Source organism: Oncorhynchus mykiss, chromosome 28, assembly GCF_013265735.2.
Source record: "Oncorhynchus mykiss isolate Arlee chromosome 28, USDA_OmykA_1.1, whole genome shotgun sequence".
Classification (NCBI taxonomy): Eukaryota; Metazoa; Chordata; class Actinopteri; order Salmoniformes; family Salmonidae; genus Oncorhynchus; species Oncorhynchus mykiss.
The window spans coordinates 31075977-31220155 of record NC_048592.1 but is presented as its reverse complement, the minus strand read 5'-3'; the positions used below and the strand labels follow the sequence as shown (position 1 = coordinate 31220155).

At 42.4% G+C, this 144179-nt stretch overlaps 4 protein-coding genes across 4 annotated transcripts; 3 read left to right on the top strand and 1 right to left on the bottom strand.

Annotated features, from left to right (window-relative positions):
• The first annotated feature begins 6076 nt into the window (after positions 1-6076).
• On the top strand, positions 6077-46229 carry LOC110508942 (gelsolin). Its single transcript, XM_036966574.1, has 17 exons — positions 6077-6151; positions 17391-17578; positions 27597-27751; positions 29586-29747; positions 32400-32549; positions 37430-37519; positions 37818-37950; positions 38206-38294; positions 38611-38826; positions 39715-39848; positions 40551-40641; positions 41178-41348; positions 41507-41681; positions 42045-42160; positions 42360-42437; positions 42559-42619; positions 45288-46229. The coding sequence occupies exons 2-17, from the start codon at positions 17398-17400 to the stop codon at positions 45446-45448; spliced, it is 2163 nt and encodes a 720-aa protein (XP_036822469.1). The 5' UTR covers positions 6077-6151; positions 17391-17397; the 3' UTR covers positions 45449-46229.
• A 4632-nt stretch (positions 46230-50861) lies between these two features.
• On the top strand, positions 50862-82070 carry LOC110508941 (protein wntless homolog). The gene is made up of 12 exons (XM_036966586.1): positions 50862-51181; positions 56524-56796; positions 67498-67622; positions 67809-67970; positions 68199-68335; positions 71374-71542; positions 74729-74826; positions 74940-75003; positions 76216-76359; positions 77364-77447; positions 77650-77803; positions 80872-82070. The coding sequence occupies exons 1-12, from the start codon at positions 51076-51078 to the stop codon at positions 80976-80978; spliced, it is 1623 nt and encodes a 540-aa protein (XP_036822481.1). The 5' UTR covers positions 50862-51075; the 3' UTR covers positions 80979-82070.
• Positions 82071-83988: 1918 nt separating this feature from the next.
• Positions 83989-135841, top strand: LOC110508940 (guanine nucleotide-binding protein G(I)/G(S)/G(O) subunit gamma-12). The gene is made up of 4 exons (XM_021589863.2): positions 83989-84321; positions 131204-131238; positions 131353-131461; positions 132591-135841. The coding sequence occupies exons 3-4, from the start codon at positions 131369-131371 to the stop codon at positions 132714-132716; spliced, it is 219 nt and encodes a 72-aa protein (XP_021445538.1). The 5' UTR covers positions 83989-84321; positions 131204-131238; positions 131353-131368; the 3' UTR covers positions 132717-135841.
• A 3725-nt stretch (positions 135842-139566) lies between these two features.
• LOC110508939 (growth arrest and DNA damage-inducible protein GADD45 alpha) lies at positions 139567-142338 on the bottom strand. Its single transcript, XM_021589862.2, has 4 exons — positions 142137-142338; positions 141354-141455; positions 140831-141047; positions 139567-140449 (listed from the first exon to the last, which is right to left on the bottom strand). Exons 1-4 carry the CDS (start codon positions 142184-142186, stop codon positions 140336-140338), a joined length of 483 nt encoding a protein of 160 aa, XP_021445537.2. The 5' UTR covers positions 142187-142338; the 3' UTR covers positions 139567-140335.
• Positions 142339-144179: the final 1841 nt, after the last annotated feature.

The following is a 144179-nucleotide window of genomic DNA, read 5'->3' as shown; positions in this document are numbered from 1 at the left end:
ACACCTGCATTGCTTGCTGTTTGGGGTTTTAGGCTGGGTTTCTGTACAGCACTTTGAGATATCAGCTGATGTACGAAGGGCTATATAAATACATTTGATTTGATTTGACACCATTGTTTTATATATCTGTATTCTTCTTACTATGGATGTCACAATGTGTGTGATATGACAAGAAAAATACCCGTTCAAACTAAATGTACTAGCCTCGTATTGAACCCTTCAGTGATATGAACTATGTTGAGCACTATTTAGGGGCCATAGAAAGAGCATTTAGGCTCTGGACATGTCCATACGATCCAAACACTCTCTGTAGGTTTTGTTTTCTTCAAAGGTCAGAAATGACTAAGAATTGACTTTTGTATTTGACAATGACAAATACTACTCAAGCCGTCAAAGATGGCGCCATCCCAACTTCACACAGCTCTCCATCTCCATAGCCATGAGTGAAGGAGCCAAGCTATCTACACTGAGTGTACAAAACATTAGGAACTCTTTCTCTTGCTATGACTTAGACTGACCAGATGAATCCAGGTGAAAGCTATGTGTATGTGTGTCTCCCTGTATGTGTTTGCACCGACTCCACCCACTGTCTGCCTGTACCATTGTATCTGAAGGTTATTCAAAAATAAATACAGTGTGTTTTTTTCTTCAAGCTATCCCTAATCAAGCTGTTTAGGGATGTGTATTTGTATTGTTGTCTCTCTCATTCTCTTTTTTTCTGTCTCTTTCTCCATCTCTGTCTCTCTGTCTATCCTTTCTGTCTCTCTCTTTCTCTGTCTGTCTGTCTCAATTAAATTCAAAGGGCTTTATTGTCTAAATTGGCAAGGCAAGTGAAGTAGATAACAGAAGTGAAATACCATTTCTAACTAAATGTACCTGCATTTAGGTTCTGGACATGTCCATACGATCCAAACACTCTCTGTAGGTTTTGTTTTCTTCAAAAGGTCAGAAGTGACTGAGGTGACTCTTCTCCAAAAGCAGTAGAACTGGCCCATGTTACTATGTGTTCCAGTGACTAACATGTTAGTAATGTAAAAGCGTTTAAATTGGTGCATCTTAGTTTGGAAAATGGTGTGCAGAAAAGTGTTTTTCTTTTTGGCTCACATTTTTTTTCTTCACGCTATCCCTAACCAAGCTGTTTAGTGATGTGTCAATGTACTGTTGGTTCTCTCTCTCCCTCTCTCTCACACACCATCGTGAGTCACTGAGGTTGAGGATGTGCATGTACAGCTATCAGTAAAGAGGATGTGGTTGTACTGGCATGTGGTGCAGATGCAGCCTGTAGGTCTATATTGAATCGCAGGTTTCAGAGGTATCCCTAAAATAATACTTCACTATTATTTTTACTTCTCTAAACCCAGTGACTTAAAATATATTATTTTATGAGGGAAACATTCTGGTTAATTTGTTTATTTGTAGGGGGGAGAGAGAGAGCGAGAGAAACTCTTTCTATGACTTAGACAAACCAGGTGAATCCAGGTGAAAGCTATGATCCCTCATTGATGTCACTTAAATCCACTTCAGTCAGTGTAGATGAAGGGGAGGAGACAGATTAAAGAACGTTTTTTAAGCCTTCAGACAATTGAGACATGGATTGTGTATGTGTGCCATTCAGAAGGTGAATGGGTAAGACAAAAGATTGAAGTGCCTTTGAATGGGGTATTGTAGTAGATGCCAGGCGCACCGGTTTGAAGTGTGTCAAGAACTGCAAAGCTGCTTAGTTTTTCAAGCTCAACAGTTTCCCGTGTGTATCAAGAATGGTCCACCACCCAAAGGACATCCAGCCAACTTGACACAAGTGTGAGAAGCATTGGAGTCAACATGGGCCAGCATCCCTGTCGAAGGCTTTTGACACTTTGTAGATCCCATGAATTGAGATATAAACCGTGTATATCTGACAGCTAAGAGTACGGCCAAGCGCCCTCCTGTCTGAAAATGTTATCAAAGCCTTCACACAATGGAGGCTCTTACAATGTCCCCACAACGTGCATACAAAATTCTCACATTGTCTGGGACATGGACTCAATGGAAACGTAGGATGGTAGAGGTCCTTATCTCCCCCCCAGTTCTCCTAGCTACAGCCCTCTGGTCTTTAAACAACACTCCTGGTCAAACTGACCATATAAGGAAAAGGTCCTCTGTGGGCACCGTGGCAACAGATGCTGTGACATCATAAAGGGTTCCTGTTTGCTATGCCTGAGAGTGTGTTATTGGTCTTGGTAGAGATGTCACAAATACATTGGGTGTCTGTCTGCTAGAGGAGCGAACTGAAGTGTGTGTGCTCCTAGGTCGGCCATGTTTTGAGGTGTTATTTCGTTACATGTTGACCTACTGTGGAGTCTTCCTGGCTTTTGTGTCGTTTGTGTTGACTACAACACACTTAGTGCCTTCTTTCATTGTCTGGTTGTTCATGTCTTATTCCACTTGTTTCATACCAACATCTTGCATGGTTGGTAAATTTAGATTGCTATCAATATCTATGTGTATATCAGATGCATATTTTATGATGTAGGTGAACCATGTTGTCATTCAGTCATGGAAAGGGACTGTTTTGTTTTTCTTCATTGAAACAATCACATTTGCATACTTACCAGTTATCATTCTATCAAACTTCCATAAAAACATATGACTATTTTGCAGCATTTCTAAAGTCACATCGTCTGTTTCATGTTTTACTTCAGAGGGGGTTTATATCAGACTAACTGTAAATTGCTGCAGTTCAGATCTTTAAGAAGGGAACAGTTGGTTTTCAGAAATAAAATCTAAATTGAACAGTAAGGCCTTCAGCTCCTTTGGGTCGTTGGAATCTTCAGAGGCCATTTTGAGAGGAAAGTCTTTAAGTTGAGCCAGCCCGCTGGGCGAAAATGGTTTGAATCAACATTGTTTCCATGTCATTTCAATCAAAAAAGTAAATGTGATGAGGTTGAATCAACTGTGGAAAACTGATTCGATTTGAAAAAAGTAATCAACGTAAGGGAATTTCGTCTTTTTTTCCCACCCAACTTTGAACCTAAATCCAATGACACGGTGACATTTTTTGTTGTTGATTTCACGTTGAATTCACATTAGTTGACAACTCAACCACATGTACAATAAATCCAAACTAGATGTTGAACTGATGTCTGTGCCCAGTGGGAGGGCACTGAAACCAAACACTCGTACTGGCATTGACCAACTGCTTTCCCATAGCATGTGTTTCAGTTTAACATGGTTTTGTATGAGTTTGCTTCTCCTGTGAGTTGTATACCTTCATTCACAAGTATATAACACTTCAATGTAGTTCTAACCAGCACAAGGCACATATATTCCACATTACTCACTTCTAGTGTGGACATATGGAATCTTAAGAGTGTGTAAACATCTCTTTACTGTGAGAGAGGGAGTGTCAGTGGGTGTGAACTGGTAACATACCTTCGGGCTTTAGTTGGGGTAATGGTTGCTGAGTTTTGTTTAATGAACTGAACTAGTTATTGTGTGGAGAATTCTCCAAATGTCCCAGCTAATGTGTTTGGCTACTTCTATTCTGCAGGCCTTTAGACAGTCAAACACAGCCTAAACACTACACCAGTGTGGTAGGCTTGCCTAATTACAAACAACGACAAGACAGCCTGCAGGGAGGAGGGGAGGGCCATGACAGTGGTGCATCGACAGGGCCGAAAGTGGAGAGGGTGAAAAGCCTTGGCGTGCACATCACTGACATGCTGAAATGGTCCATCCAGACAGACAGTGTGGTGAAGAAGGAGCAGCAGCAACTCTTTAACCTCAGACCCTAAGACCCTCACAAACGTCTACAGATACCAAGAAGATTATCAAGGACCTCAGCCACCCGAGCGACGGGCCTGTTCACCCCGCTACCATCTAGAAGACGGAGACAATGCTGAACTTTAGTCACTGTTACTAGCCGGCTACCACCTGGTACTCTACCCTGCACCTTAGAGATCAGCCTGGTCTAATAGACTAGACGTAACATAATACATGTAAATCCGGGACACTCAAATTAGTATGATATATTACGTTTGGTATGTTTACATAAGACAAACTGTTACTTAAGGCAAAAATGAAATTAGGGTGGAAGGTGTGCATAAAACGCGAACGTCTAGCAACCCAAAGGTTGAGAGTTTGAATCTCATCATGGACAACTTTAACATTTTAGCTAAATACCTACTTAATACTTTTTAGCTACTTTGCAAGTACTTAGCATGTTAGCTAACCCTAACCATTTTACCTAACCCTTTAACCTAACTCGTAAACTTAACCTTAACCCTAACTTTATCCTAACTCCTAGCCTGATCAAATACTTATGTCATGCAATAAAATGCAAATTAATTCCTTAAAAATCATACAATGTGATTTTCTGGATTTTTGTTTTAGATTCCGTCTCTCACAGTTGAAGTGTATCTATGATAAAAATTACAGACCTCTACATGCTTTGTAAGTAGAAAACACTGCCGATTTAGCAGATTATCAAATACTTGTTGTCCCCACTGTATATATTGTATTCTAGTCAAGGCTCATTGTAGCTACTGCTGAACACTGTATAAAGTCAGAAAATCTGCTATCTCAGCCACTGCCTGTCACCAGGAGAGTGCCCCAAGGCTTGATACATAGCTCAGGCAGTAGAAAACTCTCATCTATTTATATGCAGATGATACAATCTTATACTGGCCCTTCCCTGGATTTTGTGTTAATATGCTATACAACAAAGATTTCTTAATGTCCAACAAGATTTCTCTACCCTTAAACTTGTTCTGAACACCTCCAAAACAAAGGGCTTGTGGTTTGGTAAGAATTCCCCTCTTCCCACATGTGTTATTACTACCTCTGAGGGTTTAGAGCTTGGGGTAGTCACCTCATACAAGTACTGGAGAGTATGGCTAGACGGCGCACTGTCCTTCTCTCAGCACATATCAAAGCTGCAGGCTAAAGTTAAATCTAGACTTGGTTTCCTCTATCGTAATCCCTCCTCTCACCCCAGGTGCCAAACTAACCCTGATTCAGATGACCATCCTACCCATGCTAGATTACAGAAACATAATTTATAGATCGGCAGGTAAGGGTGCTCTCGAGTGGCTAGATGTTCTTTACCATTCGGCCATCAGATTTGCCACCAATGCTCCTTATAGGACACATCACTGCACTCTATACTCCTCTGTAAACTGGTCTTCTCAGTAAACCTGTCGCAAGTCCCACTGGTTGATGCTTATTTATAAAACTCTTAGGCCTCACTCCCCCCTATCTGAGATATCTACTGCAGCCCTCATCCACATACAACACCCGTTCTGCCAGTCACCGAAGTTATGCGGCTGCACCATTGAGAGCATCTTGACTGGCTGCATCACCGCCTGGTATGGTAACTAACTGCTTGTCATCCGACCACACGGCGCTACAGAGGGTAGTGTGAATGGCCCAGTACATCACTGGGGCCGAGATCCCTGCCATCCACAACCTCTATACTGTATGTGTCAGAGGAAGGCCCTAAAAATGATCAAAGACTTCAGTCACCCAAATCATAGACTGTTCTCTCTGCTACCGCAAGTCTGGAACCAACAGAACCCTGAACAGCTTCTCCCCCCAAGCCATAATAAGACTGCTAAATAGTTAGTTCAGGTAGCTATTTGGTTAACTATTTAAGTATCTGCATTGACACCTTTTTTTAGCCAACTGTTAATCATCAAATATGCTGCTACTACACTTTACTATCTGACCCTTCATTCCTACTTATATGCACGTCTACCTCATTTACCTCGTACTCCTGCACATCGAATCGGTACTGATACCGCGTGTATATAGCCAAGTTATGGTCGCTCATTGTGTATCTATTATTACTTGTATTATTATGTTTTACTTTTCTATTATTTTCTTTCTCTCTGCATTGTTGGGAACGGCCCGTAAGTAAGCGTTTCACTGTTAGTCCACACCTGTTGTTTACGAAACATGTGACGAATTACCATTCATTCGATTTTCTGTACAGCTCTTTTTTTCATGGCTTTGATTGTCGACCAATCAATGCGTTGCTTCAATGTCAAACCCATAAGGGTTGAACACTCAACAAGCAATGAACAGGCGTTTTAAGAAGTTGTATTCGCGTCCACATCTGTTTCTGCTCACTTAGCACCCATTGTCTCATTTTCTATTACACATCTGTCAAACCGTGAGTTACTTTTTGATATTAATTAATGTTGTATTATAATTTGGTGCATTTTGATTCTTTGTTGCAATGCATTTTATTACAAAGTTGCGAGACTTGTTTGAACCTCCAATGGTCTCTATGGAAACTTTATTACGCCTAAACGTTTATCGAGCTTCGTCTAAATTATCGTGCGCAATCGTAGACACTGTTGAAGTTTGGATTTAATTATTCAAAAATGTGCGCAAAGTTCTAAATGATTTCATATCCAGATGTGTGTGACCGACTGTGAATTCGGTCTATTCCTGTTTTAAATCTGAACAGAGATCGACTGAAACATTATCTCTTCAACTCTTTAAGCAGTTGACTAATAACCAAACAAATGCCTTTATTTGACCATCTTTATCAATGAAGTGTAAATAGGCGTGAGTGAGTTGTGCATGGGATCATTTATACTACTCGGCTTGATAACATTTCCCAGCACAGCCAGCCCATTTGGGGGCACAGGCTAGCCTATTCTATTATACCATTGAGTTCGAAGTGCATCAGATTCATTATTATATGCATCAGATTATGCCAGTGATTTATTTTATAGACCTATACTAGTACACTAGATGAGTTATAGAGTATATATATGGGGCGCTGTTTTGAAGCCTCGCGTCTGCATTTTGGCACTCCCCCACCGTTGTGAAAATGTGTACTGACACCTTATTACAGACACCTTAATGCATACTTTTAAGTTATATTGTGAGGTAAACATCAAAATAAAACATGAAAATAAATATTAAAAACATTTTCCTTAAAGTATCATTTTTTTTCACTACAACAACAAAAAATACTTAAAGATGCACTATGCAGCAATCACTCCGAAATTTCCTGGTTGCTAAAAATGATAATAGTTTGCTTAATTTCAGTTCATGTGACAAAACAGGAAAGTGCAGTGCAGAGAATCATTGTACCATCTAAACCGCTGTGAAGTATATTTCCATCACCAAAAATATTGTCTTTGCCGTTTTTGAAGCTGGTGTACAAAACCTGAAAGTAAAAAATGCAAAAAACGAAATTTAAGAATGGGAAGCATAGAAATAGCACAAAAAGAACAGTGCTACTGCTTCTTAGACTTGCTTTCAATGAGAATGGCAGATCTATAACACACATTTATATTTGAGTCTGGTTGAAAAAATATATATAATTACTTATTGCAGCTTTAAATACAGAATTCCATTCATTCCTATGCTCCTTCTGGGGAGTGTCAATATGGCCAACTGGTGTCTGAAACATCTCTCATTGGCCAATACATATAGCATCAACAATCCAGCTTTTATACAGTGCAAAAATGTTTAAAAACCTGTTTTTTTATTTGTCATTTTTGTATTGTATGTAGATTGAAGAGGGTGAAAAAACAATTTAATCCAAGACTGTAACGTAACAAAATGTGGAAAAAGTCAAGGGAGTCTGAATATGAAAAGACAAGCGTGTGTGTTGGTCTGTGTGAGAGAGAAAGCTATTTTAATATTTGGTCATAAATGTGTTTATCTTTTATTGTCACACACTGGATAGGTGCAGCGAAATGTGTTGTGTTACAGGGTCAGCCATAGTAGTACAGCACCCCTGGAGTAAATTAGGGTTAAGTGTCTTGCTCAGGGCACATCAACAGATTTTTTTCACCTTGTGGCTCGGGTATTCGAAACAGCAGCTTCCGGTTACTGGCCCAACGCGCTAGGCTACCGTGTGGTGTCACCACATTTTATTTCAGTAGATATGATAACTAGCTCACCTAACACATTTACATTGTCTCAAGGGTGTGTTGTTGATTGAGTGCAAAGATAGATGAGGATCTATCTCAGTTAGAGCAGAACCAGAGAGCTAGTTAATTCACAGGCTGCACAGTTGGCTAAGGTTTGTAAGCTAATGAGTCACCCGCTGTTATCATATAATAATATCACTTCTGCTGATTTGTTATAGTAGTAGGCATAATTAGAAACAGTGGTTTTAGAAGCAGTTTGCCAAGCTTCCTGACATCCAGGACCTATATACTAGGCGGTGTCAGAGGAAGACCCCAAAAATTGTCAAAGACTCCAGTCACCCAAGTCATAAACTGTTCTCTCTACTACCGCACGGTAAGCGGTACTGGATGCCTAGGACCAAAAGGCTCCTTAACAGCTTCTACCCCCAAGCCATAAGACTGCTGAACAACTAATCAAAAGGCCACCCAGACTATTTACATTGACCCCCCCCCCCCCCCCCCCCCCCGCCCTTTATTTTTACACTGCTGCTACTCTCTGTTTATTATCTATGCATAGTCACTTTACAAATGACCTGGAATAACCTGTACCCCTGCACATTGACTCAGTACTGGTAGACCCTGTATAAAGTCTCGTTGTTGTTATTTACATTTATTGTGTTGCTTTTTGATTGATTCGATTTTTTTACTTTAGTTTATTTATTTAACTCTATTTCTTAAACTGCGTCGTTGGTTAAGGGCTTGTAAGTAAGCATTTCACGGAAAGGTTGTATTTGGCGCATGTGACAAATACAATTAGATTTGATTTGATTCAGAATTGCTAGGCACATAAAATGTTATCCTTGCTTCTATTTTCAGTTTAATCTCCCTCATCTTCCCTGTGTCATTTAAAAGTCAAGAAAGCATACTGAAGCCACGGTTATGTCAACACAATATTACACCGTGGGCTTGTGGTAGCAAATCTTGGTTCTGGGAAAGGAGCTACATAATCTGTAGTTGGCATAATCCCTACATAATCTCTCAATCTAGTTCGGTCAGTGTCAGATTCAGGGGTTTCCTCCATAGGTTAATACAAATTTAAAAGTCAAAGTTTCCCGACCCATACACTACATTATATTGAATATATTGACTGAATGAGTGACGACAAATAGTACAATGTTAGTTAAACTATTTTTGATCTGTGCCAGTAGTCTGAAGTTATGTATAAAATATTTATTTTGTATGATCATTTGTTGCCGACCGGTTTGATCTTACGTAACAAAATTTGAACTTGGGTTTTTTACATTGGATAAAAGTGGAGACTCAGAACTAGAAAATTGTATATCATACACTACATTTAAGGATCATTGGGAAAGTAATTCTGCTTTGACACTTGTAACCCCACTTTTGAGAAAATGGCCCTTGAATGTTTTGGTGCACCTACTGGAGAGCTCCTCTTTGTCTACTCCCATTCAAGATCATTCCCACCCTCTTAAGCCTTAGCTCCAACCATCTCTTTAAGGATTCACGTGATGCCATGTGCTATACAGAGTGAGTACAGCAGTGTACTAAATAACCAAAGATTTCAAGACTGAAGGCTGGTTTATACTATGTCTATTGACATGTCTGTAGACAGTTGTCACGGTGACATCATGAACATTCTATTGACATATCTGTAGACAGTTGTCGCAGTGACAACATCAACATTCTATTGTCATGTCTGTAGACAGTTGTCGCAGTGACAACATCAACATTCTATTATCATGTCTGTAGACAGTTGTCGCAGTGACAACATCAACATTCTATTGTCGTCCAACGTCAAACTTGTCGTTGTCGTTATGAAAAAGTATGAACACAAAAACGACAGGTTCATGACATCAGCAGCCAAAATAGCATACCGGGTGTATTTTGACACTTATAAACCCATCAGTTTAAAAATGAATTTAGTATATGTCAATCTAGCAAACCAGGCAACTAAAAGCAACTTTCTAAACAATGTTTTGGTTCGTTTCTAGCTTGTTAGCTAGCTATCTAACGTTCAACTCACGAAACATGGGGCCGACCAGCTAGCTAACATTAGGCTATAACTATAAATAATATTATTACACAGATCATACCCGTAATGTTAGCTAGTGAGCCAGCCAGCTAACAGTATGCTTTAACTTGTAATGAAAATGAAAATTACTTTCTGACCGAATTAGAAACATATCGGACCTCCCGAGTGGTGCAGTGGTCTAAGGCTGTGCCACTAGAGTTTCTGGGTTCGAGTCTAGGCTCTGTCGCAGCCAGACGCGACTGGGAGACCCATGGGGCGGCACACAATGGGCCCAGCGTCGTCCGGGTTATGGGAGGGTTTGGCCGGCAGGGATGTCCTTGTCCCGTCGTACACTAGCAACTCCTGTGGGCCGGGCGCAGTGCACGCTGACACGGTCGCCAGGTGCACAGTGTTTCCTCCAACACATTGGTGCGGCTGGCTTCCGGGTTAAGTGGGCATTGTGTCAAGAAGCAGTGCGGCTTGGTTGGGTTGTGTTTTGTAGGATGCACGGCTCTCGACCTTCGCCTCTCCCGAGTCCGTACGGGAGTTGCAGTGATGAGACAAGACTGTAACTACCAATTGGATACCACGAAATTGGGGAGGAAAATGGGGTAAAAAACAACAACAACAAAAAAAACCAATTAGAAATGTATAATATCTGAAAATGTAGCTAGTTAGACTCTCTTACCCGTATACATTGATGAACGGTTCTCCATCTGTGTTGTGGATGCCATGGTTGCCCTTAGCTTGAAGATGTAATCTGGACACAGGTGTGTTATACAACAGACTGCTTCTGTGTGTTCTCTTTTTGACTCCCTTCACATTATTTGCAATCAAACACCAGAATTTTCTCCATCTCCTTAGCTATCATACTGCTTCCACCTGGCATTCCACTGATTTCAAAACTTGGTCCTCCAGAAAGTGGAACATTATCAACACTTATGCAGTTCTTTGTGGAATCTTTCAAAAAAGCCCAAATAGAAAGGATTACCTACACATACTGAGCAGCTCATGTTATAGACAGAAAGAAGCGCGCTACATGACAGACGAATCCGAACTCATCTATTGGCAAGTCCAGCCCATCCATTATCTCAGCCAATCATGGCTAACGGGAAGGTTCCTCCCTTTTTCCGTGGCTAAACCAACTAGGCTTGTAATTTAACAATTTTATTCATATTTACATTTGTTTGTTATTAAGGCACATGAAAGTTCACGTTCCAGAAGGCATTTCTGCCCCCCCAAAATACGCATTTTGATAAAAAATAAATGTTTACGTTCAAATGCCTCTCCTGTGAAGTAGTGATGCGTGACATGCACCTAGTTTCCTGAAACGAGTCAAGTTTATACACAAACAGAAGGTACAGTAGTTTTGAACCAATAATTCATAGGCTACAGTCATAGGTTACATGACACATGGAGCTCTATTTTCGGCTGGCATTAAGGCGGCACTAGTGTAAACGCATGTTAGTTTTCAGTTTCGTTATGTAAAAACTGCTGCATTAGCATTTTCCAGGCCTAACGCTAGGTTCGGCAATTTAACTGTCTTACAGTCGTATGAAAAAGTTTGGGCACCCCTGATAATTTCCATGATTTCCATTTATAAATAATTGGGTGTTTGGATCAGCAATTTAATTTTGATCTATCAAATGACTGATGGACACAGAAATATTTCAGTAGTGAAATTAGGTTAATTGGATTAACAGAAAATGTGCAATATGCATCAAAACAAAATTAGACAGGTGCATCAATTTGGGCACCCCAATAGAAAAATCACATCAATATTTAGTAGAGCGTAAAAAATAACAGCCTCTAGACGCTTCCCATAGCCTCTAATGAGTGTCTGGATTCTGGATGAAGGTATTTTGGACCATTCCTCCTTACAAAACATCTCCAGTTCAGTTAGGTTTGATGGTTGCCGAGCATGGACAGCCCACTTCAAATCATCCCACAGATTCTCAATGATATTCAGGTCTGGGGACTGGGATGGCCATTCCAGAACATTGTACTTGTTCCTCTGCATAAATGCCCGGGTAGATTTTGAGCAGTGTTTTGGGTCGTTGTCTTGTTGAAATATCCAGCCCCGGCATAACTTCAACTTTGTGACTGATTCTTCAACATTATTCCCAAGAATCTGCTGATATTGAGTGGAATCCATGCGACCCTCAACTTTAACAAGATTCCCAGTACCGGCACTGGCCACACAGCATGATGGAACCCCCACCAAATTGTACTGTGGGTAGCAAGTGTTTTTCTTGGAACGCTGTGTTCTTTTGCCGCCATGCATAACATCCCTTGTTGTGACCAAATAACTCAATCTTTGTTTCATCAGTCCACAGCACCTTATTCCAAAATGAAGCTGGCTTGTCCAAATGTGCGTTTGCATACCTCAAGCTACTCTGTTTGTGGCGTGTGTGCAGAAAAGGCTTCTTCCTCATCCCTCTCGCATACAGCTTCTCCTTGTGCAAAGTGCGCTGAATTGTTGAACGATGCACCGTGACACCATCTGCAGCAAGATGATGTTGTAGGTCTTTGGAGGTGGTCTGTGGGCTGTTTTTGACCGTTCTCACCATCCTTCGCCTCTCCGATATTTTACTTGGCCTGCCACTTCTGGCCTTAACAAGAACTGTGCCTGTATTCTTCCATTTCCTCACTATGTTCCTCACCGTGGACACTGACAGCTTAAATCTCTGTGATAGCTTTTTGTAGCCTTCCTCTAAACCTTCCTCTAAGCCTCTAAACTAATCATGTTGACAATCTTTGTTTTCAGGTCATTTGAGAGTTGTTTTAAGGCCCCCATGTTGCCACTCTTCAGAGGAGACTCAAAGAGAACAACAACTTGCAATTGGCCACCTTAAATACATTTTCTCATGATTGGATGTACTTGTCTATGAAGTTCAAGGCTTAATGAGCTCACCAAACCAATTGTGTGTTCCAATTCATCAGTGCTAAGTAGTTACAGGTATTCAAATCAACAGAATGACAAGGGTGCCCACATTTTTGCATAGCCTATTTTTCACATCTGATTTAATTTCATACAACATAATATTACTACACTAAAAATCTTTGTCTGGACAATACCCCAGTACTCAGCTTTTATTAGAAAATGAATGGCATGACACTGTGATCATTTTCTGTGACGACAGAGTAAATGATTATGCAGCCTCAGAGGGGTGCCCAAACATTTTCATACGACTGTATATCCGCTCGCTTGCGTTCAGATGGGAGGGGTGGAAATATTTTAGGTGTGTCCTTAAAAACACGATCCAAAGTGCTAATTTCAGGCAGCGCTGATAGGGATATTTAAGACCAACCAAAAGTTGGTTTTTACAGGTAACACAGTTGGTTTATGGCATTAATTTGTACAGTGGAAACGCTGCCTATCTAGACGAGACGCACACTGCCCTAATGCGCATGGAACAAGAGAAGCCTAATGTGCTTTTGGTTCCTGTATACTTTTTATATTTTGAAACATAAAAACTCATGTTTTTTCCCCATTTTGATATATTTGGATAAAAACCGAGCATAGCCTCCTCTCAATTAAGGCTTTTTTTTCTCCTGCCCAATGCAATTGTGAAGTAGTCAAGACTGTCGATAAAGGGTTTGGCTTCTGAGACCGCTTGGAAATAAATCTTAAAATCTAGTTTGAGAGAAGTAAAACAGTGAGCTGATATTCCCTTATTATCTATGCGTTGTAGGCAAGTCCACATTATTTTAGCCATCCAGGACCCGTATTGGACGTGCGTAAACCCCCTCCATGATGTAGGCTACGTGTCCATGCCCATCATGAAAAGAGAGATGAGAACCATGTGTAATACCGGTGAACCTCGTATTTAGAAGTTCTCTCTAACCTGTAACAATTGCTTGTTTCCAGTTTCATATGTTCAAACCCGAGCCCTCCCTTAGGCCTACTATAGTGAAGACTGGTTCAACAGCAACGCCTGGCTTTTTATCCTGGTGGTTGTATGATATCATTACATATTACATGTATTAATTGTTGTTTTCTAATTTTTTTTTTTTTTTTTATAAATACATTTTATTTCAACCAATCTTATTAGAATGATTCATGGTTTTATGGTTACAACGTCCGCGGCGCGCTTGTGGAGATGTGTGAATGCGATCTGATCTGTAAAATGGTTCTGATTATGTTCATAAAACATAGGCCTATTTGGCAGCAGCATAACAGAGTGGACATTGGGAGCAGCATAACAGAGTAGACATTGGGAGCAGCATAACAGAGTAGACATTGGGAGCAGCATAACAGAGTGGACATTGGGAGCAGCATAACAGAGTGGACATTGGGAGCAGCATAACAGAGTGGACATTGGGAGCAGCATAACAGAGTGGACATTGGGAGCAGCATAACAGAGTGGACATTGGGAGCAGCATAACAGAGTAGACATTGGGAGCAGCATAACAGAGTAGACATTGGGAGCAGCATAACATAGTGGACATTGGGAGCAGCATAACAGAGTGGACATTGGGAGCAGCATAACATAGTGGACATTGGGAGCAGCATAACAGAGTGGACATTGGGAGCAGCATAACAGAGTGGACATTGGGGAGCAGCATAACAGAGTAGACATTGGGGAGCAGCATAACAGAGTAGACATTGGGAGCAGCATAACAGAGTGGACATTCTCCTTTTCTCTTTATGTTGGATCTTTGTCCAGTTACTGTGAAAAGTTTGAATGTGCCGTAAAACCCTCCATAGTCTCCATTGTTTTAATATTATATGGCCACTGGGAGAAATGATGGTGCCTGTAAGTGTGACATAGTAAATTTAAAACAAGTTGTTGTTTTGTTTATAATTTGATTAGAATTATTCGTTCTCTTTTTAGGCCATATTATAATGAATTTAGTCTTGCTTATTGACAATGTTTGGCATGTCCATTCTCAGCCATAATGTAATGTACACTAGGCCTAGCCCCTATATCTGTGGGGATGCCCCTAGAACAATGTGGACTGCAAATCGGTTCAAGTGAACCTATTTAGCAAAGATCGGTCTACATTTTGTTATTTCATTTCTGTAAGCCATTTATCAAACTATAACGGACTAACATTGGAATTGGAGTTGATTTCAAGGCAATACATAAATGGTTGGAAATACACAACTTGAAGCAACCACATACAGTGCCTTGCGAAAGTATTCGGCCCCCTTGAAATTTGCGAACTTTTGCCACATTTCAGGCTTCAAACATAAAGATATAAAACTGTATTTTTTTGTGAAGAATCAACAACAAGTGGGACACAATCATGAAGTGGAACGACATTTATTGGATATTTCAAACTTTTTTAACAAATCAAAAACTGAAAAATTGGGCGTGCAAAATTATTCAGCCCCTTTACTTTCAGTGCAGCAAACTCTCTCCAGAAGTTCAGTGAGGATCTCTGAATGATCCAATGTTGACCTAAATGACAAATGATGATAAATACAATCCACCTGTGTGTAATCAAGTCTCCGTATAAATGCACCTGCACTGTGATAGTCTCAGAGGTCCGTTAAAAGCGCAGAGAGCATCATGAAGAACAAGGAACACACCAGGCAGGTCCGAGATACTGTTGTGAAGAAGTTTAAAGCCGGATTTGGATACAAAAAGATTTCCCAAGCTTTAAACATCCCAAGGAGCACTGTGCAAGCGATAATATTGAAATGGAAGGAGTATCAGACCACTGCAAATCTACCAAGACCTGGCCGTCCCTCTAAACTTTCAGCTCATACAAGGAGAAGACTGATCAGAGATGCAGCCAAGAGGCCCATGATCACTCTGGATGAACTGCAGAGATCTACAGCTGAGGTGGGAGACTCTGTCCATAGGACAACAATCAGTCGTATATTGCACAAATCTGGCCTTTATGGAAGAGTGGCAAGAAGAAAGCCATTTCTTAAAGATATCCATAAAAAGTGTTGTTTAAAGTTTGCCACAAGCCACCTGGGAGACACACCTAACATGTGGAAGAAGGTGCTCTGGTCAGATGAAACCAAAATTGAACTTTTTGGCAACAATGCAAAAAGTTATGTTTGGCGTAAAAGCAACACAACTGAACACACCATCCCCACTGTCAAACATGGTGGTGGCAGCATCATGGTTTGGGCCTGCTTTTCTTCAGCAGGGACAGGGAAGATGGTTAAAATTGATGGGAAGATGGATGGAGCCAAATACAGGACCATTCTGGAAGAAAACCTGATGGAGTCTGCAAAAGAGCTGAGACTGGGACGGAGATTTGTCTTCCAACAAGACAATGATCCAAAACATAAAGCAAAATCTACAATGGAATGGTTCAAAAATAAACATATCCAGGTGTTAGAATGGCCAAGTCAAAGTCCAGACCTGAATCCAATCGAGAATCTGTGAAAAGAACTGAAAACTGCTGTTCACAAATGCTCTCCATCCAACTTCACTGAGCTCGAGCTGTTTTGCAAGGAGGAATGGGAAAAAATGTCAGTCTCTCGGTGTGCAAAACTGATAGAGATATACCCCAAGCGACTTACAGCTGTAGTTGCAGCAAAAGGTGGCGCTTCAAAGTATTAACTTAAGGGGGCTGAATAATTTTGCACGCCCAATTTTTCAGTTTTTGATTTGTTAAAAAAGTTTGAAATATGCAATAAATGTCGTTCCACTTCATGATTGTGTCCCACTTGTTGTTGATTCTTCACAAAAAAATACAGTTTTATATCTTTATGTTTGAAGCCTGAAATGTGGCAAAAGGTCGCAAAGTTCAAGGGGGCCGAATACTTTTGCAAGGCACTGTATTTGGCCATGGAGCACGTTCTGATTGGCCAGTGAGAGCCTCTGACAAGTGCACCGATCATTTCTGACACTTCCCTGAACCCATAGCTCTATCTCCTGCGCTTAGATTTACCATTGCGTTAGTATTGTTAAAATAGAGCCCATAGGCTACATGACACTAGCAAACCACTTTCTGATCTGAAAAAGATTATGCAATTCCCCATGATAAGGGGTTATCTGTATTAGAGGCACATTAAGCCTTATGGTGCTGAGAGGGTAGATTAAGGGCAGTGGGTTATCACTGTACGATGATTTGTTTCACGTGTAATCAACCTCTCCCACTACTATCAACACATACCAAATTCACTTAGAAATTATAGATCTGTCATTCTCATTGAAAGCAAGTCTAAGGAGCGTTAGATCTGTTCTATGTGCACTATTTATATGCTTCTCCTTCTCAAATTTAGTTTTTTGCTTCTTTAACTTTCGTTTTTTTAAACAAGCTTCGAACAGCTGAAAATACAATATTTTGGATTATGGAAAATATATTTCACAGTGGTTAGTACAATGATTTGCTACACTATACTTGCTTGTTTTGTTACATAAACTGATAGTAGGTGAACGATTAGAATTTTAGCAACCAGAAAATGGAGAGATTTCTGCATATTGAACCATTAAGAAGGGAAGTTGTATAAGATATGTTTATGACTTATGTTTATGATGTTTATGGTATGTCTGCCTCTTGAAGCTCCAGCTCTCTCTGTCTCTCTCTCTCAGAGCTGTCATGGTGTCACACAAGGAGTTTGTGACTGCAGGGAAGGAGAAAGGGCTGCAGGTGTGGCGTATTGAGAACATGGACCTGAAGCCTGTCCCCAAGGCCCTGCACGGCAACTTCTACACAGGAGATGCCTATCTGCTCCTCTACACAACTGCAGCTCCCTCCTACTACATACACATGTGGATGGGTAAGACTTGCGTACACACACACACACACACACACACACACACACACACACACACACACACACACACACACACACACACACACACACACACACACACACACACACACACACACACAGACAAACAGACTACACTAGACTCCTATTAGTAACCACTGATTGGACATGGACTGGATCTGAGATATCTATGTAGTAGATTTCTTGCTTTCATCCAGTCATGTTAGATCAATGTTTACTTTGAGAAAGAGAGGGAGAGAAGAGCTACTTTGTTGGAACCGGTTCAGGGAACAGAACAGAAAACCGGAAAATAATACACATTTTCAATCAGAAACTTCTGCCAGCTGAGAATCTGCCTGCCAGCTGAACATCTGCCTGCCGCCCCCTCCGAAGCTATAGCCTACTGACTTTATAAGCGCGATTCAGAAGATAGGGAGAGAGATTTTTAATTAGAGAACAATGGATAAACTTTTTCAATGTTTGTTAGGGATACTATAGTTATCACATTTCACACTGGATTTATTAACTACTAAAAGGTAAGATGTGTTTTTAATTCTGGTGTCGCTCTGCACACACAAACTTGTTAGCTAGCTAACTTTTCTGGTCCAATGTTAAGTCAACTCTGAAGTTCAAAGACATTCAAAGTTCCTCCCTAGAAACCGCTCCTCTGTAGGTATAATTATGTAGGCCTAATTCAGATAATACATGTCATTACAAGATGCCAAGCGTTGCAAGCCAAGCCTCGTCCTCCACCCTCTCTCGCTCTCTCCCAACCCGCAAAATTTGAGTTGCATCTCATGCCCGACACTTATCTTTCCATCTTCCCTGTAAACAACTCACTGAGCTATAGCTTGCCTGTAAACAACTCACTGAGCTATAGCTTGCCTGTAAACAACTCACTGAGCTATAGCTTGCCTGTAAACAACTCACTGAGCTATAGCTAGCCTGTAAACAACTCACTGAGCTATAGCTTGCCTGTAAACAACTCACTGAGCTATAGCTAGCCTGTAAACAACTCACTGAGCTATAGCTTGCCTGTAAACAACACACTGAGCTATAGCTTGCCTGTAAACAACTCACTGAGCTATAGCTTGCCTGTAAACAACTCACTGAGCTATAGCTTGCCTGTAAACAACTCACTGAGCTATAGCTTGCCTGTAAACAACTCACTGAGCTATAGCTTGCCTGTAAACAACTCACTGAGCTATAGCTAGCCTGTAAACAACTCACTGAGCTATAGCTAGCCTGTAAACAACTCACTGAGCTATAGCTAGCCTGTAAACAACTCACTGAGCTATAGCTTGCCTGTAAACAACTCACTGAGCTATAGCTTGCCTGTAAACAACTCACTGAGCTATAGCTTGCCTGTAAACAACTCACTGAGCTATAGCTAGCCTGTAAACAACTCACTGAGCTATAGCTAGCCTGTAAACAACTCACTGAGCTATAGCTTGCCTGCTCCATAGTAACCGGTCTATCCGTACAGCATAATTGGTTAAGTAATTTAACATCGAACAAAATGTAAAACAATTACGATTTCAGAGATTTTCAAAGAACAGAAAGGAACGATATAAACCGGGGCTTTGAACCGGCTCAGAAATGTATTTTGCTTGTTGGAACAGTGGAATAGAACAAACAAAATAATGGTTAAGTTCAGAACAAAATGATTAGAAAATCATTTCAGTTCCAACCCCTTGGTAAGAGATACAGTAGCCATTGCAGAGACAAATATACCCTCTTGGTGGGAGATACAGCAGGCATTACAGAGACAAATAGACCATCTTGGTGGTTGATACAGTAGCCATTACAGAGACAAATAGACCCTATTGGTGGTTGATACAGTAGCCATTACAGAGACAAATAGACCATCTTGGTGGGAGATACAGCAGGCATTACAGAGACAAATAGACCCTATTGGTGGTTGATACAGTAGCCATTACAGAGACAAATAGACCATCTTGGTGGGAGATCCAGCAGGCATTACAGAGACAATAGACCCTATTGGTGGTTGATACAGTAGCCATTACAGAGACAATAGACCCTATTGGTGAGACATACATCATTTCAGTTCCTTATCGACGTAAGATCCTTCTACAAATACTTGCTATTTTGTTACACGGTTTCTACCATGAGAGGCCGTGTGAATTTGCATGATATAAATAATGTAGAAATACCTGTGGTAGCTGTGGTTAATCTACACATAGACCCTTATAGAAAACATGACTTTTGTCAGTGTGCATGTGAATAAATACCCTATAGCTATGGTCAAATATACACGTATTGTAGACACTGAATCTGCATATAACAAATATTGCTTAGCAGGAAATGTTCCTCTTTCTCAACACACATACGTGAGAAAGCATTTCCACCCTGACACTGTATCTAAGTGTTGAGATAGCAGAAGTGTTGAAACTCTTGTGTAATTCTATTTCCCCTCTTGTTTTCCTGTCATGTCTATTAGCTTGATTCAAATGTCAAAAAGCTGCACATCTTCAAAGAAAGCCCACAAGTAATTACATGTAGGAGAGAGTGTATACTACACTCCCTCATCTCCTTCTTTCTGTCTCTGTCTCCTTTCCTCCCTCTCTCTCTAGCTCTCTTTCCTTTCCTCTCTTTCTCTCCTCTTCCCTCCAACTCTCCTATGTCTAGTTTGTCAGTTCGACTTTGCACTGAGACAAACCAGAGTGAACACAGTGTGCATGCTGCTGTCTCTCACACATAGCATACCAGTGCCTGTTAGTCATTACCCAGCCACATTAGAGAGGCCTGGGTCTGGATGGGTTTATGTAGTGCCTAGCTCTCCCTCTGATCGAGGCTTCAGTTCTTTGCTGTGGTGGCGGCCTTACTGATCTAACATTCTCTAGCATTCCCGTTCGAGATCTGAGAGGGATCCACGCACAGCTGCAAACAACTCCACCCCATTGTTTCAGTTTTTCAACCACATGTTGGAGCCCCAGGGAAAAACTCAAACCATATTTAGCTGTAGTAAAGAGAACCTTCTGGCTCTTGGTGGAGTTCTTGTTGAATCTGATCAAACCAGTTTTAAAATAAGTATTTATGTACATACTGTGCAGTACCCATTGAAAGTCTACACACTCCTTGAAGAGTCGTCACATTTAAAAATGTATAAAATAGGGTTGTTTTTTCCTACCGTTTTACAATACCTACAACATTTTCAAAGTGAACATTTTTTAAATATTTTTTTCTACAAAAACATGTCTTGATTGTATAAGTCTTCACACCCCAGAGTTTTTTTAACAGATATAAATCAAAGATTCTACCAACTTTGCATAACTCTTTGGGCAACATATCCATTGTTTATGTAAACATTTCTCAGGCTCAGTAAATTTGGCAAGGAATTATTGTACAGCAATATTCAAACCTTATATCTTTTTTTCAAACAGATTTAAGTCAGGACAGAGACCGGATCATTCCGGAACACTCAACACCTATTGGAAAGCCATTCTAGTCTGTCTTTGGCATAAACATTTGTGTAATTGTTCCGCTGAAAAGCAACCTATCCCAGGGTTAGATATTCAGAAGACTGAAGCATGGTTTCCTTCAACTTTTTATCTGGTCTTCTTTATTTTTTTATTCTGACAAACTCCCCAGTCCCTGCCGGTGACAAGCATACTCATAATAGGATGCTGCGACGGCAATACTTGAAAATAGAGGATACACATTGTATTCACTCCACATTAATGGCCTGAATGACAGAAAAAGAAAGCCTGTGTTTAAAAATCCCATCAAAATCATCCATTCTGTTTGCAACAAGGCCGTTAAGTCATACTGGAAAACAACATGGCAAAGAAATCAAGCTTCTGCAAACAAGGACAGAAAACACACATTTAAAAAAAAAAGAAAAATCATAAATGAAGTGATAAGCAACACCTGAGGAACAAAGAAAGTCTTTAGGACGGCATCTGCTGCCCGGAGGAACCATGACAGTACACCCCCAGGAGCGGCTCCAGCTGCGGAGCCCTGACGACCACCACGTAATCGGTTGAAGTCTCCTACCAAACCCTGATCCAGGATGCCCTTCCTCGCCAGAAGGGACTGGCTTGAGACCGGAGACATGGAAGGACAGACAGAACCTCATGTACCTGGGAAGCTGGAGACGATAGGTATCCAGGTTGATACAACTCAGGATCTTGAAGGGTCCTATGTAGCGAGGAGCAAGCTCCCACAAATTCACCTTTAAGGACAGATCATGAGTGAACAGCCACACCCGTTGACCCGGTCGGAGGAGCCGAAGAGGTCTTCGGTGCCGGTTTGCCTGATGTTGATGTCGGGCAGGTGACGGTGACAGTCCAGTGGATGAGTTCGGCAGTGTGTTATGAGCATACTCCGCCCAGACGAGTTATCTGCTCCAGTTTCTGGCCTGAGTGTAGACGAAGCAGCGGAGTAACTTCCCTAGCTCCTGGTTGGCACGCTCCGTTTGCCCATTCAACTGTGGGTGGAACCCAGAGTAGAGACGTACCGATGCCCCCAACAGAGCAGAAGGTCTTCCAATAGCGTGCAACCAACTGGGGGCCCCGATATGAGACAATGTCCTGGGGAAGTCTGTAGTTGAAAGACATGACTAAATACTCATAGTGGCCACTAGGGGTGTTAAAGGCAGTTTTCCACTAATCTCCTTCTCTGGTGAAGAATTTGGCCCATTGGGCCAACTCTAAGGCAGCGGACATTCTTGATCGTAATCCGGTTCAGCCCTCTAATCGATGCACGGACGCAGGCCTCCATCCTGTTCTTAACTGACTTGCCTAGTTAAATAAAGGTTAAAAAAAAGAAGAAAAAAAAAGAAGAAGCCTGCATCAGCTGGGGATGTAGAGGGTCGAATTAATCTTGCCTCCAGCGACTCCCGGATGTAATTGTCCAGGACTGCCGCTTCAAGGGTTGAGCGAGAGTACAGATGGCCCCGGGAAGGCGTGGAGCCAGGTAGGAGTTATGGCACAGTCATATGGACGATGAGGGAGAAGGGTGGCCTGTAGCCTCTTACTGAAGGCCTCCCAGAGGTCGAAGTATTCGGGAGGGAGAGAGGAGAGGTCTTGGCCTTTAATGGATGTAGAAGGACATGGCTAGGCCCTTGGTGGGGGTCTTAGTCATTTAGTCTGGCAGTCCTTACCCCAGTCTAGTAGGTGTCCCATGGACCAGGAGAATCGTGGGTTATGTAGCACTAGCCAGGGGTACCCTAGGATAAGTCTGTTCTCAGGAGCAGTGATCAAAATAAAACTTAAGTCTGAGTGGTTCACCCCAACCTGCAGTAGAATGGGCTTGGCCTGATAGTCCCCCTGGCCAGAGCCAATGGGGTGTCCATCGAGGGCATGACTCTGCAGAGGAATGGGACATTTCACACAGGGGATCAATGAAGTTATCTGCGGCCCTAGATTCCACGAAGAGTTGAATCCGGTGTTGACGGTTTTCCCAGTGGAGGGTTGTGGGTACTGGGTAGCCGGGAGGTAACTGCACAGCTTATCAGGGCCCCCCCTTGTCCTGGCGAGCCCTGGTGTTTCCCGTCAGCTCTGGACATGTAGCACGGTGATGACCGCAACCTCCGCTGTATAGGCAGCAGCCTTCGGGCGTGTGCCTGTCACGCTCCTGTGGGCTCAGACGTGTGTCCCAGCTGCATTGGCTCCTCAATGCTGGGTTCAGGTGGGGTGCTCAGAAAGCCGGGATCCTGGGGTGGTGTCAAAAAAACCGCCAAAAACCCCCATTCTCAGATGCGGTTGTAAAGCCTGATTTCCAGCGTTATCAGGGACTCAAGGTCCTCTCCCAGTTCCCAGGCAGCCAGGTCATCATTGATAGAGTTAGACAGGCCCTAGTGGAAAGCGGTAACCAATGCCTCAGTATTCCACCTACTCTCGGTGGCGAGGGTACGGAACTCAATGGTGAAGTCAGCCACTGGTCTGGCCCCCTGGCGGACCAGTCAGCTTGCTGCTTCCCGTCCACCGACTGGGTATTCAAAGACTCAACACAGCTCGGCAGCGAAGGCTAATATAGAGCTGCAGGATGGTGGCTGCTGTTCCTACACGGCCGTTGCCCACACCAGGGCCCTGCTCGAGAGCAGAGAGATGATGTAGGCGATCATGGCCCGATCGGAGTGAAACAAGGAGGACTGTAACTCGAACACCAGAGAGCACTGAGTGAGAAAACCCTTACATCCTCCTGGGTGGCCGTCATACCGCTCAGGGGCTGGGATCTTGGGTTCCCAGTGCAGGGTCCCTGGAGGAACTACGGCAACGCCTGTAGCACTGGGCGATGAGACTTGGGCATTGGCTCCTCCTAGGTTGGGGTGTGCTGTGGACAGAAGGAATTGGTGAGTGCCCGGAGGATCTCGGAGATCTGGGAGAATTGTTCTTGCTGTCTTCCCAACAGTGCTCCACTGTGGGTTATGACCTCTCAACTGGTTGATTTCTGCTGGGTCCATGTTGGGGCAGAAGCTTGCTGTGACGTGGTGGGGTTGGATCCAGGTGCTGGACCAGATGACCGTAAATACTTGACTGAAAATAAGGTAACAGAAGGATAACAGTAACACTGACAACCAACAAACTCTAGACCTCTTACTCAGGCAACAAACACACAGGGCAACCAAAATCAAGCTTCTGCAAACAAGGACAGAAAATACACCTATTTTAAAAGGAAAATAATAATGAAATGATAAGCAACACCTGAGTAGCAAAGATAGTCTCTAGGGCGGTCTCTACCGCCCTCTGGTGCCCGGAGGAACCATGACATATGCTTGTCACTGGCAGGGACTGGGGAGTTTGTTAGGATCGACATACATATGAATGGAGGACAGCCCAAGTAAAAAGGAAAACCCGCCTCGGTCTTCTGAAAACCTAACCCTGGGATGAAGTTACAACTAGGCACAGATTGGTTGAATCACCTTATTCAATGAAATTTCAACAACATTTTGTTGTGTTACAGCCTGAATTCAAAAGAGATTACATTTAGATGTTTTTGCACTCATCTACACACAATAGCCAATAATGAAAAAGTGAAAATATGTTTTTAGAAATTTAAGCAAATTGATTGAAAATGAAATACAGAAATATCTCATTTACATAAGTATTCACACTACTGAGTTAATACATGTTAGAATCACCTTTGGCAGTGATTACACCTGTGAGACTTTCTGGGTAAATCTCTAAGAGCTTTGCACACCTGGATTGTACATTATTTGCACATTATTATTAAAAAAATTATTCAAGCTCTGTCAAGTTGGTGGTCGATCATTGCTAGACAGCCATTTTCAAGTATTGCCATTATTAGGCCACTCAGGAACATTCAAAGTCGTTGGTAAGCAAATTCATTGTATATGTGACCGACCACCTCGATTTGTTCTTATGTTGCAAAATTAGAAAGTGTTTACATTGGATAAAAGTAGAGACACAGAGCTACAAAATCATACACTGCAGTTGAGGAACAATGGGAACTAATTCTGCTTTGAAAGTTTATAAACTTGTAACCCCACTTTTGAGAATGTCCCTTGAATATACTTATTCAGCATTGTTCACAAGCTCTTAAGCCTGAGCCCCACCCATCTCTTTAAGGATTCACATGTGCTAAACAAATGGAGTAAGGTAGTGTAGTGAACAACCAAAGATTTCAAGACTAAAATTCGGGAAAATAGTAGCCTATAATAAGAGAACAATTCCAGGTAAAAATACACTTTATCTAGTTCTTGGCCTATATCCTAATCTGACTTTGGTGCAGGTCATGTTGTTCTTCACATTACCATCTCTGGTAAACACACACTGTGTCAAATACAATCAAAGTTTACTTGTCACATGCACAGGATACAGAAGGTGTAAACGGTACAGTGAAATGGTTTCTTGCATAGTAGCAATGTCAAAAATAGAAAGTGTTTAAATTATTAGATGATGCTGACCCAGACACACATGTCTAAATTGACGGGTCATGTGAAAGAAATGTTATAACCACACCCCAGCCACATCTAGCTAAGTGGATGGTTCACTATTGTCTAGACATGTACACATGTTCATGAAATACAATAGAAGGCCGTAATCACCCACAGACACACCTACCTAACTTGATGGGTCATGTAATCATCTGGCGAAGTGGAGTATCTTGTTTAGACATGAAGCTAGCTAGCTAAAATATAAACCATAATCCCAACCCATCCAGTACACATGGATTGTCATAGCTAGCCACCATGCATGAAATGCATTAATATGAATCTGCAGGTAGCTAAAGCTAACCAACTAGGTTCATTGTTATCTAGCTAACTAACATTAGGCTATAATTAGCATGGTAAATGGCTCTCTGAGATACAAATAATATTACACAGACGAAACAGATCATACAAGTAATGTTAGCTAGCGAGCCAGGAAGCTACCGTTCGCTAGCTAGCTAACAGTACTCTTTAACTTGCAATGAAAACGACTTTCTGACAAAATTCGATACGCATATAATCTGAAAATGTAGCTAGACTTTTACCCGTATACATTGATGAACGCTTCACGGCAGACTGAACCACTTTAACTAAGTAAGACGTCCTGTGTCGTTTCCGTTTTGTTTGTAACTACTGCTTGTTTGGCCCGTTGTGTTAAATCACTCCGGTTCACACTGACCGTGTGTATTCCTGTGTAGTGACGTGCGACATACGCCTAGCTTCCTGAAAAGGGTTACATATTTGGCCTTGCATTTTAGGTTATTGTCCTGCTGAAAGGGGAATTTGTCTCTTAGTGTCTGTTGGATAGCAGACTGAACCAGGATTTTCTCTAGAATTTTGCCTGCGCTTAGCTCTATTAGTTTATTTTTATCCTAAATAACTCCCTAGTTCTTGCCAATGAAAAGCATACCCATAACATGATGCAGCCACCACCATGCTTGAAAATATGAACAGTGGTACTCAGTGATGTGTTGTATTGGATTTGGCCCAAACATAACTCTTTGTATTCAGGACTTTTTCAGGGCAGTTTTACTTTAGTGCCTTATTGCAAACAGAATGCACGTTTTGGAATGATTTATTCTGTACAGGCTTCCTTTTCACTCTGTCATTTAGGTTAGTATTGTTTATTAACTACAAGGTTGTTGATTCATCCTCAGTTTTCTCTTATCACAGCCATCAAACTCTGTAACTGTTTTAAAGTCACCATTGGCCTCATGGTGAAATTCCTGAGCGGTTTCCTTCCTCTCTGGCAACTGACGCCTCTATCTTCGTCGTGACTGGGTGTATTGACACACCATTGTATGTGTGGGGTACACGGATGAGGTAGTCATTCAAAAATCATGTTCAACACTATTAATGCACACAGGGTGTGTCCCTGCAACTTACTATGTGACTTGCTAAGCACATTTCTACTCCTGAACTTATTTAGGCTTGCCATAACAAAGGGATTGAATACTTATTGAGTCAAGACGTTTCGGCTTTTCATTTGTAATTAATTTATAAACATTTCTAAAAACATTATTCCACTTTCACATGATGCCGTATTGTGTGTAGGCCAGTGACACAACATCTACATTTAATCAATTTTAAGTTCAGGCTGTAACACGACAAAATGTGGAAAAAATCAAGGGGCGTGAATACTTTCTGAAGGCACTGTATGTTGCCCTGAGAGTTGCGCAAAGTTGGCTGAATCTGATTCCAAATGATTCACAGCTGTAATGGCTGCCCCCAGGTATTAACTCTGGGGTGTGAAGACATATGCAATCAAGACATGTTCGTTTTTTATTTTTTGTTTTCACTTTGAAAATGTGGAGTAGGTAGTGAAGATAAGTACGAAATAAATCACATTTTGTCCCTTTTTTCCCCATTTAATTTTAAGGCAGGAAAATGTGAAGAATGTGCAAGCGGCTTGTAGACTTTCACTAGTAAGCTTGGTGTACTGTAATTACAAAAGAAGTTGGCTATAACCAAAACAGGCAGTCACCTATACCATACTCAACAGTTTGAATAAAGGCCTGGAAAGGCAATACTTAACCGCTATTGGTCAAAACAAGTTTTAGCAATTTCTCTGTGGATGATTTCTAACTTTCTCTCCTCTCTTTCCTCCAGGGGATGAGTGTTCTCAGGATGAGAGAGGAGCGGCGGCCATCTTTGCCACCCAGCTGGATGACTTCCTGGGCGGAGGGCCGGTCCAGTTCAGAGAGGTCCAGAACAACGAGTCCATCACCTTCTTGGGCTACTTTAAGTCTGGCATCAAGTACAAGGTCAGCTTCTTCTGCTAACAGCTGAAAGATGTAGAGTGGGAAGTGATTTGTTTTTTTAATTCCAATGAATCATCCACTAATGACACCTTGAACAAGAGCAGTGGGTTCAGGGTTTCCCAAACTCGGTCCTGGGGCACCCTCTGGGTGCACGTTTAGTTTTTTACCCTAGCACTACACAGCTGATTCAAATAACCAATTCATCATCAAGCTGTAATTATTTCAATCAGCTGTGTAGTCTGAGGTCAAAAACCTAAACGTGCACCTAGGGGGGCAGGACCGAGTTTGGGATACCCTGGGTTAGTTGATGGTAAGGAAGTGGTTTATTGTGCATTAGAAATGTAAGGGTTTGTGTTGCATTAGAACGTTAACAGTTGGGGCAAGAGGGGTTGGTCGTAGCGATCTGCAACATCTCTGTTACAACCGCTCCTGTTTGTGGCAATGCGTTAGGCAATAGGAAGGAATACTCTTTGGACATCCATTGACGTACTCTATCAGTATAAGGTCAGAAGGATTAAGTCATTATTACTGATCCAAAAATAAGATATAGAAAATATTGAAAAACGGGATAAAACTGGATAGAAAAACTGGATACGGTTTGGACGTCACTGGGATGTCACTAATGATTAAAGCACTGGTTTAAAGCACTGGTTTAATCATTTGCGACATCCCATAAACTTTGCTATGAAGTGAATGAGTCTGAAGTTCATAGACATTAACATTCATTCCTCTTAGCCTTTGTCATGTTTACATCCAAAGGTGTCACAGGCACTATAGTCACTGCAACCAGCATGTCAACGGCAGCCATTTTGAAATCCTTATAAATACAACAACTGTGGGATTTGAGAGTTTACCCTTTGCTCTTTCTCTCACCGTCTTTTTACATTTCCAGAAAAACCTCAGACCTTGGTTTAGATGGCAGTAATTAACCCAGTTCTGTTTACCATTTTGAAATGTTCGGTTTGTGGAAACTATCTTCCTTTTATTGTAGAGTTACACACAGTGTCCTTGAGAGAGACAAATAGAGAGAGGGAGAAAGAAAGAGATGTGGATTATGAGGGAGCAGAACAAAGAGAGGAAAGGGTAACATGAGAAATTAATTAATGAGAAATCCTCATTTCACTACAACACCACATTTACCCCCTCCCCACCCCCGCCTCAAAACACACACGCTGATAAAAAAGCATCTGGACATTGAGAGAGAGGGGAAAGAGAGAGAGGGTAAGAGGGATAAATAGGGAGGGGTGAGAAAAGAGGGAGAGGGGAACAGGGTACCAAGCTAGGGCTCATTATATGAAACCTTCATTACCCTGTAGACATAAAACATTCTTTCCATGAAAATAAACATAGCTGCTTCTCTGCCATGGAAAGTTATCCGTCTTTCTCAGGAGAACTCTCCCCCTCAGAGTAGATCTGTTTCTCATTTGGGGAATTTTCATAATCACATAATATGGGAACACACTTTGTATGCCCTTGAGAGGAAAAGCAGAACCAGGATTAGCCAATGTTTTTTCCCCAAACCAATGAACAAATTGTTTGAGTTGAATTGAAGTTTGGACAGTGATATCAATGGTTTGCAAACTTTTATCATGATTCAATATTTCCCTCTAACCTCCATATGCATGTTTTTGTGTGGCGGCTTACCAGGAAGGCTCAGCTGACAGCACATTAAGGTAGAAATCTGTAGTGTAGAACATAAATTATTCTCTGTCTTGTCGAATAGGGAATAATGCAAGTTTTATGTAATACATTTCAAGCTGCAAGGTTTCAAACATTGCGCACCACCGAACAAGCCTCATCGTTACTCTTTGACATTATTTGACCCCTCCTATCACAGCAAGGGGGCGTGGCTTCAGGCTTCCAGCACGTTGTGACCAATGACATGAGCGTGAAGCGCTTGTTGCACATCAAGGGGAGGCGGACCATCCGGGCCACGGAGGTGGTACTGTCCTGGGCCAGCTTCAACCAGGGAGACTGCTTTATCGTGGACCTGGGCAAGGTAAAACTCTACACTACAGTACTGTGTGAAATGTAGATCTGGCCTGTGTATATGTAGGCTACAGTATTGGAAAACTGTAAGCTGGAATCAGGGCTACGAGCTAAGTAACATGAAAACTTATAGGTGCAGTATCTCACATCATAATCATGCATTGACCTCAATGGAATATTTGAATAAAATGTTAAGCTATGCATCTTAAGTTAGGATTTTGCCCTACAAGCCTAAAGGGCTTTTGGCTAAGTAACATGAAAAGTAAAAATAATATACACCTGAAATGGAATATCAGTACACGTATAGAGGCCTTAGTCACCGAACAGACAGTAATATAGTCACTGAACAGACAGTAATATAGTCACTGAACAGACAGTAATATAGTCACCGGACAGACAGTAATATAGTCACCGAACAGACAGTAATATAGTCACCGAACAGACAGTAATATAGTCACCGAACAGACAGTAATATAGTCACCGAACAGACAGTAATATAGTCACCGGACAGACAGTAATATAGTCACCGAACAGACAGTAATATAGTCACCGGACAGACAGTAATATAGTCACCGAACAGACAGTAATATAGTCACCGGACAGACAGTAATATAGTCACCGAACAGACAGTAATATAGTCACCGAACAGACAGTAATATAGTCACCGAACAGACAGTAATATAGTCACCGGACAGACAGTAATATAGTCACCGAACAGACAGTAATATAGTCACCGAACAGACAGTAATATAGTCACCGAACAGACAGTAATATAGTCACCGGACAGACAGTAATATAGTCACCGAACAGACAGTAATATAGTCACCGAACAGACAGTAATATAGTCACCGAACGGACAGTAATATAGTCACTGAACGGACAGTAATATAGTCACCGAACAGACAGTAATATAGTCACCGAACAGACAGTAATATTGTCACCGAACAGACAGTAATATAGTCACCGAACAGACAGTAATATAGTCACCGGACAGACAGTAATATAGTCACCGGACAGACATTAATATAGTCACCGAACAGACAGTAATATAGTCACCGGACAGACAGTAATATAGTCACCGAACAGACAGTAATATAGTCACCGAACAGACAGTAATATAGTCACCGGACAGACAGTAATATAGTCACCGGACAGACAGTAATATAGTCACCGAACAGACAGTAATATAGTCACCGAACAGACAGTAATATAGTCACCGAACAGACAGTAATATAGTCACCGAACAGACAGTAATATAGTCACCGAACAGACAGTAATATTGTCACCGAACAGACAGTAATATAGTCACCGAACAGACAGTAATATAGTCACCGAACAGACAGTAATATAGTCACCGGACAGACAGTAATATAGTCACCGGACAGACAGTAATATAGTCACCGAACAGACAGTAATATAGTCACCGAACAGACAGTAATATAGTCACCGAACAGACAGTAATATAGTCACCGAACAGACAGTAATATAGTCACCGGACAGACAGTAATATAGTCACCGAACAGACAGTAATATAGTCACCGAACAGACAGTAATATAGTCACCGAACAGACAGTAATATAGTCACCGAACAGACAGTAATATAGTCACCGAACAGACAGTAATATAGTCACCGAACAGACAGTAATATAGTCACCGAACAGACAGTAATATAGTCACCGAACAGACAGTAATATAGTCACCGAACAGACAGTAATATAGTCACCGGACAGACAGTAATATAGTCACCGAACAGACAGTAATATAGTCACCGAACAGACAGTAATATAGTCACCGAACAGACAGTAATATAGTCACCGAACAGACAGTAATATAGTCACCGAACAGACAGTAATATAGTCACCGAACAGACAGTAATATAGTCACCGAACAGACAGTAATATAGTCACCGGACAGACAGTAATATAGTCACCGAACAGACAGTAATATAGTCACCGAACAGACAGTAATATTGTCACCGAACAGACAGTAATATAGTCACTGAACAGACAGTAATATTGTCACCAAACAGACAGTAATATTGTCACCGAACAGACAGTAATATAGTCACCGGACGGACAGTAATATAGTCACCGAACAGACAGTAATATAGTCACTGAACAGACAGTAATATTGTCACCAAACAGACAGTAATATAGTCACCGGACGGACAGTAATATAGTCACCGAACAGACAGTAATATAGTCACCGAACAGACAGTAATATAGTCACCGAACAGACAGTAATATTGTCACCAAACAGACAGTAATATAGTCACCGAACAGACAGTAATATAGTCACCGAACAGACAGTAATATAGTCACCGAACAGACAGTAATATAGTCACTGAACAGACAGTAATATTGTCACCGAACAGACAGTAATATTGTCACCGAACAGACAGTAATATAGTCACCGAACAGACAGTAATATAGTCACCGAACAGACAGTAATATAGTCACCGAACAGACAGTAATATAGTCACTGAACAGACAGTAATATAGTCACCGAACAGACAGTAATATAGTCACCGAACAGACAGTAATATAGTCACCGAACAGACAGTAATATAGTCACCGGACGGACAGTAATATCTGTACCTACATGGTACCACTGGAAACCTAAACACTTTATGTCTTGTATTTCTTTTCCACCTCTTCTTCAGGATATCTACCAGTGGTGTGGCAGTGAGAGTAACCGCTTCGAGAGACTGAAGGCCTCCCAGGTGGCCATCGACATCAGGGACAACGAGAGGAACGGCAGGGCCAAGCTCCACATGGTGGAGGATGGTGCTGAGCCACAGGAACTCACTGAGGTGAGGGATAGGGATACACGCAAACATGCTTACACACACACACACACACACACACACACACACACATACACACCGTGGCGGCAGGTAGCCTAGTTGTTAGAGTGTTGTGCCAGTAATCGAAAGGTCGCTAGTTTGAAAATGTGAAAAATTTGTTGATGTACCCTTGAGCAAGGCATTTAACTCCAGGTGTAACAGTATAGCTCCAGTCCCTCTCCTCACCCCTACCTGGGCTCGAACCAGAGACCCTCTGCACACATCAACAGCTGACACCCACGAAGCATCGTTACCCATCGCGCCACATGGTGCTCTGTAAGCCCCTTACAGAGCAAGGGGAACAACTACTTCAAGGTCTCAGAGCGAGTGACGTCACCGATTGAAACACTATTAGTGCGCACCACCGCTAACTAGCTAGCCATTTCACATCGGTTACACAGGCTCGTCATTTATAATGGCTGACCCTGGCCGTGACCCCACTCTCCGACGGTGTCTCAGGGAGCGTTAGGATATGTAAAAAACACACTTCCAATTCACATGTGTATAATACACGCTTGTGTGAAATAGGATTAATATAAGCATCCACCAAATCATTATTACACACACACACACACACACACACACACACACACACACACACACACACACACACACACGGTTGGTGTCGTTTAAGATTAGAGAGAAAAATATTTTTTTAATGAGCATGGCCTTATTTCTATTACAGCATATTGGATGACTTTCATTGATATTCCATTCACCAGGTTCAATGTAACGTCAATAGGTTTAGGCTACGACATGATACTGGAATGTTCCCTATACCCATCATAAGGTTGCTACAACCTAGCATACAAATGAAAGTTTATAACATAGGTCGAGAGACATATTGGAGTAATCAAGGTGACAGACAGTGACACATTCACTGCACACTTTTGCATCTAGCATCTAGCTGATCTAGCATCTAGCATCAGGCATCTAGCTGATCTAGCATCTAGCTGATCTAGCATCTAGCATCTAGCTGATCTAGCATCTGGCTGATCTAGCATCTGGCTGATCTAGCATCTAGCTGATCTAGTATCTATAATCTAGCATCTGGCTGATCTAGCATCTGGCTGATCTTGCATCTGGCTGATCTAGCATCTGGCTGATCTAGCATCTAGCTGATCTAGCATCTGGCTGATCTTGCATCTGGCTGATCTAGCATCTGGCTGATCTAGCACCTAGCTGATCTAGCATCTGGCTGATCTAGCATCTGGCTGATCTAGCATTTGGCTGATCTAGCATCTGGCTGATCTAGCATCTGGCTGATCTAGCATCTGGCTGATCTAGCATTAGCTGATCTAGGGTGAAATCAGTAGTCCAAACTGTTCCATTTTGCAACTAAAACAAGTTTCTAGTGTTCCTCTGTGTTTGAGTCAGGTTGTTGAAAGGCTACATTAGATGCATTGCTGAAGGAGAATATATATATTCTCTCTTTCTCCCTCCCCCTCCCTCCCTCCCTCTTTGTGATTTTTATCAGCCAATATCAATGTAAAATAGGGATATTGTAGCTGTCGTAAGGGCATGACATCAGCAGAAGGCAAGGCAGGTTGACGTGCTCAGAGTGTAGATTTATTTACAGGTGTTCCAATGGTGAAAGCGTCATTTCATACCAAATATACAAGTAGATTTACCAAATATACACAGCAACAGCCCAAAAGATATAGCCTCTGTATCAGGCTTAACCTGTCCTATCTTAACGGACACTGGTAGAGTGCAAGACTGTTCAGCCTCCCCTTGAAAAGCCAAATGGAATCTGTCTAACAGGAGCTTAAGCAGGTAGGCCTACTACATAATAGAAGCACTTGGCCCCCAGGACCATAATTGTAATTGGCAATTAAAACGAATAAACTGGTTCTACAATGTAAAAGGCAATTTATTTCCATATCCATTGTTACATTTGTCTTAATCAGACGGAATTATTTTTATTATATTTCAACACCATGCATACATGGAACAATAATTTTCTCTTATTCAACGTTCTGACCCCAAAGCGTTCTACAGTGTGCTCCTATTACGCAGAACTGTACTGTAGGACGCAGAAACACAGAACTGTACTGTAGGACACAGAAACACAGAACTGTACTGTAGGACACAGAAACACAGAACTCCGACACAACCCGGGAAATATGAACAAAGGAAACCATACATTGAATTAAATAAACCGAACTTCTACCTCATGACTCTTTCGAACGTCCATCTCCAATATAGGCCTCACGTCCACTCAGGGCAGGGTAAGAAATGGTTGGCTAAATGAAAATGTGTCGTAGGCCTATCAAACATGAAACAGAAATGTCTACGTGTTGCAATTAACGGTACGGGATGGAATGATGAAACGCTAATAATTATTTTTGTATGAAATGGAATATAGATTTATCACATAGGGCCTGTGAATGTAAACGTGTGAAAGCAACAGCAAACATTTCAACAAGATAAAAAAAGCGCTCTCCACTGGCGGGAGTTTGGAGAGCGTGAGTGACGAGAGTCTTTTCTTAGTAAGAATACATTTTAACCACAAATTCCAAATGCAAAGCTTCATAAGTAAATGATCAATTTCAAGAAATTGTTAGGCCTACATGCCAGAAGACCATTAGGCCTATGCTAGTAATTGATGCCCCATTGCAGGTGAGCTTGCAAAGTACACCGTTAATATTATTGATCACCAAACAAGATTTGGGGCATAATTTTTTATCATTATGGCAATCCTCTCTCCCTCCAATTTGATATTTGTGCTGCAACCAATCAAATCAAATCAAATGTATTTATATAGCCCTTCGTACATCAGCTGATATCTCAAAGTGCTGTACAGAAACCCAGCCTAAAACCCCAAACAGCAAGCAATGCAGGTGTAGAAGCACGGTGGCTAGGAAAAACTCCATAGAAAGGCCAAAACCTAGGAAGAAACCTAGAGAGGAACCAGGCTATGTGGGGTGGCCAGTCCTCTTCTGGCTGTGCCGGGTTGAGATTATAACAGAACATGGCCAAGATGTTCAAATGTTCATAAATGACCAGCATGGTCAAATAATAATAATCACAGGCAGAACAGTTGAAACTGGAGCAGCAGCACGGCCAGGTGGACTGGGGACAGCAAGGAGTCATCATGTCAGGTAGTCCTGAGGCATGGTTCGAGGGCTCAGATCCTCCGAGAGAGAGAAAGAAAGAGAGAAAGAGAAAATTAGAGAGAGCATACTTAAATTCACACAGGACACCGGATAGGACAGGAGAAGTACTCCAGATATAACAAACTGACCCTAGCCCCCCGACACATAAACTACTGCAGCATAAATACTAGAGGCTGAGACAGGAGGGGTCAGGAGACACTGTGGCCCCATCCGATGACACCCCCGGACAGGGCCAAACAGGAAGGATATAACCCCACCCACTTTGCCAAAGCACAGCCCCCACACCACTAGAGGGATATCTTCAACCACCAACTTACCATCCTGAGACAAGGCCGAGTATAGCCCACAAAGATCTCCGCCAGACACAACCCAAGGGGGGGGGGGGGGGGGCGCCAACCCAGACAGGAAGATCACATCAGGGACTCAACCCACTCAAGTGACGCACCCCTCCTAGGGACGGTATGAAAGAGCCCTAGTAAGCCAATGACTCAGCCCCTGTAATAGGGTTAGAGGCAGAGAATCCCAGTGGAAAGAGGGGAACCGGCCAGGCAGAGACAGCAAGGGCGGTTCGTTGCTCCAGAGCCTTTCCGTTCACCTTCACACTCCTGGGCCAGACTACACTCAATCATATGACCCACTGAAGAGATGAGTCTTCAGTAAAGACTTAAAGGTTGAGACCGAGTTTGCGTCTCTCACATGGGTAGGCAGACCACTCCATCAAAATAGAGCTCTATAGGAGAAAGCCCTGCCTCCAGCTGTTTGCTTAGAAATTCTAGGGACAATTAGGAGGCCTGCGTCTTGTGACCGTAGCGTACGGTCCTATAGCTGTATAGCAAATCAGCAATCTGTTTTCCAGCTCTCCCGACCTGTGTTGATTGACAGTTTGCTGGTGCAAATCAGAGTGCCGAGGGTGTGTTTCACAAGCCAATCTGTTCAAATTTGCATGTTATTTTGTATTACAAGGGTGATGCAGCGGTTACTGTCTCTGGCTGTGTGAATAATACACAAAATGAGTGACAAAAAAATTAGAAAACCTGGCCAGATACTTTCTTGTCATCAGTCTCAATTCTATTCAAGTCCCATGTCTACGGGCTCCAAGTCCAAATTATTTTATTTTCTATCAATTCGAGTCATCAAATTTGTGACTCGATTCAGACTCGAGTCCACAACTCTGCCTAACCCTAATTCTAACACTAATTCTAACCTTAACCCTAAACAAGATGGCGCCGACAGAGATGATCGCCTCACTTAGAGTCCTTAGGAAACTATGCAGTCCTTTTTTTTTTTTAGGCCGGGAAGAACTATTGGATATAAGAGCGACACACACACACACACACACGCAAATTACTTACACACCTACTGTATCCAAATAACATTTAAATATTCCATCGTTGGACGTGACGATGATACCATATCATAAAATGGTGCTATGCATTGATGAGGACTTCCCTGGACATTTAAATACCCCTCGCCGTGGGAATATATGTGGGCACAAAAGCTTTGTGCTATGTGTCATTTCTGCCATAGCCTTTTGCAACTGGGCCCATCAAACAAGTGTGTGGCAATGGCTCTGTGTGAGAGAGAGAGAGAGAGAGAGAGAGAGAGAGAGAGAGAGAGAGAGAGAGAGAGAGAGAGAGAGAGAGAGAGAGAGAGAGAGAGAGAGAGAGAGAGAGAGAGAGGGCAGGCGTCTCTGTCTGAAACTAATCCTCCATTTTGGATCTGTCCTAGGCTCTGGGGCCCAAACCCAGTATCCCCCCTGGCACCCCTGATGATGAGAAGGTGGACACCTCCAACAGGAAGAAGGGTGCCCTCTACATGGTAACTGATGTTACTGCACCTTTGTTGTTCAACATCAGTATAATGATTTGTAAATGTTGTTCTCTTCTCTTGATAATGGTGTTGTCCATCTCAGTGCTCACACGTTGTTGATCTCTCAAGCTCATTCACATGCATTGTGAATCTAGTACGTTATGTGTTTAGTTGTTCATAACATTTAGTATATATTATTTAAGGATCCATTTGAGAAGAACAAATTCTTTTTCAAGGGAGTACTGTCAATATATGTACAGTATAAATGTATGTATTTATTGATATCTCATCTCGGTGTATTTTGTAGATCTCCGATGCCTCTGGCTCTATGAAGTCGTCGGTGGTGGCCTCGTCCAGCCCCTTCAAACAGGCCATGCTGACCGCCGAGGAGTGCTACATCCTGGACAACGGAGTGGACAAGAACGTCTTCGTATGGAAAGGTAGACTAGTCCTCGCCACTGTTTTTAAACACTTGCCAGGATATCAAACGTTACCTATGCAACACATTTCTTACATAGAATGCAGTTAAACGTGATTCATATATAAAAAACGTAAAACATATTTTCTACTTCTACTGTGTAGGATAGTGCGAGATTCAGAATGAGAAGTCGAGTAAATGTTCACTAAATCCCTGTGCACAGCTGTGAGTTTAGAGTATTGTTGAGATGTGTTGTGTTATCTTACCTCCATCACAGGACCCAAGGCCAATGCAGCCGAGCGCAAAGCAGCCATGTCAGCAGCCCAGCAGTTCATCAAAGAGAAGGGCTACTCCGACAAGACACAGGTACGCTGATGGAATAATGTGAAGTAACATTTTTAACTGAGCATGGATGAAAACATTTTGACCTTTGCTAGGTCTTGCTCAGGCACTACTAGGCTATGTTCAAAATGTTGTTAGCTATGTCTACTTTAAAAAAAAAAGTTACTTAAAATGTTGAACAATAATGAATTGAAAACTAATATTGATAGTGAACTAGTCTCACATAACCACACTACTAAGTTTAGATTATCAATTGGCTATTGGAATGCATGTGAGAGGAAATCGAGGTTCATGGTAAACAACAGAACAACTGACTCTTCCTTTTTCTTCGGCCTTGCAGATCCAGGTACTACCAGCAGGAGGCGAGACCACTCTGTTCAAGCAGTTCTTCAGGGACTGGAAGGACAAGGACCAGACCACGGGCCCCAGTAAGGCCTACACCATCGGCCGCATCGCCAAGGTGGAGCAAGTGCCCTTCGACGCCTCCACCCTCCACTCCAACAACAACATGGCCGCCCAGCACAACATGGTGGACGACGGCAAGGGCAAAGTCCAGGTAAAACACACAACACTGGACTACAATGGAAATAACTAAGTGAGGGTTCTCATAGTAATTTTGCCCAGTGTCTGGCTGTTTATGTTTACAAAGACAACCACGTGCCGCACTAAATTGGCTAGGGGACCAGATGTAGCTCACTGCCCGTATGTTTCAGACCGCTGAACTAAGTCTGTATAAAGTGATGCGGGAGGGCTAAAAAGAATCGAACGATGCAGTTGGCTGTTCTAAGAGTGGTCTGAGGCAGGCGTTAGATTACGAGCTTTTTAAAGTGCAATGTTAATAACGCTGGTTTTGGGAAACAGCTCGGAGATTTAACAATTCTCCTACTAAGGTTCTAACAATGAACTTAGCCTTAAATGTCCCGTGCAGTCATTTTTGGTGTAACAATGAAGTACCTTACTGTGATTGTTTTCAATTAAAATACATTCTTAGAGCAAAGAGAAATTTCTCAAGCAAGAAATTAGCTAGGACCTTCTGGGAATGGTCTGAGTGGGGAGGGGAAAACTGAAAACTAGCTTTTATTGGCAGAGAGGTTTGGAACTCTCTTTCTTATAGGTCACCAGGCAGACCAAAACTCCATCCCACCAAAACAGGCTGACATTTCAGGCAGTCTTTTCAAACAGCTTTTACACTTAAAGGGCATAATCATTATCATAATTTTCACAATTTCACAGTATTACTTCTACCTCATAGTGTGGAAATATACTGTATATAAAACACAGGTAAATCAAGTTTTTGACTGCACTGGGCCTTTAAGATGCTTTTGGGAAAACTAGCCCTGGTAAATACAAGGTTTTGAAGCAAAGGGTCACTCAGGGTGCTGGGCACTTTTCAAACAGATCAGGGCAGCAACATACACATGGAAAATTATACTATTGGTTTCAGATCTGGCGTGTTGAGGATGGTGATAAAGTGGCTGTGGATCCCTCCTCTTATGGCCAGTTCTACGGAGGAGACTGTTACCTCATCCTCTACAGCTACAGGCTGGGAGGCAGGGAGCAGCACATCATCTACACCTGGTCAGTACATATGACATCATCCAAAAATATGCTATAAACATGACATACACAGTTAAAATGACATCATCTACTTTACACTTGGTCAGTACATATGACATCATCCACAACATCTTTATTTACATCTAGACAGTTCAAATGACATCCTCTACAAGGAAAGGGGATACCTAGTCAGTTATACAACTGAAATGTATATTCTGCATCTAACCCAACCCCTCTGAATCAGAGAGGTGTGGGGGGCTGCCATAATTGACATCCCTGTCTTCGGCACCCGGGGAACAACTGCCTTGCTCAGGGACGACAGATTTTTACCTTGTCGGTTTGGGGGATTCAATCCAGCAACCTTGCGGTTACTGGCCTAATGCTCTAACCATTAGGCTACCAGACCTTATCATCTACTGTGCATCTGCTACCTGGTCAGTGCAATTACATCGAAACCCGGTGTGTGTACGTGACATCATTAATAACAAATCACACCAACGGGGTATTTTACCTTACCCCAACCTGTTCTGGAATATTCTGAAACCCTTAGATGTGTTCTCCTAGTCTAAGTTCATAAAGAAGGATGTATCTGAAATAATCATGGCAAAACTGACTCAGTACTTGTAGTAGTGCATGTTCGATACCTATAGAAAGGTCTCAATAAGGTGGGCTTGACGTGTGTGTGTTTTTGTGTTTATTCATCTGTATTCATCTGTGTGTCAGGCAGGGGCTGAAGTGCACCCAGGATGAGCTGGCAGCCTCTGCCTTCCTCACGGTGAAGCTGGATGACTCTATGGGAGGAGCCCCTGTTCAGGTGGGTCTCTATCCTCTCCATTTCATCCCCATGTCCCCAACACTCACAGTCCAAAAGCACCTGAGCAATAGGTACAACGGTGTGACATTTAGATTCGTAAGGTCACTGGACTAAGCACTATAAGTGAATAGGCCTAAGCTGTTTCCTTTATCGTGCTTCATAAAGCCGATGGCATGATGGATGATCTTTTGGCAAGGGCAGCTGCTGCATTGGTGTCCAGTCATTTAAGTCACTCACAAGTGAGGTCATATTATTGAACCACGTGTGTATTTTGTCTTTATAGACTGAATAGTTGTGTGGAAAGTTTTTTTTTACTGTCCAGCAGAGGGCAGTCACACTTTGTTTTACTTCCAGTGTGTGTATAATTATAATGGTTACCACATTGACACATAAGGTTCCATCCATCATGACAGTATATTATAATAAGGAAAGCAATCTTTGGCAATTTTTTAAAATGAAATCACCAGACTTACCTGTCACTTTAGAATTGCTTTTCTTCTACATAGTTATCATTAAGTGTCCATTTTCCCCTCCAGGTGCGTGTGACCCAGGGTCAGGAACCCCCCCACCTGATGAGCCTGTTCCAGGGCAAGCCCATGATGGTCCATAATGGAGGGACGTCCCGTAAAGGAGGACAGTCGGGTACTGGCAGCACCCGCCTCTTCCACATTCGTCAATCCTCCACCCGCGCTACACGAGCTGTAGAGGTGAGTTCTCCGTGTGTGTGTATGTGTGTCAAACTGGGACCACACTTTGTACCTGTGTGTGTGATTGCTTGAGGAAGATTAAGTGTCTAACAATTGTTAGCCTAAACCATCAAAATGACTGAACTTCTGAGCACCTCGTTGTCTTCTCTCTCTCTCAGGTAGAGCCCTCTGCCTCCTTCCTGAACACCAATGACGTGTTTGTGCTCAAATCTCCCACCGCCATGTTTGTGTGGAGAGGGGTGGGTGCCAGTGAGGAGGAAATGGCCGCCGCCAAGCACGTTGTGGGTTTCCTGGGTGGCAGTGGCAGTAATGTGTCTGAGGGCAAGGAGCCAGGTAAGGATTCCATCTAGTGTTACAGGTTTATTGTATTAAGTGGGGTGCATCTTAATATTATTAATTTGGCTGGATCTCAGTAGTATGACATGGGGTGCATCTCAATAGTCACATGTGGCTTCTTCTTCTTGTCTTATCCTTCATCTACAGCCTGAAATCACAGGATATGGGAAAGCAACTTTTTCAGATGAGTGTTGATGAAGGAAAGGTTACATGGAGAGGAAACAACTTTAGACAATTGAAATGTGCCCCTAAATAAGACAGAAAAGAGATAACATCACACATCCTGACAAATCACAAGAAAACACTATATAGTGCCAAACAACCAAGGAGACTAATCCATGCCGGTCTTTTCTGTCCTAGCTGGGTTCTGGTCTGCCCTGGGAGGGAAGAAGGAGTACCAGACTTCCAAGAGTTTGCAGAACATGGTCAAACCTCCACGCCTGTTTGGCTGCTCCAACAAGACCGGATGCCTCAGTGTAAGTGATGGATTGTTGTTGAGTGTGTCTAACGTAACTAACTCTCTTGGATAGATATATTCCCAGTTCATCCCCAATGGGGAATTCAGTGTCACTCAGGGGGAGAGAAAAAGGCATAGTTAATACAAAGTGCAATGCAAAAGTCAAATGTGCCCATGTTCCAAAGTGCTGTAACATATTGTAATCCTCCAATCATCAGGTGGAAGAGGTTCCTGGAGACTTCCAACAGACTGACCTGGCCACTGATGATGTCATGTTGCTGGACACCTGGGACCAGGTGAGTGAAGCTCCCCAATCCATATCATAATTCACAAGCGTGTTCATCTTCTGCTCTAAAAATACAATGCAGAGTGAATTTGAAAGTCTATAAGCTAACAGCATTTCTGGACTCCCGTCAGATCTTCCTCTGGATCGGCAATGAAGCAAATGCAGAAGAGAGAACTGGAGCACCCAAAATAGGTAGGACAAACACGCAGGGAAACAAACTTTCACAGTGGCCCCTACCCAGGACGAAGACTGGGGCCACAACTGATTAAGGAGAACATGATCTCTAACTGTATCTATATAATCAAACAATTACCTTTATATACAGTACCAGTCAAAGGTTTGGACAGACCTACTCATTCAATGGTTTTTCTTTATTTGACCATTTTCTACATTATAGAATAACAGTGAATACATAAACACTATGAAATAACACATATGTTATCGTGTAGTAACCAAAGAAGTGTTAAACAAATCAAAATATATTTTAGATTTGAGATTCTTCAAAGTAGCCACCAACTTATCATCTGCAGCAGAGGGAACTCTGGGACTTCCTTTCCTGTGGTGGTCCTCATTGAGAGCCAGTTTCATCATAGCGCTTGATGGTTTGTGCAACTGCACTTGAAGAAACTTTTAAAGTTCTTGAAATGTTCCACATTGACTGACCTTCATGTCTTAAAGTAATGATGGACTGTCGTTTGTCTTTGCTTATTTGAGCTGCTCTTGCCATAATATGGACTTGGTATTTTATCAAATAGGACTATCTTCTTTATACCACCATCACCTTGTCACAACACAACTGATTGGCTCAAACGCATTAAGAAGGAAAGTAATTCCACAAATGAACTTTTAACAAGGCACACCTGTTAATTGAAATGCATTCCAGGTCACTACCTCATGAAGCAGGTTGAGACAATGCCAAGCGTGTGCAAAGCTGTCATCAAGTCAAAGAATGGCTACTTTGAAGAATCTCAAATATATTTTGATTTGTTTAATATTTGTTTGGTTACTGCATGGTTCCATATGTGTTATTTTATGTCTTCACCATTATTCTACAATGTAGAAAATAGTACAAATAAAGTAAAACCCTTGAATGAGTAGGTGTGTCATATATATACAGTGGGGCAAAAAAGTATTTAGTCAGCCACCAATTGTGCAAGTTCTCCCACTTAAAAAGATGAGAGGCCTGTAATTTTCATCATAGGTACACTTCAACTATGACAGAAAAAATGAAAAAAAAATCCAGAAAATGACATTGTAGGATTTTTAATGAATTTATTTGCAAATTATGGTGGAAAATAAGTATTTGGTCACCTACAAACAAGCAAGATTTCTGGCTCTCACAGACCTGTAACTTCTTCTTTAAGAGGCTCCTCTGTCCTCCACTTGTTACCTGTATTAATAGCACCTGTTTGAACTTGTTATCAGTATAAAAGACACCTATCCACAACCTCAAACAGTCACACTCCAAACTCCACTATGGCCAAGACCAAAGAGCTGTCAAAGGACACCAGAAACACAATTGTAGACCTGCACCAGGCTGGGAAGACTGAATCTCCAATAGGTAAGCAGCTTGGTTTGAAGAACTGTGGGAGCAATTATTAGGAAATGGAAGACATACAAGACCACTGATAATCTCCCTTGATCTGGGGCTCCACACAGATCTCACCCCATGGGGTCAAAATTATCACAATAACGGTGAGCAAAAATCCCAGAACCACACGGGGGGACCAAGTGAATGACCTGCAGAGAGCTGGGACCAAAGTAACAAAGCCTACCATCAGTAACACACTACGCCGCCAGGGACTCAAATCCTGCAGTGCCAGACGTGTCCCCCTGCTTGAGCCAGTACATGTCCAGGCCCGTCTGAAGTTTGCTAGAGAGCATTTGGATGATCCAGAAGAAGATTGGGAGAATGTCATATGGTCAGATGAAACCAAAATATAACTTTTTGGTAAAAACTCAACTCGTCGTGTTTGGAGGACAAAGAATGCTGAGTTGCATCCAAAGAACACCATACCTGCTGTGAAGCATGGGGGAGGAAACATCATGCTTTGGGGCTGTTTTTCTGCAAAGGGACCAGGACGACTGATCTGTGTAAAGGAAAGAATGAATGGGGCCATGTATTGTGAGATTTTGAGTGAAAACCTCCTTCCATCAGCAAGGGCATTGAAGTTGAAACGTGGCTGGGTCTTTCAGCATGACAATGATCCCAAACACACCGCCTGGGCAACGAAGGAGTGGCTTCGTAAGAAGCATTTCAAGGTCCTGGAGTGGCCTAGCCAGTCTCCAGATCTCAACCCCATAGAAAATCTTTGGAGGGAGTTGAAAGTCTGTGTTGCCCAGCAACAGCCCCAAAACATCACTGCTCTAGAGGAGATCTGCATAGAGGAATGGGCCAAAATACCAGCAGCAGTGTGTGAAAACCTTGTGAAGACTTACAGAAAACATTTGATCTCTGTCATTGCCAACAAAGGGTATATAACAAAGTATTGAGAAACTTTTGTTATTGACCAAATACCATAATTTGCAAATAAATTCATAAAAAATCCTACAATGTGATTTTCTGTTTTTTTCTAATTTTGTCTGTCATAGTTGAAGTGTACCTATGATGAAAATTACAGGCCTCTCTCATCTTTTTAAGTGGGAGAACTTGCACAATTGGTGGCTGACTAAATACTTTTTTGCACTCCTGTATATATATATATACACACACACACACTACCGTTCAAAAGTTTGGGGTCTCTTAGAAATGTCCTTGTTTTTGAAAGAAAAGCACATTTCTTGTCCATTAAAATAACATCAAATTGATCAGAAATAGAGTGTAGACATTGTTAATGTTAATGTCTCCCTCCCTCTCTAGCTAAGGACTATGTGGACTCAGACCCTTCTGGACGCAGAGGACTGTCCATCACCACCATCAAACAGGGGGCTGAACCCCCAACCTTCACTGGCTGGTTCCAGGCGTGGGACCCCAAAATGTGGGAAACAGACCCTCTGAAGATAATCCATGCCCGCTTCTAAATGCCAAACTCCACCCCCTTACCTATCTGGCACTTACACATACGCATGTCATTCCCCCGCCCCGCTCTTTGGATCAGAGTACCAGTATAACACCCTGGACTGCTATTTTAATTAGACTTGTTTTTATGCCATAACGTTGTCTCTTTTATACTCATACGAAACATTCACCTAGCATGCCTTTTTTTATCTGCTGTTGGAGCAGAGAAAAACCTTCTCTTTTGGAGCCTGTTTATTCCAGTAGTCTATTGAATCCAACGGGTATTTTGTTATACTTTGTGAAGTCATGATATGTGATTACCATTGAGACTTAGGTCTCATTTGAAAGCATGCTGCATTTTAACAGGATATCTCTGCCGGAGAAAAATGTCTGCTCTTCTTCTTTTTTTTTTTTTTTACATTACTTTCGATGATTCTGAAATGGTATTATGGATGGCTTTTTCAATTAAATTCCTAGTATTTCTAGAGAAACTCTAGAAATGAGAACACGTTGGTAGCCTATATTTTCTATGTTGACAGGTGGATAGGAACGACAGCAGACCAAGGTATCATACGTTTAACATCAGCACAACCTCTTCCATGTAACATTTAATCTTTCGTCTGAAGTTAGTCAAATAGTGGAAAAAACTGAGAACAGACAGCCACAGTACTTCAACAACGGAAGACTCCCTCAAGAGGATGTTATCTTTTTACACACCACCTGGCTAGGCGGAGTTGTCTTCCTTCTTCCCACCTTTAGATCTACAGTGGCAGTCAATGATTAATATAAACCCTGGATTGCTAATGCTATGTATTGTTTTTTATTTAACCCTTATTTTACCAGGTAAGTTGACTGAGAACACATTCTCATTTACAGCAACAACCTGGGGAATAGTTACAGGGAAAAAATTTGCCAATTGTAAGCTGAGGATGATTAGGTGGCCGTGATAGTATGAAGGCCAGATTGGGAATTTAGCCAGGACACCAAGGTTAACACCCCTACAATAATTGCCTTGGGATCTTTAGTGACCACAGAGAATCAGGACACCCATTTAACGTCCCATCCGAAAGACGGCACCCTACACAGGACAATGTCCCCAATAACTGCCCTGAGGCATTGGGATTTATTTTTTTTGACCAGAAGAAAAGGTGATCCCTACTGGCCCTCCAACACCACTTCCAGTAGCATCTGGTCTCCCATCCAGGACCAACCCTGCTTAGCTTCAGAAGAAAGCCAGCAGTGGGATGCAGGGTAGTATGCTGCTGGTTGGCCATATTGGTACTCCCCAGAAGAAGCAGTCCTCCATAGGAATGAATGGAATTCTGCAGTATTTCAATTACATTTTTCAAGGCAAAAATTACATGTAAACAAAAAAATATGGGGGACAGTAACAAAATTAGATGTATTTTTTGCTCAGATAATATAATTTAATGGCATGCATTAAAAGGTCTATAATAGAATAAATGTGGCAAAAACAAATATAGACATTAATAAATGCATTTTTATAGCTTACAAACTATATTATTCCAAAGATGGGGGAGTGCCAAGACGGAGGTGCGGTGGCTTCAAAACAGAGCCCTCTGTTGGTCATCTAGTGTATATATAAATCATTGATAGCAGTGCCGCATGGTGTGATTGACATGTGCCCTTCATCAAACAGCTCATCAGACAGTCTTGTGGGAGCTTTGATGGACAGCTCTTTCCCGCCACCAGGGACATAAGCACGGGTGGGCCTGGGTGGGCGCAGGCCCACCCACTGGGGAGCCTTGCCCACCAAAATAGTTTTTTTTTATGCTCTACTTGTCAGTGTTCCAAATGGGACATTATTTGTATTTATACCTAAGCACAGTACTTGACTTGGGCAGGAGATCACCGGAGCTGAGTATCGGCACCTCAAATGTTCTTCTGCTTGAGTTCCTGCACCTCCTATAGATTATTACCACAAAAGTATTACGGAGTTCCTGCACCTCCTATAGATTATTACCACCAAAGTATTACGGAGTTCCTGCACCTCCTATAGATTATTACCACCAAAGTATTACGGAGTTCCTGCACCTCCTATAGATTATTACCACCAAAGTATTATGGAGTTCCTGCACCTCCTATAGATTATTACCACCAAAGTATTACGGAGTTCCTGCACCTCCTATAGATTATTACCACAAAAGTATTAAGGAGTTCCTGCACCTAAATATTAATGGTACCGGCACCTATTTCAGTCCAAGTCAAGCACTGGTCTACATGCATACACCATCAGATATAATTCATAGAAAGCAGTAGGGAGGAGGTGGGAAATGAAAGGGATACACACAGTTTATTAGGTACAGCCATCTTGTTCCGGGTCGGACCCCTCTTTCCCTCCAGAACAATCTGAATGTTTTGGGGCATGGATTCTACAAGTCGGAAAACGGTGTTGAATTACGGTCCATGTTGACGTAATGGCATCATGCAGTTTCTGCAGATTGGACAGCGGTACACCACCAGCCTGTACTGATGAAACCAGGCAGGATGGGGCCATGGACTAATGTAAAATCCTGACTCTGCCATCAGCAACTGGGATTCGTTGGACCAGGCGATGTTTGTCCACTCCTCAATTGTCCAGTGTTGCTGATCGCTTGCGCACTGGCGCTGATTCTTCTTAACTGAGAGGAGTGTAAATCATCTGCTGCAACAGCCCATTGATGACTAGGACAAACAAGTTGTGCTTTCCGAGATGCACACCACTCTGTTTCTTTGCCTCTGTGTAAATTACAGTACATTCTGTTTGTGATATTAAGATTGATAGTGATAACAATGATAGTGTGTTAGACTTATTTATGAAAAGTCAAGAACAGGGGGACATGACTTTTAAAATGGCAGAGTAATTTAAAAAGTGCATGTTTTGGCCCACCTAAATGTTTGCTGGCCCTGCCATCAGCAAATTTCTGACTGCCAATCTTCGGAGGTTAAACTGGGTGGTTTTTGCCTCTTGGCTCAAAAAAAATGACATGACATCTTCTTAGGCTATACATTAGCTTTCATAGATGGACAGGCCCGCAGAGACTTTAACAGAAACTGAGAAAGGTTTTCATAGAGAGGAAAGCTTTCTGTATTTCTGCCGAAGATTACTAGGCCTATAGGCCCTATGTGAGTGATTGACCCATGGCAGACCCATGTAGGCAAGACATTCAGGAGGGCCTTTAAATAGGCTGAAAGCTTCTGGTGAGGCCACCTACACCAAAGTATGTGTTATTGTAGGCTTTTAATCTTATGTACATCCAGTGCTTGATTTGTAAATCGGGAGGTGCCGGAACAAAAAGTGAGCCATGAGAGGAGGTGACCTGCAGGTGACCTAGGGAGTTTTGAGGTCCAGGAACGCATGAGAAAAAAGTGGCATAGAGCCATGGAGTAGAGGCACTTACAGAAGTTGTACACATGGGGAATATTTTTAGTATCCTAAGGTCCCGGAAAATTTTTGCTTTTTTATAAATACATTTCATGCAATTCGACATAATTTTACATGATTTGAGACTGGCAGAATCTTTTTTAATACCGCACAAATAAATGATCGAAATGGCAGGCTACTTTGACACTGAGATCAATGAAAACGACCTTGTCTTGAATCCATCAATATCCCAGGTCTAGGTGTGTGGAGACAATTATATTGTAGGGTACAATATAAGGAGGAAATTTTAGTCCTAAAAAAGCTTTCCATTTTCGCTGGCTCACCCAATGATACTCAGCCCACTCTCTGGTGATGGCTGATGGGCTCATCCCGAAAGCTTATCTCAATTTTTGGAAGTTGATCAAATATTTTGGTAACCTACAGCATAGAATCTTCTCTTTTCATCAGGAACCATTTGCTTTCCAACCTGTGTTTTCCCTCGATTGTATTTGAAATATTGCTAAAGGCCTGTTTTGTCTGCATGCTGTTTTTTCACTGACAGATTAGCCTCGCATTCCCAGACTGTAGGCTATTCCTTGTTATTGGGCTACAATCCACAGCTAGCCTATTTGTAAAAATAAGCCATTTATCTATCCTCTGTGGCTAAATTATAGGCCTTATGGTGTTGTAGGCTATTCTGAATGATTTAATTTATTTCTGAACAGAGAGCAGTAATTATATACATTTTGCAAATGTATTTAAATGTATCTGTGGTGCTGCAGTTCCATCAGAACCCTTCGCCCGATTCTAGAAGGAAATAAATGATGAAGTACAATGCTGGAGAGATGAGCATTGCAGGCTCACGTCTATTAGAGCAGAGAGGGAGAGAGATCATATAAAGTTAATCTCATTCTAGTTATGTGAGAGATACTGGCACACTTCTCACACAGCCACGGCCACACGTTGGTTTCAAACACAGGTTACAATGTTTTGTAAATCATGAACCCGGGCTGGCCCAACCCTGAATCAAAAAACCTTTGTGAAAAAGTAGATTTTCAGCACGGGCCTAGAGTCGATTAAGCCCGCACTGAAAATAAAAAAAAATCACAACGTTTTTTTGTGTAGGCAGGATAATTAACAAACGAAGAGGCAACTCGAATAAACTTTGATCGATTTTGTTAGAATTTTTACATAGCAAAAGGTGAAAATATTTTTTTTATGCCAGGAGAGGTACCGGTACTGGCCAAATAGGTTCCGGAACAAAACAGTCCAAAATGGAGAGGTGCCAGTCCTGTTCTGGCAGGATAAAATTAAGCTCTGGGTAGGGCACCATAATATATTAGAACGACATGTATCCTAGGTTTCCTACTACAGTAGCTAGGACTCTTTCTGACCTCGCAAAATCCATAGGTGTAAAGTTGGCACACGCAAAAAAAAAAAAACATAGCTATCCTTGCACCCAGGAGTATCTGGGATTTATGTACAGAATAATACGAAATGCTCTGAGACCAGGTTGTGCACCCTTGTCACTGTGAACTGGGCTCTCACTGCAGCCTATATCGTAATTTGACTAGGCTTCTCTTTTCACCAAGTAAAGTGGCATGGGGACACAGTAAATTATTCGTCCTTACCGCCTGCACCCGTGCCAGATACACCCACTCATTGCGCGCGCGCTGCATCTCGCCTCAGTACTGTATAAAATATGTCTTAGGTACAGCATACAGAGATGGGATCACACTACAAAACTGTATAATGGGCATAGACTTTAATATTTGCATAAAGGGCTTGAGTCCATACTTTGCATTCAATTAATTTACATAAAATATCTTCATCCTATATTCATACATTTAATTTAGGAAACATTTTGTATAAGCTTATCCATTAAACGTCACACATTAAGGCTATGGACATTTATGAAGTAATACAGTTTTAACATTTCCAAAGAAGGGAAGAAACAAGTTAAGATCAGAACACTTTTCAAGCTTCCTTTGCATGGCCCTGGCACAATGGGGGCTATTATGATTCGGGCATTTAGTGACTCGGTAACCTGCATTATGAACCTCTATTGCAATGCGGCGGCGCTCCACAGATCCTTCAGTGTAGTGTTCCGCAGCGATAGGCAGGGGTGCTATTCCGTCATGTGATTCTGCTTTAGTCCTTCGAAGTTGAAAGGCAAGCAAGTCAGTGCGGGGCTAGCCTTCCTTAATCTTGGTTGCTGGAGTACTAGCTAGATGCGGTGACTTTCTTCTCGATTTCTTACTCGTGATTTTTCTTCAACTTTTTAAGATGGCCGGGGCAATTATTGAAAACATGAGCACCAAAAAGTTGGTGATCGTAGGAGTGATTCTGCTTTTATTCCAAGCGTTTTCTTTTATGGTCGGAGGCTTGATTGGTAAGCATGGTTTTTCCCAATTGTATTCCTTTATGTTGCAACCTTTGGCTTTGTTATGCGATATATGCGGTTGAATAATCACGATTTATAGATCGTATATTTTATGTATCAAATAATGAAAACAACTTAGTTCTTTAGACTATCATTTTAGAGAGTATGGTAATTATTTAAATCACTGCTATGTTTTGTTATAAAATGGAACACTATGGCGACTGTAGGGCTTGCCTTTAAGTTGTGCCTATAACTTTAACAATGTAGCCTTTAACGAAGTTTTGAACTCTTCAAAGTTTAAAGAAAAATAGAAGCTATTCGCCTCCAACTCAATCGTTTCCTCTGTATTGACGCTGCAAGGTTTAATGTGGTCTTAAACTTTAACATTTGCCGTTAATACACACACGACTTTCCTATTTCAGAAAACGTATTATAAAGTATCGAGTTAATTCATTTACTCATTGGCGTATGAGTTTGTTTTTCCAAAAGAATAACCTCTATTCCTGTAAAACACCATGGGAATTGGTGTGTATCTTTAACTTCACTTTGATTGAATACAGAATGTTTGCTCTCCTCCTTTCCCTCATTTGTCTGTCTCCGTGGCCCCAGGCAGGCACCATCTCTCTCCCCCCCCCCCCCCCCCCCCCCCTGCAACCCCCTCAAATCCCAAACCCCTCTTAGCGTTGCATATTTCCTCTTCTCCTGCTGGTTCCATTTGCATGGCTCTACTCCCCACTGACACACACACACAGCTGTCAAAATTGTGTTCTGCCTGAAGTACTACATCAGAGTTGCTGTCAGCTTTTTCCCCCATGTGCCTACACACTCACACAGATACTCCTACACAAGCTCAATGTCACAATAGTTGAGTCCTATGAGGCCTGTTACATATTCCTATCTCTAGTTAATTTGGGGGGAAACGTTCTCCACTCAGTCAGTGTCTTCTCCAGAGCTGGATGGCTACTGAAAGAAATGAGCTTGTTTGGGATGCTCCTGCCTTAGATAGTTTTAATGAAGCCTGATGCTTTTGTATTTGCTCGGTGGCCGGGGCCAGCCAGGGTAATTGAGTAGAAAGGCGTTCGTCTCCCCGTTATTGGACAACTCCGACACAGCATGAGGTCACTGGGCAGAGAGGCGGACACACTAGGGTAGAAACTGGAGGAGCGGTGTGTGCCCGGAATCTTAGGGTCCCGGGATAATTGAACTCTGAGGGGTTCCGTAGAGCTGGTTTAATTCAATTTGGTGTGTCTGTGTGCTTGTTCCTGAGTAGTCCTTTGTGAGGTGATACAGGCACACCTAGTTAAGAGACACATACACACACACACACACACACACACACAGATAGTTGATGGCCTGATTAGTTTTATGAAGCTGGTGCCAAAGGCCTAGCCTCGAGGGTGCTTTTATGCTGTGGTATGTTTTTTCAGTTACTCTATTGAGACTAAATAAATTGGCTCGACATCAGCTGGTAATGGAAAACATCTGCACAGACCAGGGCCTCGCAATCGGAAATGTTTCCTTGTTTTAGCTGTTTTCGTCTGTGGATAAATCATTAAAGGTGTATGATATTTGAGCACGTAAGTAACTAATGTGAAACATTGCATTGTTGTAGGTGTCTCAAATGACTTCCCTTTGAGCTAATCATTGATTATAGTGGCATGATGTATTCCTAGCAGGGATTTGTGTATTATCCCTGAATTTAGGGGGATATATTGAAGGGAGAAGTCACGCATGCTTTTTTGGCCGTGGCTGATGTCTTTCTCTAGCCCTGAGGGCATGGACCATGTTCTTACCTATTACCAATCCATTACAGTATTGTGTACTGGGGAATTTCCTGACAGCTAGCTTCAAAAGGATTGGGCCTTGCTACAGGGTGTTCTGTCAACATGTTTAGAAATAATTGCCACTTTGTTAAGGCAGGATTTGGCTAGGTTTGATCTAAAACGCAACTTCATTTTTTTGGGTGATATTCTATTTGACTGTTTTTGACAATAAACAAAAACCATAGATAAATGTCTTCATGTATGCCTACTTTGTTGATCTTGATAGGTGTATGACACATCTTAATCTCCAGAACAAAGCTTTGATTATGAGTTTGGAAATTGATTGTTTTCAACTTTACCATCAGCCTAACTATGAATTCACTGAAAATATACACACTTTGTCACACGTTATAGATTCATATGTTAAATTTTTTTTTTTTTTAACCGTTATTTAAATAGGCAAGCCAGTTAAGAACAAATTCTTATTTACAATGACGGACGGCCCTGGGCCAATTGTGCGCCGCCATATGGGACTCCCAATCATGGCCGGATGTGATAGTCTGGATTCAAACCAGGGACTGTAGTGACGCCCATTGCCCTGAGATGCAGTGCCTTAGACCGCTGCGCCACTCGGGAACCAATGGACTTGAAAATTCCACATGATTGCACTTTTCAGCATAATCAAAGGTTACACATAGAGCAGGGGTGTCAAAGTCAAATGGACGGAGGGCCAAATAAAAAAATCAGCTACAAGACGAGGGCCGGACTGTTCGAATGTTCATTGAAAAATTTTTAAATGACGCATATAGTCTAGTGAACCTAATTGAACCTACTGAAAACCTAACAAATATATTACAATATGATCAGATAAATAAAGCAATATTTTCTTATGGCTCTGTCAGTAATCTTTAATTTTCAACAGACACAAAAGACAAATTTCCTTTATATAAATATCCCCATAACATGAACATTAAATGAAAGAAACCGGTATTCAAGGCACCATCAGTAGACTATATTTTCTATTTTAGCAAAAGTGGGCTAAATTTACTTCAAAGAAAAAACAATAATAGCAATTTTCTATCATCCACTCAACTGAAATATTTTTAAAATATAATTGGATTGAAATACAAAAAAATAAAGTGCAAAAATCTATTAATCAAAAACAACACTTTGTTTAAGGAGAAGTAACATGCAGTGAAAACAAATATTAAATTTTAACTTTTAAACTTGAACTGAGTAAAAACTCTAAATATGTGATTGCACAGTAATGTTCACTTGTTTGAGGTTGAGGGTGATACTTGGTGGTGTCCCATCTTTTCCACAAGTTCATCAATGTTCGGGGTAAGGCTCTGAGCTGAAGAAATCCTCAGAATTGAGTGGAGGTGTTCAGCAGTAAGTCGACTTCTGTGTGATGTTTTGTTCAGGTTCATCAAAGAAAACAGTTGTTCACACAGGTATGTGCTGCCAAACATAGACAACGTTTGAGCAGCCTGGATGCGCAGCTGGGGCATTGTGCCGGGGAGGAAACGGGCAAACTCCGCAGCACCCACTGCCGCATATTTTTCCCTCAGTGCATCATTGCATTGGAGGTCAATCAACTCCATTTGGAGGTTTGGTGGTGAGCTTTCCACGTCAACAGCAAATGGGTTACCGAGCAGTTCCAACCTGCTTTTTTGTGCTTCAAAGTCAGCAAATCGGCGTCGAAAGTCAGTGGTAAGCATACCTATTTTATCAGCCAACTGTGTGCTCGGGAACGCACTGGTAGAGAGCTTCTCTTTCATGGTCTGGCAGCTGGGAAAGTGGCTCAAATTTTCTTTCCGCATCTGCGTCTCCCACAGAGTCAGTTTGGTTTTAAATGCCTTCACTGTACTGTACATATCAGAGATGACACGATCCCGACCCTGCAGCTGCAAGTTTATTGCATTCAGATGACTCGTAATGTCACACAGAAAAGCCATTTCACACAGAAACATTTCGTCTCGGAGTTGTGTTGTGTCTTTCCCTTTGCTGTCCAAGAATAGACAAATCTCCTCACGAAGCTCGAAACATCTTTGAAGCACCTTTCCCTGGCTTAGCCATCGCACCTCTGTGTGATAAGGCAAATCACCATGCTCCGTTTCTAACTCCGTCAGAAATGCCTTGAACTGGCGGTGATTCAAACCTTTGGCTCTGATAAAGTTAACTGTGCGCGTGATGATGCTCATTACATGCTCCATTTTCAAGGCTTTACCGCACAACGCTTCCTGGTGTATGATACAATGATAAGCTGTCAGCTCACCTGTCGCGTTTTCCTCTTGCATCTTTTCCCGTATCTTCGCCACCAGTCCGCTCCTGTGTCCACACATCGCAGGTGCTCCGTCGGTTGTCAAACCCACGAGTTTTTCCCAAGGCAGCTCCATCTCATTTACACATCTTGACACCTCTTCATACAAATCATGCCCCGTAGTTGTGCCATGCATAGGACGTAAAGCCAAAAACTCCTCTGTCACGCTTAGGCTGGAGTCCACTCCGCGGATGAAAATTGACAACTGGGCAATGTCAGAAATGTCGGTGCTCTCATCCACAGCCAAGGAATATGCAATAAAATCTTTTCCCTTTTTCACAAGCTGCTCTTTTAGATTGATGGACAACTGGTCTACTCTCTCGGCAATGGTGTTTCTGCTCAGACTCACATTTAAAAAGAGTTGCCTTTTTTCTGGGCAAACTTCGTCACAAACTTTAATCATGCAGTTTTTGATGAAATCCCCCTCCGTAAATGGCCGGGCTGATTTAGCGATCTCTTCTGCCAAAATAAAACTGGCCTTGACAGCAGCCTGGCCTTGTGATTTGGCTTTTTTGAACAGAGCCTGTCGAGATTTGAGGCCTCGTTTTAATTCCTCTGCCTTTTGTAGCCTTTGTTCCATGTCCATATTCTTGTTTTTGTCCGCGTGTTTCGTTTCATAATGTCGTCTCAGATTATACTCTTTCAGTACCGCCACACTTTCTCCACACAGAAGACACACAGGTTTTCCAGCTACCTTCGTGAACATATACTCCGACTCCCACCTTGTTTGAAACCCCCGGTTCTCAGTATCCACCTTCCGTTTTGCCATTTTTGATGGGTATCTGAAAGTTAATTTTACTGTGATGCTGACGACTGCTGTGCCAATAAATATTGAAATGAAGCAGCCTACTGCTCGGTGCGTCACCTTTGCATTGTGGGAAATGTAGTATTGGTGCGTGTAAAAGATCTGCGGGCTGCCGGCTTGCTGCGGGCCGGTTCTAATAATAAATCAAGATCATCCCAGGGGCCGTAAAAAACCTTCTTGCGGGCCGGATGTGGCCCGCGGGCCTTGACTCTGACATATGTGACATAGAGCATTGAAATAAGAACTGCAACTAAATTGTGGAACGATGTGGTCAGCAACCAAAAATTACCATTTAAATCCCCCAAATACTATTTACTGCTAATTTCATCAAATATAGATTTATTTATTTTTCTACACAAAAGGTGACAGATGAATAGAACTACTTATGTATCTAGGTTAGCTACCAATGTAACCTAACAAGCAATTACCCAGGCTAACGTCTGTTTTCCTCTCCCTGTAGCTCCCAGCCCCACCACAGCAGTCCACTACCTGGCTACCAAATGTGTGGACACGGTCAAACACCATCAGAGCACCAAATGGTTCATGCCCTGGGGCCCTAACCAGTGTGACAAGATCCGGGACTTTGATGAGGCCATGGCCAAGAAGATCGAGGCAAACAACATTGTATTTGCCGTCCATATCCCCCTGCCCAACAAAGAGATGAGCCCCTGGTTCCAGTTTATGCTGGTCATCCTACAGTTTGACATTGCCTTCAAGATGTACAACCAGATAGGTGAGCGACACTTCTTGTTAGATTTCAATATGGCTGCCGTTCATTGTGTCGATTGTGTTATTTCAGGAGTGACATTTTTACCTTGTTGATATTTGTCTGTCTTTTTTTTGTGTGCTGTCGTGTCTCCATCTTGTGTGTTTTTGTTGTCCGTCTGTCTGTTGTCTTTGTATACTGTCTATGTTGTATCATGACTCATGAGGACTCACCAGTCCAAGCAGTTCTATGACCACTGAAGTATGTGTCCTTTGTCTTCTACACTCTGTGGATCCAATTCTAAAGTATTCATGTGTCTATAGATACTGTTGATATTAGTGTCCCTCTACATCACCTCAGGCTGTTGGCTGCTTTTGTCCTGGCTATTGTGTTGACTGCATGAGGCCCCTGAGGAATGTTTCTCTCCTCTCAGTGGATTGCATTTATCTCACGCTGAGAGGAAGGCCTGACAATGACTGATGTGCTGCTGGTTCTCCCTAGTGATACAAGCCTCAGGGATCCATGTCAGAGGCTTATAGTCTCTATAGAACAGGTAGTTGGGGAAACTCGAACTGTGGTGGGCTGTCTCAATTTGGAAGCTGATAGCTTTGCAATTCCCTAACATGAAGTGGAATAACACTCTGCTGGGCAAATTTGTCACATTTTCTCCTGGCTATCCTCAAGACGAATTGTAACATGGTACACGGTACGTCCCTCAGTGAGGGTTGGGGATGAGTGTCTCACTCTCCATTGTAGAGGTCAATGTAAAATTAGAAAACAAACACAAAAGCCCTGAAATATTGAGTCATTTTCAGCAGCAGGTGTTAGATAAAAAAATTAAAAAAACTTTATTTAACTAGGCAACAAATTATTATTTTACGATGACAGCTTACTCCAGCCAAACACTCCCCTAACGATGCTGGGCCAATTGTACGCCTCCCTGATCTGATGAAGGCTAGTTTTTCCCCCATCCCTTTGCTCATCATAGCAGACATCCTGCACCTCCCTGTACCCTCTTAACATTCCTTTACGTTCAGACCAGGAATGTTTGGCCACATCCTTATCCGAACATGGTGTCAGTCAGATCTGTGCCCAATTCCGACTGGAACCCAATGCACTTCCTGTATACCTATTGCAATATGGTCCTATATACATGGGAAAAGGTCACCGTCGTCCTTACATCAATCCACTCTGTTCTCACAGATCTACCTGAAAATCCTAGGTGTAGGGATGAGAGTTTGATTTGGAGGTGTGCATAGATATCACATTCAGAAAATAATTCAGATATGGCAACCCTCTTCTGGCCTGGGATTAAGGGAAAGGTAATATGGATTTGGGCTTGCTTCTCCCTTCTTTGACTTCTTTACACTGTAGCAAGTGAAATATCTCTTAGTGTGTGGTTGGAAAGGAGGGGGCGACACTGACCGGGCAGATCGGCGCATGGCGCTGCGCCAGGTCTGGGGCTGTGAAAGAAGGGATTAGAGGGATAACAAAGAGAACTAATGAAGGGGGATCGGTGGGCCGGGCCGGCCTGGGAAAGTGATCAGAACACAGACTCTTTTAAGCTCCAGGAGCCCTTGGGATGGAGGGAAGCAGAGCCCAACGTCTTATGTTGTGTAACAGATTTCTATCTGGCCTAGCAGCGGTTGTACATCAACTACATTCAGCCGCGGGCCTTTTTATTTTTCCTAAGTGGGTGGTCAGGGGACTGGAACATAATTACAAATGATTTGTTGACTGCAAATTGACCGCAAGAAGCCCAAACAGATATAATATTTGACTAAAACATAATCATTTCAATCCTTGCTTACATTTATGTACGATCACAAATATCTCTTATGTGTGCGAATACTTTGGAACAGATTTTCAAAGTTCAAATCAAACAGAGCTGATTTGCTGGTGTTATGTCCAACAATAAAAACATTTTTTTTTTGTTCAGAGAACATGGGGATGCCAAATAAGATCACCCGCGGGCCAAATTCAGCCTGCGTGTCTTCAGTTGGGGAGCCCTGTTGTACAGCAGGGCATGAGGCACTCTGTAACATCTTCCCCTCACCAACGATATGTTGTGAAAGTATGCTTGATTTGATTTAACTTTTATTTAACTAGGCAAGTCAGTTAAGAACATTCTTATTTATAATGACGGCCTACCAAAAGGCCTCCTGCAGGGACGGGGGCTGGGATTAAAAAAAAATATATATATATATATATATATATATATGACAACACGCATCACAACAAGAGACAACACTACATAAAGAGAGACCTAAGAAAACAACAGCATGGTAGCAACACATGACAACAACGGCAGTAACCTGGCAGCAACACAACATGGTAGCAGCACAACATGGTACAAACATTATTGGGCACAGACAACAGCACAAAGGGCATGAAGGTAGAGACAACAATGCATCACACAAAGCAGCCATAACTGTCAGTAAGAGGGTCCGTGATTGAGTCTTTGAATAAAGCGATTTGAGATAAAACTGTTCAGTTTGAGGGGTTTTGCAGCTCGTTCCAGTCGCTAGCTGCAGCGACCTGAAAAGAGGAGCGACCCAGGGATGTGTGCGCTTTGGGGACCTTTAACAGAATGTGATTAGGAGAACGGGTGGAGGATGAGGGCTGTAGTAGATATCTCAGATAGGTAGATTAGTGAAGCTGCATTTTATGACAATAAAACTTAAATTCTGAGTGAGGTTTATACAGTTTTTTTCTCATATAAACTATAGTCATGTTTCAGTGTGTACTCATCAATGTGTCGTCATAAAAAAAATAAGTTAATGTCCCAAGCATGAAATTATTGTTGTTTACAGCTTGCGCTGCCAGATTAGTCTGATTCACCACCCTGTCCCACAATTCCACCCAACCAGATGCTGTGGAATGGGACTGTTATCCACCCCACTCTGAGTCACTGGGGCCAGGAAGACTACCTCTGATCATCTGCCAGCAATGTTATTGTGCCTGGCCCCGGGCCCTGAGGCAAGGGCCTAATGATCACCCTGATGTCAACAGCCGTCTATGACCGAGCCGCGGAGGAAAGCTAGACAACCGGCTCGGAAATGTCAAGCAGCTGCATATCAAACCACGTATTCAACTTCAGAGCTGAAACGTGTGGCTGTAGTGTCACTGATCTCAAATTCAATCCAGGTTGTCTTTGCAACTCAATATCATATTAGCTTGCTGAGCTCTAGGTCTCTTTTTTGTCTAAACAGAGGTCAGATAGTCTCAGGCAGGAATACTCTTCATGCAAGGCTAGGCTCTGCAAACAACCTCTGTTACATTTAATAAGGTGGAGTGCTAATTTGATAAAAGAAAATGAGTTCCAGCTGTCTATTGACAGATCTGGGTTGAGGAGTTCCAGCAGTTTATTGACGGATCTGGGTCGAGGAGGGAGTTCCAGCAGTCTATTGACGGATCTGGGTCGAGGAGGGAGTTCCAGCAGTCTATTGACGGATCTGGGTCGAGGAAGGAGTTCCAGCAGTCTATTGACGGATCTGGGTCGAGGAAGGAGTTCCAGCAGTCTATTGACGGATCTGGGTCGAGGAAGGAGTTCCAGCAGTCTATTGACGGATCTGGGTCGAGGAAGGAGTTCCAGCAGTCTATTGACGGATCTGGGTCGAGGAAGGAGTTTACAGCAGTCTATTGACGGATCTGGGTCGAGGAAGGAGTTCCAGCAGTCTATTACGGATCTGGGTCGAGGAAGGAGTTCCAGCAGTCTATTGACGGATCTGGGTCGAGGAAGGAGTTTGAGCAATCTATTGACGGATCTGGGTCGAGGAAGGAGTTCCAGCAGTCTATTGACGGATCTGGGTCGAGGAAGGAGTTCCAGCAGTCTATTGACGGATCTGGGTCGAGGAAGGAGTTCCAGCAGTCTATTGACAGAGCTCTAGGTTATTACTTTCTCATGGCATCTAAATCTCTCTGGCTGACTGGTAAGCAAAGAAGCAGAGCTCTGTGTGACAATATGGCCTCTGTCTATAACTCAACCAGAACCACTTTCTTTAGACAGTACCACACCAAAGGTAAGGGGATTCTACTCCTCAGTCATATGACTATTGCGGAATGCGTAAAGAAGCCCCCCAACTGCACCTTGCCCACTTGGTGTTATAAAGCTGGTCCCTGAGATGAATTGCCCCCCTTTCTTCCCACCCCACTCTACCCCGGCAACAATCACCCCTGGCAGGGGTCCAGCAATAACACAGCTGTTGAGCAGGCTTAGTCACTGTGGCGATGGCCGCTGGACTGGGGTGGAATGTTTGTGTGTGGTAAGCTGACATTCAGAATCTTTGGCAGTGTTCGCTTGAGAGGGGAGGGATAGAGGGGTTTGAGGAGAGAGAGGACTGCCAATACCCCCCCCTCCCTTTCCTCTCTTCTCCCGGTCAGGCCACCGGGTTTCTTTCGGTGCGCTCCAGCTTGTTTCATAACCGCACAAGAGTCTGTTTGGAAGGAGGAAGTACAGAACACTTTGTCTTTGCAATGTGATCTAAAGTCTGTCTTGGCATTCAGACTCCCATTTAGGTTCTCAAAGCACTTAAAACCAGGTTCAGCTCTGAAAGGTTTCACCTTCAAGTCAGCACTATAGTATCATTGCCTGTTGTGTAGTAGACTGAACTTGAGGCCTTATGTACATGTATGTAAAATAGCTTTAAACCCCTCAACAGGGAAATGTTTCAGGTCATGAATCATCTCTGGACTATTTCTGGATCAACACAGCACGCCGATGTGAGCGTTTGGTGCATCTGTTCTGATAGTGTTTTGGATGACATGGTTTCTTTCCTGCAAACTTTGAAGGGTTGATGGAACAGTTCACCCCAACTTGAAAGTTTCTCTGTTTTCATACTTCAAATGAGTAACTTTAAGGACATAAAATGGAGTGGCTACGGATGTGGAGTTTCTGTATCCCAATTTCCCAAGGCAAAAAAAAGATATGGATGTTTCTGCACATGTGCAGGATAAAACATTTTTACGTAGCTGAATGTCCACTCTGCTGTCTACATAGCTGCTGTGCTGAATGTCCACTCTGCTGTCTACATAGCTGCTGTGCTGAGTGTCCACTCTGCTGTCTACATAGCTGCTGTGCTGAGTGTCCACTCTGCTGTCTACATAGCTGCTGTGCTGAGTGTCCACTCTGCTGTCTACATACAGTGGGGCAAAAAAGTATTTAGTCAGCCATCAATTGTGCAAGTTCTTCCACTTAAAAAGATGAGAGGCCTGTAATTTTCATCATAGGTACACTTCAACTATGACAGACAAAATGAGAAAAAGAAATCCAGAAAATCACATTGTAGGATTTTTAATGAATTTATTTGCAATTTATGGTGGAAAATAAGTATTTTAACAAACTAACTTGCCCATTGTCAGAATTTTTTTATCGATCTGGATACATGCCCGGCTGCCTAGAACGTTCGGCGGCAGAGTTGGAAGACAATTAGCGATTGAATGTTATTTTTTCATCATCATTGCAAACATTGGCTAAGCTGCGCAGGAGGCAGACAGGCGGTCAAGTAGTGTTGTTTTTCAGCAACTGCAATATACATGACAACAGACAGACCGAGAAGGCTGGAGCCTTCATAATATACATGACAACAGACAGACCGAGAAGGCTGGGGCCTTCATAATATACATGACAACAGACAGACCGAGAAGGCTGGGGCCTTCATAATATACATGACAACAGACAGACCGAGAAGGCTGGGGCCTTCATAATATACATAACAACAGACAGACCGAGAAGGCTGGAGCCTTCATAATATACATGACCACAGACAGACCGAGAAGGCTGGGGCCTTCATAATATACATGACAACAGACAGACCGAGAAGGCTGGGGCCTTCATAATATACATGACAACAGACAGACGAGAAGGCTGCGGCCTTCATAATATACATGACAACAGACAGACCGAGAAGGCTGCGGCCTTCATAATATACATGACAACAGACAGACCGAGAAGGCTGGGGCCTTCATAATATACATGACCACAGACAGACCGAGAAGGCTGGGGCCTTCATAATATACATGACAACAGACAGACCGAGAAGGCTGCGGCCTTCATAATATACATGACAACAGACAGACCGAGAAGGCTGCGGCCTTCATAATATACATGACAACAGACAGACCGAGAAGGCTGCGGCCTTCATAATATACATGACAACAGACAGACCGAGAAGGCTGCGGCCTTCATAATATACATGACAACAGACAGACCGAGAAGGCTGCGGCCTTCATAATATACATGACAACAGACAGACCGAGAAGGCTGCGGCCTTCATAATATACATGACAACAGACAGACCGAGAAGGCTGCGGCCTTCATAATATACATGACAACAGACAGACCGAGAAGGCTGCGGCCTTCATAATATACATGACAACAGACAGACCGAGAAGGCTGCGGCCTTCATAATATACATGACAACAGACAGACCGAGAAGGCTGCGGCCTTCATAATATACATGACAACAGACAGACCGAGAAGGCTGCGGCCTTCATAATATACATGACAACAGACAGACCGAGAAGGCTGCGGCCTTCATAATATACATGACAACAGACAGACCGAGAAGGCTGCGGCCTTCATAATATACATGACAACAGACAGACCGAGAAGGCTGGGGCCTTCATAATATACATGACAACAGACAGACCGAGAAGGCTGCGGCCTTCATAATATACATGACAACAGACAGACCGAGAAGGCTGCGGCCTTCATAATATACATGACAACAGACAGACCGAGAAGGCTGGAGCCTTCATAATATACATGACAACAGACAGACCGAGAAGGCTGCGGCCTTCATAATATACATGACAACAGACAGACCGAGAAGGCTGCGGCCTTCATAATATACATGACAACAGACAGACCGAGAAGGCTGCGGCCTTCATAATATACATGACAACAGACAGACCGAGAAGGCTGGAGCCTTCATAATATATATGTTTCGTTCAAATCGCCTCAGGGTTTGAATTTCAGCTGTTCAGAAATACACTGCTCAAGAAAATAAAGGGAACACTTAAACAACACAATGTAACTCCAAGTCAATCACACTTCTGTGAAATCAGACTGTCCACTTAGGAAGCAACACTGATTGACAATAAATTTCACATGCTGTTGTGCAAATGGAAATTATAGGCAATTAGCAAGACACCCCCAATAAAGGAGTGGTTCTGCAGGTGGTAACCACAGACCACTTCTCAGTTCCTATGCTTCCTGGCTGATGTTTTGGTCACTTTTGAATGCTGGCGGTGCTTTCACTCTAGTGGTAGCATGAGACGGAGTCTACAACCCACACAAGTGCCTCAGGTAGTGCAGCTCATCCAGGATGGCACATCAATGCGAGCTGTGGCAAGAAGGCTTGCTGTGTCTGTCAGCGTAGTGTCCAGCGCATGGAGGCGCTACCAGGAGACAGTACATCAAGAGACGTGGAGGAGGCCGTAGGAGGGCAACAACCCAGCAGCAGGACTGCTACCTCTGCCTTTGTGCAAGGAGGAGCAGGAGGAGCACTGCCAGAGCTCTGCAAAATGACCTCCAGCAGGCCACAAATGTGCATGTCTGTTTGAGCAGACTCCATGAGGGTGGTATGAGGGCCTGACTTCCACAGGTGGGGGTTGTGCTTACAGCCCAACACCGTGCAGTACGTTTGGCATTTGCCAGAGAACACCAAGATTGGCAAATTCGCCACTGGCGCCCTGTGCTCTTCACAGATGAAAGCAGGTTCACACTGAGGACATTACAGACGTGACAGAGTCTGGAGACGCCGTGGAGAACGTTCTGCTGCCTGCAACATCCTCCAGCATGACCGGTTTGGCGGTGGGTCAGTCATGGTGTGGGGTGGCATTTCCATGTGCTCGCCAGAGGTAGCCTGACTGCCATTAGGTACTGAGATGAGATCCTCAGACCCCTTGTGAGACCATATGCTGGTGCGGTTGGCCCTGGATTCCTCCTAATGCAAGACAATGCTAGACCTCAGGTGGCTGGAGTGTGTCAGCAGTTCCTGCAAGAGGAAGGCATTGATGCTATGGACTGGCCCGCCCGTTCCCCAGACCTGAATCCAATTGAGCACATCTGGGACATCATGTCTCGCTCCATCCACCAACAGACTGTCCAGGTGTTGGCGGATCCTTTAGTCCAGGTCTGGAAGGAGATCCCTCAGTAGACCATCCGCCACCTCATGAGGAGCATGCCCAGGCATTGTAGGCAGGTCATACATGCACGTGGAGGCCACACACACTACTGAGCCTCATTTTAACTTGTTTTAAGGACATTACATCAAAGTTGGATCAGCCTGTAGTGTGGTTTTCCACTTTAATTTGGAGTGTGACTCCAAATCCAGACCTCCATGGGTTGATAAATTTGATTTCCATTGATAATGTTTGTGATTTTGTTGTCAGCACATTCAACTATGTAAAGAAAAAAGTATTTAATAAGAATATTTCATTCATTTAAATCTAGGATGTGTTATTTTAGTGTTCCCTTTATTTTTTGGAGCAGTGTATAATGCAGAGACAGACTACATCATGATTCAGAAGAGGTTGCACAGCCACTGCATGGCCAATCCGATGTCTGCATTTATTGTGATACGACCTCTGCAGAATTAAGGGAATTCATACTTCTTGCGTTTCACATTGAAGAGCTGTTGCGAAGGAAGTTGTGAGTTTGTTTATACAGGACCTCCCACCCTCACCTATTGTCAACCAATCATGCCAATGCGGAGCTGTACGGAGCCCTTCGCATTTTTAGAAAATTTGAGAGGGATGCGGTACAGAGCTCGCCCTTTGGTGGTAATGCAATTGCGTCACACCCTGTGTACTGAGCCTCTGGTTCACATTGCCTGAGCAAGCATAAAAAAGCATTGGCTTTAAAGAGCTAAACGTGAAGGGAGGCGGAGTGTTAACAGCAGCTACGTTAAAAAAAGCTGTACGTAAAATAACACTTTAGTTGAACTATCCCTTTTAGCCCAATGAGCCCATTGTCATTGTCATTTGTAGCCTTTGGAGTAGTTTAGACTTGCACTCATTGTCTTTAATGGTTGTTGATGCATACACCTTGGGAAATTATAACGTTTCATTCACACTAAGTGAAATGAATGATGTGTCAACTGATTTGACAGCCATAAAATTACCCAGGGTTGCTATTATCAGATCTTATGTTTAGCAGAGATGTGCGTCCTTTTCATAGCTCCAGTTGCTCTGGCCTCTCCCTACCCCTTATCACGACTCCAATTCCATTGGGGCGGCAGGGTAGCCTAGTGGTTAGAGTGTTGGACTAGTAACCGGAGGGTTGCAAGTTCAAACCCCCGAGCTGACAAGGTACAAATCTGTCGTTCTGCCCCTGAACAGGCAGTTAACCCACTGTTCCTAGGCTGTCATTGAAAACAAGAATTTGTTCTTAACTGACTTGCCTAGGTTAAATAAAATAAAAAACCATTCATATGCTGCCAGAGGCAAATGCTCGATGCTGTCTGACTCTAACCAAATACTCTGCCGCAAACGTAAATATGCCTCGCAACGCTATACAGTTTCGTAGTTTTCCTATAAGCGAGAAAAAATATTCTAATACAAAATATGCTTTTACTGTACCCAGTTTAGTAAAGTTGCATCCGGCTGTATTTTGAGAAACTCATGCTATCCAGCTGGAAATGTGGAGTGGAATGGTTCAATGGAAATGTGGAGTGGAATGGTTCAATGGAAATGTGGAGGGGAATGGTTCAATGGAAATGTGAAGTGGAATGGTTCAATGGAAATGTGGAGTGGAATGGTTCAATGGAAATGCGGAGTGGAATGGTTCAATGGAAATGCGGAGTGGAATGGTTCAATGGAAATGCGGAGTGGAATGGTTCAATGGAAATGCGGAGTGGAATGGTTCAATGGAAATGCGGAGTGGAATGGTTCAATGGAAATGTGAGCGTAGGGTTAGAGGATGTGTCCTACCTCGGCTGGAGGCCTTGTGTGAAAACAGTTGGATGCAACTTTGCCGAACTCCGTACAGTAAGTGTATCTTTTGTATTTGAAAAATGATTTCTCGCTGGTATGAAAGTTGAAATCCAAATCGTTTCCAAAACCGTATCGCAAGCAAGGATTCTGTCTCGATTGTAGTTCACATGGAGCCAGCTGCAATCCATATGTTCAGTTAATAAACCAGGATGGGGACCACTGTAAGCCCCCTTGGATAGTTGAGAGCTAGCCTCTTACCAAAATGACTCTGTCACCAGAGACTTATTTCATCGCTGGTTTACACAGATGTATTGATGTCAAAGCTACAAATTTAAATTGAGCAGATGTAAATAGAGAATTTGATTAACTAGTAGAAAGAGGAGGAAGGGAAGCGCTACTAAGGTACACAATAGTACATTTTGGTAGATAGAAGGGGCTCTTTGGTAAAAGGGGTGAATTGGTCATCAAAAAGAAACAAGGACCAAGGCACTCTTCATATAATTAATTAAAGTGTCTTTATTTGTTCAATAGAAGCAAAGTTTTAAAAATCTGGCGCGTTTTGGCTGCGTTGGATTTGATTCATTACATTAAGAGAATTTGATTAATTGCAAATTCCCCCTTCAATACTGATCTTGCTTGTTCAGACCTGCATAGATCAAAAACAGGATAGATTTGTAATGAAGTCTCCATAACTGGTATCTATGTGAAGTTTGGTAGTTGGTATATTTGTGAACCTTTGAACATTCAGATCACCCTAAAGTGTGATATGTTGACGTTTTCCCCCTACAGAGGATGGAGCACTAGCCACCATTGACGTGGGTTTGGCCTACAGAGATGACACGCTCAGTGAGTGGACAGAGATGGCCCACTCCATAGAACAGAGGAAGCTCAGCTGCAACTTCACCACCACCAAGGTAAACAATTCCATTCCTCAATATCTGTTGTGCTTCTGGCTTTTGCTTAATTTTCAGCTCTTAATCAATCTCTCAGTCTCATTGTTTCAGCTCATCAGATGTATTTTTGTGTAAAAGAAAAAATCCATATAAGTTGAGTTGTTGTCCAATTGGATATCTCTTACCATTTTATCTTGTGTCCTGCAGACGTATGAGAACGAGGGGCGCTACTATGAGTGTGACCTGCTGCCCTTCATGGAGCTGGGCAACGTGGCCCACAAGTACTACCTTCTCAACATCCGCCTGCCTGTCAGCGAACGCAAGAAGATCAACATGGGCATCGGCGAGATCAAGGACATCCGTCTGGTGGTGAGCATTCTCTACTGCACATCTCTTCCAGATCGCCCCGTCTCCTCTCGGCTGGGAGAGACTATAATATATCCTTTACTATGGAGTCTAAACACACGGCCGAAGTGTGAAAATACTTTGGTTCGTTTTCCGATTTTGTCCAAACTGATGGTCAAAATGGGCAAACGAGATGTTGAAATGAACTGTGTGAAAGACTGTGGCTGACGGTTTAATTTCCCATCCTATCAGGGTATCCATCAGAACGGCGGTTTCACCAAGGTGTGGTTCGCCATGAAGACCTTCCTCACACCAAGCATCCTCATCATCATGGTGTGGTACTGGAGACGCATCACCCTGATGACGCGACCCCCTGTGCTGTTGGAAAAGTAAGGCCGGGCCATATTGTTTATTGGACTGTAAACGGGATGTTTCTTTGGTGTTTATTCAAATTTGGCGTCAAAATAGAGTTCAGTTGTCCAGTGACATTGGTTGCTTTGTGGGCTTGGGCACCGTGTGTGTGAATTGAGAATTGATCTCTAATCCAAAATGCATGGGTGTGTCTTGTCCTAGCGATACACAAGTCAAACCTTCAGCCAGTGTAACGGATGTGAAATGGCTAGCTAGTTAGCAGTGGTGCGCGCTAATAGCGTTTCAATCGGTGACGTCACTTGCTCTGAGACCTTGAAGTAGTGGTTCCCCTTGCTCTGCAAGGGCCACGGCTTTTGTGGAACGATGGGTAACGATGCTTCGTGGGTGACTGTTGTTGATGTGTGCAGAGGGTCCCTGGTTCGAGCCCGGGTATGGGCGAGGGGACGGACTAAAGTTATACTGTTACACCAGGGTAAAACCCAGTAACCCCAGTGGATACCAGTTAGGCCTAGTGCTTATGGTAACATTAGTACAGGAGGAGACATGTCATTAGATTAACTATGGATGAACTGTGCATCTAGGTCAGATCTCAGTGTGCAGTGTCCTGGGTCCGTATTCACAAAGCATCTCAGAGTAGGATTGCTGATCTAGGATCAGCTCCCCCTTGTGCATGCATTCGTAATGAGCTAAAAGACTAAACTGATCCTAGAGCTGCAGTTGGTCAGCTACACTGTTAAATAAAAATGAGTACCGAATTGAGCTTTTTCAAGCAAAAATGATAACTAACACCAGATTGAAATGATTTACTAATGTAGAACGATACCCTATGCAGAGAGCTAAACGTTCAGTCTAGTTTACCCCCTGCAGTGAGGGGAGAGCGTATCAGTATGTCGCTGTGTTCAAAACCACAGGAACATTCGTCGAGGCGTAAAGCGTGTAACAGTCTTTTAGCACTCAACTAACGCTTCCACCTCAATGTTTCCTCGCTCTCTCCATCTTGTCCTTGGTCTTCGGCTCAGAGTCCTCCTTCCCAAATGACTGCAGAGTTCTCAGGAAATGGCCCTCAAACTCTATTTGTGGAGAGGAGATTATTTATTTCATGCTGTAAAAGCTTTGGTGAAGCCGTCATGCTATTCCTTAGAGGTGTCGAGATGTTAGCTTTAGAAATAAAAAGATTACCAAGAGACATGTAATGGGGAAATGCCTCTCATAGGTACTTAGGCTCCCTGCTGTCGCTCTGATGGTGGGATTCCTGGGAACTGGACCAAGGTTACGTTATTGTCTACTGAAAAGTCAGTTGACTGAATGCGCAAGGCGGTTGAAACTGGATTTGTTTAAAGAACTTGACTGTTTGTGTGGTGGATTATTAGGTTTTATTAGAACTTTTGAAAAACGGAACAACTCAATGACCACCATGCCTCAGGATATGGTTCTCTTTCCAAACCGAAAGTACATTCATGCCATTGTCAGTAGTTAACTGTTAATTGCTGGTGGACTACTTGGCAAGGTTTCCTGGAAGAATATAAAACACTGGAGGAATAAGTGTATCAATGGCAGCAGTACACACTGACTAAGTCTATGCCTGAAGTTTGTTTCCACTAAAGCAATTTTTGATTCTATTGAGTTAGTACTTTTATTTCCCCAGGATGTACTGGAGGTTGATGCCTCTTATCTGGCTCTCTTTACAGGATGTACTGGAGGTTGATGCCTCTTTATCTGGCTCTCTGCAGCTTGTTTAGTTGCTGTGCTCTTTATACACACCTCTCTCCTGACTGTATATTCGCAGAGTGCAGGACATTCCCTGCATACCAGCCCAATGTGGTCTCGCACTGTTCACTCGGTAGAACATGCCGGAACGGTTCTCGCTGCCGACTCTTCTGGAATGTGATTAATGTTTTTAGAGTCAATTGCAAACCGTCATCCACACACACACACACACACACACACACACACACACACACACACACACACACACACACACACACACACAATACACCCACCTCTCAGCCCGCACTGCACCCCTCATTCTCCCTGCAATATGCCCACCTCTATCCCGCACCCCTCCCTTCCTCCCGTCCTCTTTGCAATTATCCTTTCATCTTTCCCAGCATGCAGGGACTTGCAGCAATTGAACAGAGAAGCCTTATTAGGTTGATATTTTATTTATTTTACCAGCAGTGATTTATCAAAGCCTGCAGTGTGGTACAGTGGCTGGGTGGACTATGGAGTCTCCCCGGTGGCTATGGAGTCTCCCCGGTGGCTATGGAGTCTCCCCGGTGGCTATGGAGTCTCCCCGGTGGCTATGGAGTCTCTCCGGTGGCTATGGAGTCTCCCCGGTGGCTATGGAGTCTCCCCGGTGGCTATGGAGTCTCCCCGGTGGCTATGGAGTCTCCCCGGTGGCTATGGAGTCTCCCCGGTGGCTATGGAGTCTCCCCGGTGGCTATGGAGTCTCCCCGGTGGCTGGGGAGGTGGACTATGGAGTCTCCCCGGTGGCTGGGGAGGTGGACTATGGAGTCTCCCCGGTGGCTGGGGAGGTGGACTATGGAGTCTCCCCGGTGGCTGGGGAGGTGGACTATGGAGTCTCCCCGGTGGCTGGGGAGGTGGACTATGGAGTCTCCCCGGTGGCTGGGGAGGTGGACTATGGAGTCTCCCCGGTGGCTGGGGAGGTGGACTATGGAGTCTCCCCGGTGGCTGGGGAGGTGGACTATGGAGTCTCCCCGGTGGCTGGGGAGGTGGACTATGGAGTCTCCCCGGTGGCTGGGGAGGTGGACTATGTCTGACCCCATGTTATGAGTTCTCCCGTTACATTTCCGTCTGATTTTTAGTGGCTATGTTGAGTTGAAAGAACATGTTAAATTATCTGAACCCAACCATTTAACAATTCTGCTGAATTATAAGAAAGTAATGTCCATGATCATTTATATTGATTGTGAGCCTTATGTTAATGCTGTATGCTATTGATTTATATTTCTATTTATGTTGATGATCAAGTTGATCATGATGGTGGGGATGATAAGGATTTTGATAATGATCCAGTTGATGGTGTGTCCTCCAGGGTGATCTTTGCCCTGGGCTTGTGCATGACCTTCATCAACATCCCGGTGGAGTGGTTCTCTGTGGGCTTCAACTGGACCTGGATGCTGCTGTTCGGGGACATCCGGCAGGGCATCTTCTACGCCATGCTGCTCTCCTTCTGGATCATCTTCTGTGGAGAGCACCTCATGGTCTGTCTCTTCACCTTCTCACCGACTTGATATCCATTGAGCCAGTGACTTGGTATCCATTGAGCCAGTGACTTGGTATCCATTGAGCCAGTGACTTGGTATCCATTGAGCCAGTGACTTGGTATCCATTGAGCCAGTGACTTGGTATCCATTGAGCCAGTGACTTGGTATCCATTGACCCAAATCTTTAGCACGGAAGCTCCCCGTTGTAGCGTGGTTGACATTTAAAAGGTAATTTCCAATTGAGCTGACATGTGTAGCGTTTACCGTGAATGCAGTCTACGCGAAAGTGGTAACATTGCCTTTCAAATTAAATCAATTGTATTTATTAAACCCATTTTTTCATTAGCAGATGTCACAAAGTGCTTATACAGAAACCCAGCCTAAAACCGCAAACATCAAGCAATGCTGATCTAGAAGCACGCACGGTATCTAGGGAAAAAACTCCCTAGGAAGAAACCTAGAGAGGACCAGGCTCTGAGAGGTAGCCAGTCCTCTTCTGGCTGTGCTGGTAGAGATTACAGTATAAGAGTACATGGCCATTAAGGCCAGATCATTCTTCAATATGTTCAACTGGTCATAGATGACCATCAGGGTCAAATACACTGACCAAAAATATAAAGTAAAGTGCTGGTTTCATGATCTGAAATAAAAGATCCCAGAAATGTTCCATATGCACAAAAAGCTTATTTCTCGCAAATGTTGTGCAGAAATTTGTTTACATCCCTGTTAGTGAGCCTTTCTACTTTAAGACAATCCATTCACCTGACATGTGTGGCATATCAAGAAGCTGATTAAACTGCATGATCATTACACAGGTGTGCCTTGTGCTGGGGGCAATAAAAGTCCACTCTAAAATGTGCAGTTTTGTCACTAAAGACAATGCCACAGGTGTCTCAAGTTTTGAGGGAGGGTGCAATTGGCATGCTGACTGGAGGATTGTCCACCAGAGCTGTTGCCAGAGAATTGAATATGAATTTCTCTACCATAATTAATCAATTAAACTGATTTATGAAGCCCTTTTTACATCAGAAAGCCGCCTCCAATTTCATTTTTAGAGAATTTGGCATTACGTCCAACCGGCCTCACAACTGCAGACCATGTGCATGGCGCCGTGTGGGCGAGCGGTTTGAATTAGTATCCATGGACTTAGTATGACTTTGTATCCATAGTCCTAAAACCTTTTTATGCTGCTTAATGTCTTGCTATGTTAAATAAAGGTTATAGAAGGAAAGGTCTGTCATGGTATTGTGCCCTTTGTGGTATACACCAAATTAGAATGGTTAGCTGTATGGCCATTGTAGATTTGTTTCATTTGCATACATACATAGTGTCTTCACAAAGTATTCATACCCCTTGACTTATTCAAAATGTTGTTACAGCCTGAATTTATTGAAAATAAAATACAGATATTCATTTACAATTTACATAAGTTTTCACACCCCTGAGTCAATACTTTGTAGAAGTTTGTTGGCAGTGATTACAGCTGTGAGTCATTCTGGGTAAGTCTCTCAGAGTGATTACAGCTGTGAGTCATTCTGGGTAAGTCTCTCAGAGTGATTACAGCTGTGAGTCATTCTGGGTAAGTCTCTCAGAGTGATTACAGCTGTGAGTCATTCTGGGTAAGTCTCTCAGTGATTACAGCTGTAAGTCTAAGAGTGATTACAGCTGTGAGTCATTCTGGGTAAGTCTCTCAGAGTGATTACAGCTTTGAGTCATTCTGGGTAAGTCTCTGAGTGATTACAGCTGTGGGTCATTCTGGGTAAGTCTCTCAGAGTGATTACAGCTGTGAGTCATTCTGGGTAAGTCGAAGAGCTTTGCACATCTGGACTTTGCAACATTTGCCCGTTTTTATTATTATCAAAATTCTTCAAGCTCTGTCAAGTTGGTTGTTGATCATCACTAGACTATTTTCAGGTCTTGCCATAGATTTTCAGGTAGATTAAAGTCAAAACTGTAGCTCGGCCACTTAGGAACATCCACTGTCTTCTTGGTAAGTAACTCCAGTGTAGATTTAGCCTTGTTATAGGTTATTGTTCTGCTGAAAGGTGAATTCGTCTCCCAGTGTCTGTTAGAAAGCAGACTGAACCAGGTTTTCCTCCAGGATTTTGCCTGTGCCTAGCTTCATTCCATTTCTTTTTATCCTGGCAAATTCCCCAGTCCTGAAAGATTACAAGCACCGACAACATGAGTCAGCCACCATGCTTGAAATATTGGAAGTGGTACTCCGTAATGTGTTGTACTGGATTTGCGCCAACACTTTGTATTCAGGACATATAGTGAATTGCTGTGACACATTTTTTTACAGTTTTACTTTAGTGTCTTGTTGCAAACAGGATGCATGTTTTGGAATATTGACCTTTTTTTGCAGGCTTCCTTCTTTTAACTGTCAATCAGGTTAGTATTGTGGAGTAATTACTATGTTGTTGATCCAGCCTCTGTTTTCTCCAGTCACAGCCATTCAACTATGTAACTGTAAAGTCACCATTGGCATCATGGTGGAATCCTTGAACAGGTTCCTTCCTCTCCGGCAACTGAGTTAGGAAGGAGGTCGATCTTTGTAGTGACTAGGTGTATTGATAAACCATCAAAAGTGTAATTAATAACTTCACTATGCTCAAAGGGATATTCAATGTCTACATTTGCTTTGCCTCATCTACCAATAGGTGCCATTCTTTGTGAGGCATTGGAAAATCTCCCTGGTCTTTGTGGTTGAATCTGTGTTTTGAATTTCACTGCTCAACTGAGGGACCTTACAGATATTTGTGTGTGTGGGTACAGAGATGAGGTAGTTATTCAAAAATCATGTTCAACGCTATTATTGCACACTTATTATGTGACTTGTTAAGCCATAACAAAGGTGTTGAATACTTATTGACTCAAGTCATTTCGGCTTTACATTTTTGATTAATTTGTAAAAAAAATATATATTCTAAAACCATAATTCCACTTTGACATTATGGGGGGTTGTGTGTGTAGGCCAGTGACAATCTAAAATGAATTAATTTTAAATTCAGGCTGTAACACAACAAAATGTGGGAAAAGTCCAGGGGTGTGAATCCTTTCTGAAGGTGTTGTAGATGCAGGGTTTAGTTTAGACCAGGATACTGCTGTTTTCTAACCCTTTTATTATTCCATCCCTCTTGTATTTCTGTTCTTTGTCCCACCTTTTATCATTACCCTCAGGACCAGATGGAGAGGAACCATTTCTCAATCTACTGGAAGCAGGTGGGACCCATTGTCTTCGGCTCCTTCTGCCTGTTTATCTTCGACATGTGTGAGAGGTGAGGCTGAAACACACACACACACACTTCCTTTGTCACACTGTCAAAATAAAACTTGTTTAGAAGTTACCACCACCGCAGGGACCATTTCTGAAACATTTTTTTCCCACCAGGGGAGTCCAGTTGAAGAACCCTTTCTACAGTATTTGGGCTTCCGACGTGGGGACTGAGTTGGCTGTATTCTTTAGATTAATATGATTACTCCTTACCTTAAAAAGTTGACGGACCAAGGGAGAGTAAACTAGGGATGAAGTCTTGTAAGTCTGAAAATAATGTGTCCATGTTATTGTACTGTATATTCCAATTTCATCTCCCAATGTTTCCTAGTATTAGTTTTTCTCTGATCTCTCATTTCATTGCAACATAGGACCAGATTGTATATCAATATTTGACAGAGACATACTAACATTAATCAGAGCACTTCTCCATCAGTCACAGGCTGTCCCTGAGGTCCTCTCCACTGTTCTGTGCTGCAGTGAGGAATAATTCAGTGTTGCTGGCAGTGCCTGCTCCTGCCTTGGGCCATCTCTCTACTGGGTCTTCCCTCTGCCTGCTCTCTCTCTCTCTCTCTCTGTCTGTCTCTCTGTCTCTCTGTCTCTCTGTCTCTCTGTCTCTCTGTCTCTCTGTCTCTCTGTCTCTCTCTGTCTCTCTGTCTCTCTCTGTCTCTCTCTGTCTCTCTCTGTCTCTCTCTGTCTCTCTCTGTCTCTCTCTGTCTCTCTCTGTGTCTCTCTCTGTGTCTCTCTGTGTCTCTCTGTGTCTCTCTGTGTCTCTCTGTGTCTCTCTGTGTCTCTCTGTGTCTCTCTCTGTCTCTCTCTGTCTGTGTGGGTGTCGAGGAGAGCTGCAGTGGGGAACCCACAGGCTTAGGTGATGCACGATTCATCAGTATAACCCCCCCCCCCCCCCTATCAATCTAGTGGCAGCAAGAGTCTCTTGGTTCGTCTCTCGCTCTCCTTCACTCTTGCTTTCTCCCTCTAGAATTCCCTCTTTCTCTCTCTCTCCTTCTCTTTCTTGCTCACTCTCCAGTCTAGTGGGAGAAAAAAGACCTGTGAAAAGACGGCAATCTCTATCAAGCCTAGAAGTAGACCATGGCATATTCACTAGCTTTTAGAACCTTTCAGCCAAAGAGGTTTCCATTTTTTATATTTAAGTGTTCCTAGAAGTAAGCTTGCCATGGGTTTCTAAATGTACGCTGAGCTGAGACTGGGGGTTCATATGTAAAGTAAGGGCAGCGGTTCCTGAATGGTGCTTCAGTTACGGTTGTTCCTATTTATCCGTAACAGTTGGAGTCTAGCCCTTTTCAGTTTGTTGAGTAATATTGTAACTATTTATTAAGCTATGCTTTTTTAGCATCACCATGCTAGTTCCCTCCTTGACTGAGGTTGATAACAGATGGCGTTCATCATTGTGGCGGGGATCTGTGCCTGTCTCTACTTCCTCTTCCTGTGCTTCATGGTGTTCCAAGTGTTCCGCAACATCAGTGGGAAGAGGTCCTCCCTGCCCGCCATGTCCAAGGCCAGACGCCTGCACTATGAGGTCTGTGTGTGTATTTGAGTATACATTTGTGCACCTAAAATTGTGTTTTTCATACAGTACCAGTCAAAAGTTTGGACACACCTACTCATTCAATTGTTTTTCTTTATTTTTTACTATTTTCTACATTATAGAATAATAGTGAAGACATCAAAACTATGAAGTAACACATGGAATCATGTAGTATGCTTGTCCAACAGTCTTGAAGGAGTTCCCACATGCAGAGTAGTTGTTGGCTGCTTTTCCTTCACTCTGTGGTCCAACACATTCCAAACGATCTCAATTGGGTTGAGGTCGGGTGATTGTGGAGGTCAGGTCATCTGATGCAGCTATCCTCCTTGGACAAATAGCCCTTATACAGCCTGGAGGTGTTTTGGGTCATTGTCCTGTTGAAAAACAAATGATAGTCCCACTAAGCGCAAGCCAGATGGGATGGTGTATCGCTGCAGAATGCTGTGGTAGCCATGCTGGTTAAGTGTGCCTTGAATTTGAAATAAATCACTGACAGTGTCACCAGCAAAGCATCGCCACACCTCCTCCTCCATGCTTCACGGTGGGAACCACACATGCAGAGAGCATCTGTTCACCTACTCTGGGTCTCACAAAGACACGGTGGTTGGAACCAAAAATCAAAAAATTTGGACTCCTCAGACCAAAGGACAGATTTCCACCGGTCTAATGTCCATTGCTCGTGTTTCTTGGCCCAAGAAAGTCTCTTCTTCTTATTGGTGTCCTTTTGTTGTGGTTTCTTTGCAGCAATTTGACTATGAAGGCCTGATTCATGCAGTCTCCTGAGGAAACAGTTGATGTTGAAAAGTGTCTGTTACTTGAACCTGAAGCATATATTTGGGCTGCAATTTCTGAGGCGGTTAACTAATGAACTTATCCTCTGCAGCAGAGGTACCTCTGTGTTCCTTTTCTGTGGCGGTCCTCATAAGAGCCAGTTTCTTCCTCTCTCGGGATCATCTTCATGGATAGTAATAGTAACTGTAATTTTCCTCTCTCAGGGCCTTATCTTCCGGTTCAAGTTCCTCATGTTGGTCACTCTTACCTGCGCTGCAATGACTGTCATCTTCTTCATCATCAGTCAGGTGAGTCATGTCTGTGTGTTTGACTGCAGGGGTATCCCAGAATCCTCTGGAGAGGATTAGGTATTTAAGCATGTTCATTAGGGCACTCCGTAGCTAAATGTTTTTCACTGGAAAAATGAAAACAAGTGTTTCTTATTGGACATGGTTTTGTAGTGTTTTTGCTTACATTTCGTACCTATTGAACACAACCCATATTGTCTAGGTGAATGAGGGCCACTGGCACTGGGGAGACTACACGGTGCAGGTGAACAGTGCCTTCTTCACGGGAATCTACGGCATGTGGAACCTCTACGTGTTCGCCATCATGTTCCTGTATGCTCCCTCACACAAACGCTACGGAGACGAGCAGTCCAGCGGTGAGTCCAACTAACAGCTGCCTCTAATGGTCAACCGTGTCAGTAGGTCAAAAAGGAGATCAAATTTTATTGAAGTGTTTCATAATAGTCTTGATATACTTTACTGTACAGAAAAATAATAACACAACAGTGTCTCTTGTGACGGTTAAGGTCAGATATCTTGAAAAATATCTTACATTTTTATGTTGATATGTTATCTTACATTTCAAAATTCTAAATTTATCTTAAAATAAGTTGACCAATGACTTTAGATAATTTAGCTTGGTAAGCAAAACATATTTTAAAAAACACATCACTCGATGTCAGATATTTAGGCTTGCTTAGATTTCCCTTTTTGCATTGCAGTTTCAACAGACAAAGTAATAAAGTATACTGCCTTACTTGAATCAGAAGGAACGAAATGACAGGAAAATTGGATCTACAAAAGATGTTCAGGAGAAAAAAGTTCAATGAAAGCCGTCTTAAAAAGTTAACACATTGCGGTGGATTCAGACAAAAAATATGTCCAAGTTTTGGACTATTTAAAATGCTTTTCAACAGAAATGGTTTTCTTATTGACTTCAGGTTCAGGTAGCCGCTCCCCAGGGCCGGTTCCAGACATAAGCGACATAAATGTTCACTTAGGAGCCCCTGGCCCCAAAAAATATGCCTTCAGAAAGTATTCGTACCCCTGGACTTATTCCACATTTTGTTGTTAGTCTGATTTCAAAAAGTAGATTTTTTTTTTCTCTCTCACCCGTCTACACACAATACCCCATAATGATAGTGAAAACAACATGTTAGAAATTTGTGAACATTTATAAAACATGAAATACAGGAAGATCTAATTTACATAAATATTCACACCCTTTGAGCCAATATATGTTAGATTCACATTTAGCAGCAGTTACATCTGTGATTCTTTCTGGGTTAGTCTAAGAGCTTTGCACACCAGGATTGTATAATATTTGCCCATTTATTATTTTCTAAATTCTTCAAGCTCTGTCAAGTTGGTTGTTGATCATTGCTAGACAACCATGTTCAAGTCTTGCCATAGATTTTCAAGGAGATTAAAGTCAACTGTAACTAGGCCACTCAGGAACATTCTCTGTCGTCTTGGTAAGCAACTCCAGTGTAGATTTGGCCTTGTGTTTTAGGTTATTATCCTGCTGAAAGGTGAATTCATCTCCCCAATGTCTGGTGGAAAGCAGGCAACCATGTTTTCCTCTAGGATTTTGCCTGAGCTTATTTTAATTTTTTTATTTCACCTTTATTTAACCAGGTAGGCCAGTTGAGAACAAGTTCTCATTTACAACTGCGACCTGGCCAAGATATAGCAAAGCAGTGCGACCAAAAACAACAACAGAGTTACACATAAATACACATAGTCAATAACACAATAGAAAAATCTATGTACAGTGTGTGCAAATGTAGAAGATTAGGGAGGTAAGGCAATAAATAGGCAGTTAAAGGTTTAGCTCCATTCCATAAAAATGTTTATCCTGAAAAACTCCCCAGTTGTTAACGATTAGAAGTATACCCATAACATGATGCAGCCACGACTGTTCTTCAAAATGTGGAGGGTGGTGCTCCATATTGTGGTGTATTGGATTTTCCCCAAACATAACACGTTGTATTCAGGTCAAAAAGTTAATTGCTTTGCCATATTTTTTGCAGTATTAATTTAGTTCCTTTTTGCAAACAGGATGCATGTTTTGGAAAAAGTAATATTCTGTACAGGCTTCCTTATTTTCACTCTTGTCAATTAGGTTAGTATTGTTGAGTAACTACAATGTTGTTGACCCATCCTCAGTTTTCTCCTATCACAGCCATTAAACACTGTTTTAAAGTCACTATTGGCCTCATGATGAAATCCCTGAGCGGTTTCCTTCCTCTCTGGCAACTGAGTTAGGCAGGACGACTGTATATTTGTAGTGAATGGGTGTATTGATACACCATCTAAAGTGTAATTAATAATGTCACCATGCTCAAAGGGATATTAAATGTCTGCTTTTTGAATTTATACCCATCTACCAATAGGTGCCATTCTTTGCGAGGCATCGAAAACCTCCCTGGTCTTTGTGGTTGAATCTGTGTTTGAAATTCACTGCTCAACTGAGGAACCTTACAGATAATTGTAAGTGTGGGGTACAGAGATGAGGTAGTCATTTAAAAATAACGTTAAACACTATTATTGCACACAGAGTGAGTCAATGCAACTTATTATGTGACTTGTCAAGCACATTTTTACTCCTGAACTTATTTAGACTTGCCATAACAAAGGGATTAAATACTTATTGACTCAAGACATTTCAGCTATTGATTTTTAATGTATTTTTTTACATTTCAAATGCATCATTCCACTTTGACGACATGGGGTATTGTGTGTAGACCAGTAACAAAATATCTCAATTTAATCCATTTTAAATTCCGACTGTTATAACAAAATGTGGAAAAAGTCTAGGGGTGTGAATACTTTCTGAAGGCACTGTTTATATTTTTTGGGGGGGAACTCAGTCATGTTCTCAACCTAGTATTGAGAGTAAGAATAGTAGAGTCCATCAGGTGCGATTTTGAAATTTGGTTGTGCCTCAGCAGTTTTGTTCTCTGTCAGTCACTCAATTAGCTATGTCAGCTAACAATTTTTAGATTGCCAGCTATCTAAACTTCTAGTATTCATGGCCAAATACCGACCGGGGACCCTGACCTCCAGGGGCCCCAATGGATTTTGTTAGTACTTCTCACTCGGATATTAAGATGAAATAAGTCATGACAAAATATGTAGAATTGCAGGGAATTTGTTTTAAAAATGTATCTCCACTCCATGGCAAAATGTGTACAATAGCAGGAAATTTGCTTTAAAATGACACATTTTTCACCACTGTCAAGATGGGGGACACTAAAATGTTGTGAGGTAAGGGACCCGCCCAACCAAATTTTGCTAAGGGCCCCCGAAAGGCTGCAGCTGGCCAGGCTCCTCCCTGTTTCAGTTTTGTTTTCTTCCATTTGGTGCCTAATGAGCACAAAGCAGATGACCCAGATGTACTGCTGTCTGTTTACTATACTGACGTGTGTTGGTCTCTGTGCAGGAGACGCAGGAGCCAGTGGCGAGGACATCCAGCTGACCACCACCATCACCCACGTGGACGGACCCACCGAGATCTACAAGATGACGGGCAAGGAGGCCCAAGAGTAGCGCCCCCCCCCCCCCCTTGACATCAAACCACCTACAAACACACCTCCCTCAAACCTGGACGGTGCTTCATTTAGCCCTGTTACCCATGTGCCCCACATTGTCCCAGAAGTTCAAAAGCAACTTTATCTGTAGCCCTTTAGTCCTTTCATTTCATTGCAGACATGGGGCTAGATTGTATATTCATTTTTGACATTTGACATAGTCTGTTAACTCTGTTTGTAATGTTGGTGTTGAACAACTGTACTCTTATGAAGTCCAGGTTGTGAAAATCTGATTTGCGATGGAGTGGAAGGATGTAGAACAGCATCTGTTGGTCATGAGGTAGTTGGGGAGGGAACAAAACACTCCAGGTAGATGTTGTCTTCACAATTCTAGGATCAGCATACCATTCCTCAAATCCTAAACCAACCCATTAGGGGTAAAGTGCAAATCTGAAATTAGATCAGTGTCCAGTGGCAACGGCATCCAACTACAGGAAAAACATTGTGGGCTTTCAAGGCACTATATTGTGGCCTAACTGGTTGCCTCACTGAAGACAACATTACTTGGTTCTTTAGAGAGAACTACATTTGGATGACTGCTGTTTTTGGCACTCCGCCTCTGCAGTTTTAGATTGAAACAACCAGTAGGACAAATAAGTGTATGTCAATGGTACAAGGTCCAAGATGACCACTTTCTGAAGATCTGTCAAAAGAAAGCATATCTCTGCAAGTTGTCAGTAATATCTTTGTCTTTTTTGTCACTTCTGTCCGCACTCACGTTCAGCTGTACACATCCATGGAACTTTCTAGAGACTACTGTGTTCTCTTGTCTATCACTCTCCCAAGTGGGGGGATAATACCTTTTTGTATTGTGGGGGAAAAAAATGACAAACCACAGGGCCGTTTTGGGAAACGCCAAGTTCATTATGTTACGATGTAGATATATATATTTTATAAAGTGCTTATTTTCAACTGTATGAAAGATTTGCATATGCTGTATCACTGTCTGTTGGCAAAAATAATAATAATTGAGATTCGAAGATGACTATGACGTGGTAGTGTAGTAGTTTTGTGCTTTTTATGCTAAATTAAATAAAATGTTTACTTTATGCCTAGTTTTGGAATATTTTCAAAGTATATTCACAAGTTGTTGTAGGGAATTTCCTTGTGGTCTAAGAAAAATGCAACTTAACTAGCATTTCTATTGTAGGCTAATTGTTTTATGTGCTTACTGTTATCCAGGCTGTATCACATCTGGCTGTGATTGGGAGTCCCATATGGCAACGCACAATTGGCCAAGCGTCGTCTGGGTTTGGCCGGGGTAGGCCGTCATTGTAAATAAGAATTTGTTCTTAACTGACTTGCCTAGTTATATAAAGGTTCAATAACATGTAAAAAAAACAAATTAGATGGTACTGAACTAATTTGCAAAGAAATGGCAAGTTTACTGAACATTTTTCTGTTCCTAAATAAATGGAAATCATTCCTCTTTTGCTTGCCGGAGTTAATCTTCTCCCGTAGCAGCTCTGTGAGACTGAAGAAGGGAAAAAAACATCTTCAACTTCTGTGTTGACAATGTGTTGCTACAATATTAGAGTACTTAAATTCACGTAGAACGGAGTGACTAGTAATGCTTACAGGCTTCTTGTCCTTTCCTCAGTCCCCTCAGTGCTCCATCGAAGCAGCTAGTTCCTCCAGCCTACTTCCTGCCTGTAGCCGTGGACAGGCTGGTAGAGGACAGTTCTTTCTCTGATTCCTTGGTCTCCCGTTCAAGGAGCATAGTGTTTCCACCGGTGGTCAGCACCTCATAACTGATGGGCTGCTGCTGTGGGGCCTCAGCCAGTACCATGCCCTTCACAGGGTCCACAGAGCTCACTGACTGCTGTCTGTGGGAGATGATGGTGTTTTCTCTGTGTTGGAGAGGTTCAGAAAATATCAGTCGACTGCAGTTACAGCACTTACTGCAGTTTCAAAACTGCAATCTTTGATTTTTTTTCTAAGGGTGTGACTGAAACAGGAACCAAATTCGCCATTCAGGTATACAGTGGATATGTACAAATGAATGTTATTTGAGTCTCTCTCGCACTAACTGCAGTTAATACGCCACTCTGACTTCAATCTTTTTTTGAAAGGGCATCTTTGGTCCCGTTTGCATGGGTCAAACAAAAGCACCCTAATGATTGGTTGACAATCGAGCCTCCCACAATTGTATATATATATTTTTTTAACCTTTATTTAACTAGGCAAGTAGGTTAACATTCTTATGTACAATGATGGCCTACCCCGGCCGTCACTAAGGCCAATTGTGCGCCACCCTATGGGACTCCAAATTACGGTCAGTTGTGATACAGCCTGGAATGCAGGCAAGTTGAAGCTGGTAAGGTGCAAGTGCATAAAATTGCAGCGATACTTCATGACCTTTGATCACATGGTTGTTGCAAAGTTCATGCAGCCTACATGTAGGTGCAAATCGGACAGTTTTTTTTATGCCCATAATGGCTCAGACTTTGAAAGGCAGTGACCATTTTGACAAAAGTAATATGCTCGAACGAGCCCATTGCCTTTGGAAGGTAAGTTGAAACCACTCAATATCGCCATCTGCCGGCCTTTGGGCTAATAGGAAGTATAGCCTAGTACAGGGCCCCCCACGCGAGTGGGTTTATTTGGCCCCCCAAGTGTGTTAGTTGTTTGACATAATAGACTAAAAAAAACATCAGGAAATCAGCTCCAAGAGATTTTAATTTAAGAAATATGTTTGCAAGTATTCCCACTCATAATAGAGATAAACGTGGTCGTATGATGTAATCAGGGTTTGAAATGATTGTTTTAGTCAAACATATATGTTTGGTCTTCTTGCGGTCAATTTGCCGTCTACAAATGTTCCTGTAATTATGTTCCGGCGCCCCGCCAAATCCGCTCAAGAAAAAATCGACCCGCGGATGCCTAGTACATATTGTATTGAAACGCTTTGCACAGAAAGAGGGCGCCTGGGAGGCACCAATAAATACAGGAGCAGAGACTGCAAAACAACAAATTCTCAAAACACCCGCTAGTGTTCCCACTGTTCTGTGACTTCACTTCTCTATCCGGCTGCGATCGTTAGTTTTCGTCACGAAGCGGACGAGGGAGTGTAGCCTAGTCATACGGGCAAGTAGGTGGAGAAAATAAAATAATCAACGATATTTACGATAAGCGACAGCCAACACCGTGAGAAAGTGAAAGTGGCACCAGTTGGCAGTCCCAAAGACCGTCGGTTGATCTGCTTTTCATAGCTTTCAACTGTTATTGAGTGAGGTCTCCTCCTAGTTGGTGACGGATACAGTAGGCGACACGGGGAGACCAGCTTGTATTGCCCTCGCCAGGTAAGTGTGTCGTGTCAGTGTTCCTAGGAAGTCAAGGGTTAATCAATAGGCCTATAAAACACATTCCCTGTTTTAGCTCTTCAAAAAACGTTCAGAAAGATAACTTGCCATTACAATGTATTTATTTGTAGGATACTCCAGTGGCACCCAGATAGATAACATAAAATATTGACATTGTTACCAATTTTGCTTACATTGGGACAGAACCTGTCACATTAGTAGAGCGCGTAACATAAGTGCATTTTGTAGTTATTACCGTGATAATTGTATGTATGCTATGCCTTTGGGTGTCGACGGTAATCGCCCTTCTGACCAAGAATGAATTGTAATACGCCTATTGTGAAACAGCTGAAGCACAGCGTACAGTGCCAGTATTTCCATTCGTGTAGGCTACTTATCGTCAGGCCTTCCAGAGACTGGTCGACTTGTTCGTGCAACAAGTCATAGGCTACCTGTTCACATCAATCCTTCTCCCCTTCTCCATACATCTAGATGTGACAGGCCAAGCACACACATTGGGCTCGAGGAGTGTGCAATTTTTTTTAATACCACCTTTAATGGGAACCTAACAGAATAAAATATATCCACATGCATGCAGTAGATAATCAAATATGGCAATACTGTAGTAAACCAGTTACAAAGTGAGGATGTTCTATTGCTACTATTTCAATGAGAAGTCTAGCAACCATTAGGCTACACTGCATATGACAGCACAATGGCCGGATTCCACATTTTTATCCCGATAGAAGAAAGTGTATGATTGCATGTTCTTGGCTCCTGAAGGTCAGCTTGACCCACCTGTGTCTTCAACTCTGTCCAATGTGTAACTTATTGTAGCCAGTGGCACCTACTGGCTGCTATGAGATGAGGTGTACGATTTGCATAAATACCTGAAGTGAAACGTTCAGGGAAAGAGAGTGTTGGTTCCACCCGGGAGCGCAAGGAACAGTGCACATTTCCTGTTCACTCCATGGGAGTATCTCAAATGGTTTTGCTCGCCTCCTCTCCTCTGTCCTCTCCACCTTTTGAAAAATGTCAAAGGTAATCAAGGACATGAGTCGAGGAAAGGAAACGTGGAAACAACCCATTGGTTGAATCAACGTTGTTTCCACATAATTGCAATAACATTACGTTGAACCAACATTGAATAGAAGTTGAATTGACGTCTGTGCCCAGTGGGAAATGACTTATATGAAATGAGAACCACCTCCACTTGCGTGTCATCAGGCAAATGGAGTTTACAGGTGTGGAATCCCAAAATATATGTGTAAAGTGGTAACACGAATGAAGCTAGTTGTGCAAGACATTTTATCGACAAAAAGACAAGTAGCGTATCATTGTTAAATGTTTGCATTCTTTTCTCCTTTGGGAAAACAACAGCTCAACAGCTGATTCAAAGGGGGTCTTGCGGATTGTTAAACCCTTCTGCCTAGACGCTGCGAGGATACTCTCGCGCATCCTCTGCCGAAGTAGGTTTTCGAGGAGGGGAGCAGACTCCTTCGTTCGCATACAAACACATTTACTCTTCTCGACCACTTATTGGTTTCCGGGTCACGGAGGAGAGGAGGACGGAGAAGTCGAAGTCTAAAGTTTATTGAACTTTTGTGACGTGTTCGACGCAGTTGGAGGGAAGTGTTCAGTGCTGTTGGGAGAAGCGGCTTTGACAGCGAGTTATGGTTGTGGAGGTCAGGAAAGAGCATGGCTTGCCAACTTCAAAGTGAGCTTGGGAGAAGCCTTTCACTGCTCTGACTATATTATTGAGTTTCTTACATTAGGTAGGCAGGGTTTGGTATTTTGTTTAGTCTGGTATTTCAGGCAAAATATTTGGGGATGCATTGGCGGGCTGACTATTTATTTTAAATGTTTGTTTGTCTACAGTACCTGTTTATTTGGTCACCACTTTCCTAGATACCGCCACATCTGACTTTACTTAGGAGGGAACTATTTAGTCAGAGAGCAGAAGCAAGTCTTATTCATCCACGTGTGTGTTTTGTATGCTAATTATTAAGTGTTTTATCTAAATAAGAGTGTTTCATCATGAGTGTGCTGTCTTACAAAGAGTGTGAATACTTGTGATTATTTCTTGCCCTGCTGCGAACTCATTGTGTGTCTTCTAAGAAATAGCCCCAGCCAGTGTGTGTCCTTCTGTGTGGTGTATTGTGACTCACAATTTTATGAACTTTTGTATTGCTCTGCGATTGTTAATAAACCGTGGCTCTTTGGAACTCTGTTTGTCATTTATTTAGCAGACCTGTGCTTAACATGTCGCGAGGACCTCCTCGTAGTACAGTTTACATTGTGATCATCAACTAGAGCGCTGACTGAGAGAGTGATGATGCAGCCGAATTACGACCAGCCAGGGAGGCCCAGCCAGGGAGGCCAGCCAGGGAGACCCAACCAAGGAGGCCCAGCTAGGGAGGCCCAGCCAGGGAGGCTCTAGGCCAAGGCGTTTATACACAGACAATAAGCCGCCCTGTGTTCTGTCTCCCCATCACAGAGTCAACACAGGCAAGGCATTGATTAGACCAACTCATTAGTACCCTTATTTTCTCTCATCAAAGCCTCACTCTACTACGCCCATTAAAATGAAAGGCAGTCTTGTCAAACTGCGTGGTTTTGTCATAAGGCTCCCCGGCCTGTTTCTTGGCATATTGGTACAGTTACCGTTAAAACAAAACATTACTATACATTACTATATGAATTGCCATTGTAATAATTTCCGGTAACTTACAATTTCATCTTTTTATGATGACATACACTATCAGTTTTAGTTCTAGCTTTTATTTTGAAACTTTACATTTACATTTTAGTTATTTAGCAGACTCTCTCAAATAAAATTTTATTGGTCACATACACATGGTTAGCAGATGTTATGCTAGTGTAGCGAAATGCTTGTGCTTTTAGTTCCAACAGTGCAGCAACATCTAACATGTAATCTAACAATTCCACAACAACTACCTAATACACACAAATCTAAAGGGATGGAATAAGAATATATATATAAATATATGGATGAGCAATGACAGAGCGGCATATGCAAGATGCAATAGATGGTATAAAATACGGTATATACATATGAGATGAGTGATGCAAGAAATGTAAACATTATTAAAGTGGCATTATTAAAGTGACTAGTGATTAATTTATTAAAGTGGCCAATGATTTCAAGTCTGTATGTAGGTAGCAGTCTCTCTGTTAGTCTGTTTAACAGTCTGATGGCCTTGAGATAGAAGCTGTTTTTCAGTCTCTCAGTCCCAGCTTTGATGCACCTGTACTGACCTCACCTTTTGGATGGTAGTGGGGTGAACAGGCAGTAGCTCGGGTGGTTGTTGTCCTTGATGATCTTTTTGTTCTTCCTGTGACATCGGGTGCTGTAGCTGTCCTGGAGGGCAGGTAGTTTGCCCCCGGTGATGCGTTGTGCAGACCGCACCACCCTCTGGAGAGCCTTGCGGTTGTGGGCAGTGCAGTTGCCGTACCAGGCGGTGATACATCCTGACAGGATGCTCTCAAATGTGCATCTATAAAAATTTGTGAGGGTTTTAGGTGACAAGCCACATTTCTTCAGCCTCCTGAGGTTGACGAGGCGCTGTTGCGTTTTTTTCACCACACTGTCTGTGTGGGTGGACCATTTTAGTTTGTCCGTGACGTGTATGCCGAGGAACTTATAACATTCCACATTCTCCACGGCTGTTCCGTCGATGTGGAAAGGGGGGTGCTCCCTCTGCTGTTTCCTGAAGTCCACGATTATATCATTTGTTTTGTTGACGTTGAGTGCGAGGTTATTTAACTGACACCACACTCCGAGGGCCCTCACCTCTTCCCTGTAGGCTGTTTCGTCGTTGTTGGTGATCAACAGAGATACTCTTAATGATCGGCTATGAAAAGCCAACTGACATTTACTCCTGAGGGGTGCTGACTTGTTGCACCCTTGACAACTACTGTGAATATTATTATTTCACCATGCTGGTAATTTATGAACATTTGAACGTCTTGGCCATGTTCTGTTATAAGGGAGTTTTTCCTAGCCACCGTGCTTCTACACCTGCATTGCTTGCTGTTTGGGGTTTTAGGCTGGGTTTCTGTACAGCACTTTGAGATATCAGCTGATGTAAGAAGGGCTGTATAAATACATTTGATTTGATTTGATCAAGCCCACTACTGTTGTTTCATCTGCAAACTTGATGATTGAATTGGATGTGTGCATGGCCACACAGTCATGGGTGAACAGAGAGTACAGGAGGGTGCTGAGCACGCACCCTTGTGGGGCCCCAGTGTTGAGGATCAGCGAAGTGGAGATGTTGTTTTCTACCTTCACCACCTGGGGGAGGCCCGTCAGGAATCCAGAGTGACTAACAGTTAGTGCATTCATCTTAACATGATGTTTCATTTGGAAACTATTAGTAGTTGAAACTGTAGTAGTTTCAATTTAGACTATTCCTTCTGTCTTCCTTCCTCCCTTTTTGGGCCGATATAATAATAAGAAATCATGGGAAGCTGTACATTCTTGACAGCAATAAACCCACAGGGTACTCACACAGTTTGACTTTTGATCCAACTTGTAATGATTTCAGAAGCAAGTGTCTTCTTTGAAAGAGAAGGCTGCAGAACTTGCTCGGTAGCCGTGGCTACAGTCTTGAATAAACTCAGGTTTGTATATGAGGAAGGAAGAGCTTAGACGCAATGCAATCTTTGCTTGTGAGTTTCTGTGTGTTCTACTTGTGAGGTTTCAAGTCATTCTTGTTGATACAGTTTAATACCAACTGTCTTGCCAGTGATTAAAATATGTGCGAACACACACACACACACACACACACACGTGCACACACACGTGCACACACACAGTCACTCACTTCCTCTGTTTCCTCTAGTCCATGTTTATGTGGGTGATTGAATAACCTTCTCAGTAATGAACTCAGAGGATATGACTGCTCACTCCACATTGATCAACTGGTGTCCCCAAGACAATATCATAATACACTAATACACTAATACAACAAAGAACATAATTGTTGACATAATGTGGAAATTAGCTCTTTGTCATCGCACACAAATTGCATTGACAAAACAGTGCAACATCAATAACACTTTGTTATCTCCACTAGTCTAAAATGAGGTCTGACTTGAGTTTAAAAATGAATCCGCAAAACAATCCCAATAAATCAGAAAATAGAGTATAACTGTGTATGAATCATTTGACAGTGTAGTTTGCTAGTAAATACCTGGTAATTTCTGTACTTAAAATAAAGTGCTACTAAACAAAAATGACTTTAGTAGTGCCGGCAAATCCAGAATCATGTTTTGTCCTGTTGTTTGTGGTGGTTGGTTCAGCCGTATGTTAAGGGAAGTTTGTCCACTTGACCCATGTAAAGTGTTGGTCCCATGTTTCATGAGCTGAAATAAAAGACCCCAGAAATGTTCAATACACACAAAAAGCTTATTTCTCTCAAATTTTGTGCAGAAAATTTGTTTACGTGTTACTGTTATTGAGCATTTCTCCTTTGCCAAGGTAATTAATCCACTTAACAGGGTTGGCATATCAAGAATCTGATTAAACAGCATTATCATTACACAGGTGCACCTTGTGCTGGGGACAATAAAAGGCCACTCAAAAATGTGCAGATTAATCACACAACAGGAATGTTCACCAGAACTGTTGTCAGATAATTGAATGTTCATCCTTCTACCATAAGCAGCCTCTAAAGTCATTTTAGAGAATTTGGCAGTACATTCAACCGACCTCACAACCGCAGACAATGTGTATGGCATTGTTAGGGTCAGCGGTTTGCTGATGTCAACATTGTGAACAGAGTGCCCATGGTGGCAGGGGGGTTATGGTATGGGCAGGCATAAGCTACGGACAACAAACACGATTGCATTTTATCTATTGGCAATTTAAATGCACAAAAATAATGTGACGAGATCCTGAGGCCCAATGTGAGGCCCATTTATTTTTAAAGGTATCTGTGACCAACAGATGCATATCTGTATTCCCAGTCATGTGCAATCCATAGATTAGGACCTAATGAATTTATTGCAATTAGTTGATTTCCTCATATTAACTGTAACTTGTTAAAATCTTTGAAATTGTTGCACGTTGCATTTATATTTTTGTTCAGTATCGATTAACCAACAAGAGTGTTGACATTACCGATGTACAGTAGCCACACCCAAAACTGATGATTCAGCGATAGGTTGATGAATTTATGCTTTTAATTGTATAACTGGAAAAAACAATGCACAAGATTGGGTTATGACAACCTTAGTGCCCTGGGAGTTGATTCTTTAAAAATATATATATATATTTTACCTTTATTTAACTAGGCAAGTCAGTTAAGAACAAATTCTTATTTTCAATGACGGCCTAGGAACAGTGGGTTAACTGCCTGTTCAGGGGCAGAACGACAGAGCACCTTGTCAGCTCGGGGGTTTGAACTTGCAACCCTCTAGTTACTAGTCCAACGCTCTAACCACTAGGCTACCCTGCTGACCCGTTCTTCTTAGACCCCTATACAACTTTTTTTTATAAAGAACTAGATATTACTTCACAGGAAATGACATATAATAGATAAACATCTCTGCCTCTCTGCTTTCCTGCACAAAGTGTGTCTGTTAGGACCTATATTTTAATCTGATTTGAATGGGGATCAAACGTGTGCTTCAATAATTTAATGGTTGTCGTAGCAACTATCTGAGATGGAAGCGGACTTCCACCTAATTTGTGTAGTCATAAACTCTGGCGGTGTATAACATGTTGTGTCTCGTCCTTACAAGCCCTGTGTGACACACTAGTGTAAAGTCTTCCTTTCCTCAATCAGCTACACGGTGAAAACTCTGTTTTGGTCATGCATCCTGGAAGCTCATTCAATCTCTTTGTTGTACTGCTGTAGTGAAAAAAAACTTCCATTCAGATGAAGTGGAGAGGATTGTGGATAAGATAGATAGATAGATAGATAGATAGATAGTCATTGTATTCTTGAGGAGTCCATCAAGTGGTTTAACCACCCTACAGATCCTCATTCTCTCTCAAGTTATCGAGGGTCAATCTCCAAACATTTCCAGATTTTCAGATCAACCTTAAAACATTCCTAGATTTCCCCATATGACAAGCAGAATTCCAACTAAAATCCCCTTCAAAAGGAATTCTAAGATGTCCATTAGTAAGGGGGATGGCAGGAAGAGGATGGATGAGAAGACAACAAAGAAGGGAGGGATATGACAATGGTTTATTTTTGGATGCAGGCAGCCTTGTGCCACATGCCGTCGTCGTGACCACGTGAGTTGTTACCATGTAGAAGCTGTCATATGCAGAGACCTCTTCAGTGGACGAGCTTTGTCTTCCACCTGGTGCTCTCTCTCTGTCTCTCTCTTTCGCACGCATGCACGCACACACACACTTGTATTCTTATGGTGAAGCAATTGTTTTCTCATGAATTTACACATGCACTGATGCACACCTAGCTGATATAATTGAATTTAAGTCAGTTTATGGGAAGCTCAAATCCAGCCCTAGGCACTCATAGCCTGGCCTTTTGAATCCATCCCAGTGAGGTTAGCAGCTGTTGATACTGAGGGTGATGCCAATGATAACTGATTGCTTGTCCAAACCCAGGGAGGATGTAAATCATACTCTCTTAGAAAAAAAGTTGCTTTTTCAGCTGTCCCCATAGAATAACCCTTTTAAGAACCACTTTTGGTTGCCAGTAGAACCCTTTTGGTTTCAGGTAGAACCCTTTTGGGTTCCAGGTAGAACACTTTTTACAGATGGTTTTACCTGGAACTAAAAGTGTTCTACCAGAAATCAAAAAGGGTTCTCTAGCCGAATAACTTTTGGAACCATTTTTTTCTAGGAGTGTTATAATACAGTACTACAGTTATTCATTTGAGCTATTTTGTTACAGCAGGAAAATAATCCTACAGCAACAAGAAATGTGAATCATAATGTGGATTATAATTAATGTAAAGTTTTGTAGAAGTTGTAACAGTTTTACTTAGGGCAAATTAAGTCTGGAAATTACAAACTTTAGAAGCCTTTTTAAAACTCAATTACACTACATGTTTGCACTTCCTGTTATGCAGGAACATTCTCTGCAACAAAAGTGATCAAATTAAAAGCCTACATACAGTGGGGCAAAAAAGTATTTAGTCAGCCACCTATTGTGCAAGTTTTCCCACTTAAAAATATGAGAGAGGACTGTAATTTTCATCATAGGTACACTTCAACTATGACAGACAAAATGAGAAACAAAATCCAGAAAATCACATTGTAGGATTTTTTATGAATTTATTTGCAAATTATGGTGGAAAATAAGTATTTGGTCACCTACAAACAAGCAAGATTTCTGGCTCTCACAGACCTTCTTTAAGAGGCTCCTCTGTCCTCCACTCGTTACCTATATTAATGGCACCTGTTTAAACTTGTTATCAGTATAAAAGACACCTGTCCACAACCTCAAACAGTCACACTCCAAACTCCACTATGGCCAAGACCAAAGAGCTGTCAAAGGACACCAGAAACAAAATTGTAGACCTGCACCAGGCTGGGAAGACTGAATCTGCAATAGGTAAGCATCTTGGTTTGAAGAAATCAACTGTGGGAGCAATTATTAGGAAATGGAAGACATACAAGACCACTGATAATCTCCCTCAATCTAGGGCTCCATGCAAGATCTCACCCCCTGTGGGGTCAAAATGATTACAAGAACGGTGAGCAAAAATCCCAGAACCACACGGGGGGACCTAGTGAATGACCTGCAGAGAGCTGGGACCAAAGTAACAAAGCTTACCATCAGTAACACACTACGCCGCCAGGGACTCAAATCCTGCAGTGCCAGACGTGTCCCCCTGCTTAAGCCCGTACATGTCCAGGCCCGTCTGAAGTTTGCTAGAGAGCATTTGGATGATCCAGAAGAAGATTGGGAGAATGTCATATGGTCAGATAAAACCAAAATATAACCTTTTGGTAAAAACTCAACTCGTCGTGTTTGGAGGACAAAGAATGCTGAGTTGCATCCAAATAACACCATATCTACTGTGAAGCATGGGGGTGGAAACATCATGCTTTGGGGCTGTTTTTCTGTAAAGGGACCAGGACGACTGATCCGTGTAAAGGAAAGAATGAATGGGGCCATGTATTGTGAGATTTTGAGTGAAAACCTCCTTCCATCAGCAAGGGCATTGAAGATGAAACATGGCTGGGTCTTTCAGCATGACAATGATCCCAAACACACCGCCCGGCAACGAAGGAGTGGCTTCGTAAGAAGCATTTCAAGGTCCTGGAGTGGCCTAGCCAGTCTCCAGATCTCAACCCCATAGAAAATCTTTGGAGGGAGTTGAAAGTCCGTGTTGCCCAGCAACAGCCCCAAAACATCACTGCTCTAGAGGAGATCTGCATGGAGGAATGGGCCAAAATACCAGCAACAGTGTGTGAAAAACTTGTGAAGACTTACAGAAAACGTTTGACCTCTGTCATTGCCAACAAAGGGTATATAACAAAGTATTGAGAAACTTTTGTTATTGACCAAATACTACAATGTGATTTTCTATTTTTTTTTTCTCATTTTGTCTGTCATAGTTGAAGTGTACCTATGATGAAAATTACAGGCCTCTCTCATCTTTTTAAGTGGGAGAACTTGCACAATTGGTGGCTGACTAAATACCTTTTTGCCCCACTGTATATATTGAACTGCTGTTGCTCACTTCGTTAGCCTATAGATTTAGATATTCAATTAAAAGATTCAGTAAGCACTGAAAACACAGCCAAGCTGACCTATCCATTTAGAAAGTCAAAGTGGTTAATGTGGGCATAACAGCATTATCTCTGACACCAGACATGTTGTGGTATTGTTAGATGACTAGTAGTAGCTGAGAGTGGAGAGGATGGCTGTTTGACATTATATAGTACAATAAGTAAATTGACTGTAAGCTATGTATGGCAGTGTTTCTATAGTAGTGCTTTGGAATCACTGAGGCTGATACAGTGAATCCAATCCCAAACCAGGGAGCTCAGGAAGTGTGATGTTTATTCCCTAAACCAGTCTGGGGGTGGGATAAAATATTGCTTTTTAATTTGAGGCTCCTGTCGTAACTGTTGAGTCTCTCCTCAGATGAGCGGCTCAGGCTAATGTCAAGCTAACGTTAACTTCCGTTGTTGATATGAAGCTCTGGCCTCGGCCACTCTGTTCTAATGCTTTGTCTTCGTGTCGGAAGACTAGGGCCGGGATTCAATCCAAGACACGTTAGAGAGTAGCGCATTGCTCTTGACTTTTACAGGTAATTTACGTTTGAGCTGAAATTTAGCGTTTACCGTTAATGCGATCTCCACGAACTTCCGGGCCGCAAATCCTGGCCCAGTAGTACTAGTAATTGTTTGAATCAAAGACATGCAGTGAACAAATGTAATGTACTGTATGTGTGTTAAGCTAAGTATATTAAATGTGTGTGCAATACAACGTGTTACTCATTGTATTAAATTACGTAAAGAGCCACTGCCTTTAAAAAGCAAACAATCCCTTTGAAAATGGCCTATGTGGCATTGATATGTGTCAGAAACATTTATTCGAGTCAAAATTGTCTACAAAGTGTAAATAGGATCATTTTTGTCATGAAGTCAGTCTCATCCAAAACGGAGTTTTGAACATCCGTGCGTCACAATGGGTAAATGAAGGTTGGGTTTTGATTTGACGATGTCCATTTGCCCACTAACCTGGGGTAAACAGCTGCGGGGATTGCTCTTAATACAATGGCATATACAGTGAGGAAGTTTATATGAAACAGCATTTTCTTTCTTTTTTTTTTGACAAATATCATTAACCAAACGTGGAATCGGTCAGGAAACACACCACCAAGACTGAAATCGAGTGCCAATCGGCGTGTTCAGTGGCTCTTTAATATGTTGGAAATTAGATACCAAAAACAGATTGATGCTTACTATTATTAACTATAGTCATAATTTATGAAAATGCAGAGAACACGTTTGTGTGTAGGCTACTGTACGTGCACAGAGCTCAGAGCCCCCCCCCCCCCCAAAAAAAATAAAGAAGAATCCTATATTCTGCTGTCCCCTGCTGCTGATAAGGTGGGAATGCAGGCATTATCACAACTTGGATTTTCCTGTTGAAACCAAACATCTGAAAACATTGGATAGAAAAAAACATACTATATGGCAGAAATTCCTATCAGAGGGCTAGCTAGGGGTTATTTATGTCTCTGTCAGTTAGCTAGGTTGCTAGGGGTTGTTTCCGTCGCTGTGCTCCTCATGGAAAAGCTGTATTTTTGCTGTGGAATTTTGTTGCTCAAACTTTTCTTATATTTGTTGTGGCTGTACTGTTAGATTATACAAGAATGTCTCGGATTATAAAATAATGTTTCGTTGCCATGGTTTTGTCAGTGACATTTCCATCCCTGTTTACATCCCTCGAAAGGGCCACTTACTCAAAGTTATTAATTCCTTAAACATTGTCCTGACATGAAATTAACAGGAGAAACATAGGTAATAATGAAATGACAATTTTCTTAAAATGACCTGAAATTGGCGCACGATTGTTGGCATGGCATATGGAAGAAAAAAAATAAGAAAAAGGCTCAAATAAATAGCAATTCCTCTTTATGGACGCTAGGTGGCGCACTAGACTACATTCCCAGCTCTCACATTGTCTTTCCTCAGGCGGTCTAAAACTTTCCTGAGCCAGAGCATACACTTGTATCCTGCATTTAATGGGCTACTTACAAACAGTGACATATCCAAATATTGAAATACATACATCACTCTGATATTGTGCGTATGTGAGGGTTTGCCACTTTGGCAGAGCAGTGTCTTCTCATATTGCAGTATGTATTGTGCTACATGTGGTTTAAAGAATGTAAATATACTTCAGTCGCAACCTTAGACTAAATACTGAAGTAAATACTTGAATGAGCAAAAGTTTCCAACACCCCCATTCCTGAAACAAAGCTGCTTTGTTTGGTAGAGGACAAAGTTAGGGTAATGTGTGTTAGCTAGTACAATGCACTCGGTCAGTAGGGTAATAGGGTCCTCGCTTGCAGGCGCAATTATAGTTCTGCATTAGCTACAGATTGAAGGAGAACTTTCCTGCAATGAAACTTGTAGTGTATTTGAGGTTTTAAAAGGTTTCTGAAGTCTGTAATGTACACTTTGACATTTCAGACCTGTTAAATAAAGGTTAAATAAAAAATAAAATAATCCTTTACGAAAAATGTATCATCCCCTACAAAAATGTCCTTCAATTATAATCCACATAATAATTCAAATTTCCTGTTGCTGCAGGATTATTTTCCTGCTGTAGAAAACTGGCTCAAATTAAAATACTACATCTGTAATGACTTAGATGGGAAGAGATGCATTGTGGAATTCCTTAACCCCACATCACGTCTTAATATTGAGATAGGGACGAGGGGCCTTACTATAAGGTCCAGGTGTCCTGACAATGACCCCCCCCCCCCCGCCCCTTTTCTGCCAGCTTGGCTTTGCCAGGTGGGCTAACTACAACCTTTAGTGAGTAGACTTATCCACAGCCCATTGATATTGTTTTCTCTTCTGTTGTATATCTCCTGTGTGTGTGTGTGTGTGTGTGTGTGCGTGCGTGTATTAAAACAACAGTTGGGTCGCTGAGGTAAAGTTACCCTGTCTGTGTCTAGCGGGTTGCCTGGCCCCATTGAAGTATCCTCTAACAGCTCCACAGAGTGTGTGGAGTGTTTATAGTGTCATACGTGTGTGTGTTTTTTTTGCAGAGGATTCCCCAAGCTCCTAGAGATATGCTTCTCGCTTATTGATCCCACTATGCTGTCAACATCTTTGATAACAGCTCTGTGGGTTGCCTGGGGACCAAATGGCAATTCGTTTACTCTAATAACTGATGTGTACATTGAACAGTAGGCCAATAGCTTTGTGGTTTGCTTGAGAAAACACTGGCAGGTTTTGTTGTCTATTTTAGAACTATATCATATTGCCAATGATAACGTTCACGTGAAATGTGTTAGGCTTCTGTAATTTTCCATAAAACTCCTGTCAGGGCAATACAGGAAGACACACCTTTCATAAAGACGCCAACTCTCTCTTACCTGAACCAATATTAATATTGACCCTGACCTATACTCTACAGCATTTCATAACCATACTGCACTTATATGGGTTATTTCCCCTGGCCTAAGGAGAGGAGGCTCCACCAGCCCACGTCAACTTCCTGCCGGACGGGTGAAGGGGAAAGTCTAAGCGGAATCCTTGGGATGTCCCAACTCTGACAGCACATCAAATTTGAAATGGTTAAGGTTAGGGTTGAGGTTGAGGTTAGAGTACGGGTTAAGGTTAGGGTTATGGTTGAGGTTACAGTAAGGTTAGAGTAAGGTTAGGGTTAAGGTTATGGTTATGGTTGAGGTTAGGGTTAAGGTTATGGTTAAGTTTAAGGTTAGGGTTAAGGTTATGGTTGAGGTTAGAGTAAGGGTTAAGGTTGTGGTTGAGGTTAGAGTAAGGTTATGGTTGAGGTTAGGGTTAAGGTTATGGTTGAGGTTAGAGTAAGGGTTAGGGTTATGGTTGAGGTTACAGTAAGTTTAGGGTTACGGTTATGGTTGAGGTCATAGTAAGGTTAGGGTTAAGGTTAGGGTTAGGGTTAAGGTTATGGTTGAGGTTAGGGTTAAGGTTAAGGTTATGGTTGAGGTTAGAGTAAGGGTACGGTTTAAGGTTAGGGTTTGGAATAGGGACATCCCAAGGATTCAAGATAGCACTAATCCAGGTAAAGGTAGATGTTAAACAATAGATATGACTTCTTCTGGGTGGAGCCGATCAGGAAGAAGTGGTATCAATAATAACAATGACAATGCATGTTTTATAGCTCACATTCAAAAACAAAGGAAGCACAAGGTGCTCCCGAGTGGAGCACCGGTCTAAGCCATTGCATCTCAGTTCAAGAGGCGTCACTACAGTCCCTGGTTTGAATCCAGGCCGTATCACATCCGTCCGTGATTGGGAGTCCCATAGGGCGGCACACAATTGTTCCAGCGTTGTCCGGGTTTGGCCAGGGTAGGCCGTCATTGTAAATAAGAATTTGTTCTTAACTGACTTGCCTAGTTAAAGAAAGGTTAAATAAATAACAAATAAAAAGTGCATGAAACACAGTCAAGTTGATAAATGCATGAGCGATGAAAGTGATCGATGGGGCTGGAGTGGAGCGGGTCGAGAGCTTCAAGTTCCTTGATGTCCACATCATGGTCCAAACCACGCCAACACAGTCGTGAAGAGGGCACAATAATGCCTCTTCCCCCTCAGGAGGCTGAAAATATTTGGGGTCCTCAGATGCTCCAAAAGTGAGTAGGCCTCTTGACCGGCTGCATCACTGCTTGGAATGGCAACTGCTTGGCATCCAATCACAATGCGCTACAGTTGGTAATGCATACAGCCCAGTACATCACCGAGCTCCCTGCCATCCAGGACCTCTATACCAAGTGGTGTCAGTGGAAGGCCCTAAAAATGGTCAAAGACTCTAGCCACCCAAGTCGTAGCCTGTTCTCTCTGCTGCCACATGGCTAGCGGTACCGATGCCCCAAGTTTGGAACCAACAGGACCCTGAACAGCTTCTATCCCCAAGCCATAAGACTGCTAAATGGTTAGTTAAATAGTTAACCAAATAGCTACCCGGACTATCTGCATTTACCCTTTATTCACAAACTTTTAGGCCTCATCACATGCGCTGCTGCTACTATTTACGGTCACTTTATTCCTAGTTATACGTGCATACAGTATCTACTTCAACTACCTTGTACCCCTCCCTGTACATCCACTTGTACCCCTCCCTGTACATCCACTTGTACCCCTCCCTGTACATCCACTTGTACCCCTCCCTGTACATCCACTTGTACCCCTCCCTGTACATCCACTTGTACCCCTCCCTGTACATCCACTTGTACCCCTCCCTGTACTGGTACCCCGTGTATATGGCCAAGTTATCATTACTCATTGTGTATCTATTATTATTTGTATTATTACGTGTTTTATGTTCTATTATTTCTCTATTTTCTTATTCTCTGCATGGTTGGGAAGAGCCGTAAGTAAGCATTTCACTGTTAGTCCACAGCTGTTGTTTACCAAGCATGTGACTAATAACATTTTATTTGATACAATAACGAGAGGAAATGGACGTTTTTCTTGTGTTTCCATCTTCTGTAATCTGTTAACTGTTGTCTTTTTGTGGAGCTCAGGCTTCAGAATGCTCAGAACTGATGTCGGTTTGATGGATTGTTTCATTTCTTTAGAGTCCTCAGGGAAGTTGGCTGGCAACCCAAACAAAGGGAGAGATTGTTGGTCATTTGTGGGTCCTTGTTCAGTCTTGGGATAGTTTTTAGTGCCTGTGTGGTGAGAAATTAACTGGAAAACTATGGAGGAGGGTTGTGTGTGTGTGTGTGTGTGTGTGTGTGTGTGTGTGTGTGTGTGTGTGTGTGTGTGTGTGTGTGTGTGTGTGTGTGTGTGTGTGTGTGTGTGTGTGTGTGTGTGTGTGTGTGTGTGTGTGTGTGTGTGAGCAGAGACACCACCCTTTATGCTCTCTCGCTCCTTGGGCCCCAAAGTTTTTGTCTCTTGTTCCACTGTGTTGAAGAGGCGCACACACAGGTGTCAGGGAGATGCACAGACACACTCTTTGTCCAATTGATCCTACACCAAACTCAGGTGCTGCATTCACATTCAAATTGCACAAAACTTTATTTGCATCTCATTTCACAGTCCACAAATCCAGAACAAATTCCAAGAAAACGTACAGTATTATATAGAGCCATGACTGCATGGAACTCCCACCCATCAAAGATTGCTCAAGTGAACAGCAAACCTGGTTTCAAATAAGAGATGAACGTCTCCCTTTTTAGACCAAGATATTGTGTGGTATGTACTGATATGTAGGCTATGTGTGACGTTTTGCATTTAGCTGTAGCTGTTCTATCAATTTTCTGTATTATGTCATGTTTCCTGTGGACACCAGGAAGAGTAGCTGCTGCTTTCGCCACACCTAATGGAGATCCTAATAAAATACCCAAGATGTACAGCTAATGGAGATCCTAATAAAACACCCAAGATGTACAGCTAATGGAGATCCTAATAAAATACCCAAAATGTACAGCTAATGGAGATCCTAATAAAATACCCAAGATGTACACCTAATGGAGATCCTAATAAAATACCCAAAATGTACAGCTAATGGAGATCCTAATAAAATACCCAAGATGTACACCTAATGGAGATCCTAATAAAATACCCAAGATGTACAGCTAATGGAGATCCTAATAAAATACCCAAAATGTACACCCAATGGAGATCCTAATAAAATACCCAAGATGTACAGCTAATGGAGATTCTAATAAAATACCCAGATGTACAGCTAATGGGCATCCTAATAAAATACCCAAAATGTACAGCTAATGGAGATCCTAATAAAATACCCAAGATATACAGCTAATGGAGATCCTAATAAAATACCCAAAATGTACAGCTAATGGAGATCCTAATAAAATACCCAAAATGTACAGCTAATGGAGATCCTAAAAAAATACCCAAAATGTACAGCTAATGGAGATCCTAATAAAATACCCAGATGTACAGCTAATGGAGATCCTAATAAAACACCCAAGATGTACAGCTAATGGAGATCCTAATAAAATACCCAAGATGTACAGCTAATGGAGATCCTAATAAAATACCCAAGATGTACAGCTAATGGAGATCCTAATAAAATACCCAAGATGTACAGCTAATGGAGATCCTAATAAAATACCCAAGATGTACAGCTAATGGAGATCCTAATAAAATACCCAAGATGTACAGCTAATGGAGATCCTAATAAAATACCCAAGATGTACAGCTAATGGAGATCCTAATAAAATACCCAAGATGTACAGCTAATGGAGATCCTAATAAAATACCCAAAATGTACAGCTAATGGAGATCCTAATAAAATACCCAAGATGTACAGCTAATGGAGATTCTAATAAAATACCCAAAATGTACAGCTAATGGAGATTCTAATAAAATACCCAAAATGTACAGCTAATGGAGATCCTAATAAAATACCCAAGATGTACAGCTAATGGAGATCCTAATAAAATACCCAAGATGTACAGCTAATGGAGATCCTAATAAAATACCCAAAATGTACAGCTAATGGAGATCCTAATAAAATACCCAAGATATACAGCTAATGGAGATCCTAATAAAATGCCCAAGATATACAGCTAATGGAGATCCTAATAAAATACCCAAAATGTACAGCTAATGGAGATCCTAATAAAATACCCAAAATGTACAGCTAATGGAGATCCTAAAAAAATACCCAAAATGTACAGCTAATGGAGATTCTAATAAAATACCCAGATGTACAGCTAATGGAGATCCTAATAAAACACCCAAGATGTACAGCTAATGGAGATCCTAACAAAATACCCAAAATGTACAGCTAATGGAGATCCTAACAAAATACCCAAAATGTACAGCTAATGGAGATCCTAATAAAATACCCAAAATGTACAGCTAATGGAGATCCTAAAAAAATACCCAAAATGTACAGCTAATGGAGATTCTAATAAAATACCCAGATGTACAGCTAATGGAGATCCTAATAAAACACCCAAGATGTACAGCTAATGGAGATCATAAGAAATGTACAGCTAATGGAGATCCTAATAAAACACCCAAGATGTACAGCTTAACGGAATCCATTCTGCTGCTTTAACCTTTTTAAAGAGAAAGTGCGCTAGTAAACTAGTTCTTTGTGTTGGCCACTTGTGTGAGTAGACACTCACTCAATCTCATTTTCTGTAAAGGTCGCAACCTTTAACTTAACTAAAAAACAAAACTGACAACACATCTTTATGGTAGTGTGAATGGGCCAGCCTAGACCCACACCCTGACCCAGACCCAGACCTTGACCCTGACCCATGTACCTGTGCAGAGAAAATAAGACACGAGAGAAAGTCTGAAGGGAGGGGATGTAAAGAGGGGTATAGGATAATTGACAGATATCAGGGTGGCCTCTCCAGGAAGTGACCTCAGTTTGACCCTGCGGTATCCGTCCCCAGTCCCTTGGATCCCTGGCGTCTCAGACAGATGGAGTTACTGGAGGAAGAGGAAGAGGAGCCGGATACAGAACCACACAAGCATTAATCTGGGCCCTGGGGCTCTACCTACCCTACCCGACTGTGTGTCTAGCTTACTGGCTGCTTACCTGTGTGTGTCTCTCTGTCTGTGTCTGGTTTAGAGAATAAACTATATGGATTTTTTAGGCCCGATGCCGATTTTTGGGGGTCAAGGAGGCCAATGGCCAATATTTTAGGCCGATATTCAATATCATTAAATTAGGAAATGTTGATGACAAAATTTCCCAGAGACAGCCATGTATGCTTTAATGCATGAATTTTTAAATCAAACAATACATTTGACCAACCTAACTACATAACATAATGGTAATAATTTGATAAACTGGGACTATTATTAAGATGGCATAGGCCTACTCACAATACAGGTGAATGCATATTCAATAGGAGTGTGCGCACAATTAGTTATTGAGCTTGTTTGGGCTGATCAGTGGAATCGATGGAGCTACAGATGACAAACAATCTGTTTTCCTTCCATGTGGGACTGATATTAGCCTACTGATCAACAACATTTGCATAAAATAATCACTCCAGAATGTCACACCTGAATGGAAAGACATCATATAGGCACTGCTGTTAGTTTGAGAATATAAAATAACATACAGTACCAGTCAATTTTGGACACACCAACTCATTCAAGGGTTTTTATTAATTTTCGACAATTTTCTACATTGTAGAATAACACGGAACCCAAACCGGCTTTGTGCGTGCTCCATCGTGCTCCATCGTGCTCCATCGTGCTCCATCGTGCTCCATCGTACTCCATCGTGCTACATCGTACTCCATCGTGCTCCATCGTGCTCCATCGTGCTCCATCGTGCATACATGTATTTTGTCCCCCCACACCAAACGCGATCACGACACGCAGGTTAAAATATCAAAACAAACTCTGAACCAATTCCATTAATTTGGGGACAGGTTGAAAAGCATTAAACATTTATGGCAATTTAGCTAGCTAGCTTGTACTTGCTAGCTAATTTGTCCTGGAATATAAACATTGAGTTGTTATTTTACCTGAAATGCACAAGGTCCTCTACTCCGCCAATTAATCCACACATAAAACGGTCAACCGAATCGGTTCTAGTCATCTCTCCGCCTTCTAGGCTTTTTCTTCTCTTGACTTCATATTGCGATTGGCAACTTTCATAAATTAGGTGCATTACCGCCACTGACCTCATTCGTCTTTCAGTCACCCACGTGGGTATAACCAATGAGGAGATGGCACGTGGGTACCTGCTTCTATAAAACAATGAGGAGATGGGAGAGGCAGGACTTGCAGCGCGATCTGTGTCACAAATAGAACTGACTTCTATATTAGCCCGTGGCAACGCAGACGCTCGTTGGCGCGTGCGAGCAGTGTGCGAGCAGTGTGGGTGCCATAATTTAATAATATAGATTTCTAAATTAATTTTGCAACGCGAGCGGTGTAGTCAGCCTGTTATGGACGTGCCGCCTATGAGCCTATGTCAATCTACTATCCCCCATGGTAGAAAAGTTGACCTATTCTATTGGTCAGCTTGTCGAGGAAGAAACGTTCCAAACAGACTCCTGGGACGATAGATCCCAAATTCATACAACAGTTGGCCAAGGCTACATTGGGAAAAAAGGAACGTTACAAACCAATGAATCTGATGCATCGGATCAGAACTTCGTTTAGCGTAAAATGTTGATACACTATAATTTCTTAACATTATTAGTGCAGTAGGCGACGCGCGAGAGTGCATTTGCCTATCAGACAATGAAAGACATTTTAAAGCCAATAGAACCTGAGAGAAATAGGCTACTGGTTTCAATGGCCATATGGAAGTCTTTATAAAACAAAAAGCTACTGGTTTCAATGGCCATATGGAAGTCTTTATAAAACAAAAAGCTACTGGTTTCAATGGCCATATGGAAGTCTTTATAAAACAAAAAGCTACTGGTTTCAATGGCCATATGGAAGTCTTTATAAAACAAAAAGCTACTGGTTTCAATGGCCATATGGAAGTCTTTATAAAACAAAAAGCTACTGGTTTCAATGGCCATATGGAAGTCTTTATAAAACAAAAAGCTACTGGTTTCAATGGCCATATGGAAGTCTTTATAAAACAAAAAGCTACTGGTTTCAATGGCCATATGGAAGTCTTTATAAAACAAAAAGCTACTGGTTTCAATGACATATGGAAGTCTTTATAAAACAAAAAGCTACTGGTTTCAATGACATATGGAAGTCTTTATAAAACAAAAAGCTACTGGTTTCAATGGCCATATGGAAGTCCTTATAAAACAAAAAGCTACTGGTTTCAATGGCCATATGGAAGTCTTTATAAAACAAAAAGCTACTGGTTTCAATGGCCATATGGAAGTCTTTATAAAACAAAAAGCTACTGGTTTCAATGGCCATATGGAAGTCTTTATAAAACAAAAAGCTACTGGTTTCAATAGCCATATGGAAGTCTTTATAAAACAAAAAGCTACTGGTTTCAATGACATATGGAAGTCTTTATAAAACAAAAAGCTACTGGTTTCAATGGCCATATGGAAGTCTTTATAAAACAAAAAGCTACTGGTTTCAATGACATATGGAAGTCTTTATAAAAGAATTGCCTCCACGGATATGTAGTAAAACATGTTCAGGTTTCAAACAATTAAGTAGCTTTATGTTTTCAAAATGCATACTGCCTCCAGCTCATTTCAAAGTGGTGTGTGACTTGCTGATGAAGCCTGCCTTCTGTTGATTATGCATTTGAATGGTGAATGGTAAGTGCGCTTCAATTAGCAGTTGAGAAATACAAATAGTAGCTCTTTTTTTAATCGTCGCCCCCCAAAAATTGTTTTAACACACAATTGCATTTAGTATCATTACGCAATGATGGGTCATATATAAGTGCTGTCTGATAGATCTTCCGCCCAAAGCTCTGTATCTGTGTGCTGTACATGTGTGATAAATAAGATACATAACGAATATGCACACAAGCCAATTTAATTCCACACAATTATGCAAATTAACCCATAGATGAATAGCATGACTGGTCAAATGTATTTTCATCAACTGGTATTTACATCAATGAATAGGCTAAAAAACATTATTTTGTGATGAAATTTGTTTTCTTCTCCTGGACAATTGGGCAGTGCCAATTTTGTTCATCAGCTTTTAAAACATTTTAATGGCCAAAAGCCGGCTATTGCCAGCTAATGGAAACCCTGGTCTGCCCCTACGTGTCTGGTTGGCTATCTGTCTGTCTGGTTGGCTGTGTCTGGTTGGCTGGCTTCGGCTGGCTGTACACTGATGGATCTACAGCTGAACCAGGGGTGAGAGAGAGGTCAAGAATTTACCGCTGATGCAAGAGAGGGAAAGCATGGTGTTTTCTCCCCCTGTCCCACTTTCTTTGTCTAGCTCATGCTTTTCGTCTCTCTTTCTCTTTCCTTACCTATGTCTCGTGTCTGAAAAGCAAAACCACCCGTGTTGTAGGGTAATGTAGGGTAATGTAGGGTAATTCCTTCCCCTGTGGCTCTTATCCACCTCAATGTCTGATAAATAACATCATGAATGACTGGGCTTTCTATAATTCTGTAAGATCTGTGGGATTTTGAGCAGGTGATACATTATTTGGAGCTTCGTGTGAAGTCCCTAACACCTTGATCACACCTAATAGGGTCATTGCGCAAAATAGTATGCAGCATCATCTGGATATGTGTGCAAAAAATATATATATTTCTGTCAAGCCGTCTACGCCTATACAATTTGATGCCTACGTTTGATAAATACAACGTATGTACCACACAGAACACACTGCAACTGCTTCTGCAACGCAATGCTGCAAGGCAAACGGAGCGTTCCATTGGAAAAGAATGCGATGACGCTGTTGGTGTGATCGAGGCGTAACGGCTTGAAGTCTTCAGGTTCATTGGTTGGTAGTCCTATAGGCCTACTCCTGGGCTGGGTCTCCCAGAACCATTGTAGCACTAAGACCATCTTAATTCAATTGAAACTAAATGAAAGATGAAACCCAGTCCTGTTCTGCTACATTCTTCTGCTTTCGGTTTTCCCTTCGTCAGATGTTATTGGGTTGGACTCTCATGTCCTGACCCTGCCCATCCCCGCTCTCAGATTCAAACAGTCCTTGTCCTTGAACCAGTCATAAATATCTTACAATCTGGAACTTGCCCTTTAGCATAGCAGCTGTGTGGTACCATATAGTTTGAATGAATACAAACACAATGACGACAGGATATTGCATCAAATGCAATACGGCTGCTCTCTGTTTCTGTACTTTTGCCTTTTCTGCGTTGTATGTTGCCTCTGTCAGTGTTGCCCTTGGATGTTTGCATTGACGAGGTGCAAAGGCCCCAGAAGCAACATTCATGTTTGCCGGGTCCAACACTTTCCATTAAGAATAAAGGAAGCCGGTCTTGTTCTTGAGAAGGTTGGGGTTAAACGTAATGGTAGGGGAAACACTTCTCAGAGTGACACTTTTCTTCCTGTTACAGAAATAACTGGGGATTTACATTGATGGGTCACACACACACGTCCTATACAGTAAATCTTGAGACCTGCTAAAACAAAGTGACTTTTGTCCTACAAAGACGGGGGGGGGGGGGGGGCATGGGCCAATACAATTCTAAATCAAAATAAATAAAAACTATTGAGTTTTGACTGACTTTCCTGCCCCTCATTCCCAGCATGGCTGTGTTTTTTGTTCAGGCCCTCTTTGAAATGTTACAGCTCATTGATAATGGTTGATGATTCAGTCCTTGTCTATCTGAGGTCCTTGTCCATCTGAGGTCCTTGTCCATCTGAGGTCCTTGTCCATCTGAGGTCCTTGTCCATCTGAGGTCCTTGTCTATCTGAGGTCCTTGTCTATCTGAGGTCCGTGTCTATCTGAGGTCCGTGTCTATCTGAGGTCCGTGTCTATCTGAGGTCCGTGGCTATCTGAGGTCCTTGTCTATCTGAGGTCCTTGTCTATCTGAGGTCCTTGTGTATCTGAGGTCCGTGTCTATCTGAAGAACTTGAGTATCTGAGGTCCTTGTGTATCTGAGGTCCTTGTGTATCTGAGGTCCGTGTCTATCTGAAGAACTTGAGAATCTGAAGTCCTTGTCTATCTGAGGTCCTTGTCTATCTGAGGTCCGTGTCTATCTGAAGAACTTGAGTATCTGAGGTCCGTGTCTATCTGAGGTCCGTGTCTATCTGAGGTCCTTGTCTATCTGAATAACTTGAGTATCTGAGGTCCTTGTCTATCTGAAGAACTTGAGTATCTGAGGTCCTTGTCTATCTGAAGAACTTGAGTACGCACAGAGAGCCAAACCCCATCCCGTCTTGCTCAAGTCATCTGTTTTACTACACACCTCACTATCACTAGGAAGAAGCGTTATATACAGAACTTTCAACCGGTGTTCAGTTAGTTAGAGAGTGTGTCTGTGTCTTTCCTCATTTGATCGTTGCCACATCTAGCAGTGTCAGAACATGGCGGGTGGCAGAAACAGATATTCAGTCTGGTCCACTGAGAGAGTTAAACACTGACCTGTAAGCAAAAGGTCAACAGACTATTGACACTTGACCCAGTTGACACTGATGTAGTATGTGCAGCTTCTCGAATGTCCCTTCATTGAATGATGCCTTTAAATCATGGTGGCAGTGATCTAGTCTAGATGTATTTAACACACGTGCACACATTCACACACGCACGCACACACACACACACACACACACACACACACACACACACACACACACACACACACACACACACACGTATACACGTATACATGGCACACATGCATTCTGCAAACTTGTAAATTGTAGTGCTGGGATATTATCACAATACTTAGGTGATGATACAATATCTATTGCGATTCTCACGATTCTATATGTATTGCGATTCGATACTGTGATTTTATTTGCGATTCGATGTTCCAAACATATTGCTCACCATATGTCTGCTGCAGAAGGACAATAATTAGTTTTTATTTATCCAATTGCGATCCAATTACGATCTTGTCTCATCGCTGCAACTCCCCAAAAGGCTCGGGAGAGGCGAAGGTCGAGTCATGCGTCCTCCGAAACACAACCCTCCAAACACCCACCACTTAAACTGGAAGCCAGCTGCACCAATGTATCGGAGGAAATACCATTTAACTGACGACCGAAGTCAGCCTGTTGTGACACAGCCTGACCGCTGTGCCACTCGGGAGGCAAGAAAATTAGTTTTCATCAGTCACGGAAATAAAAGTGCTGAAAACAAATTGGCTCCCTATTTAAAAACCTCTTAAGGATCATACCCTTTTTTTCAATTTTCGCCTAAAATGACATACCCAAATCTAACTGCCTGTAGCTCAGGGCCTGAAGCAAGGATATGCATATTCTTGATACCATTTGAAAGGAAATACTTTGCAGTTTGTGGAAATGTGAAATTAATGTAGGAGAATATAACACATTAGATCTGGTAAAAGATAATACAAACAAAAAAAAACATGCTTTTTTCTCTCCATCATCTTTGAAATGCAAGCGAAAGGCCATCCTTTCAGATAGGAGTCTAGGTGTTATTTAGATTTTGGCCACCAGATGGCGGCAGTGCGTGTTCAAAGTTTCAGACGGATCTAGTGAAGAATTACATTACTGCACAATATTTTGTATCAAGTCTGCCAGGAGTTTGCCCAAATGTGCAAAATTGGTCAATTGATTCATTCTCAAGTACATAACTAGAGAGAACATACAAAACTGCTATGGTAATACAAAATTTAACTTTACACACTCTCATGAATGTCATACATGATGGATAATTAGCTTTCACACATCTAGATGGCGGGCTGGCGGGGTGGGTGTGGAGCCAGAGACAGCAGGGGGGTCAAACTGTAGACACCAGTTCCTACATTTGAACATTAAAAAGGATTTTATCAAACAAAACTATGCTACATTTTATTTCTGGGATCCTTAGGATGACAAATCAGAGCAAGATTACTGAATGTAAGTACACTATTTACCTTCAGAGGTGAATGTATCAAACCAGTTGCCGTGATAAAGTGTTTTGTTGTTGTGCACTCTCTTCAAACAATAGCATGGTATTTTTTCACTGTAGTAGCTACTGTTAATTGGACACTGCAGTTAGATTAACACAAATTTAAGCTTTATGTCCATATAAGACATGTCTATGTCCCAGAAAGTTGGCTGTTGTATACAACATCATTCCAGTCACATTAGCGCACATTAGCAACAACCGTACCGTAGAGGTTAAAAAAGAGATGGAGAACAAGCTATTAAGGAAAAATACTGGAGTATTGCTGCAATTACAGCCAACTAACGCAAAAATAATGTTGGAGTATTGTCAAAACAATACGATACGATATATCGTCAAAAATAATATTCCGATATTGACCAGTATTGATCCCCCCCACTAGTAAATAGGTTCATTTACTTCTCGACCTTTACCTCTTGCAGATGAAACGGTGCCAGCATGGAAACGTGCCATACTTTTTTGTTTTTGATCACCAATTAATTGTCCTGTTTCATTGCCCTGTTTCATAGAGTTATGGAAAATGATTGTTTACAGAGGTGAGGTTTGTTACTGAATCACTTTTTATTGTGTTTAGTAGCCCAGCGGTGTGCTTAGTGCTTGTCCATTGTTCTTTTAACGTTTGTCATGATTGTGCTTGGCAGAGGCTGCAGCTGAAGTTGTCTTATAAAAAGTCATGTGGATAGGTTACACTTTCCCTCTCTCTCTTTCTTCCCCCCCCTCTCTCTCTCTCCCTCTCTCTGTCTTCTCTCTCTTTATCTCTCTCTGTCTCTCTCTCTTTCTTCCCTCTCAGTTTCTCTCTCTCTCTCTCTCTCTCTCTCTCTCTTTCTTCCCCCCCCTCTCTCTATCTCTCCCTCTCTCTCCCTCTCTCTGTCTTCTCTCTCTTTATCTCTCTCTGTCTCTCTCTCTTTCTTCCCTCTCAGTTTCTCTCTCTCTCTCTCTCTCTCTCTTTCTTCCCCCCCCCTCTCTCTATCTCTCCCTCTCTCTCCCTCTCTCTGTCTTCTCTCTCTTTATCTCTCTCTGTCTCTCTCTCTTTCTTCCCTCTCAGTTTCTCTCTCTCTCTCTCTCTGTGTGTCTTCTCTCTCTCTCTCTCTCTCTCTCTGTCTTCTCTCTCTCTCTCTGTCTTCTCTCTCTTTATCTCTCTGTCTTCTCTCTCGCTGTCTTCTCTCTCTCTCTCTGTCTTCTCTCTCTTTATCTCTCTCTCTCTCTCTGTCTTCTCTCTCTTTATCTCTCTCTCTGTCTCTCTCTCTATCTCTCGCTCTATCTCTTTCTCTCTGTCTTCTCTCTGTATCTCTGTCTCTCTCGCTCTGGCTCCCTCTTTATTTTCTCTCTCTCTGTCTTCTCTCTCTCTCTCTCTCTGTCTTCTCTCTCTTTATCTCTCTCTCTGTCTCTCTCTCTATCTCTCGCTCTCTCTCTTTCTCTCTGTCTTCTCTCTGTATCTCTGTCTCTCTCTCTCTGGCTCCCTCTTTCTTTTCTCTCTCTCTGTCTTCTCTCTCTTTATCTCTCTCTCTCTCTCTGTCTTCTCTCTCTTTATCTCTCTCTCTGTCTCTCTCTCTATCTCTCGCTCTCTCTCTTTCTCTCTGTCTTCTCTCTGTATCTCTGTCTCTCTCTCTCTGGCTCCCTCTTTCTTTTCTCTCTCTCGCTCTCTTTCTCTCCCTCTCTGTCTTCTCTCCCTCCCTCTCTCTTCTCTCTCTTTATCTCTCTCTCACTCTGTCTCTCTCTCTCTCTGTCTGTCTCTCTCTCTCTCTCTTTCCCTCCCTCTCTCTCGCTTTCAATTTCTCTCTTTCTAGCTCTCTTTCTCTTTCTCTCACTCTCTATCTCCTCTCTCTCTCTCAATTCAATTCAAAGGGCTTTATAGGCATGGGAAACATATGTTTACATTGCCAAAACAAGTAGAATAGATAATAAACATAAGTGAAATAAACAATAAAAAATGAACAACAAAGATTACACTCAAAAATGTTTCAGAGGAATTGAGAAATTTCAAATGTCATATTATGACTATGTTCAGTGTTATAACGATGTGCAAATAGTTCAAGTACAAAAGGGAAAATAAATAAACATAAATATGGGTTGTATTTACAATGGTGTTTGTTCTTCACTGGTTGCCCTTTTCTTGTGGCAACAGGTCACAAATGGATTTGTTTTCAAATTCTTAGTGGGTCTGTGTAATCTGAGGCAAATATGTGTCTCTAATATGGTCATACTTTTGGCAGGATGTTAGGAAGTGCAGCTCAGCTTCCACCTCATTTTGTGTCTTTTCTTGAGAGCCAGGTCTGGCTACGGAGGCCTCTCTCAATAGCAAGGCTATGATCACTGACTCTATACATAGTCAAAGCTTTCCTTAATTCTGGGTCAGTCACAGTGGTCAGGTATTCTCCTCTCCCTCTTAAGCGTTGAATTGTTCTTTTTTTAAACCTATGCTAAAATGATAATGCACAAGATGCCGTGGTATATCATGAATATGGCTAGGGGAATGTGGGTGGTGTTGTGTTGTCAGGTAGAATGTTGTCACTGCTTGAATGTTCCTTGGCCACTCAGCAAGCAGGAGCTATCAAAGACCCATATGGTGTGCTGATGTGCATTAAAGTCTCCTACTGTATTCTTGTCTGTGTTCTCCTCCCCTCTCAAACCTGTTCCAACTTTTTACTAAGCCGACTTCCTCTATGACGCTCCCTTTGTTGTCCTCCGCTTGGTGTGATGTGCTTATGCCATTATTCCTGTCCCTGCTGCCTCGCTCTGTCTCACTCCTAGTCCTGCCCCGGATGGATGGAAGAGGACGAAGAGGGCAGAAAGCAGGGTGCACCGTGGACCTTTAGCCTTATAAACTCTCTCTCTGGAAACAGTAACACAGTAATGTATACGAAGCTGGACTAGCTCTGGGAGTGGACAGAAAGAATACTTTGTTTATTGTTCCATACAGGCAGGGTTCTGTTAGGGCGAGAGATGGAGATGCATCATGAATAACAGTATTCAGTAGAGGGGAGGCGAGAGCATGAGGATACAATAGCTTTAAGTTTTATGGTGCTACTGTTGCTGGAGCAGATTTGGGCACGGGGCCTATGGAAACACGCACCCAGCTGCGGAGCATGCTTTCCCCCCTCGTTTTCTAACGCTCCCTCTCTTTCTCCGCTTCTCTCGCTTAACATCTTCACTCTTATACACATTTTAACAGTTTCTCCAGTCTATTTCATTGTCTCACAACCCCATACCTTTTTTTAATCTCTTTTAACCCTCACTTTGTCAGTCCTCTCAACTTACCCTATTTTCACTCAAAAACCCCATCCAACACATCCAAGACCATTTTCAGACCAGCTCTTTCCTCTGAGCCCCAGGTATATATGCCTAGTTCTCACAACAATGCCATTTGCTATCCAAAGGGTTGAGGCACTGCCTGTGCTACTCGGCCGCCTTGTCTCCTGCATGTCACCCCCTTGCGTCTGCGGTGACGTCTGAGGGATATTATCTTCCATAAGCCTCTGTTTGTTTTGGGCCACCCAGTGGCTGATAATGCCCCCATTACTGGAGAATAAGGGCTCATGTGCAGTTTGCTGGAAGACCCACTGTCTACAATCTGGATCCTACCCAGCTGGCAACTCCCCCTGCTCCCTGCTTCCTGTTTCCTGCTTACTCCAAGGTAGCCACTGGCCAGGTTATTTTTAGGACCTGCTGCATGGGGCTGTTAGTGCTCATGATGTCATCGCGTTGGCTGGGTTTTGTATCAGTGTTTCACAGTGTAACAGGACACTTGACGTGCTGTGTGTGAAGCTGTGGGATATGTCTGAAGATTTGGTGTTCTGAAGAGACTTTACAGTCATGTACTAGCTTTCTGTTTATTCTAGGCCTAATCCATGGTGCCTAGCCCATTCTCTAGAAAGACTGAACAACTCAGATGACAGTTGCACCAATAAAAATAGACAGTAAAATCCCATTTCCAATGTCATTATTTCTTTCTTTCATTCTCTCTCTCTCTCTCTCTCTCTCTCTCTCTCTCTCTCTCTCTCTCTCTCTCACTTCCTTCTCCTTCTCTCTCTCTCCTTGTTATTGCAGTCTTGTGATGTGGGGCAGGTGCCTGAATTCCCCTTCACTTAGATAATGGAGAAGAAACTGTCAGTTGACACAAGCTATTAATAATTACATTCCATGAGTGGTTCAATAGGAACATTCTGTACTGTTTACCCTGAACGCTGAAGCAGAATTCTAGTTTAATGATTCAATGGCCCAAAAGTCCCCTCCTCCACAGTCTGGGAAAACGATCCTGCCAGGAAATGTAGTTCTTCCTAATCCGGACGCCGCTGGGCCAATTGTGCGCCTCCCCATTGGTCTCCCGGTCGAGGCCGTCTGAGACAGAGCCTGGACTCAAACTAGGATCTCTAGTGGCACAGCTAGCAACTGCGATGCAGTGCCTTAGACCACTGCACCACTCGGGAGGCCTCAGGGCCTGGACTTGTTACTCTGTATGTAGTCAGAGTCCCAGTGTGTGAGGTGAAATCGGCAGAGTCCAGTCTGTTACTGTTTATGCACGGCTAAATCATGAGTCAGACTGGATTCAGCTTAATCCACACATACCACATATCCCTGTGTTATCATGTTATCTCTTCAAGTCCGTCCGTCCGTCAGACTACAAATACATCCTGTGCTCTTCAACTCTGTACCTGCCTAGCCCACTACTGCTGGATGTACAGCACGGTATTGTACTCACACAATCATGGGTTGCTGCTCTCATTGCATGCGAGAACATCAAAACCTAGTTTTATCATGTTGAATATGAAGCAAGAACAAGATGAGTTTGGATTGACTCCTAATGCGTTTTATGAAACCTGGTGCTGGCCCCTTCCTGCATTAGCCTATGAGACATTTTCATGCCAAACATGTAGAATGCAGACATTGCTGAATGTAGAAATAATCTAGGCTAGCATTCTACCTCTACATGAAACCTCTATGGCTGCTCTGTCAGTATGGAATCAACACGGGTAAGAGAGAAGGTTAGAAATGAGACTATAGTAATTACATGGGAATTTGGGGATTTGTGGATTCCTCAGAAATGAGTTGAGTGTAGAGACGACTGTCTAGACAGAGCTGTGCTCTGCTGCTGAAACAGAGCTTACAGAGTGAAACCTGTGAAAGCAACAGGACCGTTTTCAATAAAGCCTGTGTGTATGCATGTACTGCATGTCTGACGGTATGTGTGGACAAGGGAATGACTGTATGTTTACAGTACTGGAAAAGTGTATTTTGTGTGAGAACTTGTCCATTCCTTTTGTGATTATTCTGAAGAAGGACATTGAAGGCCGAAACGTCAGTCTTTTAACTGTATCAAATAAAAATATGCATTTTTAATGGGGAGCGAGCGTTGATGAGCAAACCGGTCTTAAGACCTGGAGACTTGTGTTGCTGGTAATATAATGTAGATAACGTAAAGACTTAAAGGGATACTTCAGGCATGCTAGCAGATACTCATAGACTTCCAGTCATTGTGCTAACACTAGTTAGCATGTACTCACTTAACTACCTCTATAACTTCCTTCATACTGGACACCGAGACATTAAAATGGTATCCACAAGTTAATCAGGGGAAGTAGATAAAGGGCCTTATTGCTAAAATGCTGAAGTATCCCTTTAGGGTCAGGAGGCTAACATAGTCTTGGTGTGGTTAGACCCAGGGACGGACATAGTGATTTGGAGGCAGCTTCATTAAATAGTACCCGCAAAACACCAGTCTCAACGTCAACAGTGAAGAGGCGACTCCGGGATGCTGGCCTTCTAGGCAGAGTTCCTCTGTCCAGTGTCTGTGTTCTTTTGCCCATCTTAATCTTTTTTTTTTATTGGCCAGTCTGAGATATGGCTTTTTCTTTGCAACTCTGCCTAGAAGGCCAGCATCCCGGAGTCGCCTCTTCACTGTTGATGTTGAGACTGGTGTTTTGGGGGTACTATTTAATGAAGCTGCCAGTTGAGGACATGTGAGGCATCTGTTTCTCAAACTAGACACTCTAATGTACTTGTCCTTTTGCTCAGTTGTGCACCGGGGCCTCCCACTCCTCTTTCTAATCTGGTTAGAGCCAGTTTGCGCTGTTCTATGAAGGGAGTAGTACACAGCGTTGTACGAGATCTTCAGTTTCTTGGCAATTTCTCTCATGGAACAGGCTTCATTTCTCAGAACAAGAATAGAATGACGAGTTTCAGAAGAAAAGTCATTGTTTCTGGCCATTTTGAGCCTGTAATCAAACCCACAAATGCTGATGCTCCAGATACTCAACTAGTCTAAAGAAGGCCAGTTTAATTGCTTCTTTAATCAGTACAACAGTTTTCAGCTGTGCTAACATAATTGCAAAAGGGTTTTCTAATGATCAATTAGCCTTTTCAAATGATAAACTTCGATTAGCTAACACAACGTGCCATTGGAACACAGGAGTGATGGTTGCTGATAATGGGCCTCTACTCCTATGTAGTTAGAAATCTGCCGTTTCCAGCTACAATAGTAATTTACAACATAAAAAATGTCTACACGCCCCTTTCAAAAAATGTAGAACTAAGAACATATATAGCCCTTTTTTCACTCCAGACTTGACTGCCCTTGACCAGCACGAAAACATCCTGTGGCGCACTGCACTAGCTTCGAATAGTCCCCGTGATATGCAACTTTTCAGGGAAGTCAGGAACCAATATACACAGTCAGTTAGTTCTACATTTTTTCAAACAGAAATTTGCATCCTGCAGCACTAATTCCAAAAGGTTTTGGGACACTGTAAAGTTCATTGAGAATAAGAGCACCTCCTCTCAGCTGCCCACTGCACTGAGGCTAGGAAACACTGTCACCAGCGAAAAATCCACGATAATCGAGAATTTCAATAAGCATTTCTCTACGGCTGACCACGCTTTCCTCCTGGCTACCCCAACCCCGGCCAACAGCTCTGCACCCCCCGCAGCAACTGGGCCAAGCCCACCCACCCCCGCTTCTCCTTCACCCAAATCCAGATAGCCGATGTCCTGAAAGAGCTGCAGAATCTAGATCCCTACAAATCAGCTGGGCTAGACAATCTGGACCCTCTCTTCCTAAAATTATCCGCCGCCATTGTCGCAACCCCTATTATGGTCTGTTCAACCTCTCTTTCGTATCGTCTGAGATTCCTAAAAATTGGAAAGCGGCCACTCTAGACCCAAACTGTTACAGACCTATATCCATCCTGCCATGCCTTTCTAAAGTCTTCGAAAGCCAAGTGAACAAACAGACCACTGACCATCTCGAATCCCACTGTACCTTCTCCACTATGCAATCCGGTTTCCGAGCGTGGGTGCACCTCAGCCACGCTGAAGGTCCTAAACGATATCATAACCACCGTCGATAAAAAACAGTACTGTACAGCCGCCTTCATCGACCTGGCCAAGGCTTTCGACTCTGTCAATCACCGTATTCTTATCGGCAGACTCAACAACCTTGGTTTCTCAAATTACTGCCTCGTCTGGTTCACCAACTACTTCTCAGATACAGTTCAGTGTGTCAAATCGGAGGGCCTGTTGTCCGGACCTCTGGCAGTCTCTATGGGGGTGCCAGAGGGTTATATTCTCAGGCCGACTGTTTTCTCTGTACATATCAATGATGTCGCTCTTGCTGCTGGTGATTCTTTGATCCACCTCTAAGCAGACAACACCATTCTGTACACATCTGGCCCTTCTTTGGACACTGTGCTAACAAACCTCCAAATGAGCTTCAATGCCATACAACACTCCTCCCGTGGCTAGTAAAACTAAATGCATGCTCTTCAACCGATCGCTGCCCGCACCCGCCCGCCCGCCTAGCATCACTACTCTGGACGGTTCTGACTTAAAATATGTGGACAACTATAAATACCTAGGTGTCTGGCTAGACTGTAAACTCTCCTTCCAGACTCATATTAAGCATCTCCAATCCAAAATTGAATCTAGAATCGGCTTCCTATTTCGATACAAAGCCTCCTTCACTCATGCTGCAAAGCATACCCTCGTAAAACTGACTATCCTGCCGATCCTTGACTTCGGTGATGCCATTTACAAAATAGCCTCCAACAATCTACTCAGCGAATTGGATGCAGTCTATCACAGTGCCATCCGTTTTGTCACCAAAGCCCCATATACTACCCACCATTGCGACCTGTATGCTCTCGTTGGCTGGTCCTCGCGACATATTCACCGCCAAACCCACTGGCTCCAGGTCATCCATAAGTCTTTGCTAGGTAAAGCTCCGCCTTATCTCAGCTCGCTGGTCACCATAGCAGCACCCACACGTAGCACGCGCTCCAGCAGGTATATTTCACTGGTCATCACCAAAGCTAACACCTCCTTTTTGCCGCCTTTCCTTCCAGTTCTCTGCTGCCAATGACTGGAACTATTTGCAAATATCACTGAAGTTGGACACTTATATCTCCTCACTAACTTCAAGCATCGGCTGTCAGAGCAGCTTATCGATCGGTGTAGCTGTACACAGCCCATCTGTAAATAGCCCATCCAACCTACTACCTACCTCATCCCCATATTATTATTTTTTTCTGCTCTTCTTGCACATCCTCATCTGCACATCTATCACTCCAGTGTTAATTGCTGAATTGTAATTACTTCGCCACTATGGCCTATTTATTGCCTTACCTCCAGACTTAATTTGCACACACTGTATACAGATGTTCTATTGTGTTATTGACTGTACGTTTGTTTAACCCATGTGTAACTTCTGTGTTGTTGTTTTTGTCGCACTGCTTTGCTTTATCTTGGCCAGGTCGCAGTTGTAAATGAGAACTTGTTCTCAACTGGACTACCTGGTTAAATAAAGGTGAAATAAAATATACACTACCGATCAAAAGTTTTAGAACACCTACTCATTCAAGGGTTTTTCTTTATTTTTTACTATTTTCTACATTGTAGAATAATAGTAAAGACATCAAAACTATGAAATAACACATATGGAATCATGTAGTAACCAAAAAAGTGTTAAACAAATCAAACTATATGAATTTGCCAATCTTGGTGTTCTCTGGCAAATGCCAAACGTCCTGCAAGGTGTTGGGCTGTAAGCACAACCCCCACCTGTGGACGTCGGGCCCTCATACCACCCTCATGGAGTCTGTTTCTGACCGTTTGAGCAGACACATGCACATTTGTGGCCTGCTGGAGGTCGTTTTGCAGGGCTCTGGCAGTGCTCCTCCTGCTCCTCCTTGCACAAAGGCGGAGGTAGCGGTCCTGCTGCTGGGTTGTTGCCCTTCTACGGCCTCCTCCACGTCTCCTGATGTACTGGCTTGTCTCCTGGTAGCGCCTCCATGCTCTGGACACTACGCTGACAGACACAGCAAGCCTTCTTGCCACAGCTCGCATTGATGTGCCATCCTGGATGAACTGCACTACCTGAGCCACTTGTGTGGGTTGTAGACTCCGTCTCATGCTACCACTCGAGTGAAAGCAGCATTCAAAAGACACCAAAACATCAGCCAGGAAGCATAGGAACTGAGAAGTGGTCTGAGAAGTGGTCTGTGGTCACCACCTGCAGAACCACTCCTTTATTGGGGGTCTTGCTAATTGCCTATAATTTCCACCTGTTGTCTATTCCATTTGCACAACAGCACGTGAAATTTATTGTCAATCAGTGTTGCTTCCTAAGTGGACAGTTTGATTTCACAGAAGTGTGATTGACTTGGAGTTACATTGTGTTGTTTAAGTGTTCCCTTTATTTTTTTGAGCAGTGTATATGTAGGTGTGAATATATATACAGTCCATTCGGAAAGTATTCAGTCCACTTGACTTTTTCCACATTTCCATTCATCAATCTACACACAATACCCATAATGACAAAGCAAAAACAGGTTTTGACATTTTTGCTAGTTTATTAAAAAAAAATTGAAATATCACATTTACGTAAGTATTCAGACCCTTACTCAGTACTTTGTTGAAGCACCTTTGGCAACGATTACAGCCTCTAGTCTTCTTGGGTATGATGCTACAAGCTTGGCACACCTGTATTTGGGGAGTTTCTCCCATTCTTCTCTGCAGATCGTCTGAAGCTCTGTCAGGTTGGATGGGGAGTGTCACTGCACAGATATTTTTAGGTCTCTCCAGGAATGTTTGATCAGTTTCAAGTCCGGGCTCTGGCTGGGCCACTCAGGGACATTCAGATACTTGTCCTGAAGCTACTCCTGCATTGTCTTGGCTGTGTGCTTAGGGTCGTTGCCCTGTTGGAAGGTGAACCTTCGCCCCAGTCTGAAGCCCTGCGCGCTCTGGAGCAGGTTCCCCGTAGGGATGGTGCCAGGTTTTCTCCAGACGTGACGCTTGGCATTCTGGCCAAAGCGTTCAATCTTGGTTTCATCAGACCAGATAATCTTGTTTCTCATCATGGTCTGAGAGTCCTTTAGCGGCCTTTTGGCAAACCCCAAGCGGGCTGTCGTGCCTTTTACTGAGGAATGGCTTCTGTCTGGCCACTCACCATAATGGCCTGATTGGTGGAGTGCTTCAGAGATGGTTGTGCTTCTGGAAGGTTCTCCCATCTCCACAGAGGAACTCTGGAGTTCTGTCAGAGTGACCATCGGGTTATTGGTCACCTTCCTGACCAAGGCCCTTCTCCCCCAATTGCTCAGTTTGGCCTGGTGGCCAGCTCTAGGAAGAGTCTTGGTGGTTCCAAACTCACTTCAAATTAAGAATTATGGAGGCCACTGTGTTCTTGGGGACCTTCAATGCTGCAGAAATGTGTTGGTGCCCGTTCCCCAGATCTGTGCCTCAGCACAATCCTGTCTTGGAGCTCTATGGACAATTCCTTCGACCTCATGGCTTGGTTTCTTGGTTTTTGCTCTGACATGCACTGTCAACTGTGGGACATTATATACAGTCGTGGCCAAAAGTTTTGAGAACGACACAAATATTAATTTTCACAAAGTCTGTTGCCTCAGTTTGTATGATGGCAATTTGCATATACTCCAGAATGTTATGAAGAGTGATCAGATGAATTGCAATTAATTGCTAAGTCCCTCTTTGTCATGCAAATGAACTGAATCCCCCCAAAAGATTTACACTGCATTTCAGCCCTGGCACAAAAACCATCTAACATTATGTCAGTGATTCTGTCGTTAACACAGGTGTGAGTGTTGACGAGGACAAGGCTGGAGATCACTCTATCATGCTGATTGAGTTCGAATAACAGAATGGAAGCTTCAAAAGGAGGGTGGTGCTTGGAATCATTGTTCTTCCTCTGTCAATCATGGTTACCTGCAAGGAAACACGTCATTGCTTTGCACAAAAAAGGGCTTCACAGGCAAGGATATTGTTGCCAGTAAGATTGCACCAAAATCAACCATTTATCGGATTATCAAGAACTTCAAGGAGAGCGGTTCAATTGTTGTGAAGAAGGCTTCAGGGCGCCCAAGAAAGTCCAGCAAGCGCGAGGACCGTCTCCTAAAGTTGATTCAGCTGCGGGATCGGGGCACCACCAGTACAGAGCTTGCTCAGGAATGGCAGCAGGCAGGTGTGAGTGCATCTGCACTCACAGTTAGGCGAAGACTTTTGGAGGATGGCCTGGTGTCAAGAAGGACAGCAAAGAAGCAACTTCTCTCCAGGAAAAACATCAGGGACAGACTGATATTCTGCCAAAGGTACAGGGATTGGACTGCTGAGGACTGGGGTAAAGTCATTTTCTCGGACAAATCCCCTTTCCGATTGTTTGGAGCATCTGGAAAAAGCTTGTCCGGAGAAGACCAGGTGAGCGCTACCATCAGTCCTGTGTCATGCCAACAGTAAAGCATCCTGAGACCATTCATGTGTGGGGTTGCTTCTCAGCCAAGGGAGTGGGCTCACTCACAATTTTGCCTAAGAACACAGCCATGAATAAAGAATGGTACCAACACATCCTCCGAAAGCAACTTCTCCCAACCATCCAGGAACAGTTTGGTGACGAACAATGCCTTTTCCAGCATGATGGAGCACCTTGCCATAAGGCAAAAGTGATAACTAAGTGGCTCAGGGAACAAAACATCGATATTTTGGGTCCATGGCCAGGAAACTCCCCAGACCTTAATCCCATTGAGAACTTGTGGTCAATCCTCAAGAGGCGCACAAATTCTGACAAACTCCAAGCATTGATTATGCAAGAATGGGCTGCCATCGGTCAGGATGTGGCCCAGAAATTAATTGACAGCATGCCATGGCGGATTGCAGAGGTCTTGAAAAAGAAGGGTCAACACTGCAAATATTGACTTAATGTAATTGTCAATAAAAGCATTTGACACTTATGAAATACTTGTTACTATGGCATACTGAAGTATAATTACATCTGACAAAAATATCTAAAGACACTGAAGCAGAAAACTTTGTGGAAATTAATATTTGTGTCATTCTCCAAACTTTCGGCCACGACTGTAGACAGGCCTTTCCAAATCATGTCCAATCACTTGAATTTACCACAGGTGGACTCCAATAAAGTTGTAGAAACATCTCAAGGATGATCAATGGAAACAGGATGCACCTGAGCTCAACTTGAAGTGTCATAGCAAAGGGGCTGAATACTTATGTATGTATTTATATTTATATATATATATATTATTTTTTTTATTTTTTTTATACCGTGGAATTACCCATATACCTTCACTTGGAAATTACCTATTCATTTCCAGTCAATTGTTGTCTCAATACCGGGTTATTAACACAAGTCTCGTGACGGATTTTGATGGGGGCATCAAGCGGATAATTAATTTTTAATTTTTACTTAACAATTAATTAGCATTCAACTCTCCAGTCTGACACCAATGCTGACACCGGACTGGGTGGGGTCACCCTAGCGAAGTTATCTTTGTAACCATGCCCTCTTCTTTGAGTAGTTTGCTTTTCTCACTCTCCTCTTACCCCAGAACTGAAGTGACATACAGTGCCTTGCGAAAGTATTCGGCCCCCTTGAACTTTGCGACCTTTTGCCACATTTCAGGCTTCAAACATAAAGATATAAAACTGTATTTTTTTGTGAAGAATCAACAACAAGTGGGACACAATCATGAAGTGGAACGACATTTATTGGATATTTCAAACTTTTTTAACAAATCAAAAACTGAACAATTGGGCGTGCAAAATTATTCAGCCCCCTTAAGTTAATACTTTGTAGCGCCACCTTTTGCTGCGATTACAGCTGTAAGTCGCTTGGGGTATGTCTCTATCAGTTTTGCACATCGAGAGACTGAATTTTTTTCCCATTCCTCCTTGCAAAATAGCTCGAGCTCAGTGAGGTTGGCTGGAGAGCATTTGTGAACAGCAGTTTTCAGTTCTTTCCACAGATTCTCGATTGGATTCAGGTCTGGACTTTGACTTGGCCATTCTAACACCTGGATATGTTTATTTTTGAACCATTCCATTGTAGATTTTGCTTTATGTTTTGGATCATTGTCTTGTTGGAAGGCAAATCTCCGTCCAAGTCTCAGGTCTTTTGCAGACTCCATCAGGTTTTCTTCCAGAATGGTCCTGTATTTGGCTCCATCCATCTTCCCATCAATTTTAACCATCTTCCCTGTCCCTGCTGAAGAAAAGCAGGCCCAAACCATGATGCTGCCACCACCATGTTTGACAGTGGGGATGGTGTGTTCAGCTGTGTTGCTTTTACGCCAAACATAACGTTTTGCATTGTTGTCAAAAATTTCAATTTTGGTTTCATCTGACCAGAGCACCTTCTTCCACATGTTTGGTGTGTCTCCCAGGTGGCTTGTGGCAAACTTTAAACAACACTTTTTATGGATATCTTTAAGAAATGGCTTTCTTCTTGCCACTCTTCCATAAAGGCCAGATTTGTGCAATATACGACTGATTGTTGTCCTATGGACAGAGTCTCCCACCTCAGCTGTAGATCTCTGCAGTTCATCCAGAGTGATCATGGGCCTCTTGGCTGCATCTCTGATCAGTCTTCTCCTTGTATGAGCTGAAAGTTTAGAGGGACGGCCAGGTCTTGGTAGATTTGCAGTGGTCTGATACTCCTTCCATTTCAATATTATCGCTTGCACAGTGCTCCTTGGGATGTTTAAAGCTTGGGAAATCTTTTTGTATCCAAATCCGGCTTTAAACTTCTTCACAACAGTATCTCGGACCTGCCTGGTGTGTTCCTTGTTCTTCATGATGCTCTCTGCGCTTTTAACGGACCTCTGAGACTATCACAGTGCAGGTGCATTTATACGGAGACTTGATTACACACAGGTGGATTGTATTTATCATCATTAGTCATTTAGGTCAACATTGGATCATTCAGAGATCCTCACTGAACTTCTGGAGAGAGTTTGCTGCACTGAAAGTAAAGGGGCTGAATAATTTTGCACTCCCAATTTTTCAGTTTTTGATTTGTTAAAAAAGTTTGAAATATCCAATAAATGTCATTCCACTTCATGATTGTGTCCCACTTGTTGTTGATTCTTCACAAAAAAATACAGTTTTATATCTTTATGTTTGAAGCCTGAAATGTGGCAAAAGGTCGCAAAGTTCAAGGGGGCCGAATACTTTCGCAAGGCACTGTATCTCTCACCCCAGTAGCTTTCTCTCGTGAAGTCAATTACCTACTACTGGAACAGCTCAGATAAGCACCATGGTTTATAAAGTTACTGAAAACTCACACACACTGTCTCTCTATGATGTAATGTTTGTAGTTTCAACATCCACTGACTACTGTTTGAGTTGTCTAAGCTGTCTGATTATCCTAGGTTATAAAATATATTCAACAGAAACACTGGACCAATGCAGTCCCAACCAATGTGCATGACAACAGTTGCTTGCCAATCTATCTAGAACCTTAAATGGTTATTTGGCTCTCCCCATAGGAGAACCCTTTAAATAACTGTTTTTGTTTCCAGGTAGAACTATTTTGGGCTCATATAGAACTCTTACCACAGAGGGTTCTACATGGAACCTAAAAGGGTTCTTTCTACCAGGGTTATCCTACGGGGACAACCCTAGAACCCTTTTGGAACCCTTTTTTTCTAAGGCTGAACAACTCAGAGCAGCTTTTCTGGTGGGATTGGAATGATGTCATCCTCTCTAGTTCTTCAGTGCCTCAATGTTTCTCACACATTAGCAAACGTAAGCTACCACCATCAGCAGCTTCTCAGTTTCTCTCTCATCGACTCATAAACGTATCCTACTTTACTCAGCAAAACCAATGGCATCTTTGTTATGGGGGTTCGTAGTAGAAAATTGTTTGGTTTTATTCAAAGTCTCAGATGGAAAGTGCTGATACTGGCAAAAGAGCACGGCTCCAGCAGTGTGAACAGCTACTTTTAGCTTTCGCCCTGCAGACAAGAGAACTCCTGCAGCAAGCGTTGTGTGTGTGTGTGTGAGAGAGAGAGAGATAAACCAATTCTGGCTGCAGCCCAGGGCTTTGAACTCTGGAAAGTTCAAAGAGGCAGACGTCTGTCTAGACTCCAAATATCACTTTACACAAGAGGGGTGACTTTGGCCTCAGACGATGTCTATAGACAACCCATATGAACACATTTTAATAAGCCATAGCCTTCTTTAGATATAATCATGCGGACGTTATATGACCTGCAAAAATGTTTGTTTATGAGTCCTGACTTCAAGCAAAGATGTACAGCTGCAGTCATAGGGGGACATTTATTATTGCATGCTACCTACTTTGTGCTAACTTTCACACTAAAGGACCACACAGCCAGTTGACACATTAGTCAGTGGCAATAGAATTCACAGTGGCCTGATTATATCACATTAATTAACACAGACCCTATTCATAGAAAACTCGATTCATTCTAGAGACTCACAAAGGACTCTCCGGCGTTGTGCTTTGAATGTCATGTTAATTAATAGTGTGTGGGTGAGTGTGTGTAAGGTACAGTAGAGTAGTGGGCCTGCTGTATTCAATACTGTTGGTGGTCCTGTTGAGGTTGACATGTGAGGGCTGGAGAGTGGTGGCGGGGGGCGATGGGGTGGGCTATGTTATGGGGTGGTCTCTCTCTCTGATCCTAGGTGGTAGAACTACTGTATCGTGGCTGTGTGGCCCCCCGACTTGGAGTTACTGCAGGGGGATGGGGGTGCCCCTCCCAAAGTCAATTCATATGGTGGTGGTGATGGTTGGCATCAGATCAGAGGACTTGCTAGCCTGACTCACTTGGGTTGGGCTGTTTAAAAAATCACTAATGTTGAGCGGGTCAGAAAACTCCCTTTCACTTCAGACTGGTTGAACTGGTCTTTCGAAGCCACAAAAAGGTTTCTATGGTTCGGGGGCGACAGTAAATACAGGCCTAACATCAGTGTACGAGGCTACGGTCTCCAGGACCAGCTTACCTCTGCTACACACTGTCATTTAGTACCATAGTCTGTTCTTTGTAAGCATGCACTGTGACCTTTATTCAACCCTAACTTCTAGGAATTTCAGGTTGGATTTAAAATATATATATATATATATATATATATTGACAAGTGACAGCCAACATCAACTGACTGCAGCTCCATCAGAACCCGCGGAGCCCAGTTTGACCCAGGTTCTAATGCAGCACTCTCTTCCTTCTGCTAGAAACAGCAGAACACTTGAGCTCCTCAGTCCTGCCTTCTTTCCACAAAGAAGAAATAAATATCCGGTTGCTGTTTACTGTTCCAAGGAGGGATCTTCACTTCAGCCCGTGATACCCTAACGACGTTCTCTATCACGTTGACTTTAACGTTCAACTTGATTTATTCTGATTATGGCACGTCATCATGGTGCGAAGCTGGAATATTACATCTTTACTCTTTATGAAGTTCAGAGAGAATCAAGGAAGCTGGAGGAATTTATTCTTTACGAGGAAGAGCTAGTGAAGAGCTATAAGATGTAAAAAGGGCTTAATAAACACATTTGATTGATTGATTTGATTGACAAATCAGTTTTCTGATTTACACATCGTCTTTTATTCATTCTACTGTTATGGTTCACCTGAAAAGCTATCGCGCTTCTGTTCTGTCGGAGGATGATGTTACATCCTTTTTTCCCTCGGGTCATTGACTGTTCAGCTCTGTTAGCTTGACTCCTTGTGTTTAACACCAGGAACTGACCCACCAAAAACCTGACATGGTGGCAAATGGGCGGGGTTTTTCTCAGAACTCTTGGCTAGAAGTGTCTCTGGAAGAGTATTTTTGATACATATTTGCATTGGGGGTTTGGGGTTTCAGGTTGATTTGGCTTGACTGGAATGCAGGGTAGGCAGAGATTGCACTTGTGACACAGAATTTTCCTTTGGTCACATTGTACCAGGGAAGCTAAATCAAGAAAGTCTTTGAAAGAATCTGACATATGTATTTTACCCAGGTCTTAATGAAAGTCTTTGACAGTATCTGACATATGTATTTTACCCAGGTCTTAATGAAAGTCTTTGAAAGTATCTGACTTATGTATTTTACCCAGGGCTAAATACAGCAACAAAGTTTTCCAGCTTCATCATTGTCCAGCTATGTTTTGCTCTGGAACGTTGTGCTTTAATCAGTCATCCCAAAGCAAAGGCCAGGAAATTAGAGTCTTCCCTCCTTCCTGGACACAAAGAGAAATACAGTGGACTCCTGTCGAAGCATCAAAGACTTTAGAAGGAATCGCATCCTGTTGGGCACAGGGGGTCAAACAAAACAACCCAATCACTCTAATGGAGGAAGAGGATCATTTGAATACTAGCTCTGGTCCTGTGCACACTGCACACTTCTCTAATGGATGAACAGGATAATTTGAATACTAGCTCTGGTCCTGTGCACACTGCACACTTCTCTAATGGAGGAACAGGATCATTTGAATACTAGCTCTGGTCCTGTGCACACTGCGCACTTCTCTAATGGAGGAACAGGATCATTTGAATACTAGCTCTGGTCCTGTGCACACTGCACACTTCTCTAATGGAGGAACAGGATCATTTGAATACTAGCTCTGGTCCTGTGCACAGTGCACACTTCTGTATTTTGATCATTAAGTTGTGTGTAATTACATTCATATTCTTTACTGATATTACACAATGTTTCTTACATTTCACTTTGCTTTAATTCCTCTGCAGTGTGCATGAACATAGGACTTTTAACACTGGATGCTGATTGGCTTAGTTGAAGATTTAATAAGGCCTACCTTATTGTGGGCCTCGTTGTTGCACATGTGGTGTTTCTGTTTATTACACAATATGTTCTGAGAAAAGTGCTCAATGTTTCCCGTCTCTTGCAGTAAAAAATGAAGTGTGTATATGTGTGTGAGAGGGAGGGAGAGGGAGTGAAAAAGACACCGAAACCAGAGATCCCAGGAAGCAGAGGAGAGGATGTGTCCAGGCATGTTCCATCATCCCTGTAAATGATTACCAGGAAGGGGAATTAGAGCTCAGAGGGAATGACTCCTCTAACTGACTGTGAACTTTACCCCATTTTACTTCACTCCGGACACTACTCTCAGGACTCTACTCTCAGGACTCTACTCTCAGGACTCTACTCTCAGCACTCTACTCTCAGGACTCTACTCTCAGGACTCTACTCTCAGGACTCTACTCTCAGGACTCTACTCTCAGGACTCTACTCTCAGCACTCTACTCTCAGGACTCTACTCTCAGGACTCTACTCTCAGCACTCTACTCTCAGGACTCTACTCTCAGCACTCTACTCTCAGGACTCTACTCTCAGCACTCTACTCTCAGCACTCTACTCTCAGGACTCTATCTCAGGACTCTACTCTCAGCACTCTACTCTCAGCACTCTACTCTCAGCACTCTACTCTCAGCACTCTACTCTCAGCACTCTACTCTCAGGACTCTACTCTCAGGACTCTACTCTCAGGACTACTCTCAGGACTCTTTTACCTTTTCGGCTGGGGATTCAAATCAGAGACCTTTCGGTTACTGGCCCAACACTTTTAACTGCTAGGCTACCTGCCACCCTCTCTTATATACAGCCTGATTTTGTAGAAGATGCTCTAGGCATGGATGTGCGTGTATGTTTGGGAAAACCGTGCCTGACAGGCGGGGGCGAAGGACATGGTCTACCGGTCGTACCTGCCTCCCGCTAGCATGGCAGACGGGAGGCTAGGGCGACACTGTGTACTAGCTAGCTTGATAGTAAGCAACACCGTGTGCCAGCTAGCTTGCTAGTTAGCTAGCACACAGTGTCGCCCCCTCCACCCACCTGATGTATACCAGAGTCCTCCTTAGGATTAGCTGGCTAAGCTATCACAGAGTGTCCTTCACTCCCGCCTGCTGAACACCTGCCCCCGCCGTTGTTAACAGAATTTCGGGAAAACAGTGCCCTTCTTCTATGAGGTTCTTCTGTGAGGCATCCAAGGTTATTGTGGTGCATTAATGCCACATACTGTACTGGAGCGCCCCGGCCTCCCGTCTGTCCTAACTGAAACATTTACCAATATAAATATAAAGAGGGGTCCCTACAGATACAGTAATACCCCGAATTGCGCAATTGCACCGTTCTCAAGCATCTTGGTAGGCTACCCTGGTGCGTCAGGGTAGTCTAGTGGTTAGAGTCGTGGCCTAGTAACCTAATGCTGACCAGTTCAAATCCCCGAGCTGACAAGGTACAAATCTGTCATTTTGCCCCTGAACAGGCAGTTAACCCACTGTTCCTAGGCCACCATTGGAAATAAGAATTTGTTCTTAACTGACTTGCCTAGTTAAATAAAGGTAAAATAAATAAAAAATCTTGTGACTTTGTGCATGATGAGGAAAACCTTGTGATGTCACTTAAGGGAAAGGTCTGTGTGTGAATGGAGGAAGTGTGTTGACACTCATGATTACCCTTGTTGCAATGATATATTATTGAAATATTCAAATAGCATGGGCGACTGAGAAAAACAAATTGGTACAACTTAAGGCCAAGTGGCAAACAATAATGCAGGCACTAGGGATGGTGGTGTGAGCATGAGAGTCTGGGCAGATGAGATGTAATAATTATTTGTGTCTGTAAGTTGTTGTTCGAATTTATATGTTTGTTTCAGGAGTGTAAAAAATAAATAATGTATTTAAAACATATATATATATATATATATATATACAGTACCAGTCAAATGTTTGGACACACCTACTCATTTAAGTTTTTTTGTTTACTATTTTCTACATCAATACTATGAAATAACGCATATGAATCATGTAGTAACCAAAAAAGTGTTTAACAAATCAAAATATATTTAAGATTTTAGACTCTTCAAAGTAGCCTCAAAGTAGCCACCCTTTGCCTTGATGACAGCTTTGCACAATCTTGGCATTTTCTCAACCAGCTTCACCTGGAATGCTTTTCCAACAGTCTTGAAGGAGTTCCCACATATGCTGAGCACTTGTTGGCTGCTTTTCCTTCACTCTGTTGTCCAACTCATCCCAAACCATCTCAATTCGGTTGATGTCGGGTGATTGTGGAGGCCAGGTCATCTGATTCAGCACTCCCATCACTCTCCTTCTTGGTCAAATTGCCCTTACACAGCCTGGAGGTGTGTTGGGTCATGGAAAAATAAATGATAGTCCCACTAAGCGCAAAGCTGATGGGATGGCGTATCGCTGCAGAATGCTGTGGTAACCATGCTTGTTAAGTGTGCCTTGAATTCTAAATAAATCACAGACAGTGTCACCAGCAAAGCACCCCCACATCATCACACCTCCTACTCCATGCCTCACAGTGGGAACCACACATGCGGAGATCATCCGTTCACCTACTCTGTCTCACAAAGACACAGTGGTTGGAACCAAAACATTTGGACTCATCAGACCAAAGGACAGATTTCCACCAGTCTAATACTCGTGTTTCTTGGCCCAAGCAAGTCTCTTCTTATTATTGGTGTCCTTTAGTAGTGGTTTCTTTGCAGCGATTCGACCATGAAGGCCTGATTCACGCAGTTTCCTCTGAACAGTTGATGTTGAGATGGGTCTGTTACTTGAACTCTGTGAAGCATTTATTTGAGCTGCAATTTCTGAGGCTGGTGAACTTGTCCTCTGCAGCAAAAGTAACTCTTGGTCTTCCTTTCCTATGAGAGCCAGTTTCATCATAGCGATTGATGGTTTTTGCGACTGCACTCGAAGAGACTTTCAAAATTCTTGAAATGTTGACTGACCTTCATGTCTTAAAGTAATGATGGACTGTTGTTTTTCTTTGCCTATTTGAGCTGTTCTTGCCATAATATGGACTTGGTCTTTTACCAAATAGGGCTATCTTCTGTATACCACCCCTACCTTGTCACAACACAACTGATTTGCTCAGACGCGTTAAGATGGAAAGAAATTCCACAAACAAACTTTTGACAAGACACACCTGTTAATTTAAATGCATTCCAGGTGACTACTTCATGAAGCTGGTTGAGAGAAGAAAAAAAACTTGAATGAGTAGGTGTGTCCAAACAATTACTGGTACTGTATATACAAATATATATATTACCCTTGTTGCAAAGCGCTACCAGCTGCACTGCCTCTTAAAGTATACATGCCTCCAATAAAACATATGGTTATATCAAGCAAAAACACAATGGAGAACTGATTGAATCACACTTTGTTGACACAACAGAAACGTTCCATTATTTGTTTACTGTACATTCCCTTCGCAGACGTATGAATGGTTTTGTAATGACATACTGCGCCGTGATTTGTCAAGAGGCTTGCAAAATTGGCCTAACTGCTTCTCATGCGTCAAAGATGGGTTGGTCTTTACCGTCAGATAGCAGGATGTATGTCTGGGGAAAGATTGAGGGGGGGAATGTTCTGTCCCAATACCCGTTCTAAAGTGAGTGGTCAGGCTTTTAATGCAATAATTGCCAGTTGTTTAAAAAAAACTTTTTTTTCTTTCAGATTTCATAAGATTAGATTTCAAAATATTTGACGAGGTAAGTGTTGTCAAATTATCTATAAAAAGGCTATTTATATTTTTGCCATATCTGTTGTGTTTCATGACAAATTCTATAATATTAGCTTTTCTCTTGTGTACTTCCTCCATGCAGTGGTGTGGAGGCCAAGATGTCATCGAAGATGCCAAGCTCTAACAACATAACTCAGGCCAGAAGGACAGTACAACAGCTAAAGATAGAGGCCAGTATTGAGAGGATAAAGGTACGGCATGCTGAAAGTAGAAAGGAGTGCTGAGTAACAAAGTAGATTTTACTGGTCCTTACCTAAATGTCTCCCTAAATGCACACCATCTTGCTATTAAGGATAGCCCAATGATCTGTTGTTAGTGTGTATGTCTGTGTACAGTATACACGTGTATGGGTACTTGTGAGTGTGCGTTAGGCTTGGGCGGTATCCAGATTGTCATACCTTTATACCGGCCTTGTGCCTTACCGGGATATCTGGGATATTCGGTAATACTGACACTGAATACAAGGGCTGCTTTTTCCTCTGTAATCCGAAGGTTAGCAATGCTAACAAGTACATGTAGATTCACATAAAGAATGCTAACTAAATGCTAACAAGCGTTGCAAACACTTTCTACGGTCTCTGACCGAAAGTATTTGCAGGACAGACATCCCAGCTCATAAAGTTATACAAGTAACAAAAAAATGCAACATCAGTTGGCTGCATGCACAAAACAAATATTAGACAGGAAGGCTCTTAATCCAGGAGGGATATCTCAGCTGTTACCAAACAAAGCTTGATTTTGGAAGAAGCTAACCACTTAGCTAGATATACGTAGATAGCTAACTAGCTACTAAATTAGCAAACCAAATGCACAACTGCAGAGCATTTTCAACATTTTAGACAGTTAACTTATTCATTATAAGATATCTAACTGGCAAATATTTAGTTGTGAATTCCATACTGTAACTAAATAATCTGGTGCGTGCTGCACAACAGTGAGTCTCACAAGGCTCTGGTCTCTCATCGTTGTGTGCTTATATACAAACACCACTTGACCGGTAGTAATCTTCATAATGAAAAATTATTTGACAGGTGAAATGAAGAACACAATCTTCTTTATCTCCTAGCGTATTGCACAAGTTGACTGCGGGTATTTACTTAAAAAGTAGCGACAAATATGAAAATGTAGTTTAAAAAAAGGTAAAAATAAATAGTTTCAATGGTATTGAAAAACCATCCTGAGGCTATTTCCAAATACCTCGCTACATGGTATATATGGTATACAGCCCAAGCCTAGTGTGCATACTGTACATGTATGTGTGTGAGCAGAGAGACTCCTCTTGCCCACACACTCATGCACACTCTCTTATATCACCCGTAGGTATCCAAGGCCTCAGCGGACCTCATGCACTACTGTGGCGAACATGCCAAGTACGACCCTCTGCTCATGGGCATCCCTGCCTCAGAGAACCCCTTCAAGGACAAAAAGCCTTGCGCTATATTGTAATGACCCCTTTATGTATCTGTTGGCTTTTTAATATTCCTGTATGTCTTTTTTTTCTACTCATCCACCCGTCATGCCTTAAAGCCTATAACCTTACCCTTTAATGAAAATGTTGTATTTTATCACTCACGTTGAACATATTTACAGACATAACATACAATGCATTGATACAGTACATCGGTCAAATATACCTTGGGACACTGACTGTTAATGTGTGTCTGATTTAGCTCAGTGGATTTAGCCGATGTTTCCGACCATCCCTTTAACGAGTCTGTTTTAATCGTATCTTCTGTCATTTGTATTATAATGACCTAATTTAATATATTTCAGGCTTTCGAGTCATGGTTGGGACATGTGGCTGTATTGTCTTCTTCCCATTGACTCATCATTGACCCGTGCAGCGTTCACGTGCTAGTTGGAACTAGAAAACTCAGACATGTTTGACTTGCTAACTGGTTGAACAGGGCATGTGTATAACTACAACCAGTTAGCAAATCAAACATGTCAGAGTAACCTAGTTCCGACTAGCATGTGAACGCAGCTTCATGCTGTTTATTAATAACTTACTGGTTCAGCAGGATGGCATCTGGACTGTCAGTGAGCAATGAAGGAAGTAGACCCAGGGACAAATATTTTCTAAAATAGACATCATCAGAGCCCTCAACCTTCCATTAATGTAAAGAGTATAAGTTTTTGATTAGTGCTGAGGATATTTTAACTCACTGCCAATTTTCGGATGGGAAACTGCAGTGTACAGCTAAGACAGGTAATTCACAACCTCAGTATACAGCACTCCACCCAGCCATTTAACCCAGGTGTTACATAACAGAACACTGTGAGCCAAGTCACCTTAACATATTTACGATAGTGATCATGTAATCAATGTATAGGTTGGTATTTTAAAGAGGGGGTTCAGGTACAAGTATTCTGTTGGGAGAGACCATAGGAGGTGCACCAGCTTGGCACATGGGTTGTTATTAATGGTGTAATAAATTATTTTCACTCCCAACTATGTGCACTATACCCTGTATTTGAGTAGACTGGTCTGATAGACTAGAAGTAACATAGTAAACGTACATCCGAGACACTCAAATTACACTGAACAAAAATATAAATGCAACATGTGAAGGGCTGGTCCCATGTTTCATGAGCCGGAAAAAAAATCCCAGAGATATTTCCCTACGCCCAAAAAATGAATTTCTCTTAAATTACGTGCAAAAAATTGTTTACACCCTTGTTAGTGAGCATGTATCCTTTGTCAAGATAATCAATCTACTTGACAGGTGTGGCATTTCAAGAAGCTCATTAAACTGCATGATCATTACACAGGTGCACCTTGTGCTGGGGACAATCAAAGGCCACTCTAAAATGTGCAGTTTGGTCACGCAACGCAATGGCACAATTCTCAAGTTTTGAGGGAGCGTGCAATTGACATGCTGACTGCAGGAATGTCCACCAGAGCTGTTACCTACCATAAGCCACCTCCCACATCCTTTTAGAGAATTTGGCAGTACGTCCAACCGGTCTCACAACCGGAGACCACTTGTAACCACACCAGCCCAGGACCTCCACATCTGGTTTCTTCATCTGCGGGATTGGCTGGGCCTGGCTCCCCAGTGGGTCGGCCTGACTTCGAAGTGGGTGGGCCTATGCCCTCTCAGGCCCACCCATTGCCTCGCCCTTGCCCAGTCATATGAAATCCATAGATTATGGCTTAATGAATGTATTCATATTGACTGATTTATTTGTATGAACTGTAACTCAACAAAATCTTAGAAATGGTTGCATGTTGCATTTATATTTTATTTCATTATAGTATATGACATGTTACCTTTGGTATGGTTACATAAGATAGAAAGTTAGTTAAGGCAAAAACAAAAGGAGGTTGGTTGGTTGGGATGGGATGGGCGTATAATGCGAATGTCTAGCAGCACAAAGGTTGCATGCTTGAATCTCATCACGGACAAATTAAGCATTTTAGCAACTTGGCAACTACTTACTACTTTTTTTTAAGCTATTTTACAACTACTTAGCATGTTAACCCTAACCCTTTTAGCTGGCCCTTCCCCCAACCTTAACCCTTTTAGCCCAACTCCTAACCAGAACCCCTAAGCCCTAGAGCTAACGTTAGCCAGCTAGCTAATGTTAGCCACCTAACCAACGTTAACCACAACAAATTGGAATTCGTAACATATCATCAAAAAACTGATGATGGACATCCACAAATTAACACATATCATACGAAACGTAACATATCATACGAAATGGAGTGTCTCAATTTACAAACAGAATAATACTAAATGCTCTGAGACCACGTTGATTTGAAGCTGACCCCAATGTCCTGTGATAGTACTAAGTATGGTATTTGGGGGGGCAGGACCAAGTTTGGGAAACTCTGTCCTATTGAACAGTAAAAAATAGAATGTCCCGTATGCCCTGTCGGTTAGCTGTTGGGAGCATGTCTCGATAAAACGAACCAGCTGTATCGATGTGGTTAGCACAGATAGGCTGGAAAGTATAATTATGTTTGCATTCACAAAGCCTTACAAGTGTTTGCATTGTGGTGTGAAGATTATTATTTTTTTATTTGTTAAATGAAATGGATCTTTCTGTGCTGATTTCCTGTGATTTCTAACTGAATTGTGCCATCGTCTTGTCACTAGCAGAAGAGAAAAGAACATGTCTGATTGTATACACCTGGTGCTACTGTTTGTAATGTTTGTGTTATCCTCCCTCCAAAAGGTACTTCATTCATCATAAAGGTCTTGAAATCAGAGACAGGGAGACCCAGTAACCCATTATGAATTATTGAGCGATGACAATTGTATCTCGACGACTTTTCTCTCTGACAAGTGTATCTCTCTAATATGCTAAATCTGGCTACTGTTACTTTGTGTGACATCACCAGACAATTCTGATTCAACCAGCATACCAGCAATGGCCTTTATATACCTTTGTGAGACTCGTACGTGACCTTTCCCTGACCCTCTGTGAAGACAGTGTGAACCTGGTGGATTAAAGACATCTGTATGTGGTTTTGTTCATTATATCAAGTGATGGAGCCTTTGTTTCTCTCTCTGCTGAGTACAGTCTTTCCTGTTGTTATTAAACATAGATTTATAATTGCACCTTGTCTCCTCTGCTTCTTTATTTTTGTTACTTCCTCACTTTTCTCACTTGATTGTTAGTCTGATGGTGGGTAATATGGTCCGGTGTGGCTCAGTTGGTAGATCAAGGCGCTAGCAAAGCCAGGGTTGTGGTTTGAGGGACCACTGCGAAAAAGCACGAAAAATGTATACACTGTATAAGAGCATCTACTAAATGACAAAAATGTAATTATACTACCACGTGCAAGAATCCATTGTTCCCATTATGTTAAGACAATCTAACAATGAATTGAAACGTATTATTAAAATGCAGCATTCAATATCCCTCCTATCTAAAGGGAATAATTAACAAATACAGGTCTTAATTTGAGGCAGTTTGCTACAGCAGGAAAATAATCCTGCAGTTACAGGTTATGTGGATTATAATTAATGGACATTTTTGTCGCGGTTGATACATTTTTGGTAAGGGAAAATCAAGTCTCAAATTTCTAAGTGGAAATTACTAGTTAAAATACACTATAAGTTTTGCATTGCAGGAAAGTTCTCCAGCAACAAGATCCTACATCTGTACAAAGGGGATGCAGACCAAGCTCAACAGTTTGATTCAACTCCAGCCATGTGGCCTAAAGAAAGCTACTGTGAGTTATCTATAGCCTAGCCTTGTTTCCTCTCATTACGTGGGGTCCAGCGAACATGTGTTTATACCTCACCATGGTGAGACTAGAATAGGCCTCGGCCCACGGCCGTCTGGGCCAATGAACTGGAGAGAGCTAAAAATAGGTGCTGAAACCCTGGTTTCCACTTATCGAGAGAGGAGGCGCTATTTTAAGGATTTGTAAGCCTGAAGCTTGTTCCCCTTTATTTTCTGACCTTGTCTTCGGGCAGCTAGTGGGTAAAAAAAAGAACAAATTCAGTATGAGGAAAATGTTGGATAGTAACCAAAAGAGACATCTTGTAACGAGTGTGCTGAGAGTCGGGAAGCAAGTTCAGGGAGTGAGTGTTTGAATAAATAAAGGAAACAATAAACAGGTTATACAAACAACGCACCGACATGAAAACAGAGTCAATAACACCTGAGGAAAGAACCAAGGGGAGTGACAGATATAGGGAAGATAATCAAGGAAGTGATGGAGTCCAGGTGAGTGTCATGAGGTGCGCGAGACGATGGTGACAGGTGTGCAGGATATTAAGCAGCCTGATGACCTAGAGGCCGGAGAGGGAGTATACATGACACATTTTAGAAATTGTTCTCTCTTGCACATGATTCATCTCTGCAGCTGGGAAAGCCACAGTAAGTACAGTCTTTTACTATGGATGCCTTTAGGAGCCGTGTCCTGCAGAAGCCTGGCTGCCCAGTAACAGTGTATTGATATCGGTGCAAAGCAGGCGTATTGGACGCGAAGCACACAGTGTAATCCTGGCAAGCACAATGTCATTGTGTTCCAGGGCGAGCCTGGTGGGCACATTGCTAAGGCCTGGCAAGCCCACTGACCGCGTGCCTCTCTTGGTGAAAGCCTGGCAGTCACAGTGTCAGTGTGTTGGAATGTGCTGATGTGTGGGAGACGGGGAGGGGGGGGGGGGGCAGCGTTGAACCCATCCCAGCACAGTCCTCTGCACTGTTGGTGGTCCCACCCCCGCACAGCCCCTCGGTTAGGCCGAGCCACTCATTCACCCCCATTCAGCAGTGCAGTGGACCATGCCAAACCATGACATCTGATCTACTGTCTACTACCCCGAGTGTTCCCTCAGGATGTTGTTACACTGTTGTTACACAATTTATTCAGCAATTGTATTTTATTTATTTTCTCTAGTTATATACACTGATATTCTGCAGTATTTATTGTATTATTAGTGTAATCTGTTGAGTGTTACATGTTGAGAGTAACATGTTGAGTGTAATCTGTTGAGAGTAACATGTTGAGTGTAATCTGTTGAGTGTAACATGTTGAGTGTAATCTGTTGAGAGTAACATTTGAGTGTAATCTGTTGAGAGTAACATGTTGAGTGTAATCTGTTGAGAGTAACATGTTGAGTGTAATCTGTTGAGAGTAACATGTTGAGTGTAACATGTTGAGTGTAATCTGTTGAGAGTAACATGTTGAGTGTAATCTGTTGAGAGTAACATGTTGAGTGTAATCTGTTGAGTGTAACATGTTGAGTGTAATCTGTTGAGAGTAACATTTGAGTGTAACATGTTGAGTGTAATCTGTTGAGAGTAACATTTGAGTGTAACATTTGAGTGTAACATGTTGAGTGTAATCTGTTGAGTAAACTGTATTACATTGAGTGAAAAATATGATTCAGATTATTTTGATGACCTGAGTATTTATTGTCCTATACAACCTTCTTAAACCCCCTATACAACTTTTGCGTATGTCGATGGTAATAACCAGAAAACACAGGGATACCCAAGGAGCCAGTTGGGTAGTTACTAAGGGCTGGGGAATGTAAAATTCCTCCTGTGACTGACTTGAACTCCTCCAGTACCAACATAAACCTTACATCACACCTCCCCTACTTTTATCTAACCTTTCCCCCAAACACCACCAACACAATACCACATGACATCAGTGTCACACCCTCAACTGGTCGTCACACACCTTAGTTACGACATGGTAACCTTTAACTCAGTGCTGTTGGGAGGGTCTACCCAGTTGTGTTATTAATATATAATATACATTATTATTGATGAAAATATCATAGAATCCATTTATTAAATGATTTGCAGTCAGAGTAAGAAAATATGAAAAACGATTAAAAAACACCAATAAAAATATTAGCAATATTGGAGTTGTTAATCATTAAACACATTCTAGAAGATAATTAAAGCCATCTACAATGAAACGTTGTTTTCCTGTGCAAAGGTGACAAGCTCTTGTGATCATGACAAACCAGGGGAAAGCCTGCCTTGCATCAGCTCTGACATCATCCACACCCAACGCCAGCGTCACCTGTGAGCATGTAGAGGAAGGACTGGGGGAGAGCGCGTTATACAACCTACACGCACGGGAGTGTCTACCTTTACACAACACTCCAAGGGCGTAAAGTCATGCGCTCTCTACCGCACCTTCCGTGCGAAATGCTAATAAACAGCAACCGGCTCAAACAGCCTCCTCGCAAGCAGCATGTGTTTGATAATTCGGGGAAAGTTTACGCTATAACCTCACTCAGCAGAGGTTTTGTAATATGTTTGTTATTTGACGCGATTGATATGTACTATGTTCCCCTGGGTATGCTCTATTAGTTAAAGCAGTGAAGTGTTTCTGTTTCCATTCTACCTTTATTCACCTGAGCACTCACTATTGTCTTGTTCAGCAGATAGTTCTGCATGCAAGTGGACAATCAACGCGTGTGTGTACTACGCAGAAACCTGGATTGTCAAATGTGCACGTGAGCACTGTGGGTGCACTTTGCACACGTGCAGTACTTTTCCTAGCGAGGCAGCAGGTAGGTGTGAGGCATTCAAAGAGGTATGCAGGAAGGGCTCTCAGCTTACCCGTGGGCTGAATTCAGGACGATGAAAAGGGGAAGGCATACGGATGAATGAGCAGGATCATGCTGACAAAGCGTGGTGGAGGTGGGGCTATTGTCACCTGGCAAGAGGATGTCACTGAGTGCATTGAGCCCAGTGTGACCTCCATGATCTGCATGTGATTCCCTATACAAATGTTGTGGGGTCAAAGTTCAACTAGCTGTGTTACATTTCCAGAAATTTTGAAAAAAAATGAATGAGAAGGACCATCGAGTTCTGGCTCCAAAAATAAGTTTTATTGACCACAATAATATATTTGTGCTTTTGCAGAGAATTTCATATAGATAATGGTAAAAAATGGCTAATATAAATACATTTAAATATCATAAGAAATAACTTAACTGTTAAAAAAAAAACTTTTCACTTGAGTAAAAAACATTTGGCATTGGAAACACTGACTGAATGCATAGTATCTTGAATATTCATTAGATATTTAGCCCTTCCCTTTTTAAATAATTACAAAACAAAAGTAACGACAACATCAACAGTGTGAATAAAAAATGAAATTGCAAAAGTCCAGTGTTTCTACAAGTGCTCTGTTTCTGCAGAGAGACGCCAAGGCCATGGTCCTCTTAACAACAGTGCCTATTTTTGTTGCTATCCCTCTTTAAAGTCCCCACAAGGTGAAGTGCTCTGCCATACATGCTTTTATCCTTCTGTACAGTGTGTCCATCTTCTGTTAAAAAGCACAGACGTCGGTTTCGGTCTCGTGACCGAACATAAAATGTGCCTCATCTCGCCTCGACTGCCATAGCCGAGAGTTTAACTCCACCAGCCCAGTGGAAACCATCCTCTTTTGTATCCCATCTAGATGGCAGGGTCTGATCTTTTTTTCTTCTTGAAATGCCTTATTTTGTGGTCGTTTATCTTGTTTTTCCTCCATCAGGAATTTCCCCAGGGTAGTGTGTCCATCAGGGATTACACTACTCCTGTTCAGAGAGAGTACTTCGCAGGCCTTGCTGTTGGGGGGTGGGGGGGACCCTTCAGCGCTCTGGGAGGTTGATGATGGGCACCCACTGGTCCATGCAGCGGCTCTCCCTGCAGAAGCGGTTCACTTTGCTCAGGGCTGGGTCTTTCCAGGACGAGGAGTGTGGGCTCTGCAAAGACAAGAGAAAAAGAGAGAATGAGTCAATAGTGGCACAAGGATCCAAATGCCTGTTTTATGACATGGCCTAACATGACAATGGAATAGATAGAAACCCGGGGGTTTCAAGACTATGAGCAATTCCGTTATTTGCCTAAATGAAAATCCCACAAGCGGCAAGTCTAGATATCAAGACTGAGTGGTGCGCTACAGGACTCAAGGAGTGAGTAATTACTGGGTGTGTTCTGACAAGTTCAGAGCATGAGTGTCTCAAGTGCATCAGTAAAATAAAATAAACGTTGGAGACATTTTTAGCACCCTGGTCTGTTTGAAAGTCACTTTGAAGTCTACATTTAACATATTTTAGTGTATATTAGTGGAAATGGATACTTACAGTGACCAGGACACAGTGCAGGTCCATGGGCTCTCCCCCTTGTTTCCCTCCCCCTCCAAGGATCTCTGCCAGACGCCTGGTGTTGTTCACTCGCAGGATGTTGATGTCATTCTCACAGCAGAATGCCTGGATCAGGGTGAAGTGGATCTGAAGGGCCACGTCCTTTACATCCTCGTCATCTGTAGCCAGGATGCACAGAACCACATTATCTGGATCTCTGTTGAAGAAAATAACAGATAAATGGTTAGTAGCAGTAATAGAGCATGAATTTAAAACATTTTTTTAACTAAGCAAGTCAGTTAAGAACACATTCTTATTTACAATGATAGCCTCTCGGGCCGAATGGCAGATTTTTACCATGTCAGCTCAGGAATTCAATCCAGCAACCTTTTGGTTACTGGCCCAATGCTCTAACCACTAGACTACCTGCCCCCAAATTGCAGACATTCTAAAACAGGCATGCATAGACAAAAACTACATCATTGCAACTTTAATTGATTTTAATGAAGCGAAGCCTACTTACACATTCAATGATTTAGCTGCTTCATAGACCCCTACTGTTATGCATCCTTGGGGTAATGCTGATGAGAGAACCTCTTCCAAGGCTTTTGTCACTGTATCCATCCTACAACAGCGAAAGGAACGAATTATTAGAACTAACATCAAATTCACATCAACTTTCACATATTCATGGCCAAAGCTCAACTTCTTGAAAAGGAGGCCATGCCAGGGCTAATCTATCAGCCTGGTAAATTACAGCCAAAAGCAGGCGCCGGCTTTGGTATACTAGCATTAGCTTTACCTTGTGCTAGTTGCGAGTAAAAATTACTGATTTGCAAGTTGAAACTCTGAAATCGCGTTTGATTTTCGGTGCATGTCACTCCATAATTGACTTAATATTATTGTATGATGAGTACATTGATAGTCGAATACACTGAAGCTTTTAGTTCATGTCAAAAGTGTGCTACCCTAAAGTGACCTGACACCGGCATTTACAGTAGGCTAAACTGTAAGTGAGCTGAACAGAAAAGCTGGCGTTAGCTAGCTACATATTCAAATATTGCATAAACCTCAACCAAGCCAAGCTACTGTTACCTAGCTATTTAACAAAGTAAACAATATCAAAGTTTAGGTCAAGTTAACTGTAGTTCAATATCTGAATAAAATTACATTGAAGTTTTGGGCATTCTTTTTCGTAAATTGAATGCATGCATGGCTTGATGGCCAAGTTAAGTGACATAACAGTCACTCACAAATTGTACTGACAACATTGGCAAATGCAAAAGCGCTTAAAAGTATAGTTTACCTTTCTGTAGAATATTCCCCACTTAGTTCCTCAAATGTCATCTTGCACATAAAATCCAAATAGAAACAAAGATATTCCTTGCTGATATATCACTTTTTGTGCTAGCGATTTTTTGTCACTACACTCCGTTTATCGTTCGCTGTTGAAAATGAAGCAACTCATCTGCTGTACACGCAGATATTATTGGCGATTTGGGGTCATGTCGAACATTTGCATACTTAAGATCATTGGTCACATGCTAATTTACCAAGACCGTTCTAAATAGGGAATGGCTGTAAAATGAGTAGCAACCACTGGTAGCAACAGTAATGAGATATTCTGATTGGAACACGATTTTAGAGAGGCGTGGTCTGCCTCAGCAGTTGCATGACCTGTATCTGAGGTGGTGTAAGCATGTTATGAAGCCAGTCAAAATGTGAAGGGTTATTTAGTTATTCAAGATAAACGAAAGAGGTATTGACAAAGTTAGCTTGATGCAAATGCTTTATTGCATTCCTAACTGTCCGTGTTTATTTGTGCATTTGGAAACAGAACACAAGACAGCATGTAGCAGCCTACTTGTGCTATATCTGGTCTGTGAACATTTGCTTCAGTAACCTACAGATGGTATGCCCACACACACAAACACGTATAGTAAGTATTATCCAAAGGGTGTGAAGAACATGACACACGATGAAAAGTAAAGAGTAGTATCAAGAGGTATGTTAAACATCATAGGAGGACGTGTGTTAAGAAGTCAAGTTCATCAACCAGAAGAAACAAACATTTTAGCAATTGTGTTATTGAAAATTGAAATGGTCTACATGCGAGGATATGTTGACCTGTATTTTGCTAGGAAAATTCTGCAAACTCACCTGTCATGAGAAAGAGCCGGGTGTGAAGATATAGGAACGAGACCCAAACCGTTTCTGATTGGACATTCGGCAGAGCTTGCGAAACCGCGACATCTGGAGGAGAGAGTAGCCTACAAAATATTTGCGAGAGACGGGTGAGAATCGTCTGAGGAATATGCTACCCCTACAATGCATGCAATCTATTATGCCAATTTTATCTGTTTCAAACCCATCTCCTTTTCTTCTATATAGTCATCTTTACACATTTTGTATTTTTGTCATCTGAATTTGACAGCCTATTTGATGTCAATGCATACCTGGGTGAATGAGTTCAGGTGGTATCAAATTTCATGTCATTGCCCCCAAGGAAGCTTCAATGGCTGAACAGCACTTGAGGCCAGGAGAGTTAAACCTTTCATGGTTTTCTATGGGACTTTGGTATCAACTGGTGTACAAAGTAATATAATGAAAACAGGGCTGCCAAAGTTTGAAGAAAGCTTGGAGGGAGATTTGCTATGTTTTAAAGCTAATTTATTGCAATTCGAGGTATTTTGACATGACTTCAAAATTCAACAACTTACCATTAGATTTTTGGTTGGTTTGACACTTTATTCAAACAGTAGTGAAATGAGATATGGCAAATGACAGAAACAGTGGGAAGGTTGGAAGCAGGGATTAAGCCCTGTTCTCAGGTGGAAAGTTGTACGCAGCACATGCAGGCGAGGGTTAACACTACAACAAGGACATTTTTATATTAATGCTTGATGACAGTGGGCAATCAAATCATAGATTGCAGTCTGCTTGTTCATAGACTGCTTTCAAGGTAATGACACAAACATTTTGTAATTTGGGTGAACTCTCTCTTTAAAATAGGGCTGAAAGAAAATCCTGCTTGTACTCCAGGAAGGTTGACCGCCCCTGATCTATGTTTCCCAAGTGCTGGGTGTTTGAAAATGTTCTTGTTGTTATAACAATACATTTCTCATAATCACCAGACCTTCAAGAAAAATAGAATGAATATCAAATTCAGGTGGTTTATGCCTACTAGTTGAAGATCCTTGCCATCATTTTATGCTACATAGACAAAATATGACGTGTTTATGAGCTGTGAGTCCCCCTACCATCTCTGACTAGCATGTGCACAATACTAAAATGTCAACAATCATATTTGATTCCTGGAGCATTTAATATCCAATGCTTATTTGTATGA

Coding starts and splice junctions, on each gene's coding strand:
- LOC110508942 (XM_036966574.1), top strand. CDS start 17,398: ATGGTGTCACACAAGGAGTTTGTGACTGCAGGGAAGGAGAAAGGGCTG. Junction 37,520..37,817: donor AGAAGGGTGCCCTCTACATG/GTAACTGATGTT, acceptor TGTATTTTGTAG/ATCTCCGATGCCTCTGGCTC. Junction 42,620..45,287: donor AACTGGAGCACCCAAAATAG/GTAGGACAAACA, acceptor CTCCCTCTCTAG/CTAAGGACTATGTGGACTCA.
- LOC110508941 (XM_036966586.1), top strand. CDS start 51,076: ATGGCCGGGGCAATTATTGAAAACATGAGCACCAAAAAGTTGGTGATC. Junction 67,623..67,808: donor GCAACTTCACCACCACCAAG/GTAAACAATTCC, acceptor TGTGTCCTGCAG/ACGTATGAGAACGAGGGGCG. Junction 74,827..74,939: donor ATCTTCGACATGTGTGAGAG/GTGAGGCTGAAA, acceptor TTTTCCCACCAG/GGGAGTCCAGTTGAAGAACC.
- LOC110508940 (XM_021589863.2), top strand. CDS start 131,369: ATGTCATCGAAGATGCCAAGCTCTAACAACATAACTCAGGCCAGAAGG. Junction 131,462..132,590: donor CCAGTATTGAGAGGATAAAG/GTACGGCATGCT, acceptor TATCACCCGTAG/GTATCCAAGGCCTCAGCGGA.
- LOC110508939 (XM_021589862.2), bottom strand. CDS start 142,186: ATGTGCAAGATGACATTTGAGGAACTAAGTGGGGAATATTCTACAGAA. Junction 141,456..142,136: donor GGGGAATATTCTACAGAAAG/GTAAACTATACT, acceptor TCGCTGTTGTAG/GATGGATACAGTGACAAAAG. Junction 141,048..141,353: donor GCAGCTAAATCATTGAATGT/GTAAGTAGGCTT, acceptor TTTCTTCAACAG/AGATCCAGATAATGTGGTTC.